Below are 144179 nucleotides of genomic sequence, written 5' to 3'. Positions count from 1 at the left end.
TATATGTGTGTGTGTGTGTCATTCCAACATACTGAGGCAAACTCTCCATTTGAAGGGACATAGTGTATATTGTTACAAAGATTTCATTAATAAAAGAAGGGGAAAAAAGGAAAATCATTCATTCAATCATTACTTCCTAAAATGTAATAAAAGCACAAACCATTTATAGTAGTCACCAATATCACTAATTTCTATGTTAAGGGAGAATATATATGGAGTGTTCACTTGTCCTGGACCATCTCCCCATATGAGGTGAGAATAAAGTCATTTTTTTTTCTTCCCTTATTTCACTTTTTAAGCCCCATTCATGACTTTATGAACCTTATGTTATTATGATTTATTCTCCTTTATTAATAACATGGAAATAGGGACAAGAACCTATACATAGATAATATGAATGTATTCAGAAAAAACTAAAATATAGCTGATAATTTGTATTTTGTTAAAGTATAGGAATAAAACAATTTCTACATATAATTTTACTTTCCAACTTTCTCCATTCCATGCCACTGACTTTTAGACTACTCTTTTTCCTTCTTCCATAACTACTGGAAATCCAACTTCCATTCCAGGGACACTGGGCTCTAATTGGTGAATTTAGACTTTATCTTCTAAGCTTAAGCCACCATGCCTTTTTTCTTACTGTGTCTTTGTGTTCTTTTTTAGAATATAAGTTCCTTGAGGCCAGGAAATGTCTTGTTTGCTTAAATTTGTATTATTATTAATGCTTTGCAAAGTATCTGACACAGTGCTTTATAAATATTTTTTCATTTATTCATTAATGTAATAAATTTGTTTATAATTAAAAGTCAATATTATACATAATGAAGGAAAAGATTAAAGTTACTTTCATTATTCTCACCCTTCATAGCCATCATCAGGGAAGCAATTCCTACAGGGAAGGGTCCAACTATCCCACCAACTGTCAACCAACTGCCAGACACAGGGGAAGGAAGTGAGCCAAGCTGAGGCAACTAAGGGGCTGAGGGGGAGAAGGGAGGCAGCCGTGTACACTTGTAGAATCACCACCATCAGCTTCACTACCCTTTTCCCTCAGAATGTTGGCAAATTAGAAGGGTCTCTCAAATCACTGGATCTTCTTTCCAACCCAGTGTGGAGAGAGGACTTGCTTTCCTTATCACCAGCATCAACAACAGCTGACAACTGCTTCCAAGAGACAGATTGGCACAGGAGCTTTGGGAATGTTGGTGCCCATCTCCACCAGGCCACGAGGCCTTCTGCTGTAGGGCTAAACAGTGCAGTAGAAGATGTGCCAGATCTGGGATCAGGAAGACTCAAGTGTAAACCTGGGCTTAGACACTAAGTAGTTGTGTGGTCCCAGGCAAGTCACTTAAGCTCTGTCTCTCTCAGTTTCCTCCACTGGAAAACTGAGATAATAATAGCACTTACTTACTAGGGAGGTTGTGAGAATCACATAGAGTAACACTGTGCTTAGCACAGTGCCTGGCTCATAGTAAGTGCTTAATAAATATTTGTTCCTTTTCTCCCTCCTCTTCCAGCCCAGACCTCTTAGCTATCAGCCAGGAAAGCAATTCTTTTGGAAAAAGGTCTGTGTGGTAAGGCCCAAATGAAATAATGGATATAAAGCATGCAAACCTGGAAGTGCAATATAAATGTCAGCCCTCATCATTATCAGTCTCTATAGTCACCAGTCCTCCAACCTTATAATGATTTCAGTCCCTGAGCTTTCTACTGTGTTTCTGCTGAGCTCGAGGAATGTTTTTAGAGCATCACAGGAGTATGTTGGTAAATGTTTAACAACAGGGATCTCAAAAAAAAATTCATCTATGTATTTTTAAGTTTAATTAAATTAAGGTTTAAGATTAATAATTAAGATTTTAAGAATAAAAAATTAAGATTTTGAATTCTAAAAATTAAAACAATAAATCAATTCCTATTTTGTAGTGATTGCTGATTTCTAAGGGGTACATGCTCACAAGGAAAATTAACAATTATTTAGGAAGTTGTCATCCCCACCAATTGTTACCCAGTTGTCACACACAAGGAGAAAAAACCAACTTAGCAGAAGTCACAGGGTACTCCAGGGGAAAGACTGACATAAACATGAACAAGTAATTCAAACTACTACCAGCATCTCAATTATCTCCCTGAGACTTGGTTGAGACAACCCAGGTCACTAAACCTGAAAGTCTTAAGAATAGCGTTGCTTCCATCAATGTGACCTTGAACATAACATTTTATCTCTATGGACCTCAGTTTCCCCATATGTAAAATATGAATAATATACCACCTACCTAATAGGATGGTTGGGGGAGAAAATAAGTTAGTGTATATAAAATGTCTTGCAAGTCTTAAAATGCTATAGAAATGTAAGCTATTGCTATTAATACCTCCTCATTACCCCAACTATTTGTTGAAGAAACTTAGTCTTTGATTTGCATATAACTAGATAGTAACATAGCTAAAATTTGAAATCACATTTTCTGACTGGCAATTCTATTCTTTCTTCTACAAAAAGCAATTGTGTACTTGATTACCACCATAGGTCACTCCTTCTGCTTTTTCTCCAGACCAAAACAACCTAACAAACAAACAAAAAACAAAAGCTGTTTAACATTTTTGTTTGTTCCATTGATATCTATATCTATCTATCTATCTATCTATCTATCTATCTATCTATCTATATTTAGCTGTCATTTCCTCCATGTAAGTTAAAAAAAATCTTATTAAATTGACTGGCAAATTACTTCTAACAATAAATGAAATTTAAATACTTGTATTTCCTCACCTTGTCATCAAGAGGAGAGAGTAGTTCCATTAGTTAGTACTCCAGAACCAGGACTGGTCATTGCAATCAATCTGAAGCCAGCCAACTTTTGGTGCTGTTTTTATTTTATACTCACTGTGTATGTTACTCTACTGGTTCTGTTTAATTTGGTCAGCATCATCAGTCATATGCCTTTCAATGTTGTTTTTTTTTCCTTCTGGATTCCTCACATTAATCATTTCTTATATTAATCTCATATTTTTGTGCATATGCTTTAGTTAGTTCAGCCTTTCCCCCATTTTGTTTCCAGTTGCTTTGTTGCTAGGTTTATTGAATTAATTGATTATTACATAAAGTACTAAGATGATCATGTCAACATATACAAAGGCTTTCTGTCTTTATCCTCTTTGTGGTATATGACAACATGTAAGACCTCTGGGTCAAGTCTATAAAGAATTTTGTAGTTTTTCTCATGTGTCTCTAGGCTTTTTTTACATTTCCTGATAAATCCAATCTTCCAACCTTTTAATTAATCCTTTTTAAGTTGACCCCTGTTATGGGTCAGAACTCTGAACTTGAAACAAGGATGCTTACAAGGTATTAACTAAGTGGAATTGATGAGACAGTGGCTATCTAGTTTAGCATGGTTCAGTATGATCGATTTAATCTTACAACAAATAATGTTTTCCTAGTGATAAAGTGATTGGTTTATACTCAGTGTGGAACATAGAAGCAGGGACTGAGACCCACAGAAGACAAGCGCACTAGAAGCTCTCGGAGCCAAGGAGACAGAAATTCATTTCACCTTCAATCAGGCTCCTGGTGGCTGGCCTGGCCTCCTGCACTTCCCCCACTGAGACCAAGGCCAATCTGAAAGGCTCTCCAGAAAACTACCCAGCATCAGGCAAAGAGATAATAAAGGATTTGGACTTTAACACCTGGCTGTTCTTGTGGTGATTACTGAATTGAAAAGAAAGCTGCCTCCAGAGACCCCAAGAAACCTGAACCAGAGAACATTACAGTACCCCAATTTTTTAAGCTCCATAAAACATACACATGACTATTCAATTAATTTATCAATTAATTTAAAGTCACTTTTCTGATGCTATTGACAATCTCAGTTATCTAACCCTAATTTGGTTTTTCTTAAAAAAAAAAAAAAAAAAAAACTAATACTTTTGTGCTGCTTTGGGTTTTAAATTAATTGCTTGAATATATTTCCTCTTTTATACTTTCTTCAGCATTTTACAGATCAAATCACCAAGACTTTAGGAGTTTGACACATCAATTAATTTAGCACTCAATCCTGCTGCCTACTGCCTGCCATCCAGCCATCAGCCAGGGGATGAATATGTAGGAACTGCTCTTACTAGCTTGGCAAGAAAGTAATCTCAAAGAACTTTGATTAGTTTCACGTTTTCCTCAATTTCTAGAAATCTACTCTGTCTAATAAAACTTAATACTAAATCTTAATTACAGGAAAGCAAGAAGACATTTTATCCTTTTAAAAATTATTTTATGGTTACTTGGAAAGCATCCTAAGAAAAATAGCACTGATGGGAATGCTGGCATCTCTTCACAAGTTATTTGAAATTAAGTTTTTAAGAAAAAAAAATTTAGGCAGTTTTTGAGACTGTCATGGAATCTGAGAGTTGGAATATTAAAGCTTAGAGATTATTAAGCCCAGTAGTTCTTAAATTCCTCCTGAATTAAAAGCACTGTAGAAATGCCAGTTATGATTATGATTATGATTAGTCTATTGTCACTATCCCTAGTGATGCTTCTATTTCCTGAGCCTTCTACTGCATACCTGATGAGCTCATGTGATACTTATAGAGCAATATTGGAGTGTGCTGGTAAATGTTTAGCAAACAGATTCCCCAAGGGGGAAAAAAAGAAAAACAAAAATGAATGCACACACATTTAACTTTAATCTACATTATTAATACTTTCTTTAGTCTGGACAATCAACAATCAACAGTAAACCAAGACTTGATTTGTCAATGGTGATTTCTAAGATAAAAAGCAAGCCATTTGAGAGCTGGTTCCAGCAAAGGCTGCTATATCCTACCGTTACCAGTGTCCTTGTTGGATCCCTTAATTGTAAAGTGAGGGGTCCCTAAGATCCCTTCAAGTTCTAAATCTCTGATCCTCTGAAGCAGCTTATCAAGGAAGATTGCTGAATCTCTGTCTCATAATACAAATAGACCAGAAAAATATCTGCTCAGAAAGTTTTAAATGAAGTCCTTTTGAAGACAAGTACAATGAATTATTTTTGGCAACTATTTTTTCTTGTTCCTTTTAACACTAGTTAGTGCCTTCCCTCTGTTGTTCCACTCTAATTTAAGCCAATGCATCTTGTTTTTATGTATTATATTACAAACTTTCTACTTCATCAAAATGTGATGTCTTTGAGATCAGGAACTGGTTTTTGCTTATTTGGTCTTTCTTTGTGACTTCAGTGCTTAACACAGTGTCTAACAGCTGGTAGTTAATAAATGCTTGATGACTATTTAGAGCTTTTTTCTAGAATTGGTAATTTTGAGAATCTAAAGAAAGGGCAATATTTTGATCTTTCAGATAACCAAATGGAAAGCTGGTTAGTTTTACTTCTATCTCATGATTAGGGGAATGAACATAGTTCAGGATGTTAATATCAAAACCATGACCCTAATAGAAACAACACTCCCTAATGTAATCTGAACCAGATTAAAATACAATAAAACATTGATAATGCTAATATGTGGCTTTCTTTATGTGATCCATAAGGATATTTATGTGGGAAGGGCTTATTGGCCCCTACTTCTATTTAAGATTGACACCACTGAGATAGGAGATTGGAGGGCACTATCAATTTATCATTCTAAATTTGTGAAGGTCTGTTCTTGTCAGGTTAAACATGTAGCTTTTGACTCATTTTTAATCTGGGTGGATGTGGTAACTTTGGCTTATGTCAATTAACATTATTTAGTCTGGAAGTTATATATAGAAAATTCACCCAAAAAGATTCTTATCAACAAAGGAATGGAAAATATTGTTTCACAGTCATTCAAGAGTGGGGGCAAGAGGAAGAAGAGATGGTTGAGACATCTTGTTCTCTCCATCATACACATCTCCTCTCTGCATGAAACTCTCACTTGCTTCAAAGGAAGATCTGCCACAAGAAGAAACAAGTAAGAACGTGGAGAAGCCTGAGTTACAGGAACATTATGAATAACATTACTTAAAAAAATAGAGCATCTGATGGTACCGATGGAAAAATTTCAGGCTATACAAGATTGAAAACAGAATACACAAAATACTGATATAAGGCACAGAGAGAACTAATTATGAGCATTAATTTAAAAGAATGAGGTTTTTGAGTAGCAAATCACTACAAGCAGCTTTCCACATCAAATGCACCAGATTTCAAGACTTTTTTCATAAGCATTTTAATGAGCTACTGTTTAATGTTAAGTCTGGCTTACACACCAGTTTGTTCTTGTTGGCACAAATATGGACAGAAGAAATATCAGGTGTCCCCAGTTCTACAACTAATCCATAGAAAAACCACTTTATAATTTGTGGCCTCCATCCAGGTCCAAAAGAATCAAATAAAGAAAATCCCAAATAACTAAGATTAATTATAAAATTATAAATTTAGATCTGGAAAAGCCATTGAAGGGCTTTCAATCCATTCTACTTATTTTACAAATGGGGAGACTGAGGTCTAGAATGGAAAAATGACTTACTGGTGGTCATTAAATGGCAAGGACAGTATTCCAACTCATATCCTCCAACTCCCAACCAACCCTTCCATGGGCAGGATACATATTAAAGTAAGGGATTAGTGGATTATAGAAAATAAATTATTATTTTAAAAATCAGATAAATCCTGGTTTTAACTCTAGTATTGATCCCAAGAACTTGAAAGAGGAAAAAAGCAGTCATTTGAATTGACATAAGATGCTCTCACAGGATAATCTGACAAATAATATATCAAAGGAAATTGGCAATTAACCTCCAGCATTTGGTGAGGTTGTAAATCAGCTTCTGTCCCATATAGTATACACTAGGCTATTCTTCTATATCATTTTCATCATGGTTACAAGGGCTCTGTAGTGTAGGAGTCATTTCCAGGACAGCTTTGCTTTAAACTGAGTTTTGGACCAAGCAAAGGTATAAGGGTTCTTTACTTTTTTCTGTTTTTGACAGTCTGGTTGAACCTATGAATTCATTCTTAGAATAATGTTTTTAAATGCATAAAATAAAATATATAAGCTTACAAAGGAAACTAATTATATGCAAATACAATTATCAATTAAAAAAGGATGCTATGAAATCCATTTAGAGACTCCACGTTAAGAAACTCTGCCCTAGATTGATGCAAAGCCAATAAATTAGTTGATCCACAAGCTGATCCATGGTGACTTTACAAACTTTTGAATTAGAGGGAGCCAGGCTTAGGCTTACTAGATTCATTATGAAACAGGATAGGAATCTATCCACACCACACCCAGACCCCAGTCTTCTAAGAGTAGCCCAAAAGACCTTGCTTTCCTGAACTATTATGTGTTACAAAGGTTTTCTTTTTCTTTTTTTCAGTTGTTCAGTTGAGAAAGGTGGTGAAAATGGGATATAAGAAATGCTTGTAAAAATAGTTTTTTTTTAAATACAAAGGAAATTAAAAATTAGCAAAAAATAAAAAGATTGTCCTTTTATTTTTGGGACATATAATTGGGACAATCTTCTCCCAATTAAAAAAAAAAAAAACCTCTCTCAGAGGCAAACTGAAGATAGTATACTGATAAGTTAAGAATTTGAGAACCACTACTGATGGTATACCCCAAAGAGATACTAAAGAAGAGAAAGGGACCTGTATATGCCAAAATGTTTGTGGCAGCCTTCTTTGTAGTGGCTAGAAACTGGAAAATGAATGAATGCCCATCAATTGGAGAATGGTTGAGTAAACTGTGGTATATGAATGTTATGGAATATTATTGTTCTGTAAGAAATGACCAGCAGGATGAATACAGAGAGGCTTGGAGAGACTTACATGAACTGATGCTGAGTGAAATGAGCAGAACCAGGAGATCATTATATACTTCAACAACAATACTGTATGAGGATCAATTCTGAAGGAAGTGGATTTCTCCGACAAAGAGAAGGTCTAACTCAGTTTCAATTGATAAATGATGGACAGAAGCAGCTACACCCAAAGAAAGAACACTGGGAAATGAATGTAAACTGCTTGCATTTTTGTTTTTCTTCCCGGGTTATTTTTACCTTCTGAATCCAATTCTTCCTGTTCAAGAAGAGAACTGTTCGGTTCTGCACACATATATTGTATCTAGGACATACTGTGACATATTTAACATGTATAAGACTGCTTGCAATTGTTGTAAGATTTTGCAATTGTCAGTGCTGAAAAATTACCCATGCATATAACTTGTAAATAAAAAGCTATAATTTTTAAAAAAGTAAGTTTCTTGGGGCAGCTAGGTGGTGCAATGGATAGAGCACCAGCCCTGAAGTCAGGAGGACCTGAGTTCAAATCTGGTCTCAGACACTTAACACTTACTAGTTGTGTGATCTTGGGCAAGTCACTTGACCCTAATTACCTCAGCAAAAAAAAAAAAAAAAAAAAAAAGTAAGTTTCTTAAACGTAAGGATAATCTTGTCTGCTTGTGTTGCTAATGCCTAGAAAATAGCAAGTTCTAAAAAAATGCTTTAGCTAAAAACAAACAAATAAAACACCCTAACAACCAAAACCCAAAGCCTTTTTGCACATGCATTTGTGCTAACCCTCCTAAGATCATTTTAGAAGGAATAAGGAATTAAAAAGGGAAGAAGATGAATAATTTTAATTGCAATTATCAATGCAAAATTTATGTTTTCTTTTGAAGACATGAAAAAAATTAATTTAAAACTATACAGTTCACTTCTTCATATTTTTTCCTTTCTCAGAGTTCAATGTGCACATGACTTGTCTGTCTTTCAAATGATGGGATACTTTCTGTGAATTTTTAGTATTTACAAAATGTTGATGGATATATGTTAAGTAACAAGCAGACACTGATGTCAACCAAAGCAACATTAATTTTCTCATTAATTCCAGTGAATATGTTTCTTATGGCAAATTAGATAAAATAGGTTGGCTAGTAGGTAAATACAAAGTAGATAACTTGGTAGGTAGCCCATAGAAGGGTAAGATAGAGGGCATATTGCAAGCAAAGGACAGAGAGAAATTTCCACTAATTATGTGAGGAGATCATACTTTTAGTATTTACTTATCAGTCACTCACTTTATCTCTATGTAAGATTAGTAGATTTCATGATTATGTCATCATTTAGCTGCTTGCTAAAGTCTAATGAGTAATGAGTAGTTCCTCTATGACTCAGGTTCTCTTGTTTTTTCCTGTTTGGTTTAACTTTCTCAAGTCTCTTAGTGACAAGATATATTTAATTTTGGCTCCAAAGAACAAGTTTTCTTTTTTTCCCATTTTCCCCTTGAATCAGTCGTTGACTTCATATAAATTTAGGGTATTTCTCATATAAATTTATCTTCTCCTTTTTTCCCCTAACTTTCCTACATTTTTTGGTACCATTTGACTTTCTGTGTAAAAGATATCTCTGTAACAATACAGTAAGCATCATCCTTCCAATAATAGAAAACATCCTATAACAGGTACATCTAAGATTTACATAAGGGCATTTCATTAGTGTGGAACAGAGGGACCTAAAAATGGTAGTAATTTCATAGTGAAGGAATGGACACATTCATGATAATGATAACTATCATTTTTTAAAGAGATAGCATGAAAGACTAGCTATGTGAAGTTCCTAGAAAATAACATTACCTAGAAATAACATCATGATAATTCAAGAAGAAGCTTCATGGGAAAAAGAAATACTATCTTTGGGTAACAGTAAGTGAACAAGGCTTTGTGGAGGCCATGTTATATGTATCCCTCAGTAGCACAGACATTTGGAGACTTCTAAGACTGGTTAAATCAGAATGATTTGGGGTTTGGGGATTGTGTATAGTATAATAACAATATTAGCCAGTATTTATAAAGCGTGCCAAGGTTTTCAAAATATTTTTCAAATATTACCTCATTTTATCATCATGACAACACTAGGAGGCATTTTATCATCCCCATTTTACAGAAGAGGAAACTGAGATATTAGGGTTAAATGATTTGCCTAGGATCACATGGCTAATAAGCATCTGAGAATAGATTTGAACTTAGATCTTCCTGATTCCAGTATTCCTTCCACTGTGGATCTAATTGCAAATCAAGACTTCTCTGAAGCTTACAAGGCCACAAATCATATGAAATACTCTTTCTCCATACTCCATTTTCCTTTTTTTCACTAAGAACAGAAGTGACAACTTCCTACCCCTTTTAAGTATAAACTTTATTTTTTTCCACACTGAGCATTTTACATGTAGATTTTCATTAAGTAAAGTAAGCACATAACTATAAATATTAACTTTTATCTATTATCTATTATATTCCAGACACACTAGCCAAGTTTTTCATTCTAGACATCATATCTGTAGTCACGGCACCTTTGAATGGGCTATTCCTTATTCCTGAGGCAGAGGAATATCACAGCCCTTCTTCATCTTAGTCTAAAGTCATTATAAGTTATTTCATTTGAAAAAAAAATCATCCAGTGGCCAACATATAATGTGCCTCTCCAAACCTAGTCTGGCAGGTCTTCAGAGAAAGACCTATATTACAATCTCTTGAGACCCATCTCAAAGCTGTTCCAGTTTGGCAAGACCAGAGGACATAGCTCACTGATGTAGCCTTGGAATACTGAATTTCCATAATGTCAGTACCAGAATAGAACTTTGTTAAAGGAAGTAAAGTGACATCAGGGATTTTTTTTCCCCGAAAAAGCAAATTCAATCCCCAGCTTTAAGACTCTTAGGAGACTATGTATTTTAAATACCAAATCCTTCTTTTCAGTCAGGACTAAGTTTATCTATAGTCCTGCTCTGATCTCTTTTCCAAACACAGGGCTTACTGCTTAGATTTAGAGATAGCAAAAACCTCAGAGGTCACCTACTACAAGTTTTTCATATACAGACGGGGAAAACTGAGGCCCAGAGTGATTTTTAGGTGACTTGTCCAAGGTCACAAAGGCAGAATTCTTAGTTTGAACCCACATTTTTGATTCCCTCTCCACTGTACACTGATGTCCACTGATTGAGTGGACCAACCCAACAACACTAAGCAGAAAGTATTTAGAAAAAGACAAAAACAAAAACATCAGATCAAAAACCATTGCCTTTAAGCTAGAATTTAATCCTGTCTACTAGTGCTGACTGAGGGACTCTAAGCCTTCCTACCAGTCTCCTTGTATTAGCTGACTTCCCTCTACTCCACCCAAAGACCGCCAAAACCTCAGCTTATATGTTATGTCCCTTCTAGTTAGCAGATTCTTGATCCTACTTCCCTCACCACACACCCACACAGGCAGCCCTATGACAATGTAATCAAGTCCCAAGTGTAGCATATCTTAAGGCCTTATGTTGTTCAGTTGTTTCAATCTTGTCTGATTCTTCTTGATCTCATTTGGGATTTTCTTGGCAGAGGTACTGAAGTGATTGGCATTTCCTTCTCCAGATCGGAAAACTGAGGCAAACAGGATTAAAGATGAGTCTTCCTAACTCCAGGCCCCTCATTCTATCCACCACACCACTTTGCTGTTCCTTGGATTCAAAGGGCCTAGAATCAAATCTTGACTTTGTTACTCCTATCTGTGTAAACGTGGGTTAGTCATATAATTCTGTGTATCAATATCCTCATCTATAAATAACACCGAGAAATAGCTCTCCAAATTTCAAAAACAGCCATCAATATCTTTTTCTTTTCTTAAAAAAACAGTGACTTCTCTCTCTTATACTACACTCAGGTCTATCTCCCTCAACCCTGAAAAAAAAAAAAGAAGCAAAATTAACCAAACAACTGATCTCTCATTATAATATTTTGAAAATCCACAGAAGTGTTGTCCCCATTCTCTCTTAAGAGAAAGATTATTTATCCAAAAGTGACCAAAAATGGTGACTATAATTCATCTGAATTTTATACCTTTCAGTATTGTTTTCATTTGTCTTAACTGTAGTTATAGAATTGTTTCTCCTTTTTTTCTAGTTTTCACTTTGCATCAGTTCATGTGTTGCATCATGCATCACAGTTGCATCAGAAACCTATGTTTCACTGAATTCCTTTTATTTATTTTTATGTCAGTATAACAAAATGAATTCATTATATATCTTATCTATTATTTGTTCAGACATTACCAAATAGATGGACACCCACTTTGTTTCTAGTTTTTGGTAGTTGTTATTTGCTACTAGAAAAAAAAATCAATAAATATTTTGGTATATATGGAACATTTCCTTCTGTCTTTGGCTTCTTTAGGCCATAATTCCTGTGGCAGAGTCCCGGAGTTGAACTTTAGTATTAACACCATTTTTTAAGGCAATTAGGTGACAGAGTAAAGAGAATGAAGGACTGGAAGACATCAAGACCTGAGTTAAAATCCTGCCTTTAGACACCACTAATTGTGTGGCCTTGAGCAACATATTTAACCTTCTTTCTACCTCAGTTTCTTCTTTGAAGAATTATTTAAAGGTTAGCTATTTGAGGGGAAATAAGCAAAGCTTATAGTACTTTTCACTAATCATTGCACTTGGTTGGTAGTCCTTTCATCCTTACTTTGTGTAAGTTATATCCATCTCATCTCTAAGAATGTGAGCTCTAACTACATGTATTTGTTGTAAGGGAAAAAATCAATTCACTCAGGAAAGGGAATTGGTGAGTTAGTGATTCAAAAAAAATTAAAAACCACAATAAAATCTATAACAGAGAAGAAAAAAGTTCAAAATATCCCCAAAGAACAATTCTTTACTATGCTGTTAAGATTAATATTTGTTTTTTAAAGGTTTGTAATAGTTCATATTTTTTCCATGAGCAATATTCTCTTTGATTTTTTGTATATAGGAATGTTTGTGTTTATTGATGATTATTTAGATAATATTTTTAAGAACTTTAAATCCCTTAAGTTCATAGATGGAATCAAGTTCATCTCGATACCTTCCACAGTGCTTAATAGAGTGCCCTGACAATAGTAAGTGCTCAGCAAATATTTGCTAAATAAATAAAATTGAATATGTTCACCTATGCTTGTCAACCTTGAATTATGGTATGTTAGCAGACCTTCAAGTCATGATGTGGAACAATTGATGATCTTTTTCAGCTTAACAAACTGGTGGAGAAACCCATCAATGTGTAGTGTACTTCAATTAGCCCCTTTTACAAAGCCCTAATATCTTACTATCTTCACACATTAAAATTTTTATCAAAAGTTTTAAGAAAAGTTTTTGATTTACTTTAACCTGATGATCCTAGAAATGAAAATGGCAGGAAACAGAAGCAAGGAGTATTAGGAATTATCAGATACTTCAAGAAGGACTTATGGAAGCTAGACAAGGATAGGAATTTTCTGAAGCATTTTAAGACTTCTGCACTGAAAGGAATCATTGGGGTTTTTTCATCCAACCGGCACATGGCTAAGACTCTCCTCTATGATATCAAAATAAGCAGTTACTCGTGAGACCTTTCTCTGATGACCTCAAGTGAGAAGGAACCCACTAACTTTTTGGGTCAATCCATTTGTAGCAACTTTATTAAGAAAATTTCCTTCTTTTAACCTACACTCTTTTAGAGATGACTCGGTCCAAAGGGACTTAGTATTACCTAATTGGACTTTTTTTTTATAGTTCACTTATTTTCAGTTCTGCATGAGACTTTTGTATTTACAAAGCCACAGCCAAATGAATCATTATACCACCAGAAAGCAACTGCCACCAAGGGCTGACTTGAAGCAAGCTACAAGATGTTCCTACAAGTTGGCAGGGCACCATTTGCAATTTGAAACTTGGCTCTTGGGGTGACAGCTAGGGCTGCCATCAGGGGAAAAAAAAGATGGAGATAAGAGATGAAAAAGAGTGATTGTGGAGGAGTGTGAATTTCTATGTATCATTTCTTTGGCTTTAGCAGAGAAAAAATAGTCAAATAATAAACATCAGGATGATTAATGACCTTGTATATGTTAAGCCTCAGTGGCATTATACTACAGGGATCTAACACCTATTATCTCACACCTGGGACTAAAGGAGAAATCAAGTCTGCCCAATCTGAGATCAAGGGGAAGTGAAGGGATAAAGGATTTGGATTTATTTCCCTCTAAGTGTCATATATCCTTCTACACATACCTCAAGAAAAAACTAGATTAGCATGAGAATATTCTTTCAAGAAAATAAAAATAAATTACCTGTCAGAGAATACTCTAACCAACCTACTTTCCTTTCTACAATTTTAAAATTAAATCTTTTTTATTTTTTTTCCAACTGAGCTACATTAATTGCCACTCAATCTTGGACTTGGGATTTAAGACTAACTTAGAATAGCTAGAACTGAAAGATCATCTTGGGCCATAGATGCAGGTGAAAACTGGGGAAATCTAAACACAGATGCATTCAATGGTACTGGTATTAGAGGGTATTTGTATGGCTAATTATTAAATTTTTGGAATGAATTTACATTTTGGAAATAATCAGACCTTGCAAATCACAGCTTGATTATTTTGTTAATTATCTAGACTTAAAGAAGTGACGAAAAAATTTTTAATAAAATGAACTGAACTTAAAAGTATGTCATATACTCATCATTTAGAAAAAAATATTTTTTAAATTTTACCAGCACACCCCTGGATAGACTGAACAGAGATTTGTTGTATAAATATGGTCATGATAGAAGCTGAATCTGAAAAGCTGATTTCTGACCAGTCAAGATCAATCTGGGTTTAGAACACATATGATATTAGCAAGATCAAAACAAGAGTTGAAGAAGAAAAGCTGACAAATTAGAGACATTGCTTCTCAAATATATTAAAAAAGTAACAAATAAGTGACATACAACAAGATAGACAAAGAATGAACAGAAACATATAAGGGTGGGTAAGTACATCATATAATTATCCAGCAGCACATATCAGGATAGATGATATAGAAAATCTAGGTATCCAAGGTCAGGGTCCTAGAAGTAGGGGCACAAGTTGCCAGGGACTCCATTACTCTTTCCCATCTAGGAAATCCTTTCATGATATGCTTTATGGATAGATTAAAACAAGAACTTGATAGTCATAAGACGTATGTCTCCATATTGTTTATTTTACTAATATATAACTAACAATATATTTTGTCACCTTGGGCACATCACTTAACTCTCAACCTTAAATTCCTTAACCCTAAAATGAGAGGATTGGAATGAATGACCCTAATTTCTTCCACTTCTAAAATACCATTCTAGTTGATCTAGTTTGTACCTTTGATGCTAAGTGCTAAACCTGCTATAATAGGGCTCGTGATGTTCTCTATGACAGGACCAGCAATAAACTCAAAGTACAAGACACAGTGGAGAATACTAGAAGATATAGAAAGAGGGAGCATGTACATATTTATCAGAGTTGAAAAGTACATGGATAGGAGAAGCCAGTTATGTCCTAATTCCTTTTAGAGGAAAAATTCAGAAAAACTTTGATTCATGCAACATTTCATAATGTCCTGATCTTCCACCACAAAAGTATGTTTTTCTGTTTCCTTTTCAAGAGGCAACCAATCAAATCTAAGAAGACTTGGATGTAAGCCCACATCTGATGCACCCTGTTATGAGGCCATAGGCAAATCACACAATCTCTAGGTATTCCAGACAGTCCTTTAGGATTTATCATCATTAGGATGATAAATTGCAGAGAAGGTGTTGACTTGCATTGATAGAGATAGCTTCCTCACCTAAGAGTTTCCTAAATCACTGAGAAAGAAAGTTGTATTTGCACCCAGATTAATTTTACTCAGCCTTCCCAGAAATAAGAATACTCCCTCTGGATGGAGGTAGAAGCATTTGGTTTCTTTATTTTTCATTGCCTGCTCCAGTAATGTACAGAAGGGTTCTGCCAACAACATGAGCTAGTTCCAGAATGTTTTCTCATCTTGAGCAGCTCCCAGTCTCTGTCATCGCTCCTGACTTTTGATTCTTTCCATGTGTTGTACAGTGAGGGATTCTAGTTACTCTGCCCTTTTTCTCTGGCATCTTTGGTTCCCAGGGGTTTCTGACTGCAGTCTTGACTCTCTGTCCTAATTCTCTAAACACGTAAAGTTTTCTCTGCTCCTAAGAGACTGGTTTTCTTAACTGAAAATAGTCTTGTAAATCATGGTGTATCTCACCTCTACTCCAGGCAGCTTCCCCATGTCTCTCAAAGCTCCATGACTTTCAGTGGCTAGCATCCCCTCAGACTTACTCAATCCCAGCTTCACCCAGTTTCTTTGACCCTTCTTGCACTCCTGTATTTTCTCCTCGAATGTGTATGTATGTGTATATACATACACACATATATATGTATATATATAGGTATATGATTACGTATATATGGATTGTGTATATGTATATCTTCTTCGAACGCGAGGCCTAAACCTCTGCCTTACAAAGTCTATTCTTCTCTTTATTTTCTTTGATCTGTTCAAATTTGATGACTGTTAAAACACCTTAACTTTACTATAGCAGTAAATTACTGATGTGGGAAAGCAAAGCAGCTTCTGGGCTGCTGAGCCACCCTCAAGCTTGGGGCATTTCTCATGACTCTACAATCATAGCAGGGTTATATCACTGACAAAAAGTGATGCCTCCTCCTTCACAAGGGATGTTCTTTTTAAACACCATTTCATTTCTATCTAATATCATTCCCATGAGGGGCAGCATGGTGTCCTAGCTAGAGAGCCTGCAGAGCCTCAGAGCCAGGAAGATGTATATTCTAGACACATTAGCTATCTGACCCTGGAAAAGTCATATAACTTTTCAATTATCCCCTGTCCAATTCTCTAAGACTGTAACATAAAAGGCATTTCATCTCATGAGAATGGGTCTTTCAGATTCTAAGCCTAGAACTCTAATCACTGTGCCATCTAGCTACCTTATATAACCTCAAAGGCGTTAGTTAGAGTCCAATTCCTTCATTTTACAGATGAGAAAGATGTTTATCTTCATTGGCTGAAGGGAACTTGATGTTTCAGGAGGGGAAATCATGAAATATCAAGGCCTGAGGCAACTGTGAAAGAGAAATATACTCCATAATATATTTGACTGGATCATACTCTACTACAGTATTGTATCATTCTGGTTAAAATATGATAATTTGTCTCATTCTGATCAATTGTATAACTTTCCAAGCTTAATTTCTTCTTTCTTTTCTTGCAACCTGGTTCAGTGAACAGCAAAGGTAAAATGAATTCACAAGGGCAGAGGTAGGTAACACCATGTATAGCAAGAGCAGAATCCAGTCTTTCCTGACTTTTGCTTTTGATCCTGATGTGTAGAGGGCAGGAACTCTGTATCAAGTATTAGGGCCCAAGCTCTGGAGAAGTATACTTGAGGCAAGAATACTTACAACAAGGTGATAACTCAGTGGAATTGGTGAGATAATGGTTCTTTAGTATACATATACTTAGTACTTAGCATGGTGATATTATGGTTCTCTAGTTCACATATATACTTAGTACTTAGCATGGTGATGTAATGGTTCTCTAGTTCACAGATATTCAGTATGCTGTAATGATGTAATTGTAATAGGGTATTTATGTATTTTTATGTAATGGAGTATTTAAGGGCTGAGAGGACTGGAAATAGAGATATTCCATCTTTGACCATCCTCCTGGTGGTCCTCCTGCCTCCTGCACTCCTCCACTGACTGTGACAGACACAGACTGTGAAGGAGTCAATAAAGACTCTAGACTCTATTCCTGACTATCCTAGTGGTGTCTATCCTGCTGAGACCAAGGCCCATTCGGAGGTGCCACACAAAACTAGCTTGGACATTACACTGTTGGTTTATATATCTAGAGATAGATCACTCAGAAGAGAACTTAAATTTCTATATAACTTCATTAACAGCTTCTTTCCATCATGTTCCCCACTTTCCTTCTGAGTATTACCATAGAAATCTCTTAAGTATATATAGTTAAAACATTTCTGTCAGATATAGCCAAGATAATTCTAATATTAGGAACTTTACTTTTTCAGTCATATTAGTAACACCACCACCATTCATTAAATATTTATGAAACACTGGTAAGATAGAAAAAAATTAGCTTATGATTTAAAAAGGTGACAGCATGGTCTAGTGGATAGAGAGCTGACCTTAGAGCTAGAAAACCATGGAATCAAGTACTTTATCTCATGTATATTGGTTGTGTGACTCCTGAGTAAGTTATTTTACTTCAGTGCTGTCAGCAGCTCTCTAAGACTCTAAGATTCAGGGAAGTTGCCAAAAGGCGTTGATAGAGAGAGTTCCCTATGGACAATAACTCCAGATCCAGCCCCTGTTTGTATCCATCCTAGAGAACTCTTATTTAAATGTAAATAGTTTAGTAAGTTACAAATAGGACTAACTTACTTAACATAGGATAAAAGGGAAAATCAAATTAATTTACTTTTTAACTAATTGAGTAGAGACTTCTAGGATTAATGATCTTATCTATTTAGAGATAGATGATTGATAGATAGATAGATATACACATATACATATATAGATTTATATGTAGATATAAATATATATATATATATATATATATATATTGTTTTTCATCCTGACTCCATGAAATATACATAAACTAAAGAAAACAATATTTCCCATGAAAATCAATTCACCCATTCTATATTTAATATTTTCCACATACCATAGAACTTGTCCTTGCAAATTCAAGAAAGGGATTTTTCTGTTTGTCCAAGCCAAAGTTTCAGGCTTTTTCTCAGCTCTGGATGAGTATGCAATCACATCACCTGCTGTGAAATAAAAATGGTTTATCAAACTGGAAAGGAAACACAATCTCATCCAAAAGCTATATCTAACCATTCCATCTTTCCTGAATTAAGGCATCTTGGCTTCCAGCTTCTCATTCCACTGAGTAGGAAACCTGTTGAATAGCCCCCCAAACACATGACCACTAAAGGGTGATGGGAAAGTTGATGTGGGCTTCTAAAAAGCCCAAGTATGATTATTATTATTATCTAGAAAAGGGAAAAACTGTTCCATCTTATAATATATACCAGGAAGGAAAAAATCAGTCTCTTTCTAAAGCCTACTAACAAGAAAGTGTTTTGTTCCCAATGTTTACAATGACTCAAGGCCCACAGAAAAGTCTGTTTTGAAGACTACTTCCTATAACAAAAATACATACTTTAATTCACTCAGAATTGATTTTAAAAGACCAGCTTATTGTAAGATTCTTTTCCCCAGTCATATTTTTTTCATTTTTAAGTCCAAGCCCCATTTCTTATGTAGCAGCTAATGTCAACTAATTTCCACTCTGCTTCTTATAACATTTTATATTTTCTCTATACCTTTATGTATGACCCAATTAAAGTCATACTTACCTAAAAATTTTTTTCCTAGCAAAATCAGTTCACTTTTAATTGGCTCATCATTTTAATAACAATAATATTAATAGCTAACATTTATATAGTTTAAGATTTGCAAGGCACTTTAGAAATATTTCATTTGATTCTTACAACAAGTCTGTGGGTAGATGTTATTATTATTATTCCCATTTTATAGATGAGAAAACTGATACTTAAGAGTGATTAATTTACTTGCTGTCTTGGGTCACACAACTATTATCTGTGTTAAAATTTAAACTAAGGACTTTCTGACTCCAGATCTAGTACTCTTTCCACTGAATCAATTTATTTCCTTCAGCATATTATTCACCAGAAACACTACTGAGAGACAATATCTGTCCTTTTTAGAAGAAACAGACAAGACAAGCCTAATCAAATGAAAAATCCACACACACACTTAAAAAAATAAATCTAACAGGTGTGGTTTGGGAAGGAAGTCATTTCAGAACTTCCACAAGGTAAGGACTTTGCCCTTAAGGTGGCATATAATGTGGAAAATCTTCTGACACTTGAAAACTTCTATTTAACTATGGTATTGAGAATTAGCAGTTGGCAAGTTAGGGCTCTTGAAAAATCAGAAGACCATTCTCACCTACACTACCTACATTTTTGTACAGAGAGGAAATTTGTTCCTTATAACAAAAACAATTCATTTTCCAGCTTTCTTCCGGGCAGCTTACTGGCTACTATCCTAAATATAACAACTGCTTATTATATGAAGAAAACATACCATAAGAGATATTGACTGTCACAGAATTTGTGTGATCAACTCCATTAACTCCTTCCAATAAAGATTCAAAATGTTATAGGCATGGGAATGGCAAAAAGCTGAATACATCACACTTGTAAAGTAAATCCTGCTTGTCTTTCAGGTGCTCTAAGTATTTAGTGCTTCCAACTGCTAGTCAAGGCAATTAAAATTGAGGAAAAAAATTCTAGATGATTTAGGTGTACGCACTAAATAGTCCCTCCTTGCTGTCTGTATGCTACTTTTTATTCTTCTTGATCTTTCTGAACTGGACTGGTTTTTTCTAGAATCCTTTCCTTCTTCCTGTGCCCCCTTCAGTCAATGCTTCTGTCCCTCTTTCCTCCTATCCCTTGGCAAAATTTCTACTTTTACAGAAGGGAGGGGCCTGTGCCATAAGGACCTTAAAGCACTCTTCCCCCAACTTCTGAAGCTCTTACCTGTCTGGGACACTGAGCAAGGTGCAGGGAATGGCGACAGGTGCAACAGGAAGATGTGAGGCTCAGAGTGAGGCTGAGGGGAGGGGACAGCCAGGGTAGCAGGAGGGAGGGAGTTTTGTATGCCATTTCAAACATGACTGAGTGCCAATCATAATATAATTTCTCTTCCAAGTTCTTAAAAGTACTTTGAACATTAACTTATTAAGCCATCCAAAGGCTTAAGTAAAGGGAGGAGCAAATATTATCTCTTTGTTCCATATCTTAAGATAATCAAACTCAGTGCCTGAGTTTACTTGCCAAAGTTCAATTAATCAGTGCTGGGAATGCATTAAAACTTAATGAGTATGTTTTCTTTTACAAGCCAGGGCTCCAGCCACTGAACTCCAGTGACACCTTTGAAAATATGTTATCTGGAAATATGATATGAATTATTTGGACAAATTGCTAATTAACATATGCCCTTTTTACTGAATTCTAAAATAACTTTTTGGAGTGTAAAAACTGCCCTCTATGCTACTTCAGCTTACTCATAACCAGTGCATGGAGGGTATTCTCTCATCTTGAATAATTTCTCATTCATAGAATACTAGGATTTAGAAGCACAGAGATCTCATAGATCATCAAACTGAAACGGCTCATTTATGCAGGGAGGGAATTAAGAACAGAATGGAAAATGGCTGAAGTTGCACAGATAGCTAACAGGAAGCAGGGAGTCAAACCCAGGTTTTCAGTGATGTCATTGAATCAAAGGATATTCAGTGTTCATTGACATGCTGTATACAATTTCAAATGATTTTCCAGAATATTTTCCAATTGTATTGCTGCTAGGCCTACACTCAAAAGAGATCTAAGAAATAGGAAGGAAAAAGTAAAAAATGTAGAAAAATACTTATGACAGCTCTTTTTGTTGAATCAAGAAGCTATTAGTTAAAAGGATGTTCATTAATCAAATAATACCTAAGTTATGGTATGTGATTATGAATTTCAAAAAGACATGGAAAGACTCCTATGAGCAGATGCTAAGTGAAATGAGCAGAATCAGAACAACAATTTATACTACAACACCAGCATTATAAAAATGGAAATTTTTGAAAACCTACAAAGTGGTGAAAAATGAAATGAATCTAAATAGAACAATTTCTATAATGTTACTGTAAAACAAATATCTTTGAAAGCTGTAAGAGCTATAAACAATACAATGAAGACCAGAGTGAGAGATTTAGGATAAAGAATATGAAACATAAATTTTTGTATATAACCATGGAGAAAATTAGTTTTATTTGATTATGCATATGTAGGAATTTGTTTTTCTTTTATTTTTTCCAATAAGATAGAAGTGAGAGAGAGAATAAATTTCTGTTAAATTTTTAATATCCTTAAAAACAAAAAAACGTGGGGGATTCTGTGGATGTGGGATGTTACATGCACTTGGAGTTGAGTGCTATATTATTAGTTTATGCTACTTGTTTTCCTTTGTTACCAGAGAATTCTCATGGAATGAGGAGCAGTCTGGAAATGTCTGAAATTTTAAAAACCAAAAAATTTTTGAAAAAATACAAACTCAGTTTCTTGTTCCAAAATCCAGGGTACTTCTATAACATTAGGGGACAAATTTCATCTCCCTTATATGTATGGAAGAATTTGGACCAATATTATGATAGTGAGCACATCCTAAGTAGAAACCTATCAATATATTTTAAAAATTATAAATCTACCTTCTAATAAAGATTAAAAGCTTGTGCAAATACATTCTTATTGGAACAGAGAACATTTCTGTGTCTTCCTTTGATTTCTTTTTTTGTTCTCCTCTTCATCAATCCATTGGATCTATGATCCCACTGATGTGAGTATGCCCTCTAAAAATGAAAATTGAAATACATTTATACTGCTCATTCCATTAACTCTCAGCTCTTATCTATCTCATCTTTTCTCTTAAATTCACTGGAGGGAAAATTGCCCAGAAGTTGCAGTCCCTTGACATCATATGGGTACCAATAAAACATCTGACTAGCTTATAAGCTATCTCTTACTATCATTATATGCTCAACCATCATCTTTTTTTGGTCACAATTTTTTCTAAATATATTGTTTACATTAATTCATTTTTACTTCTATAACAATATAACAACATATAAATAAAATCACTAGCTTTATTTCTATATATCTAATAAAAGACAGGGGAGTAAAGATTTTTTAGATGTATCTTTTCCTAAATTATTTGGGTGAAAGCAGGTGCTTTCTTTTTTTTTTTTAACATTGTTTAGTATTTATTATACAGGTTATCTTTTTTTAGTAAGGCTTTTTATTTTTCACAACATATGCATGGACAATTCTTTAATATTAGCCCTTGCAAAACCTTGTGTTGGAGTTTTCTCTCCCTTCCCCATGCCCTCTTTTAGATGGTAAGTAGTTCAATATATGTTAAACATGGTAGAAATATATGTTAAATCCAATATATGTATATGTGTGTACACACACACACACACACACACACACACATAATATATATACAATTATTGTGCTGCAAAAAAAAAATCAAGCAAGCAACAAGAAAAAGAGTGAAAATGTCATGTTGTGAACCACATTCACTTCCCACCCTCCTCTCTCTGGGTGTATATGGCTTTCATTATTTCAAGTCCATTGGAACTGGCCTGAAGGATCTCATTGTTGAAGAGAGCCACGTCCATCAGAATTGATCCTCATATAATATTGTTGTCACCTTGTATAATGATCTCCTGGTTCTGCTCATTTCACTGAGCATCAGTTCATGTAAGTCTCTCCAACCCTCTCTGGAATCATCCAAGCAGGTACTTTCTAAAGTATATGACTTAATAATGTATCATCTTTCTTCAAAGGGAATGAAGCCATTGACTTTCAAAGTCTTGTGATAATGATTCTAGTATAACAGTAAGGAATGACTTGTAGAGGGCCAGACCTCTGGAAAGGTATACTTGAATCAAGGTTAGCAGGGTGCTTATAGTTAAGCACCTGCTCAGTGTGATTGATGGGATAATGGTTCTCTAGTTAAACATGTACTTAATGTGATATAATGATGCAATCACTCTAGTTGGCATATACTTAGTGTGATATGGTGATGTAATGTTCTACAGTTAGCACATGCTTAGTTGCTGTAGTGATATAATTGTACTGAGGCATTTAAGGGCTGAGAGGTCTGGGAACTGGGAGTTTCAGACATAGAGGAGACACAGAGAGTCAGACTCCAGAATCCAGACTCTGGACTCTGAACTCCATCTTTGAGCAGTCTCCTGGTGGCTCTCCTGCCTTCATCACTTCTCCACCTAAAGACCAAGGCCCATCCAGAGAGATCCTCCAGAAAGCTAGCTCAGACATTACATTTCAGAAAGCTAGTTCGGACATTACAACGACTACTAAATATTTCACTGAACACCCACAATGTCCACTACATGGAACACAGAAGTATAAGCAGTTTTTCAAAATACCTATGATTAAGTAGTAGGAGCCCTTAATAGAAAGAATACCATCAGTTATAAAAATAAGCCATGAGCAAAAGTAGGGATTTCTAGCTCTAAAATCTTATAAAATGCTAATGTAGATGGACTAGGTTATTATATGTCATAATTCATTTTGCCTCTCTCTAGGGATTTAATTATTTCTAGGTGAAGACCATTTTTTCTTTAAAATTAGCATTTTTGAAGTATTTAATATATAATATTGATTTTCCAGTAGATAGCAAATGAATAGTAATAATTGACAACAATAATGATATGGAGAAGAACTCAGTGGAAACATAGTTCTTCTAATTTTTTCACCTGGACATTCAGAGGTTCTTATTGTCTATACCTATGCTTTAGCAAACTGTATTCCACACCATTCCAGGAATATATTCTCTGCATGTTTCCTTTTCTTGATCATCACTCTGTCTGAAGTTTCCTTTCAACATCTCTCTGCCTGCCCATTTCTTAGCTAATCTTCAAGCTCTGATCAAATTTCATTTCCTTTGTGAAACTTTTCCAGATTCTTCTTCTTTCTTCATGATTCCTACTGCATTCTTTTAAGTACATAATGACAATGATGATAACTAACATGTATGTAATGTTTTGGCATTTGCAAAACTTCTTGTTATGTGTTATTTCATGTAATCCTCAAAACAATCCTATAAGGTAGATGCTATTACTATCCTCATTTTGTAGAAAAAGAAATGAAGACTGAGAAGTTCAACAATTTGTCCAGGACCACAAGGCTACTAAGTGCCTCAAGGACAATTGGAACTCAGGTCTTCCAGATTCTGAATCCAATATCCTATTCACTGTACCACCATTTTATTTTAAGCTCAATTATATCCCTGCTATATTTATCTCTGCTCACAAGACAGTAAGGTCCAAGAGGGCAAGGCCAAGTTGTGGTTTTCTGTTGGAATACACAGGAACCACCTGACAGTGGCTGCTGGAGGTCCAACCCAGAATGGATCTCCTCTTGTGAGAGGATGACACAAGGAGATTGAGAGGCAGTTGCTGTTCTCTGACCTCTCTGACTTCTCAAAGAGGCTGTTGCATCGTCTGGGGCATCTCTCCTCTTCCCTCTGCCTCCAATTTATCTCATTCGTAGTCTGCAGCACCTGTGTCAGCAAAGGCTGCCTTGCAACTCCTTCAGATGTTATGATCCACAGCTGTGGAGTCTCTTGGAGAATTGACCTGTCTCTTAACAGTTTTCCATCTTTGTTTCTTCCCATGTCTCACAATATAGTTCCTTGCCTGTCAGTAGGTGCCCAATGAATGCAAAATGAAAAAATGAAAGCCTTTTGGCTGAATTCATTTTTGCCAATAGCCAATAAACATTTATTAAGATCCTACTATGTTCCAGGTACTATCTTAAGTGTCAGAGATATACATACAAATCTGAAAAAGAAAGACAGTACTTTCCTTCAAGGAGCTTCCAATTTAATACAGAAAAACAATACACAGAAGAAAACTGGCAAGTAAAATAGGAGGGAAGTCACCTGGTGAGGGTAGAGAAGGCAAAGAAATCGCAAAATGAGGGGCTGCCAGACAAATCAAATAAATCCAAAATTAGTTCAAAATTTTGTGGATATGTTTAAGAACAACAAGAACAACTAGAAAATGAAGAAATTCCTAAGAAACTTTTTAAAAAACATTCTAATTCATAGAAAATAAGACATATTGATAGCTAATTAGTAAAGAAAGTTAGCCTGCCTCCAGAACATTTTATATCCTTAAACTCTGAAGAAAGTCTTGTTAGCTAAAATTCCAATATAATGGTCAAAGGCCTCCCAGTCTAATGGAATTAATTAAGTGCCATGATGAGATTTTAAAAAGTATAGAAACCACCTCAATCACAGAAACATTTGGATTCCTTTGTCAATTAGAAAGATATGGCAGACAAAGGATAAAACCAGTTTTGAATATGAACTTATTCCTAAAGAGTTTTAAAAAAGAAGGGGAGCTCAATCAATCAACAAATATCTATCAATGGCATTTATATTTGTTCAAGGGCTGCTAATCTACCTTTGTTGTCTACTCTATCTGGCATTCAACTCTCACCTGGGTCTCTGATAAGCTATGGTATGCACAGTGGCCATGCCCTGGTAAACTATCTTGGTAGATAGGCTTAATCAGTTCGAAAGTGACAGACAGGCCACAAACCATTGGTGAGTTAGTGTGGTATCTACCCAAGTAGGTGAAGACTTCCTTAAGTGGAATGGGCAGGTGAGAACAATTTGGACCAACAGCCATGAAAGCAGCTGAAGCAGGCATTGTGGTATTGAAAGATATCAAGGTTATCTACTGCATCCAAGACCATTGCCCGTTGTTTTGACTTTTGTCTTGCCTTGCATTTCAATGACTCTGGAAAAGAGATTGAGGCTGACAAGTTTGTACAACTCATTCTCACTTAAATCCAATTCACATACAAGTCATCACCCCATGTTGTCATTGGTCTTCTTTGAAAATGAAGGATAAACATCAATAATAACACTATAAGAATCAACGTCCTAGGTACTGTGCCAAAATTTAGGGGTACAAAGGCAAAAGATAGTCCCTGCTTTCAAGGAACACAGGCTAAACGAGGAAGCAACATATAAAACTATGTACAAACAAATTGTGGACAGAATAAACTGGAAATAATCAACAAAGGAAAGAAACTAGTTTTAAAAGAAATCAGGAAAGACTTCTCACAAAAAGTAGACTATTAATTGGAACTTGAAGAAAGCGAGGAAAGCCAGGAGGGGGCAATGAGAAAGGAAATAATTCCAGAAATGGTGGACAGACAGTATATTAATTGTTGAGACTCCTGTCTTCAGATTAAAAGCCTCCCCCAAGTCCTCATTGCTTCTCTAAGAATGATTTTTAAAATATATTTTATTTGGAAATCAATAATTAAAAATGTTCTACCCAGTAACATGAAACTCAGAGTTCTGTAAATAGTATTCCTTAATTATACACTTAAAAATATTTTTTTCAAATCTTATAACTTGGAGAAAAGTATTCTTCACCCTATTCTTATAAAACCTTATTTTACATATGATTCTTAAATAATAGCAGCCCTGACTCCTGGCATATTTTCAAGTATTCTGTATACTCTCACTTTGACAATTTATATGCAAGAACTTTACATAAAAATCTTTTGCATAATACATAGTTGTTCTATTGCATACTTGAAAATTCAGCTAACAAGATTCAGGCATAGTTTAAGGAATATATTTCATAACAAAAGTGCTTTCCAATTCTTACAAATATTTTGTTTTCCTCTGAACTAAAATCTTGCATCCAGCTTCAGTCATTAAGTAGACAGAATATAGGATGTACTTTTCACCTTTAATCCACAAGGGGGCAGACTGTTTTCACCATCAGCCAGTCTGCCAGACAAGATTTGCTAAGAATTAATGTTCTAGGATACAAATAACTTGGTATTTCTATGATATCGAACTGGCACAATAATTTTAAAGCAAAATAATGAGGACTGTTTGTGGAGTGTTCTTCAGGCATCAGTTTTCTCATCCACAAAATGAGAGGGTTGGACTACAAACTTGAAATCCCATATATAATGGTTATTAACGGCCAAAAAGCCTGAGAAAGGATAAAATTTTATTAGAAGATGATAATCTCTTCCCCTATTAAATATATGATTTGCTCTTTATGATGCACAAAAAATGTTCAAAAAAATAGAGGAGTCCACTTAATTTTCATCTTGGAGTATTTTGCTAAAGAAATCAAATTTTTATTTGATCCATTTTTACCATTGTCTTTTTTTTTTTTTTTTTTTTTTTTTTTTTTTATTTAATAGCCTTTAATTTACAGGATATATACATGGGTAACTTTGCAGCATTAACAATTGCCAAACCTCTTGTTCCAATTTTTCACCTCTTACCCCCCCCACCCCCTCCCCTAAATGGCAGGATGACCAGTAGATGTTAAATATATTAATATAACTTAGATATACAATAAGTATACATGACCAAAACATTATTTTGCTGTACAAAAAGAATCAGACTCTGAATTATTGTACAATTAGCTTGTGAAGGAAATCAAAAATGCAGGTGTGCATAAATATAGGGATTGGGAATTCAATGTAATGGTTTTTAGTCATCTCCCAGAGTTCTTTTTCTGGGTATAGCTAGTTCAGTTCATTACTGCTCCATTAGAAATGATTTGGTTGATCTCGTTGCTGAGGATGGCCTGATCCATCAGAACTGGTCATCATCTAGTATTGTTGTTGAAGTATATAATGATCTCCTGGTCCTGCTCATTTCACTCAGCATCAGTTCGTGTAAGTCTCTCCAGGCCTTTCTGAAATCATCCTGTTGGTCATTTCTTACAGAACAGTAATATTCCATAATTTTCATATACCACAATTTATTCAGCCATTCTCCAACTGATGGACATCCATTCAGTTTCCAGTTTCTAGCCACTACAAAAAGGGCTGCCACAAACATTCGTGCACATACAGGTCCCTTTCCCTTCTTTATAATCTCTTTGGGATATAATCCCAGTAGTAACACTGCTGGATCAAAGGGTATGCACAGCTTGATAACTTTTTGAGCATAGTTCCAAACTACTCTCCAAAATGGTTGGATTCGTTCACAACTCCACCAACAATGAATCAATGTCCCAGTTTTCCCACATCCCCTCCAACAATCATCATTATTTGTTCCTGTCATCTTAGCCAATCTGACAGGTGTGTAGTGGTATCTTAGAGTTGTCCCAATTTGCATTTCTCTGATTAATAATGACTTGGAGCATCTTTTCATATGACTAGAAATAGTTTCAATGTCTTCATCTGAGAATTGTCTGTTCATATCCTTTGACCATTTTTCAATTGGAGAATGGCTTGATTTTTTATAAATTTACCATTGTCTTTAAGCCCTTAACATCTCACAACTAAATCAGACAACTAGCCTCCTACCTATCTCTTACTTCAAACCTATTATGTATATTTGGATCAGCACCACCTTTTTATCAAATCCCCTTCCCTTCTCAAAAACTTGACATGGCTCCCCACTGTCTACAGGCTAAAAGCCCAAACTCCTTAGTCCAAAATTCAAAGGCACATTATAGTTCCACTTTACATATCCACTTTTGTTCATCTACTATTCTTTACTGCAGTCTTTGAATGGATCCACTCAATGTTACCAAAATATGCTTTTTTTTTTTGCTTGAAATGAATTACTCTTTGCTCTTAAAGCTTTCATGCAAGATCTAATAAAAATTCCAAGCTGGATTCCTTTCCTGACTATTCTTACTTGCGGAAATCATCATTGTTAACCCCACCAATAAACATCTATTAAGTATCTACTATATGTGAATAGGGGACACTGTGCCAGGCCCTGGGGATGCAAAGATTATTACAGACCAATTTCTTGCTCCGAAGAAGCTGAAAAAAAGCAATGTGACATAGAGAAAGTACCAAATACTGATTCATAATATCATGAGTTCTGACCTTGCTCTAACTATACCATGTGATTTAATATCTGAGACTCAGTTCCCTCACCTTTAAAATGGGATAATGATGCTCATAGTGCCTCACAGTACTGTTGTGAGGAAAGCGGTTTATAAAATGTAATGTGTTATAGATATGAGTATTACTGTACTTCAGTTAGGGATACATCACATGTCAGGGAAAAGATAAAACAAATAGGCTTAAGCTGAGTGCCAGTGAATGACCCAAAAAATGAATTTTCCAGTAATTCAAAGGACTTTATCGCTGAAGTCTGCAACATTTAGGGAGGGCCTTGGGACTTGAATTAGGATTTAAAAGGAAAGGTAAAACTAAGCAAGTAGAAAAGAGAGGGAGACTTTAAACCTTTCAGATGGAAAAGATGACTAAAAGGTTTTAAAATAAGATATGTTAAAAGGACTACAGGAAAACAGGAACATGAATACATTGTTGATGCAGCTGTGAATTGATGTACTCATTCTAGAAAACAATTCAGAATGATCTCTCTAATCTTCCTAAAGTCACTAATCTCTGCACTTTCTATGATCCACTCATTCTATTAGTAGGTCTATACCCCAAAAACTATTAAAGGAAGAGGAAAGAAACATACTTACAAACATACCTGGGACAGCTTTTTTGGGCAGTATTTAAGAACTGGAAGTTGAGTGTTCATCAACTAAGGAATAACTGGACAAGTTACAATACATGAATATAATGAAGTATTATTGTGCCATAACAAATAAAGGCATTGTTTCAGAGAAACTTTGGAAGACTTATATTAACTATTCAGAATAAAGTGAATGGAACCAAAATAATTTCTATATCACAATTATAACACAAAGAAAGACAGGTTTGAAAGGCTTAATAGCCTAGATCAATGACCAAGATTTCAGAATTCTGATAAGGAAGACAATCTACCTTCCAAAAGAAAGGAAGTAAAATCAATATGCAAAATAAGACATGCGTTTTTTCTTTTAATCAATGTGAATTTACTTTTCTTGGTGATGTGTACTTGTTACAAATTTTTTTTTTTCTAATGAGAGGAGATGTTGAAGAGAGGGAGGCTACTGATAAGTTTCCTCCACAAAAAATAAAATAAAGGAGAACAGAAGGAAGGCCAGAAGGAATTACAAACAAGACAGCTTTGAAAGTTACATGTTGAAATGCATTATATATTTTAAAAAGAAAAGCATGCTGTATATAAGAGACTTGTAATTTCATGTAAAATCTTCTCCTGTTCTACAATATATATATGTATATATACATATATGCATATGTATATACACACATATGCACATATGGAAACACTCATTTTATTTGTTTGCTAAGTTTAGAATAAAAAAAAAAAAGAAAGCAAAGAGCGAGAGAAAGAAAGAGGGTGGAGGAGAGTGATGGGATATCAAGCAAGATGTCACAGAAAAATTCAGTTAGATAATTATTTGTTAAGTGCCTACTATACACTTGGAACTGAGAACGAAACAGACATACTTAAAGAATAAATTGATTTTGTTAGTTAAAAGACAGTGTCTTTAGAGAAACAGGGTAAAATAATCTAATTGATAGATAAGAACCAGATTATAGAGCTTTTGAAGACCAGATTAGTGAGACTGGACTTTACCCAGAGGGTAATTAGAGTAGCATAAAAAAATAGAACAGGGATATGGGCTGAAAATGTGATATGAGCCAACAATGTTGAGTAACAACTACAAAACCTAAATTAATCTTAACACATGTTGAGAGACATAGTACCCAGCATCAGGGAGATGATAGATTGTTGTACTCAGCCCTAGAAAAAGCACATCTATAATGTCATGTTTAGTTCTGGTTAGGCTATCTTCAGAATGGACCTGACAATCTGAATAAAAAGCCAAAGAGGGTTGACCAAGATATTGGCAACCTTGAGGCCATGCGATGGTTTAGGGAACTTGTTATCTTTTTCCTGGAGAAGAAAAGGTTTTTGGGAGATAGTGACTACTATCATAGTGGCTGTCCTATAGAAGAAAGTTACAGTGTAGACAGTTTAAAAAGGTTTATAATAATTGGAAATATGAAAAAATAGAATGAGCTGTCTTGAAAGAAAATGTTTCCTCTCAGTAGAGGTTTGCAAGTGAATATTGGAAATGTTAGAAAGCTGTCCTATAAAAGTCTGGGCTAGAATAGATTTCTAGGGCCTTAGTTTCCTAATCTGCAAAACAAGGAGGTTAAATCACTTGATCCCTAAGATCTATTCCAGATGTGTATCTGTAATGCTCTGAGATGGCTTCTGAGGTCCTGCCTAATTCTAAAATCTGTGAGTTTCTAATATCCCTAGCAACATACTAAAAGTGATTCTTTTGAATATTTCTTTTTTTTTTACCCGTTTCCTTCATATGACTATATAGCACAAATGTTCTAATTGTCCTGTTCTAATCTAGAGTTCCTTATTGTGCTATTCTGCTTCCAAGGCGTTACTTCTACCATAAGGCTCTAATACTGAAGTCAATTCACAGTCTTTCAGCATTCCTACCCCATAAAAGGAATCAAGAGGGAATACTGATGATTGTAATTAATTAGAACACTTAAAACCTGTTTTTCACCTAATTGCTTAACAAACTTACATGAAAAGGCATTGGTTTTATATGAGTGACTAAATGAACAGTCTAGTCTAAGTCTACCTGAGGAAATCAGGATTTCAAAAAGATTGTCATCTTCCTGGTGCCCTCAGCTCTCCTCCCTAATCCCTACCACCCACAGAGAAAGAAAGAGTGTGAAGGAAAGTGAGGAAGAGATGACAACAGAAAATAGGAGAGAGGAAGAAGAGGAAGAGAGATCTTGTGAGGAAGTCAATGAATAGCAGACCTCAGGATCAGGACAACTTAGGTTCAGTCCTGCCTCTGGCTCAAACCAGTTTTGTGTAATCACTAATTGTGATGAAGATAGAAAGAAAAGAGGAAGAATATTTGAAAGGAGAAAGTGAAAAGTACACTTTAGAAAGGTTTACATCTTCTCAGAATTAGAGGATAAAAATTAAAGCAGTTATACAGTCTTTACTTATGTCAAGATTTGTATATGACCAAAAAAATTAAAACATCTCACTTGCCATTATTTGTGAAGATCCTATATTGTGGAGTCATAGGACTGGTGTTTGAATTCCTGAATTTTATTTTCTCTGTGATCTTACTCAAATCACTTAACTTTTCTAATCTAAGTTTTTTTGTTTTTGTTTTTTATTGTTGTTTTTTTAATCTGTAAAATAAGGGGAATAGACTCTGTGATCTTTGAGCTTTCTTCTGAAGATCTGTGATTCTGATATCCCTAAGCAATCGTGTATAGACAGTTAAAAATCTTAGCTTATATGTTCTTCTGTAATTATTCAGCTATAAATTCCAAAACAGAGATGCAGATGAAACAGTATATTCAGAGTTAGATTTGGAATCAGGAAGACCTGGGTTCAAATGCTACCTCAAATACCTCTTTAGATATGTGATCCTAATTAATTTCCTCTCCTAGGTTTAATTTTTTTTCATATACAAAATTAATAGTTTGAACAAAATTATCTCTAATGACTTCTTAATTCTAAATCTATGACCCTATGACCCTATAAGTTGAAAAACAATCTTTCTCTGTCTATTTAACAATATGTTTAACAATGAACAAAAATGGCACTAAAGAAATAACTTGTAAAACATCATAAATTTAATTGTGAATACAAATTCTATAAAATTTCTCCCTAGAGAGAGGAAGAAATTAGCTTTTTTAACTATGCACCAGGCAATGGTGCTAAGGATACAAACAAGTAAGCAAGATAGTCCCTGCCCTCAAAAATCTTATATTATAATGTGAGAAGACAAAAACAACAGCAACAACAAAAAATGGTTAAAAAAGAAGAATAGTATTGAAGTACTGAAGTCAATTTTTTTTCATTGCTAGAAACATTTAGAAATATTAGAGTTCAGGTTGAAAAGTCACCTCTGATTCCTACCTTTGGTTCTCAATTTTCTTTCTAGATGCTGAACAATTACAGGTCTCAAGGAAACTATAAAATATGGTTTTTTCCCCCATTCTTTGTTGAAGTAAAAGATTTCAACTTCAATAGATTTCATGTGCCCAGTGGGGATGCTTATATGAAAACAATACTACCTTCTTCTACAGACATTGAACTTTCTCCAGGAATATATCTGTGAAAATGTATGTGAGAGAGGCCTAGGAAAATGGAGCTGGCTCATTCCTACTAGTTAAATGCAAGAAAAATGGTAGAATTTGAGTGCTTTGAACAGTACATTTTAACCTGGGATCTGTGGATAAATTTCAAGGGTGCATGGCCTGATTTTTAAAATATTTAATAGCTATTTTCAAAGTAATTGATTTCCTTTATAGTCTTGTGTATTTTGTTTTATGCATTTAAAATATTATCCTGAAAAGGGGTCCATAGATTTCACCAGATTGCCAAGGGGGAGAATGATATACAACAAAGAACGCCAGAAGTTTTTTTTAATCCATTGAAATTTTAGGCAAATATACAGTTTACTTAGGTCTTATTCCTCTTCTTTCACTTTATCTCCCTGTGAGCCATCCTTAAAAGGCCCATGCAGAAGTTCTTTTATAGTCAAGATAACTTGCCAATAATCCAGGTAATGTGCCCATACATTCCAAATCACTATGCTCTTTAGTCCCATAATATCTTTAATAAAGTAAAAAAGTAAGACTCAAAAACACATATATGAAGGTTTTGCTTCCTCAAAGCAGAGAAGTTTGAAATACATGGGATAATGAATAAAATAAGTGGATTTGAATTCACGAGGGATAACTAGAGAGGTATGATGTCATATAGAGGAAGAAAGGTTTGAAGGAGAAACAAGGAAAATTTTAGAAATTAGTGAGAGAACATCATGTATGAGGATGGAAATATGGTTTTGGTCATATTATAAGAGTGTAAGTTGAAAAGTGGTGAGAGATAAATAGAGTTAGGTAGAATAAAATAAAGAAGGAATGAATATGCATTGATTGCTCTCAAATAGAAATTTTGTATTTGATCTCCTGAGGACATGGGGCAACTTTGCTAATATGAAAGAGGTTTCAATCTAGAGAAGTCCTCGATCTAAATTACAACTTCTTTTGTCCTTTGTTTCTTCAGCTATGTGCTGAGAAATTTCTACAAATGTTTTAAATCTCAATCACTTTCTTTTCTATGCCCTTCTAACCTTTGTGGAAGTGAAATTGAGACAGGGGATAGATCCCCTCCCCTGTAGATACCCTCCTGTAAAAGGGAGAGGAAAATCAATCATATGAAATTTTTAAAAATCAAAAGTGACAAAATTATTTGGAAACACTTTTTTAAAAATATCTATTTAAGTTTTCTATTATTCTACACATTGTTAAATCACGTGGTCATTAACAAGGAAATATCAAATCCTATGAGATTAGGGAATCAAAATTAATGAGGGAAGCCAATCCTTGGAAATGGAAACAAGCTAACTAATTCATTTTTATTTTGGTAATATATGAATATATGACTATATATTACTGAATATCTCTACTAGGCTAAACCCTGAAAAGTAGATGAATTAGGGGGATATTGTTTCCAAGTGTAATTTTTTTGCATTTAGTACAATAATAGGAACATACTCTACCAGTACCATCATATACAAAGTGTCTCTGTCCTTTGTTCCACCAGAGAGACTATAGAATAAGTTACAGGGATTTCATCAAGGGGCAAAGGATATCCTCTGAAGCTATTTGTTTCTTAGTACCTAATTCAGTGTCATACCTAATAAGAATTTAATGATGAAGAAAATGTTGACAATCATCCTTATGATATTTATATTTTTAAAAAATCCATAAAATAAAATTCTGTATCTCATGCGTTGATATAGCTAATATATTAGCAAAATGGACAATGATCAGCCAATAAACATTTATTAAGCACTCACTATGTGCCAATTTTTTAAGCACTAAGACAGCCCCTGCACCTAAAGAGCTCACAATCTAATGAGAGAAGAGAGAGAGAGAGAGAAAGGGAGAGAGAGAGAGAGAGAGAGAGAGAGAGAGAGAGAGAGACAGAGAGACAGAGAGAGACAGAGACAGAGATTCACAGGAGAAAATAGAAATAATTAATAGAGGGAAGACAATGGAATAGAGGAGTTGGGGAAGACTTCCTGTGGAAAGTGAGGCCTAAAAAAAAAGTCAAGTAGGTCAGTAGTCAGATCAGGAAAGGGAGAGAGTATCAAAATGGAAAACAGACAAAATTCCCAGAATAGAGAGAGACAGAATGTCTTGTTCATCAAATAGCCAATTCAAAAGGATTCATTGGGGAAAAAAGGTAGGAGGGAAAGGTAAGGAGTGATGAGTTATGAAAGATTTTGAACACTAAGCAGAGCATTTTGTATTTGTTCCTGGGGGCAATAGGGAGTCAGTGAATATATTGAATGGGAGTGGAGAAGTGGGGTGGTGGTAATGTTAAATAGAAATTAATGAGACAATTAAGAATTCACATTTCTTTATTCCTATCAAGTCTAAAATACTTTTCTCACAACAACTCTGTGAAGTGGGAAGGAGCAATCATCATCATCATCATCATCACCATCATCATCATCATCGTTTCTTCATTTCACAGGCAAGGAAAGTAAAACTCAGGAAAGAGAAATATCCAAGATGATAACTAGTAGGGATAATTATAGTTATCAAAGCCAAGATCTGAAACCAGGTTTTCTGCTACCATTCATTGTTCTTTCCACTCCACCTTGTTGCTTCCCTGTGAGATAAGTAGACATGCTTTCCAATGCTTAACTAGCTTCCTTAACACAAGTCATTTACAATGTTTTGGGATCCAGTTACCCCTTATACTGGTCTTGCTTTCTCAGGTTCCTTCCCACTTGAACATATCAGGATTCTATTCTTTGTAGTGATTAGAATGTAAGAAAACTGGTTTTAAATTAGAAGAACATAGGATAGTTTACCTCTCAGTTCCATGGAGGAAGAAGGAATTTGTGACTAAAGAAGAACTGGAGATTATTATTGACCACAAAATAGATAATTTTGATTATATTAAGTTAATAAGTGTTTGTACAAACAAAACTAATGCAGACAAGATTAGAAGGGAAGCAATAAACTAGGAAAATATTTTTACATTCAAGGGTTCAGATAAAGGTCTCCATTTCTAAAATATAGAGAACTGACTCAAATTGATAAGAATTCAAGCCATTCTCCAATTGATATATGGTCAAAGAATATGAATAGACAATTTTCAGATAAAAAAACTGAAACCATTTCTAGTCATATGAAAAGGTGCTCTAATCACTATTGATCAGAGAAATGCAAATTAATACAACTCTGAGACACTACTACCCATCTCTCAGACTGGCTAAGATGACAGGAAAAGATAATGACAAATGTTTGAAGGGAAGTGGGAAAACTAGAACACTTAATACATTGTTCGTAGAATTGTGAATGGATCCAACCATTCTGGAGAGGAGTTTGAAACTATGCCTAAAGAGTTACCAACTGTACATACCTTTTGACCCAGCAGTATTTCTACTTGGCTTATATCCCAAAGAGATCTTAAAAGAGGGAAAGGGACCCACATGTACAAAAATGTTTGTGGCAGCCCTTTTTGTAGTGGCAAGAAACTGGAAATTGAATGGATGCCCATCAATTGGAGAATGGCTGAATAAGTTATGGTATATGAATGTTATGGAATATTATTGTTCTGCAAGAAATGACCAGCAGGATGATTTCAGAGAGGTCTGGAGAGAATTGATGCCAAGTGAAATGAGCAGAGCCAGGAGATCATTGTACCTGGTAATAACAAGATTATACAATGATCAATTCTGATGGAGTGGCTCTCTTCAACAATGAGATGATTCAGACCAGTTCCAATGGTTTTGTGATAAAGACAGTCATCTACACCCAGAGAGAGGATTGTGGGAAACTGAGTATAGTTCACAACATAGCATTTTCATTCTTTTTTTGTTGTTTGCTTGCATTTTATTTTCTTTCTCACATTTTTCCTGGTTTTATTTCATTTATCTTGTGCAGCAAGGTAATTGTATAAATGTGTTTACACATATTGGATTTAACATATATTTCTACCATGTTTAACATATATTGGACTACTTGCCATCTAGAAAAGGGGGTGAAGGAAGGGGAAAAAATTGGAACACAAGATTTTGCAAGAGTTAATGTTGAACGATACTGTATGAAGATGTAATCTGATGGAAGTGGATTTCTTTCACAAAGAGTCCTAATTCAGTTTCAATTGATCAATGATGGACAGAAGCAGCTACACCCAAAGAAAAAACACTGGGAAATGAATGTAAACTGTTTGCATTTTCGTTTTTCTTCCCGCGTTATTTCTACCCTCTGAATCCAATCTCCCTGTGCAACAAGAAAACTGTTTGGATCTGCACACATACATTGTATCTAGGATATACTAGGACATATTCAACATATATAGGACTGCTTGCCATCTAGCAGAGGGGGTGAGGGTGGGAGGGAAAAATCTGAACAGAAGTGAGTGCAAGGGATAATGTTGTAAAAAAATTACCCTGGCATGGATTCTGTCAATAAAAAGTTACTATAAAAAAAAAAGAGTTAATGTTGAAGAATTATCCATGCATTTTTTTTAATTATAGCTTTTTATTTACAAGTTATATGCATGGATAATTTTACAGCATTGACAATTGCAAAACTTTTTGTTCCGATTTTTCCCTTACTTCCCCCTATCCCCTCCTCCAGATGGCAGGTTGACCAATATATGTTAAATATGTTAAAGTATAAATTAAATACATTATAAGTATACATGTCCAAACAGTTATTTTGCTGTACAAAAAGAATCGGACTTTGAAATAGTATACTATTAGCCTGTGAAGGAAATCAAAAATGCCATGCGTATATTTTTAAAAATTTTTTTAAAAAGCTTTAATAAAAAAGTCTGTTTTTTCCTTTTACAAAAAGCCTAACTCATATTCTCCTTGCTTCTGCTCACTTATTTATTTTGAAAGTGATTCTGTGTCATCCAGTCTACCTATAAAAGTGTTCACCAGTGATCTTCTTAGTCTACTTGCTTCAATAATCTTTTGATGGCCTCAAAAATCTTTCAATAGTTATCATGAGTAAATCTTTATCAAGATGTTAATAAAATATTTCTGCTGTAGGAAAAATGCACCCATTCTGAAACACTCTCCTGCATAGTTCTCATAGGGAAACTAAAGAGAGTGGAGGAGGAGTTTGAGGGGTACAAATAAAAAAGGCATAGAATGTCCCATACTTATTCCTAAAGAGTACTAGTTAATCATACCATAGTCTATCATCTATCCTTTTCAAAGGGGCAAATAACCAATTCTAAGCACAATTGAGTAAAACTAAAAAAAATCAAATATAGTTTCAAAGTAAAATGTAAATTGTAGGCCCATAGTTTTATAAAGCCATCATTAATAATTGCCAAATCTAATGATGGCCTTTAAAATTCAAGGCACCTATTTCAGAGCATGGCATTGCATCTATGTGAAGATAACATATACTTAACTATAACTTTCTGAATAACTTTTTGTTTAAACCTTTTATCTTCTGAATCAAATAATCTTTTTTAAAAGACCATTTTAAGTTATTAAATATGAAGTGGCAACATTCTCATTTTCACCATATCAAATGACTGGTTCTTGCTTTGCTATTAAAAACATTAATAGCTAAATAAATAGATGAATAGACAAGTATCAAAGTCCATGGCTCATTTCTAAATTCCACATCCACTTAATAACTCCAAATCTTTCTCAAAGGCTAAAAATAAAGAGATGAAAATTTTTGTTGCTGTTGAATTGTTCTGCAAGTTGTGGCCAACTTTTTGTGGTGCCCTTTTCCAGTTTTCTTGGTTAAAATACTGGAGAAATTTGCCATTTCTTTCTCCAGCTCATTTTTATAGATGAGAAATCAAGGCAAATGAATTAAGTGACACCTCCAGGATCAAACAGCCAGTAACACTTATCTGAAGCCAGATTTGAACTCATGAAGACAAGTTTTCCTAATTCAAAGTCCAGTGCTCTGAGCCTCACATAGCCAAAGAAATAGTACCATTTCTATATATCAACATTAAATGTTGATATAATTACTAAATTGCTTTGAGTGATAGATCCCAAATCAATTTTAGAGCTAAAGAAGACCTTGGAGTATATGTACAACTGCTCCTCTGTTTTGTCTTGTTACTACCGCCTTACTGATGAAATCAGAGTGGGATTCCAAGTGCTAGTTCAATTTCAAATAATCCAGCAGTTTAATGCAATGGCCTTCCTTTACTCTCATCTGTCCTACACATTAATAGATTAATTTTCTGGAAATAATGCTTATATCATATTGCTCATATTAAAACCTTATCTATATTTTAAATGTCAAAATCTTTACCCTACTACTTAAGGTCTTTCATAAACTCATCCTAGTCAACTTTTCTGCTATTTAGTCATATAAACACATACATATACACATGCACACACACACACATTCTGCTCTAGGCATTCTGGTCTCTTCATTGTGCATATGCTGCATCTGCCTTTACTCCCACCATTCCCTCTATCAAGTAGGTCCTTTCTTTTTCTCCTCCACTTATCCAAATGACATTCATGCTAGAAAGTAAAGTTCAAATTCTACTTCCACCATGAATTTTTTCTAATTATTCTAGCTTACACTAATCTTTCCTTTCTCTGAATTCTTACATCTATTCATTTATTTGGCACTAACCAAACACTACCTGTATACATATCATGTATTCGTCTCACATAGCTTTTTTTATATGTGTATCTCCAAATCGGTTATAACTTATTAAAGAAAAGAGATTATGTATTTCTTTATATCCCCTTTATTGAGAATGGTGTAGTTGAAAATGTAATACTTGATTTAATATTTTAGCTTGAATCTATTATGGAAATTATTATATTTGGAACTGCAGTAATTATTTAACTTACATATGTATTCCCAAAGGAAAATGATTTCTAATTAAATGAAATTTTAAAAAAATACTCCCCAATATTCAAAAGGAATATAAAAACATCTGAATGTTACCTAAAATTAAAGTACCAATAGATATGCCATTTTTGACAATAGAAAAGAGTTGTTATCACATTTCTAATTCACAGATTTAATGAGAATTGATGGTCACATTATAGAATACTTTGAGGTAACATCAGAATAGGTTGCTGTTATTTTTCTACAATTTGACATTGAACTTATTCTTTGCTTATAGTGAATTTACAAAGAATAGTACAATTTACAAGCTTGGTCCTGAAGATCTTTCCTGAAACTCTTAGTCTCAAAATACCTGTTAAAAATCAATTTATTTTCCAGAAATTTTCGACAATTTTCTCTGTAACTACAACTTTAATGACTGGTGAGGCAGTTGGAATCTAATGAGTTTATGATCTCCAGGAATTTGTTAAATTTCTAATTAAAACAATTGGAAGAAGGAAATACCTACTATCATTTGGTTTAATTTGAGTATGATATATCATTTAATGAATTAAGACACCTTTTTTTAAATCAGAGCCCAAATATTTTCAACAGTTTTTCCCCCATATTTACTCCTATTATAGCAATGAGGCATCTGATAGGAGGGCATAATTTTTTCTCTAAAACAAACAAGACTACTTGAGCATGATGAAAACATTAATTAGATTAATTTTAACAAACATTAATGTCCCTTCTATTTTTAAGCATTATACTAGGAGTTAGCATGTAGTAATAATAATAAACAGTCTATCCCCTCAAGAAGTTTACAATCAAATCATTAAATTAGGATTGAAGATAGAGAAGACACTCTTTGCTCACACTAACAGATGAAATTAAAGTTCTCTTTTCATTTCTTCCAAATTATAATGTTGATTTCTGGATTTCTCCAGTATCTGAAAAAAAGGGACTAAGGACAATAAACCTGACTTTTAAATGACAGCTGTTCAAAGAGCTTTGATCTGTGAACAGAATTAGGACTTGGAAAGGCAACGAAAAGCTTTTGGTTAGGAAAAGTATTCTCAGTGGAAAGGGAGAAAAAAGCAAATTTCCATTGCCTAAGTGTTCCTGCCAAATATAAAATGGGTGACTTTTAAAAAATCTTCCCCACAAAAATATACCAAGATGCACGATTTCAAGAAGTCATGAGATAACAAATGATAGGACACAAAAACTTTTGTATTTTTTTAATTTAAAATAGAGCTTTATGCTTCACAGAAACAAGTGCAGGGAGTACTTAATTTATTATCTTTGACGCTTTACAAAACAATACATTTTCAGAAAATGTGAACATATAAAATATAACATTTAGGCAGATAATTATTTACATCTAGAGGCAGTTGAAATGTTAAGCAATAAAATTGAATGGTCTAAAATAAATATTTTTATGACTTGCTGTATGTTTAAACATTTTCAATGTGTCACTGAGCTGTTACTGAGTTCTAAAATACTGTCATTTCTAAGTAAAAAGATTAGCATTATATAACTGTATAAAACTGCAAAACTGCAAAGCTTTTACACAAACTCATAAATCGATGAAACATTTAAACATCATTCACTTATCTTTGAAATTTGTGTTGCCTTTCAATTAAACAATTAAAAAGTTAGCAACTACTAAAATTCCCATCTGTGCAGAAAATATATACAGCTTTCTTAAATATGATTTATTAAACATTTATCATTTAAAAACATATTGTACATTTTCAAATTCCTCTTATACATTTGCTCTGACTTATCTGTTAAAATGCAATATCTTCTGTGTTACTAAGAGTTCTAACTAAATAATTTTCTTTAAATTATCTAAATAACAATCTTTATCACAGTAGGTCAAGAAATATTTTGCAACATCAGAATAAAATGGCTTTTATATCTCAACAGTGTGACTTATACAGTCATGCTACAGCTGCATAAGAAATTAGTCTAGGGAAAAAATGTTATTTCTATTAGTGCCTTAGAATCCATTCCAAAACTCTTCATTAAAATCTAAAATTAATTTTTCTGATTGTTTTTAGGACACTTTTGAAACATGAAATGCAACTGAAGAAAACCCATCTGGGACAATCTTCTCCAGTACAAGCTAAGAGTAGTGAATGAATAGACTGTTGATCAGCCTGGCAATGGCAATTCATGCTCACAGATAATAATTACTTGAAAAAATAAGCTTTAAAAATGTATAACAGCTATCAACTCAGTTAGACTAGCATAAAGACATAATTTATTTGGACAATGTTTTTACCGATGTTCAGTCATACAAACTTTGCAATAAATAACATACCCTTTCCAGGCATAACAAATAATCATGTCTACACAATAAATGAAAGCTAGATGAACATTATAAATGTTTTACATGTTAACAAAAATGATAAAAACGGAAGGACTGCATAATATCATCTTCATTTAGTTACAGATATAGACCTAATTCTCAAATCTTTTTTACCTCCCCCCCTTTTTTTTTGTTTCAAAACATGCAACACTAATTTCTTTCTACAGTTGTGTTCTAAGTAATTATTCTGTCTGGGATGGATGTTTCAAAGTAGTATCTGACCCTAATATTGTTATACTTGTAGAGATATTTTATGTAAAACAGCACATCCTACTGGTCAGATTAAGTAAATAATTCCTTAATAAAAAGAAGTATATACTGGAAGAGATTTAATTTCTCTCCCAATTTTTTGTTAACTTTAAAATTATATGTATAATCTACTTGAAATTTATTTTCTAAAAAATGAAATTCATATATTGGGGATTATTAAATTTTTGTAAGGTCCAAACAACATGGCATAATGGTTGAATATGTAGTCATTAATATCAAAAAAGGTTAAAGTATGAAACACATGTATATATTTATGTATATACACATGAATACATATAAATACTATACACATCACAATTCAGGTAATAATTTCCACTTTTCTACACCAAGAGTTGACCTGTAATGAGATTTAGGGAATAAATCAAGGGAAGACTTTTTCAGACAACAAAAAAATCTAAAATTACTTCAAACACACTTAGATATTAAAATAAAATTACCAACAAATATCTAGATTTTACATTAAATGTAATGCCTAATTGAAAAATTAGCCATCCATGGGAAGTCAAAGTCTTGTTTAGGAAAAAAAATGGACAAGGATAGAGATATGTTCAATTGACAGAATCAAGCAAAAGGAAGAAGAGATAGAAATTAAGGAATGAGGCATACTGAATGGTACACTAGGAATGGTGAATTTCCTTAGTGAAGAACTTTTCTCAAGGTGAGAGAGAGGGTTAGGAGGAATGAAAGAATGAACATCTGTACTTAAACTTGTACTAAGACTTCTATACAAGAAAGTTCTTAACATCACCAATAATCACGGTGGTGTGGTTACTACTATTCTAGAGACAGATATTCTGGAGAATGAAGTCAAGGATGCCTCAGAAAGCACTGCTAACAATAAGGTTGGTGGAGGTGATGAAATTCCAGTTGAACTATTTAAAACTTCAAAAGATGATGTTATTAAAATGCTAAATTCAATACGCCAATGAATTTGATAAACAGAACAGTGGCTACTGGATTGGAAAAGATCATTTACATCCCAATCATAAAGAAGGGCAATGCCAAGGAATATTCATGTTATTGAACAATTGTGCTCATTTCACACAATAGTAAAGTTATTTTTGATTCTGCAAGTTAGGCTTCAGCAATACATGAACCAAGTATTACCAGAAGAGCAGGCTGATTTTCTAAGAGGGAAAGGAACAAGAGACCAAATTGCCAATATTTGTTGTATAATGGAGGAAATAAGGGTTCCAGGGAAAAAAAAAACCTACTTCTGCTTAATTGACCATACTAAATCCTTTGACTATGTGGATGACAACAAAATGTGTCAAGTCCTCAAAGAGATAAAAGGACCCAATTATATTTCTGCCTTTTTTTTTTTTGAGGAACCTATAAGTGGACCAAGAAGCAACAGTTAGAATCAACTATGGAACAATTGATTGGTTTATAATTGGGAAAGTAATACAACAAAACTGTATATTGTTGTCTCATTCGAAAAAACAACTATTTTTGCTGTATTTATTTAACTTATATGCAAAGTATATCATGCAAAGTACTGAATATATCAAAAGCCAGAATTAAGGTTGCAAGAAAGAAATATTAACAATTTTAGATATGCAGGTGATACCACTCTGATGGCAGAAAGTGAAGAGGAATTAAGAAGCTTTTTGATGAGAGTGAAAGAGGAAAATGTAATAGCTGTCTTGAAGCTTAATATCAAAAAACCTAAAATATTGGCAATTAGTCCTAGAACATCCTGAAAAATAGACTGGAAAGTAGAAAAAGAAATGGAAGCAGTGTCAGATTTTATAGATTTAATTTGTAGGTTAATTACTGAAGATAGAGACCACAACCATAATAATAAAAGATTTTTGCTCCTTGGAAGGAAACCTATGGAAATCTGGACAACATACTAAATAGCAGAGACATTACCTTGCTGACAAAAGGTCTGTAAAGTCAAATGTTTTTTTCATTAGAAATGAATGACTATGAGAGTAGAAGTAAAGGAAAGCTGAGAACCACAGAATCAATGCATTCAAATTGTGGTGCTGGAGAAGATTTTTGAGAATTTCTTAAACAGCAAGGAGAGATATTACTTAAAGAAATTATTGCAGGCTATTGAAGAATACAGGACTAATTGAAAAAACAACCCTGATGTTGGGAAAGACTGAAGGAAAAAGGAAAAGGGAAGGGTAGGGGATGATGGAGAGAGAGTATCATGGAAACAACAAACATGAACTTGGAAGGACTTCTAGAGATAGTGCAGGACAGAAAGGCATGGAGGACCTACAAGTCTATGGGATCACTAAGTAAGACAGGACAAAATGATTAAATAACAATAAAAGACTTGTACTGGCAATTCACCATGAAGAAGAATGATTATCCACACCTAACAGTAACAGTTAAAGTCATTTTAAAGTCCATTCTAATAAGAGATGAAGGATTGTTTGGTTTTCTCCTTTATCCCAAATATAGAGTTGAGACCAGGAATAAAAGAGAATTCATTTGGAAGCAACGTGACATGGTTGACAGATTACTGGCATTGGAATCAGGAAGACCTGAATTCATATCTTATCTCTGTCACTTCTTAAATGACCACAGGTAAATCACTTAACACTTTTGAGATTCAGTTTGTTATTCTCCATATGTGGGACAAAAATAGAATCTATCAGTAGTTTCTATCTCAGCAAGTTGTTGAGTGACTAAATGAGATGATGTATGTAAAATGTTTTATAAAGCTTAAGTACTATGTAAATGTCAGTTATTACTAATATAATGAAGTAATGGAAACAGAAAAAAAAGCCAAGGATGGAAAAATGTGTCAAGGAAAGGAGAAAGTAATTAAAGAAAAAAGTGAAATGAGCAGAAGCTGATTTTTCCTACCACTTTAAAAGAAAAGTTACTTCTCTTAACAGCATGCTATCTAATCCTCACAATTAAATGATGATGTTATCTGCCAATTCACTTTGTTTCTGTTCTGAATATCTAAATCTCAAAACTAGCACTGTAGAATAAACCCACAATAGAGCTACTTTGCATACATGTTGTACTATATTCTCTTTTTCTAGATCTTTAACAATGATCAAAACATTGAACAGGTCATTTCAAAATAGGACACACATATAGGATTATCTTAATAAAAATAACATTTTTGCCACTTTAGATACCTGGCACAAGAATGTTCTAATGTAATAATAGTGATGAATTTCTGTACATAATTTCAAGCCAACTGTCAATTTTAATTTATTTCTTGTTCTTCTCATTTCTTGCCAATATCAGAGATGCTATATTTTCTTCTGAAGAGAACTTAATTTTAAGAAATTTGGTCAACAATTTCAGTTTTATTCTCTGAAATTTTTATATAAGGCCAGGTTTATAGGTTTGTGTTTTAATCAATCAACCAATCAATAAACAATTAAGTGTTTACTACGTACCAAGTGAGGATCTAAGTGACATAATAGAGTACAGGGCCTGAAGTCAAGAAAATTAGTTTAAATCTGGTCCAAGACACTTACTAATTGTATGACTTTGGGAAAGTCACTTAAACTTGTTTGCCTCAGTTTCCTTATTTGTAAAAAATGAACTGAAGAAGAAAATGACAAATTATTCCAGTATCTTTGCCAAGGACTTTGTCACAAAGGACTTGGACACAATTGAAATGACTGAACAGAAACAACAAATATACCAAATACTGTTGTACTAAGTTCTAGGAATACAAAAAAAAAAAAGAAAAGAAAGAAAGAAAGAAAGTCCTTACCCTTAAGAAGCTTACATTCTAACAAAAGAGATCTTATATATATATATATATATTTTTTATATAATCTCTTCTGTATATTATATGTATATGATACACATAGAATAGATGAAAGTCAACTAAAGAAAAATGCACTAAATCGGAGAGTTCAGGAAAGGACATATGCTGAGCTTTTAAGGAAAACAGGAATTCTGTTAATGGAAATAAGAAGGGAGAATAGTTTAGATACAAAGGACAGTCAATGCCAAGGCATGGAAATAGAAGATGAAATTGTGTGTAGGAAAAATAGCAAGCAGATCAGTATATCTGGACAACACATAATAAATATATTGGGCAGTAAAATGTAAGAAAATTGGAAAGAAGTAAGGGACTAGGCTGTGAAGAGCTTTAAATACCAAACAAAGGAGTTGATATTTAAAACCAGAGGTAATAGGGAGCCAATAGGATCTTCCTCGGTGATACAGCATGACTTACACTTTAAAAAGTGACTTAGGTTGTTTGTGGAGAATGGATTGAAGAAGAGAGAACTTGAGACAGAGACACAATTTTGAAGATTATCAGTGATGACTACAATTAGGAAATGATTAGAAGTATAGGTGAAAGATGGTGTGGGAATGAATTTGGGAGATAGCTGTATGGGGAGAGAAAAGGAGAAATGTTATGGGGATCGAAATAACAAGATTTCTCAACTAATTGTATATGTGTGATGAATGTGAATGAGAAGTTAAGGATGATGACACTGAGGTAGTTTCAGTACTTTGTTATAGATAAGGGTTTCTTAAACTTTTTCCACTCACAACTCCCTTTCACTCAAATTTTTATGCAACCAACGATATATAGGCATATAAAATAGGTATACAAAGAATACATTTACTAATAATAAATCATAATTTTGCAATCCCACATTCAGTTTATACAACCTCATATGGGGATACAACCCAAACCAACATGAGAAAATAAAATGCCCATGTTCTTCTGGGTAGGATCATCATTTTAAAGAAGGAAGAAACTATTAGAGTCCATCTTGGCTGACCTTCACCTTTTACAAATTAGAAAATTTTAAGTGACTCCCAAGATCAAGGTTGGATTTGAACTCAGGAACCAGATCCATTGCTTAGGTACTTAAGATAACTAAATTCTCTCAGAAAGCACCCAAGACAGATCTAAGCCATACAGCATCATAGCCAAACTATACAATGGTATTACATAATGATAGTAAAGGCCATAAAAAGAGTCTGAGTTTTCATAGACCCTTTAACCTCACAAATCTGTTATCTGTAAGTAAAACCTGGTTCTAAATTCTACATTCTACATTACAAAAAAAAATAAAACTAGAAATGTATTTTCACACTATCATTCAATTTTTAAATATAAGTTGATTTTAAAGTATTATACAGAAAAGTATCAAAGCAAATGCTATCACTAAAATAGCAATGAAGCACTGTGCTCCAATTTACTTTCAAGTCAGGGTATAAATGACAAATTCTGACTATGCCATGCCAAGTAGAATATTTTGAACACAGAAAAAGGGGGATAAAATCGACTATGAAGCAACTACAAACCAATTACAGATCATCATAAGTAAAAAGAGGCTGCTGCTGAAATATTGACAAGAAATGATGTTTTTCAGCAATGTTCTAGCATAAATGCCATAAACATTTATACTGCATTTCACTCAATAACATTTTTCCTTCAGTTTTTCTTTGTATAGAAGAGAAGAAAATTTTATATATAAGATGCCCTGATGCTTAAAATTTGCAAAGCAATTGAAAGATACAAAATTTCTCTTACACACAGGAGCTCTATTAAAAGAAAGTTAGAGGTGCACGTAATATAAAAGGGATATACAGCAGGGATGACAAATGCTCTTAGTGTTATCCTATTCCCTTCAGAGAGCACTTGTCATACATAAGTACATCAGGAGGCACAGAGAACTTTTATAACCTTTAACACTGCTTTTCATTGCCAATTTCCCTTTAAATGACTCCTTTTTATTTCTTTTATGAATTTTTTTCTGTAAAATTTGATGCTGTTTCATAGGTGAGGATAACAACAAATAAAAATCTCTGATGAAAATAACAAAATAGAAAATATTCAAATGTTTTTTCCAGAAATAACGTATTATATTTGAAGATGCCTACAAGTAAAACATTAACATACTGATAGATATCTATATTTGCTTCTAAAACTTAAGTAAAGTATCTGTATAGACTAAGTGTCTATATACTTTAAATAAATTAAATAGCACATTTAGTCAATATAAGAATACTTGTGTTAAGAACAAGTGAGATCCAATTGCATAAGCCAAATACATACTTAAATTAAATGGCTACTTTAGGCTATCTTCATTACTCAAATAATGCTACATTTCCAAATCTGCCAAACTGCTACATATCCACATTACTCATTTGCAAGATGTGTAATCTTACACAATAATCCACCTTTGAAGTAAAGTGGAAGATTAAAATAACTAACTGTATGAAAAAGATCCTATATTTCTTAAATGCTACTAAAGCTATGTAGCCTTAGGTTTCTCAGACATGAAGTACTTATTTGCATCACTTTTACTTATTTACATTTTTAGTATAGATAATACCATGTTTTAATTTTTTTCCTCCTAACATTAGTTTTAGAAAAATCACATAAGAAATTTCTTTTTTTTTTGACTCATTATAGAAAGAGTGTGAAAGATTAAGTAAATTATTTCTTTCCCTCAGTCAGTCCCAATAATATTAACATAGTTATGGTGAAAACAGAATGAAGTAACTTACTTCCATTAGGAGACTGAAAGCAATCTCTAAATAGTGTTTCAGTGGTAGACTAGATGGAGTTAATTTTAGATTATTCAGGGGTAATATTAAAACAGTTTTATAAATCTGTACCAAATAAAGCCCAAGTAATTAGTTTTTTCTAATCTAATCTTACTTGCCTTTCTGTATTAGAAGAGATGTGTAATCACTCAAATGAGTTTAGCCTATCTATCCACACAAGAAAGACCAAATGGACAAAAAATGTCTATTGATTAAATTTCAATAGGCATTTGGATGGACATCCTAAAAGCTTTTACAATCATATATGTAACTAGAATAGACAGCATGATGGACAATGAGCTGGGTCCAGAGTTGGAAGGGAAGAAGAGAATGAATTGGGTTATTTCAAGAAATTACAGAATGCCTTTACTGAACTCAATGAAAGCACTCCCATATAAGCAAAAGCCATCAGTACAATACTATCATCTTACCAATGTTGCTATATGACAGCAATACATTGAAATACCACTGCTTCTGAAGAACTAAAGATGAGAATCACATTGATTACAATAGAAAGGTTCATGATGGACTAAGCAGGCTGCAATATGGAACCAAACATTCTCTGAAGATAAAAAGAAGAGTATCTAAATTATATGACAGAAAGAGAAGATGGACTGACCAAATGACAGGAGTGAAGGATGATAGGTGAACAGATAGAATGCTCCACTGATACCAAGTGATTGTTAGGATAAAGTATGGAAGGTCTCCTATATCTTGAGTGAACCCCTTGAGTGGACATCTTTGAATGAGGAAACTTTTGTGAATATATATATGAACAAGAACTACACAAAACAGAGTGGCATAGATAATTTTCATTCTGCATAGTTGGAAGGAACTACCAAATTGATGACAATACAGATCCATTTGAGTATTTGACTTCCCCAATGGAGGTAAACATAAAACTAAAATTAGGAAAATTGGAATTCTTTTCTTTTTATTCATAAAATACTGATATTTGTTGTAGACAAGAAGGTGAGTGTGTATTTACAAAGCTATTACACAAAAATATTTATTACCCTGTAAAACCATAATTAGCTTCTTTATGGTTTACCCCAAAACATCACTTTCCCTCTTGATCCTTTCACCTTTCCTTTCTTCTTCTCTTTTTAATACAGACCCAAAAAAGATAAAATTTTTTTTCTTTAAAAAATTTTCCTTTGGAAACTTCCAGTGATGGCAACTTTATGACTGACTAAAAAGGCAAACAGATAGATAGACAGACAGAGATGGATGAGGAAAGGGAAAGGAAGAGGAGCGGGAAAGGCAGAGAGAGATAGAGAAAGGAAGAGGGAAAAGGAGAGGGACAAAGACAGAAAGAGAGAGAAACAGAGAAAGAGACAGAGGCAGAGAGACCACAAACTATGAATAATTGAAAATTAAGAGACCAATACTGCTGAAAAGACAATAAATGGAATCATTGATATTTTATGAAGAAAATGCCAAATGAATAAATCTGGAGATTCTCCTAGGTCTATTACCACTTCTGTGAAAGATTTTATTCTTACTTGTTTTATAATTAAATTGTGAATACAGTAACTAAAGTTTATTCTGCTTCTGAGGGAAGAATGGAGAAATAAAGGAAAACTACTTAGCATTCTCAATTAAGGTGGTCCTTCATATATTTTGCTTTACAATAAAATACCTATTTTAAAAGTTTTAAATTTTGTTTCAAGTAGAAAAAAATAATAAAACATACTTTATGGATCAGATTTATTCTTTTTTTTTTTTTTTTTTTACTATTTTCTTAATAACTTTCTTTAAGGAAAAAAGTTAGTGTGCCACTATTCAAAATAAAAGATAAACATGAAGACAAGATCAGCCAAAAATTGCCCTGCCAGCTTTAAAGTAGGGTTTCAGGGCTGTGCTTTGGACATTTAAATACTGCACTATATATTTTTGAGGTAGAGCAAAGGAAAAACAACAAAACAAAACAAAAATCACAATTTTTCAAAAGATTCCTTTTTAACGCCAAATATCACTTATATTTTGGAGTCTTCTTTTACACAAAGTTGGGAAATGGTCTTCTTAATACGCAGAGCTGTCAAGCGAGCTGCCCCATTTGCATACCAACACTCCCTCATTATTCTACCCATTACTCGGAGTGCCTTGAAAAGAAGAATTTCATATTATTATTCTGGCTAGCAACAGAAAATGAAAAAAGCTGAGCAGTAAAACCAATGAACTGAAATCAAGCTGTGATAAACAAACAGTAAACATGAGACTATAATTAGAGTTAAATTAAAATTAAATCATGCACCCAAATGTAAAAAAATAATTCCACCTACACACATAGCTTTTATCCACAGAAAGATGAACTCATTTAAAATTCAAACTACTCATGGAATTCTACTTTTCAACTATTTAATGAATAAGTTAGGTTGCTCCCATATAGTAATTCAAGTGAAAATGTTTTAGATCAAGTGATAGAGAAACATAAAAAAAGGGAAATAGGTAAACTTTAAAAACACCCCCCCCAAAAGACTCAGTCAGTCACATAAAATAATTGCATCATACCCTTACCGACAGATGCTTTTAAAAGCGTGTTTTTTTTCCTCTTTTGGATCTCTGACCCTCCCAAGATATTTTAAGATTTCCTGGCTAGATTTCTTTCCTAAGGACCAGGTTTTAAACCAAAACCAATCTGATTCTAATTGGATAGGTCCTAATCCCAAGCCCCATTTGGTCATTGTTTGAATCCTGATTGATTCTTCCCCTCCAAGATTCATTCATTCAATCATTCATTCATTTATTTAGATTTTTTTGAGGGGGTAACTAGGTAAAAGGGGAGATTCTTTGTCTCAATTGCTACCTAGCCTTAATCACTAAATGACTATAACCTCTGTCAAACAGAGAACTGTTGAAGACCTTAGTTTAAAAAAGCCAAGGTCTCCTATTTCATCCAGGGCCATCTCCAGTCATCTATCTTGATCTATATCTTGAGAATGCATCCAGTTGATTCTGGAGGGCAAAGTGAGGCAGGTAACCTTGCACAGCCCTCCCTCACTAAAATACAACTCATTTGCATGTCATGGCATCACCTCCCTTATATCATGATCCTCCTCAAAAACAAAGGACAAACAACAACAACAATATTAAATAAGTTATTAAGGAGATTTATTATAACCATTGTAGTAGGAGTAGGAGGTGGATAGATGGTGGACATAGCAATAGGTTTAAAGGCAAAAAATTTGAGTTGAAATTCTCTCTCAGACTTTTAATAACCATGTGATTTTGAGAAAATTAAAAATTCTCTTTGGGCTTCATTTCCCTCTGTTTAGAGACTCAATGGCCTCTAAGGTATCTTTCCATTCAAAATCTATTATTCCAACTGGGGCAGTTCCAAATCCAGAAAGAAACCATTAGCTATGAATTGTTAAAGGATTGGTAAGCAGTTTGTGGATGATTCTTTTCTCTTACACAAAGGAGTTACTAAGAATACTTCCTATTGCCATGGGAAGTAGAACCAAAGAAAATTAGTTGTAGTAGAAGAGATTCAGATTAGACAGAAAAAGAAGAAATAGACCAGATATGACTAGTCAAAAGAAATTATAATAAGATAGATACCAGTGTTTCTGAGTAGTGATTTCAACCTTGAGTCATAGGTATGGTATAGATGTCATCTGAAAATTCCTCCTAAATTAATTAAGATTGCAGTACATGCAAAGCAAAGTAATTATAAATGATGATGATGATGGCCTTACCTCACAACTTTGCCACTGATTTGGTATATTTGGTCTATATTTCTGTTCACAAACAACTTTTCTCATGTCTTCTACTGAGGGATCTGAAGGCACCATGTCATAAAAAGGCAATTGGTACTCTTCAGTGATTCCTATGGGGAATTTGGAGAATAAATTGTGATTTTCATGTGAATGACATATAAAAGTAGATTTTAAAAGATGATCTAATTTCATCTTGAGTTTTTAGTAAATTAGGGAACACAATAAATCATGAATCACAACAGAAAAAAGGTAACTTTTTAACACAATTGAAAAGAAGATATTTCATTCAATATGATACATTTCAAAAATGATAATCTCTAATTACAGAATTTCTTATAATTACATTAATCCTACAGCCAACTATACTTATAACACAATAAAATAGTTTTCTTTCTTGCCTAAAGAAATTTTGAACAATCTGATTGCTTCTACCATCCAGATTATAGAACATACATACAATATTCCATCAAGTTAAATATATTAATTTAGTGGCTTTTTAAAAATTAACTTTTATTCTAAACTTAAACATCAGAAAAGAGCATTTCCAGTTATACAGTAGAATACTGGAAAGAGATTGTATATTAAACCATAAGTCTTCACTTTATAATTTTTGCCATTCTTAAAAAGTATATAATAAATTCAACATATTGCTTTTAAAATTATTCTACTTATCTGTTTCTTCCTATACATTAAAAATGCTTCAAGGCCCTTTCTTTTTGTCATCACTTTGGCTAACCTGCCTTCAACTCTCCCTCAATTAAAAAATGGAAAGATAAAGGAAAATTTTAACAAACAGTCAAGTAAAATGAATCTACTTACTAAGGCTATCCAAAAATTATGTCTCTTTCTACATCATCACCTCCCTCAGGAGGTGGGGTAACCATCATTATTTGGTCATTACATTGATCAGAATCTTAAGTCTTTCAAAGTTGTTCTCTTATAAATTGTTCCCCTGAGTCTGCTCATTTTACTCGGCAGCAGTTCATTTTACCCAGGATTTTCTGAAATTGTCCTTTCCATCACTTTTTCCTGTATAATAATATTCAATTACATTCATATAATACAGTTTATTCAACAATTTACCAAATGATGGACAGCCTCTTTTTTCTTTTGCTTTTTTCTATGTCCACTTGTTTCCCTGTTGAATTGAATGTATTTCTACACCAAATTTCATATATTTATGTTCATTTCTTCTTTGCCTTGTTCTGATAAGAATGAGGATCATAAAATGAGCACTCATCCCTTTTATCTTATATTTGTATATTCTTTGTCTCACTAATTCCAATTATAAAACAGTAAGTTCCACCCATTCTTCATACACATATCTTCTTTCTCCTTTCTGTACTACTGTGTGCATTTTACAATCATCTTGTTCCCTTCCAAAAACCCTCAGAGTAAAACCAATCTATTCTCAGATTCTCTATTTTTCTTATTTAATTCCCACAAACAACCTTTGAAAACATTAAAGTTCTAAAAGTATATTTGTTTCTTCTTTCTCTATTAAAATGTTAAGTGTTATATCACTTTCTTCCTTTCCCATCATTCAAATAAATTTTCCCTTCTAGGATTTTTTTTTTTATTCTTATGTTTGCAATTAAAGTCTATTATACTATCTTCCTTTATTGAGTTTTTAGTCCCCCTTATAATTTCACTGATTGTTTCTTACCAAGCTTCAGTTTTGGATCACTTCCACTATGCAATGTCTTTGCTCCTATACACTTGCATTTTTGACTGGGTTCACTAATATTGTTGTTATACAGTCTCAATTGGCTCTTAGTGCTGCTATGTAATACTACACTTCCCTCAGCAACTCATGTCCCTCTCCCCAGTGGCTCTTCCCTCCTCAAATCCACTATGGCTCTCCCTATCTCCACCCACTCAACTGAGAAATTTGCATATTTTACAGAAAAAAAAATAGCATTTATCTAAACTTTTTTTTCAGTTCATGTCACTCAAATGCCTTCTAACTACTCCTCCTTCAATGTACCTCATACATGAAGAGATAGTTTTAATCCTTCCGCATCATGGCCTCATTCTACTGAAAATTGCTCTCTCCAAAGTTATCAATGATCTATTAGCAAATCCAATGCTAATCTCCATTCTCCTCAACCTTGTTTACAATCCTTGACACTTTTGATCATCCTCTCCTTGATACTCTCTTCTCTCAACTTTTTTGGGACAATACTCTCTTCTGGTTCTTCTTCTACTTATCTGTCTACTTCTCAGTCATTTTTTTTCCCTAGATCTTCAAGCCTCTACTCAAAGGTGTCCCTCATGGCTCTGCCCTGATACCTTTTATCTTCTCTATATATACTAGTTCACCTGGTCATCCCATCAGATCAAGCGGATTTAATTATCGTCTCTATGCTAACAACTATTAGTTCCACCTTTTCTACCTGAACCTCTTCACTGACCTCTAATCTCACATCTACAAGTTCCTCTTAGACATTTCAAATGACTACCTAGACATCCTAAACTCAACATGTTCAAAATAGAACTCTTTATCTTTTTTCTTAAATCCTCTCTCCTTCCTTTCTATCTACCCTTCCTGCCACTAGACACAAAATCTTACAAACTTCATATGTCTCTGGCCTGTCTCTACTCATGTCTACATTAGTGATAGTTTTGTTGATGACCACTTTCCCTACTGCCTATGAACTTCTGTGCAATTTTAGGGTAGAGGAAGACATTTACTATAAATCTTCATTGGATTTATTGACCATTATTTATCTGGCATGAATTTCACTTTTTTTCTGGTATAAATATGTGGGATCTACATACTGTGACTCCATTCAAACAGTCAGCTGTCTTAGCCAAGTCTAAATTCCCCTTAAAATATTGTAAATATAATAAAATTTAAGGTTTTATGTGATGATCTTATTAAATTTAATTTTTCAATGTTGAAAAAAATGACACTTTTTATTATTTTTACAATGTATTTCCTTACTGACATTACTAATATGTAAACCAAGGAATGGAAATAGATTGATAAAGGACAGATGCCAGAGTCCAGGAAGGGGTATCAAGCTTATATTTCCTTTGTATATAGAAATAAACACAAACCTTCAGGATATATTTATTTACTATCATATTCTATAGTTATTTGTACATGCTTTATATTTTCTTGTTTGTAATCTCTATAATAGGAACCACATCTTATGTCAACCCTTATTCCATCAAATGTATAGTACTTGATTCAAAACATAGTACCTGTTTTTTAAATTGTATTTAATTTACATCATTTTGTCAAAGAATATATTGTGGAATGGGTAGCATCAGTTCATGGTGCAAGAGGAAAATTGTTTGAAAGTATGAAACTCTTAACTTTTTGCTGCTATTTATTCATTTCAGTTACGTCCAATTCTCTGTGATGTATTCTAGAGTTTTCTTGGCAAAGATAGTAGAATGGTTTGCCATTTCTTTCTCTAGCTCATTTTGTAGATAAGGAACTGAGGTAAAAATGACTAAGTGACTTCCCTGGGATCACATAGCTAGTAAGTATCTGAGGCCAGATTTGAATTCATGGAAGATGAGTCTTTTAGATGCTAAGACCAGTGCTCTATTTACTAATGGCACCACCTAGCAGGCCTAACATGTATATTTTTAAAGCAGTCAGAAAATAATATTTCATAAGGCCTAAGAAATAAAAGATAATTACCTCCAACTGAACATCTCCGTGCTATTTCCCAATATACCAGACCAAGAGAATATATGTCAGCACGTTTGAAGGATTCAAAAATATTCATATTCATTGTATCATCAAGCACCTCAGGAGCCATATACCTTTAAAAAGAATATATATGCACCAGATTGTACATATAGACTTTCTAGAAGTTCAGTAAAATGCTAGTGTAGCTGTCAGCTAGTAAAATCTATTCAGAAAATAAAATGGAAATATTGCAATAAATTACTCATAATCCTCAAGAGGTAAGGAGAATGGCCACTAATTATAGCTAGTATTTACTACTTAAGTACCATGATTCAAGTCTCAAAATCTCCTAATCAGGTAGAGTGCCAGAGGGGGACTAAGAAAAGTAATTATGATTAGTTGAAAAGAATAGCTTTAGTTTTATAGACACATTCTAAAAATTTACCCAATCTTGGAGATTAGAAAAGGCATTTTTGGTTCAAAGGAAAGGGTAATTTTTCAAGTTTTGATCAAAGAACCCAGATGACATTACTGAAATTGGCATTAAGGGCTAGAGGGCTTTTTGGCTTCCATATATTTTTTATATATTTTCAAGTTTTTAGGTTCTGAGCCAGATAAATCACAATAATATCATCAAATTTAATACAAAGAAAAAAAATTGGATCATGGTGAAAGTAACACCAGAGACTGGATCTCTAACTCAATGATCTCACTATAAGAATTGTTTATTAAAAATTTAGATTCTTTAAAATAAAGTATCAATAATTAAGATTCTTCAAAGTGTCAATAAAATATCAATAATAATTTTAAATAGTTAAAAAAGAAATAATTCATATGACCAATGTCTTGGGACTAGGTGAATAAATTATGGTATTTACACATGCATGCATATGGTGGTATTATACAAAAAAAAGATGAAAATAAAGATTATGAGGGTCTATGTAAAAACATATTAAGCAATGCAGAATGAAAAGAATAGAATCTAAGCAGAGAATGTGCTGACAGAATTTTTTTAGAAGCTACATGACAATAGTAACAGCAACACAATAAGAAAGAAAAATCGGGAAAAAAAGACATCAGAAGAGAACATGGAAAAACATTATTTTGGGCTAAAATTTACTACATTTTTAAGCCAATTATCTTAGAATTCTGAGCTTTTATGGTTAATGTACATGAACACTGAATTCTGTTAGGTTTTGTTGAAAATTTTTAAGCATGGAAAAAATTTAATAATAGCTTTTTATTTTCAAGATATATGCAAAGATATTTTCAGCATTCACCCTTGCAAAACCTTGTGTTAAATTTTTCTTCTTCCCTTCCCCCATCTTTTCTTCTAGACAGCAAGTAATCCAATATACATTAAACATGTGCAATTCTTATATACATATTTAGCATGGAAAATTTTTAAAATTAGTATTCTTTTATTCTTTCTCTTTGGGGAAAGATTTGTTATTGATCTTGTTTGTATGTGAGTGCTAATGTAGGGCAGAAAGTAGGAAAATCAGGAGTAATCACATTGCTACAATATTCCATTTACACATAGAATTAAACAAGCACAAAACCACTCTTGCATTTATAGGTTGGCAGCATCAGATGGAATAATTGGAGATTGACAAGAATGGAGAGTTCGAGTAAGGAGGAAGCTTAAAATACATCTAAGTTGGACCTAAGAGCTGTATAAAAACCAAAACAATGTGTAGTACATTAGTAGTACAAATTACAACTGGGTGGACCAGAGTATACTCAGTGTTTCAGTATATGAACTAATGACCCAGTAAATACATGATAGAGAAAAATTATTCAAACAGCACCCTTATTCACAAACAAAGCTCACCACAAATTCTGTTATACAACAACATATACCATCCAGAAACTCCAAGAAGATAACAGCTTTGGAAGCCAAGAAAAGTGGCAACAATACTGTTGAAGGATTATAACCTTCTAGCCCAGAAGAGTTCACCTGGGAAAGTTGCTTGGTTTTGAAGACATTCCAGAAAGTTCAATCAGAAATCAAGCCACTGAATTTAGTTTAAAGGGCCTTTAATAACTCATGGGGATGTTTTTATTGTTTTTAATTTCAAAATAAATGGGAGATCCCAAAGTAATGCTAATAATTGAACAGAACTTAAAAGGGGAAAGGAAAATAAAAAGAGCTAACTGATAATCTAGGAAGAATTTATCTTTCAAGTACTGTAATCAAAGATATTCCAGAATATTAAACATGTCTTCAATAAGAGGACATAGCCAGATAAGTGTGCCTACGTAATTTTTTGTATTTCCCTTTTTACCTTTTCATATATCTGTATTAGAGGGTAGAGGAAAAGTAAGAATTATTTAGTTTTTTTGTGCACATTTTTTTTTCATTACATTAACATTCATTTCATTATGTATACCTTGAAAGCACGAATCATGTCCAAAGGTATATTATATTACTAAACATCCACAATTTAGAGGGCATATACAGAAATGAATTAACTATACAATGGACAGGCATTGTGGCATAGGCATTAGAAATGTGGTCTTGAAGACAAGAAGACATGGATTTAATTCCCACTTAAGATATATACAAGCTAGGTGACCTAAGAAAGGCACTTAATCTTAATACTTTAGGCAATTCACTAGGATAATAAATTGCAGAGAAGATGCTAAACTGAATAAGTAAGGGAAATTTCCTCCCCAGGAATTCCCTATGTTAATGAAATTACAGATCCAATCTCTATTCTATCCTATCTCCAATCCATGGGTAGCCACATATAATTAGAAGGATATATAGTGGGTTAAAGTAAAATTCTTTCTATCCAGGGCTTGGGATAATCCCTGTCCCAACTTCTACTTACAAAGCATCGCAATAGCCTGCTACTCATAAGTATGTGCTGTCCATAACATTGATATTCAAGAATCAGATTGTATCTGATTGTGGGTAAAAAAAAAAAATCCAATACCTCTATGGTATCTGTCCTACCTCTTTGTTCCCACTCTGGGGTTCTGAGGGATGTCAATTGTGTTCAATACTGAATCATGCTTCACAGCCAGTCCTAAGTCTGCAATGGCACAGGCTTCACATTTTTTCACTAAAATATTCTTTGATTTTAGATCTCGATGAGCAATTGCAGGTTTGCCTATGAAGCACAAAGGAAAAAATTAATATATTTTTCCACATGGGAAAGGAATATTCAATTTAGAATTAATTATAGAATATCCTCTGAACAAAATAATTACCATCTTTATTTCCACATGATAAAATAGCAAATATTTTAATACAAAAGTTATAAATTTTATTCAGTCTTCAGCAGACACTAAGCAACAGACTAATTGTAAAAGTTCAATAAAGACTTTTCAATTCATACAACTTCTTTCCTTCAGACTCTAATATTTCCATGTATATTAAACTTTCATAAATCTGTGTTAGGGGATGGAGAGACAGTGATAATTATTTAGTTTTGTAATACATTATTTTATTCAACATCATAAATTACATTCCTAGTTTTACTATGCTAAAACTATTTATATACTCTATGTATAGAACAATTGACTATAAAGGAAAACCTTATACTAAGCAGTCAGAAAGACTCAACTGGGAATTAATAACTTAATATATATAATATCTAAAGTAGATGAGCCTTGAGAATTGACTTAAGAGGATTTTATCCTGAAAAAAAAATGAGTCTTTAGATCCATTTAATAGTCTTAAACAATGCTTAATTTAATGGTATTGGATAAGCTAAGCCAGTTTTGTAAAATGTTATATATTTCATTAATATTTTTCAGTAAGGAAAAAATGCAAAATATACCTTGTGTCCCAACTATCTCCATATGTAGATGGGCCAGACCACTCGCTACTGAAAGTGCCAATCGTATCATACCATCCAATGTCACTGTGTTTCTATTTAAATAGTCATATAAAGAACCTTGCTCATGGTATTCAGAGACAAGCCACAACTGAGTCCAAGTTCCATTATCTAAAAATAAAAGAAAAAAAGAGCCTTATTAGCATGAAAAGAGAAATGAAAAATTCTACAGTGTAAAGTATGGGCTAGCTTCCTGGAGGGGCTCAGGATCAGTCAGAGTCAGGATTAATTAAAGTTCTTGGTTTTTAGGGGGAAAAGTGAAGGAGGCAGGCAAGCTGCATACGGCTTGCCAAAGATCTATCCCCAATGCTGGAAATCGGAGTCTCCAACTTCTCTCTTCTTTCTCCTGCAGCCAAGTGACTCTGACTTCTCTCCCCCAACCCTCCAATTCTTGCCTACAATTATCTCTCTACCAAACATTCATCAAGCACCAATGGTGAGGACAGCCATCACATCACCACCTCATCTAAATATATGTATATAGAGCCATTATCTCACATGGAATAGGTAATTAGCCTTAAGTGTTCTGCTGTCTGATTCAAGCACACCTTTTCAGAGTTTCAGATCTTTACACTATAGCACAATAAAACTAACCTGAATTATTGGCAAAACCAGGGTAATTCTTCCTTTGAAGGTGACACATAAAGCTGTTTATGTACATTCTATGTTTGCTACACCATCACATTATGCAGTAGTGATCTGGTATAAATCCAAATCATAGAACATTTCCTTCTGCCTTCATCCTACATCATTTCTACTCTATCAGTGACTGCTGGTAGTAATAACCAAGTTATAGGGGAAATGCTAGCTCAGTTTATTAGTGGAAGTTTATTCTGCTACCTCAGATATAAATTATGCCCTAATTCAGCTTTCAAAAAGAAAGGCAATACCAATAAGTATAGAAATATACAGTATATGCTTGTATAAAATATTACTGGAGCCAAAACTTGTGCCATTCCTAGTTTTACAGTATTCTTTCATTATGTGGTTAACAACTTTTTACTGGTAACTTTTCATCACCTTGGTCTCAACATCCTGGAATTAGTTCAAGCAATGAATTCAAAGACTATAATATATATCTTTTTTTCTTTCTCTCTAGAAAAATAAATGCTTAAAATTAGTGTGACGTCTATATAATTCATCTGTGTTCTTAAGAAAGCCAGTTCATCCAAGGGATCTAAGTTCTGGGTCATCATGGCCTGCTCCATTCTGGAAAGTGGTCAGATAAATGACAACTGTTATGTTGTCAGTAAAGTTAATTAGAATATTTCTCATCCAAGAAATTATAGAATTCCTTCCAAGTTATCTCTTCCAATAGACTACTCTGACATTCACTACAAGACAGAGAAATATGGTTTGCCTCCCCCATTCCCTACCCAAGCTTTATTATGATTTTCAAGGAATTGTTAGGGAAAATCATTTGTGACTTGAAACCTTGCCATTTACAATGATTTTTAGACTAATAAACATGATAAATATTATTAGTCTGCCTAAGATTATGTATGCAATTTTCTTATTGCTATTTTGATAGGTTTGCTAAACTAATTTAATCAATGATACATGTAAAGTTTTTTGGAAATCTTAATACACTATTTAAGTGAAAATTATTATTATTACTACTCAGATTCAAGTAAGTAGACATAAATGTTTCATTCTAAGGTTGAGAGATGAAGGAGATGGAAAGGTAACCATATTTTAGGTGAAGGCTATTTATTGTACCACTTTAAAGACTTTGTATTAATTTTTCAAGTATGGGTACATGGAGCTTCTTTAGAAAAGACATGTTACTAGTACAATCTAAATTGCCAAATTAGTTCTGAAACTAAATCATTCTCAGTTTTTCCTTGACTCCTACTCACCCACAATCAAAAATTAGGAGACAGAGAAGGCAGAAACACAAAGAAATCATAATGAAGTACACACAAATGTAGCCACAGCTTAAGATATACCTTAAGTCATTTGAAAATCTAGTTTTGAATCATTATTTCACAATGAATTTAATATGGGGGTGGGGGAGAACTATCAATTCTCAATCATCAAGGATCAAGAAGGACTGAAAAACAATAGATGATTAAAGGTACAGATAATTTTTAAAGGTCTTATTAATTAAAATAGTGACAAGCTCTATATTTCCAATCTTTTTTAAAAGTGCTATTTCCTTCTTTCCTTCCTTTCTTTCCTTCCTTTCTTCCCTCCTTTCTTCCTTTTTTCTTCCATTCCTGCCTTTCTTTCTTCTATTTTTCCTTTTTTTATTCTTTTTTGGTTGGGAATGGGAAAAGAGAGGAAGTATGGACCTAGGATTTCAATAGTGTGAGAAACTCTCTCCTCAATACAGTTTGGTTATTCTCTCTAGTTGTTGAGAATTGCCTGAGTAGTGAGAAGATAGTTTGGAGGCAAAAGATGGACACAGATCTACTTGATTCCAAGAGCAGCTCTCCATATATTGAACCATTCAGCCCGAAACATTAATTATATAGTAGAAGTAATTATAAAGTTAACATAAGTAGAATAATTTTAAACCCCTTTCCTTTTCTTTTCCTGGCACCTTAAGGGAGATATTAAGAATGTATGAGAAAAGGTAAAAATGGAATGATGTTGAATTTTAACCAGATGACCTGGGTTCAAATCCCACTTCAGAATTTCTCTGGGCCCTAGTTTACTTCTTTGTAAAAATTAAAAAGTTGAAGTAGGTGAACTCTGAAATCTCTTCCATCTCTACACTCAAAAGTCTATGAACTAAAAAAATTTAGCACAAAAGACAAAGAAATAAGACATGGATAATCTGTCACTTTTGAATAATCAGAAATAGACCAATATTTTATGAACACTATAATTAAAAACCTTAAGGACTTTTCTTTTTCCTTTGAACTTAAAAAGAAGTCTCAAGGTAGAAGTAGATACTAAATGGATTCTAAAACTTCAATCAGCTGTAAACTATGTATTTATACATGCAAAAAAAAGCAAGACAATGCTAATTTGAAGTATCATGATCTTAAATGTTCTTGAAACCCTTCTAACAAAGGTTTGGAGTATTAAAGAGTTAATTTTTGTGAATGCACCAGGTTCATTAAATAAAAGATGTTCTACAAGTACAAAATTACTGTTTAAATCGATTCATTCTACTATATTTGACTTAAGTTTATTATATTGCTATCAAGTATTACCTCTTTGCTATAGGAAATTAGTGCAATTTTTCTATCATCTCCTAGATGAAAAAAAATGAATACTTTTCTATTGCATTAAAAAATGTGCTTGCATTTTTCCTGAAAATATATTAAGCATGTTTACATAAAGTACTAAACTTGACTGGAAATACCTTTATTATCAGCAGCAATGAAGCCAAGGATGTTTTCATGTCGCAGCATAACTGTTTGGTAGATTTCTGCCTCACGAAACCAAGACCTTTCATCTCTTGAGGAAAATATTTTCACAGCCACATCTTCCCCACACCACCTGCCATGCCATACTTCACCAAATCTACCTTTTCCTACTATTTCCTGAAGTACAATTGTCCTTGCAATTGTTCTCTGAACCAATAGAGGTAAACCTAAACAAGAAAGAAATGGAATTTTTGGTGAAAATAAATACACATTAAAAGAAAAGCAAGCATCATAATTATAATCATTTTAGCATAAAAATCAAATCATATTGATAATATTTTATAACTCGGAATAATTATTGTTTTAACTCAATGTTAAAATATACTTGAAAACTATCCCAAAGTATTAACACAAATTATTTTTCATATATATGGAATTTAGCTTTGAGATTTCTTCCCCCACCTTTGAAGCCAGTCTTTTTGCTGGCCTGCTTAAAATGATGTACAACTCTCCTCCTTTATCTATCTTATCTAGTCAGGAGAAGCATCAAATAAATGAAAATGGATTTTTTTGTTAATCACAAAATTTTAGTCAGAAGGAATATCAGAAATCATCTTGAAGCTAATCCATATGCAAAAAAGAAATGACTATTCCAACACACCCAACCTGTTTATCAAGTCTCTAATGGAAAGTATCCAAAAGAAACCCACTCCTTTTGAAAAAGGTCCATTCACCTTTTAGAAGAAGTCTTATTAATATTTTCAAGCCTCTATAATATCAATACATTATTGTTAATTCTATCTTCTGGTGTCAAGTGAAATAAGAACAATTCTTTTCATGTGAAGTGCTTAAAGTATTTGAGAACAACTATGGACCGACAATCCCCTGAGTCATCTTCTCTCCAAATTAAATACAACTATTCTTTTAATCTATTCTTATGTAACATGGACTGATAAAAATCCATGTTTATATGCACAGAGTAAGTAAGCATGGATGAAAGAGTACATTGTGAAGTCCATAGAAACCAAAATAATATTATCATAAATGTTAAAAGATGAAGGGGAAGATGCAATATTCAAATCAAGTTACCAATTCAAACACATAGTATAATGCAAACAGGGAAAAAGTCAAAGGAAATTTCTTCCTTAATGAAGATATATTTATTCTTAGAAATTTTACATATTGAATTGATATCAAGTTTAATGATAAGAGAGAGAGAGTACTTGTCAATAATAGTCTCATCTCTTGCCCTTGCTATTCTAACTTAAATATGCCACTATATATATGCTCTCTATATTATGAATCTCATGTTTCTGTTTAAGGTAAACACAATCTATTAAGTCAGCTACTGCAATTGTAAAATCCAAGTGATGAATATAACTCATTGGAGAAAGAATGTCTTTAAAATTACTAAGTCAATAAAAATTATTTCCAGTAGTGAATCAAAATTATTTTTAAAAATAACATCATAGTCCTCTTTACCAATCCTTCTTCATATTCTCACCTTTGAAGACCCAAATACACAAATAACTTATCATCAAGAATAAGAGTCAGTACTTATATAGTGCTTTAAGGTTTGAAAAATACTTTACAAATATTTTTCTTCTTTTATTCTCACAATAGTCCTAGAAGGTAGATGTATTTATCACTCACAGTTAATGGGTGAAGAAACTGAGATAGGTTAAGTAAATTACCAGAAGTGATACACTTATTAATTGTCTGAGATTGGATTTGAACTACTATCACCTCTTGTAGATAGTTGTTCTACTCTAACCCTAATTAGTTATTGTCCCTAGTTGTTACTACTCTAACCCCCTCGAATTATCTTATACATATCTATCTCTCTACATATTTTATCCTCCAAATAAAATCTTAATTTCATTTTTGTATTTGCATTAGCACAGTAAATAATATATAATTTCCAATTTAGATAATTGGGGAAAATCAACTGCAAATTGACTAATTTGGTAGAATAGACTATATGTATATATATATATATATATATATATATATATATATTTACTTTATGACTTACTAAGAGATATAGGCTTTATAAGAAGTAACCTTCAAAATTAGTTACAAACCAGAGGTGCAGTGCTTTAATTTACTAAGAGAGCTAGCTTCCTGTTCTCTTTCTTACATCCTCATTAGTTTAAGAAAGTACGTACAGGGGCTGCTAGGTGGTGCAGGGTTGCTGGACGATGCAGTGGATAGAGCACCAACCCTGAAGTCAGGAGAACCTAAGTTCAAATCTGGCCTCAGACACTTAACACTTCCTAACTGTGTGACCCTGGGCAAGTCACTTAACCCTAATTGCCTCAGGAAAAAAAAAATATGTACAACTTCCAAAGGAATTGCAGAACAATATTGTCCAGTATATTCAATAACTAAGAAGAGATAATAATACTTAATAAAGAGATCTGTTTTTTTTTTCTTTTTGAAACAATGACCACAATAACAAACTGAACAAATAGTCTTTGTGTAAAAAACTTAGGACATTATATCACTAAAAACAAATAGACTTTGCTTCTACTTTTTGGACTATAAAATTCCTGCTGAGGGACATTCTATGAATGGTTTTTTATGTAGTGAATATATATATACATACATGCATATATATTTATTTATTTATTTATTTATTTCTGCCTGATAATAAAAAGCTATCTACACCTGATACTTCTGCATCATGATGCCATCAGCTGGAAGAGCTTGGTACTACTTCTAGGTCATTTAGAAGTCTTTAAAATGACAAACCACCTCTTAAAGAAAAGAAGCAGGAACATTCTTAAAAACTGTTGCTTATGGGCCTTTCAGAAACATTTAGACTGCAGGGATTTTTAAACTGGGGATTAGGAACTTTTAAAACAATATTTTGATAGCTATTTTAATATAAAAAGTTTCCTTTGTAATCCTTTGTATTTTATGCATTTAAATGCATTAATCTGAGGTGGGGTCTGTGGATTCCAAAGGAGTGACACACAAAAAAATTAAACTCCCATTCTAGAAAGACAAACCAATTCCCATGACAAGAAGTAAAAGCAACCAACTTTTCTTTCCTTCTGTTGGCACAGCTTATTTCTCTGAATAGCAGATGGAACAAAAGGTAAGGACCAGCCCAGGTCTATTCACTATCAATAACATAAGGAAGCAAGCTTAAGTTCAAGGCTATAATTACAAATGAGAGGAGCAAGGAACAAGTTGTCCACTTTTACTTCTCTGTTCTTATACTTTTCTTAATGGATAACTTGGCACACACTAACATATTCCCTCTCATCTTTCACAAGTAATACATTAGTCACTGTGTCAAGTCCACAGCCACTAAACCACCATACTTAGCATTGTTACAAAAATTTGTTTGAAATTGTACCCAAAAGGCTTTAAAGTTCTGTTATAATTACTAGTTTGTCTTTAAGGAAATATAATAAAATAATCAAAACACAAGAGACTATACAAAAATGTAAATAACTCTAGGAAAGGAAAGATATAACAGTTATTTTCAAATATCTGAAAGATATATGAAAAAGAAATTAAATATTCAGTGTAATAGTAGTGAGATACAAACTTGGTTCCTAACCCTGCCATCAATGCTATAGCAGGGATCCTGGGGGGAAAAAGGAGAGAAATAAATATTTCCTAGCATTGAAGAGAAGCATTTTGCATCTGAGATTTACTTGGAAATGAGTAGAGAGTACATACCCGATCCAGACCCAGATGTAGTCATATCATAAATAAGATCTTTAAGAGTTTTCCCAGAATTTACTAAGTTGCATTCATTTAGTGGTTCTTCCACATTTTGCCTCTTTTTCTTTTTATAAGTGCATTGACGTCCTTGACAGGTACATATAGTCAACATTGCAGCTATAGACAAAAGGCACACTGGTATGGTGATAATTATGGTTAGCTCCACTGGTCCTAGTTTTTGCAGTTTTGGAGATACTGCAGCTTAAAAAGAAAACAATAGTGAATCAATCTATTTTAATTATTCTTGAAATAGCAATATACTTAAGAATATTTTCAAGTCTACACCTTGTAAACAAACTAGTCATCCCCAAACTGTCGTTCATGAACTCTATGGGATACAGAGTTATGACAATTAGTCCAGCACACTAAATGACTCAGTAGTGACTCATTAATGACTCATTAAATGTCTCTAGATAACATTTACTACAGTCATATTACAAAAAGAAAAAACAAAAACAAGGAAAGAAAACTTTAGACAGACCAGGAAAACTATACAAAATAAGAAAATTTTGGACTGTTTATTAATTCAATTAGTTCTACTGTAAATATACTAAATATTTATATGCTATAATTTCTTATTTTGTAATTTGCTTAGTTTTGTTTTGATTAATAGTTTTTAAATTTGTATCTTGTTCACATTTTTTTACAAATAATCTCAGTATAATAATTAAATATATCTACTCTCTTAATATAAGAGAACAATTTTTATTTTTCAGTTGTATATAGATGTTGTGATAAGCAAATTGCTTTAAATATTACTGAATTTATTTCAGTTTTTCTTATATGCTCTCTTAAACATACAATTTAGAGAGGGAAGAGATATGAGAAGTCAACTAATCCAATCCCTTCATTTTTTTTTGGACTTTAATACCTGGCTATATTTAGGGTGATTACTGAATTGAAACTAAGGCTGCCTCCAGAGACCCCAAGAAAACCTCACCAAGAGAACAATACATTTTAGAGAAGAATATTACAGATAACTATGACATTCTGTCCATGGATTAAATTCAATTGGTTTGTATCTTAGATCCCCAGTCCTTCTTCAAGGCCCAATTCAGATATAGTGCTACTCTGTGACATTCTTGCTCACCCAATATACATATACACTGCATTCCACCTGAATATTTTCTCTCCTCCCTGCATCCTTCATATTATCATAATTTTTGACAGGATTTCTCCCTTGCATATACTACCCTCTCCCTTTCTAGTAGCTATTTATTAATTTACCTTCTTTAGCTGTCCCCACATGCCTATATCACAATGGAAAGAGAACTGGTTTTAATCTGAAAAAGTATATTTGAATACAAGTTCTGCAACTTATTGCCTATTTGATCATGGCAATGTCATTTCACGTCTTAGCTTCCTCATGTACAAAATACAGTAGTTGGTTATTATTACTTTCTTCAAGTTAAAAACAATAGTCCAGACCCATTTATCATTTCAACTCCTGTGCCTTGTACCTAGTAAGTGTGCAATGAAAGTTTATTTTGTTTAATTATTAGGTGAGAAGTTCATTAGTCCCACTTTTCTATTTTGCTTCTCACAAAGCATAAACATTAATTTCAGTTCCTAGCTCCTTCATGGTTGAACGAGATATTTCTTCCACATGCAAACCACCTCTTTTCTCAAGGGTTTTCAAATCCCATTGCTATGGAAAAGGGGAAAAGGCTATGGAGGCTATTTGTGGATGGAAACACACCAGGATACATAACAGAAAACATCTATTAATAATAATATTTCTTTAGTTCTTTGAGGAAACAACCAAAAGACAAAATAGCCCATTATAAATCCATTCCTTTGCATTCCTGTGTAATTTTGTTTTGTTTTGTTTTTTATTTGACTGGGGGGGGGTGGATAAGGAAAGAGAAATACTTAAATATCATTTAAATATTTCTCCTGGCTTCTTGAAATCACAGAATAGCAGTTTAAAGAATCCATATAGAGTTGTAAAGAATGTAAGCTGTTGTAAACCTAGAGAATTTTTCTACTATATATGCATCAAGATTGGGGTGATTTTAAAGAGAAATAGTATAATAAATTTTGAGAAATTTTGGGATGTCTAGTGAAAACTGACAAGGTTGGGAGACCTTGAAGGAGAGTAGAAAAAGCACTAGATTAAAATGACAGCATTTGGAGTCAAATCTCTCCTGTCACCTACAATTTGTCATACTTTGGAGAACTCTCCAGATCTCAGTTTCCTCATATGTAAAAGGAAGAAGTTGGACTCAGTAGCTACTAAAGTTCCTTCCAGTTCTAAATCTGTGGCCTTAGATAAAAAAATTCATTTTAATGATACACTTTCCTACTGATATTCATCCTGTTATCTATTTGGCTATTTTTTTCAGAGTTAATATTGCTAATGCTCATTTTATAGACTTCAGATAGACTTATCCAGGAATTTAAATTTTTCATTCCTAAGCAAAGGATAAAAAATGGCAAATAATTGGCAAGCAATAGAGTATTTTATTAAGGGACTACTTATGTGGGAAATATCATTTCTTAACTACATCTATTTCACAATAGCCAATCAAAGGTTAAGAAAGTTTTGCTTAAAGATCATCAAAAATAACACATAGGGGGTAAAAATGCTTATCATAATTTAATCACTAGTCTCTGAAAAGCTTTTCACTTACTCTTTGTCATCTCAATAGATCACCAAGAATCTATGTTGTCTTGTTTAGTATATAAAAATGTAAACATTAAAGTGTCATCTATTTTGCTTTTAAAAACAGGCATTACCCAGCTAGATTCTCTTACAGGAATGGAGTAATAAATCTGATGAACAGATTTTTTAAAAAGAATTTAACATTTTCAATATTAATTGAATATGAAGATAATTGGAGCTTATTCACCAATATCTATTGCAGAAGGTAAAGGAAAATTCTCACAGGAACATACTTGGTTCTCTCTTTGAAATCATCCCTTTTCCTCATACTCTCATTGAAACTTTGGCCACTGTCCTATGATCACTTGGGTTATAAAGGTAAGTTTATATTTTACCTTATGACGGTTCAAAAATTTAGCTCACTTCCAACTCCTGATGTTATCTAATTTTATGCTAAAATTATATAGAAATTTTGTGACAGATGTAATTCTAAAGATGACTGTTCAAAAACCTGAATAGTGACAATAAACAAAAAATTTTGAAAGGAAGACTAACTCAACTAAGGTGTCTACTGGTGTTATGAAGCACATTTTAAGCAAGGTCCAAACAAAAGAAGGTTTAGCCCTATAAATGAATTACAAAGTTTCCCAAATGTTCTTCAGTGAAAATCATCATTTCTAAAAAAGCAACTTAACCGTAAACAGTATAAAAATAAAATGGACATAAAATGCATCTTGCTCAAATTATATATAACAAGCAGTTGGATGAGTAAAAAGATTAAAAAGGGGTGGGATTTACCTAGGTAAAGGAATAGTCACACTGATAAGATTATAGATACAGCCAAATATCTAATGAATTTAATCAACTTGGCTGTTCTGATTCAGGAAAATATCCATTTTAAGCTATATTTTAACTCAACTGATGCCAATTTACATTTAATAAATCTTCTTTTTAATGCATCTAATAAAATTTAGAATGAAAATTAGAGATAAAAACCACTGTAACAAATAGCACTACTTCCACATTTTTGTTAAAGCTATGTCTGAAACAAGGTAAGAGTGTTTAGTTTATCTTATTATTGCAAATTCTCCAAACCATTTAGTCTGGAACAAGAAAATATTTTTCTGAACCCCATGGATTGCCTGCTTCATTTATTACAGGATGGGAGGGATAGAGATAGGAAGAGTAGAACTGGGCTTAGTTATAACTATATTTTTTATAATGGCTTTGTCTTGCTATTAAGTACCAATTAGGTCTCAACTTCTTTCTAATAACAAACTAGTCAAATCCATCCCTTCACCCCTCCAGAACACCTAATCAGCAAAATAACTATACAAAGGAAGAATAAAAAGGTGGGAAAGGCTGTGTTGGTGGTATTCATTTGATACCTTTCCCTAAGATCAATTACTTTTAATTATTAAAGGACTACAAAAAGGTTTTGGATCAATTTCATTTTATCTTCCATCTGAAAATATCATTTATTGTAACCTTAATTATAGCATATTGAAATGAACATATGATTAGTATGAAAAGACCTCAATTCTAATCACTTTAAGTTTAAATGAAAAAAAGGGTATGAAAATGCTTTGAAAAGTATTGTTACACATTATTATCATAATAGAATTCTACTATATTAAAACAACTTGGCAATTCTCTAGAGTTCATCATAATGAATTTTATCTGTTCCTCAAAACATAATTACAAATACACAATCTGTTAACTAAATGTTATAAAATTCTAATGTCTGAAAAGAAGCATCTATTTCCAAGAAATTCATAAATTATAGGAATCATAGTCTCATAATCAAAAGCCACAAAATGATGAAAGAGATGGTTTTAGAAAAAACTAAGAAGACTTATGTGAGTTGATACAAAATGAAGTGAGCAGAACTAGAACATTGTACATAGTAGCAGCAATATTGCAATAATGCGTGAAAGACTTTGATAAATACAATGATCTCCAAAAATTCCAAAGAACTCATGGTGAAAAATGATATCTATCCCTAGAAAGAATTGATGAACTCTGCAGATCGAAGCACATTTTTTTCTTTCCCCCACAAAATAGCTATATATATTATCTTTTTTGCCTTCTCAATGAATGGAGGGAGGAAAAGGAGAGATGGAAAGAATTTGAAACCAGAAAAAAAAAAATTTAAGCTGAAAAATACATTTTAATCCTTTCTCTCCAACTCCAATCTCAAAGTGTTGCTTTTCTATTTCTGCCAGTTATTGGCATAGGACCAACTGTTGCCTCTGAGTATTTAAGGATTTCTTTCAGCTGAATAGGAATGGGGCTGATTCTAAGTTTTAGTGTTTCTTAAGAAGTGTCAAGAGCTCCCTAATCTTACCCTGCTCTAGAAATCATTAACCCTGGCCTTTTGTACTTCTGAGAGAGGGAAGCTACAATAGTGTTTTATTATCCATTTCATAACAGTCTTTTCAACTTGCTTTTGAAAGTTTCCAGTAATATAATCTCCCATCTCACATAAATCCAACTCTACTTCTTTGATAAAGAGTTACTTGAAGAGAAAGAACTAACATGAGTCTATTAAAAAATTCCAAGTCCAGTATGTTTCATTGTATAATATAGCTATGTGTGTTTTATTTTCTTTTAACATATACTTTCCCAGGATATTTTAAAATTATCAAAAATAATAAGTATTGTGGTGAACTTAAAGCCAAAGATAATTAACTTCAATCACACCTACTGATCTAAATAATATGCCTTATAAAAAATGCTGGCAAAATTTATGCTTTGTGGGAAAACCTACAAAACAATAGGAAGAAAAAGGTTACTCAGTAATCATGTTGGTGATAACCAAGAAATCACAGTATCAGAGAAGATTAGATTCGGAAGGAACTTCAGAAGTCCTTAGCACCCCTCAATTTACAGATGAGGTCAGTAAGGCTAGATAGTCATGATTTGCCCCAAATCACATTAAAGTGGCAGAATAAGGATCACTAAACCATTCTAACTCCAAGGTCACACTTCCTCTTATACATTATTTTGAAGGGAAGTAAATTTATTACTTTTTAAAATCCAAATGACGATTTATATTTACACAGGTGAATTCAACCATTCAGTCAATTCTAAATGATTTGTGCTTATGGAAAATAGCACAGAACAGATCATCAACATTTATGCTAGGGACAGTGGGCAGAATGCTAGACATGAAGTCAGCAAGATCTGGATTTAAATCTATCTTTAGATACTTAGTAGCTAAATACGTCACAGTCTTTGCCTCAGTTTCCTCTTCTGTAAGAAGATAAAAACAAAGCTATTAGGATTAAATGAGAGGATATTTTAAAGTGCTTTCCAAACCTTAAAGCTCTATGTTAGTGGTATTATTTAACATTTCTATTTGGAAAGAATTTTTATGTGAGTATGTTAAAATAGTTTCACCTTCCTATTACAGGCAGAAGACATACATTATATGTATATCATATACTGTAACCCTTGGCTGTGTGACCCTTGATAAATCATTTAATCTCTTATTGCTCTAGGCAACTCTAGGAGAAGGTGATCTAGTTGATCTTCATTGGGAGAGGGAGTCTCCTTATCTGGGAATTCACTATACTAATGAAATCACAGAAACATCTATTTCCATCCCTTTCCAAATTCCAAGGAAAATCTCTTCCCTCCCAAACTTACCATTTAGGGCTTCAAATATTTTACTATTCACAATATTAAAAATTCATGATGATCTCTGGTTGGGCTCTCACTTTGATACTTTGTTTTTACTGAATTTCATAAAACTACACAGCTACTTCCCAAAGGTAAGGTGAATGATGAATACCTACAACTTAGTCCATCTGTTTCATTCATTAGTAGTAAAAAGGAAGAGAGGTGTGTGTGAAAATGATTTTAGAAGAAAGTAGAGACAATTCAGAAAAGATCTGGGATGATAAGAAGACATTTCCTATCATGTTTCCCCAATCATACATTTCTTTGTGTTAAAATGTTTCTCTATCCAACTCTGAGGTATCACTTCACACCTCTCATATTGGAAAAGATAATGATAAATTTTGGAGGGGATGTGGAAAAATTGAGACACTAATACATTTTTGGTGGAGTTGTGAACTGATCCAAATGTTCTGAAGAACAATTTGGAACTATCACCAAAGGGCAATCAAACTGTACATACTTTTTGATCTAGCAGTACCTCTGCTAAGTCTGTCTCCCAAAGAGATCATTAAAAAAGGAAAAGAACTCACATGTACAAAAATTTTGTAGCAACCCTTTTTGTAGTGGCAAGGAGCTGGAAACTGAGAGGATGCCCATCAGTTGGGGAATGGCTGAATAAGTTATGGTTTATGAATACATGAATATTATTATTTTATAAGAAACAATCCACAGGTTGATTTCAGAAAGGCCCGGAGAAACTTACATGAACTGATGCTAGATAAAGTGAGTAGAACCAAGAGAACATTGTACACAGCAACTGTAAGATAATGTGTGGATCACTTGTGATGGACTTGACTCTTTTCAACAAGGTGATTCAGGACAATTCCAATAGACTTGTGATGGAGACAGCCATCTGCATACAGAGAGAGGACCATGGGAACTGAATGTGGACCACCACAGTATTTTTACCTTTTGTTGTTGTTTGCTTGCTCGTTTTTTTTTTCTTTCTCATTTTTTCTCTTTTGATTTGATTTTTTCTTGTGGGGATATAATGGGAAATAATGTTCAAAAGAAAAAATTCTCTTTTATCAAAATAGTAGTCAGAATTAAACTCTATTCTCACTGTACTGTGAATTATTTCAATCAGATAATCAAACCTAGCTGAGAATATTCAGAAATGGGGGGGAGGGAGAAGCACAGTTGTACTGAGAAAGGAAAGAATGGGGAGGAATTTTGGATTAAGAAGTCAATGGTAAGACTGAAAATTCTGGACAAACATGGCATCATGGGACCATAGATTCTGGAAATAGGAGCTAGAGATTTAACATGAAGCAGGATGCTCTAGCTCTAGTTGTATTATTTACAATGGCTGGTATAAGTTGTCAAAGCCTCAGTTAAAGTGAAAAACTAGTTTGAAAGTTTGAAACTTGGATGCCTCCACTCACCTAGTCATCCTAGTAAGAATCTAATAGTTCTTTACTGTACTCCCATCCCACCTTTTCAAAGTTGAAGAGAAAAAAAAGAGGAAGAGGAGAAAAAGAAATTAACATACCTAATTTCTCCTCATTCTCCTTTGTCATCTCTATTATCAACATCATTTCATAAATATTTTTGAGATTTCTACCCTGCTGTGAATGCTGGGAGTCCATAAAATGAATCTAAGGCAAGTAATAAAATTAGTTCAGATCCCCTGATTGCTGGTAAGAGAAAAAGGCCCAGCACACGCTGGGTATTGAAGGGAAGTCACTTTGGGTTAATAATTTACTTCACATAAATCATGTAGTGAGAGATAACTGATTGGCTGTATTAAATGAAAGTAACTAAAGGCAAAACAGTACAATACATTCATTCAATTTTCATATTCATAATTTCTAATCTTTATTACTCCTAGATAGCTTCTCATAAAAATAAATACTTTAACAAATCCTATTCATCCATCACAATAAATAAGGATTGTTATCTTTATTATGGTCTTTTGACGAACATTCATCCTGAACGCTGTGTAACTAGGTGGCACAGTAGATAGAGTGCTGGACTTGGACTCAAGAAGATCCAAGTTCAAATGCAGCCTCAGAAAATTAATAGCTGGGTGACCCTGGGCAAGTATCATAATTCTGTTTGCCTCAGTTTCCTCATCTGTAAAGATGCAGAAAAAAATGGAAACCACTCCAGTATCTTTGCCAAGAAAATCCCAAATGAAGTCATGAAGTGTCTGACATGACTAAAAAAACAACAATCATAAGAATGCAAAAAAGAGGGGTTACATCTCACAGTGTTATAATCCATGAAAATAAATATTTCTGGTTAACTTTGGTGTGTGATAAAATAAATTTCCTTTAGTCATCTAGTTCAACTTCTTTCTATCATTCATTTAGCAGATGAGGAAACTGAGGGTCAGAGAGGTCCTTTTGAATCTGTCTCCTCTTTACTCTTACCACAACCATCTTCAGCATAACTTTTTATCACATCTCACTGGTATCCTTGTATCTGATCTCTTCCTTTTCTAATCCATCTTCCACACAGTTGCCAAACTGATATTCCTAAAATATAGATCTGACAAATGTCCCTACTCTGTTCAAGCTTCAATGGTTTCCCATTGCCTTGAGTTTGGTATTTAAAATCCTGCACAATCTGGCTATAATTTATCTTTTCAGACTGATTCAACTTCAATTCCTATGTAACATACTCAAAGGTGCAGCCAAACTGGGCCCACTTGATATTCCCCATAAATGGCATTTCATTCTTGTATGTGCCTTTGCCCAGGAGATCTCTCATGCCTGTTTAATGTATGAATGTATTCAACAGAATTCAATTCCACCCTCTTTGTGCTGAATTATTTTAATCAGAAAAAGCATCTATGCTTCTCAGAACCATAAGCTACCTTCAAAGCTCAGTAGCTTCAATATAGATTGTCTCCAATCCAGTATGGACTCCCAATCACATTGTATTTTTTTTTTTTGTATTATAATTTACATTTCTTTATCTATGTAGGTATTTTATTCCCCTCTTCAATATAGACTCCATGAGGACAAGAACTCTTTTGACTCTTTGTATTCTCAGTGATTAACATGGTGGTAGGCAGATAGTAATGGTTTAGTAAATACTTCATGATAAAGCAATTGGTCACAATCTGGCTTGTGAGCCATAAAGATAGTAAAACAGGAAATACCATTTACATGTGACTTCTTTGCCTTCTGATTTCACTTGTAGTGACATTATCAGTATCACAGTGGTTTAGGTCCACAAACACTGCATCAACTCAGTTGCAGGATATATATATCATATAATAAGACTGAGAACATTTAAATTAAAATGTCTAAATTGTCTAAAAACTAGACAGTTCTTAGAGCAGCAGTTCTCAAAATGTGATCCAAGGACCCCTGGGTGTCTCTAAGCCCATTTCAATAGGTCTGTGAGGTTGAAACTAGTTATATAATCATGATGACATTTAAATTTCTACTACAATACATATCATTAGAAAAAGTCAACATAAATACAATCACTACAAAAACTATATGGAATTCCAATTGATCAATGAACAGAACCAGCTACACCCAGCTAAAGAACACTGGAAAATGAGTATGGATTGCTTGCATTTTTGTTTTTCTTCCCAGGTTATTTTTACCTTTCTAAATCTTATTTTCCTTGTGCAACAAGAGAACTGTATAAATATGTACACATATATTGTATTTAAGATATACTTTAACATGTTTAACATGTATGAGACTGCCTGCCCTCTAGGGGAGTGGATGAAGGAAAGGAAGGGAAAAGTTGGAACAGAAGTGTTTGCAAGGGTCAATGTTGAAAAATTACTCATGCAATACGTTCTGTTAATAAAAAGCTATAATAAAAAAAGAAATTAATGGAAATTGGATAACATTTAGTTCTCCATTTTTTAAAGTAGTAACCTGACTCAGATGTCAGTTATAATATTTTAATTTTTTATTGTTTTTTTCATTTTGTAATAATTTTTATCTTAAATTATGAAAATTTTCTATATAATATGATCTTCTTGGAAGGATTGCCATTATTTTTAGGCTAATAAAGCTTAATTAACTTTAAAAAACTATATGGAATAATTCACACAAATATTAATACCAAGTGATACCAAATCAATTAGTTAATAAGTATTTTCAATACTGAATTTATAAAAAATCTTATAGTCTAATTGGGGGAAATGAACATATGAATACATGAGAATATGTGGAATAAATTAAAGAAAAAACAAATAATTAAATAATTAGGCAGAGTAAAAGAGTAGTACTAGTTGGGAGAAGTTAGAAAAAGGTTCATATGAGAAGCAGTTCTTGAACTGTGTTTTGAAGGATAAGAAGTATACTAACATAAGTTGTGGTAAGAAAGCAATGCATGAAAAATGTAAAGTTATATGTTAGTAATAGAAAAAAAAAAAAAGGTTAGTTTGATCGAAACAAAGAGAGTGGGGGGGGGGGAATGATGTTAGAAACATCAGATACCAGAAAGATAGGTTGAGGGAACAAATTGTAAAAGGTTTTAAAAGCTAAAAAGAGTTTATATTTTTATCTTATGAAAAATAGGGAGTCTTTGAAATTGATGGAGGTAACATTTGGTTAGATCTCAATTTAAGGAAAATCTCTTTGACAACAGTTGTAGAATGGAGGAAAGTTAAAGTAGGGAGAAAAATTAGCAGGTTTTTACAGTAATCTAGGTGAGAGATGATGAAGGCTTAAATTAAGTGGTAACTTTGTAAGTAGAAAGGAGTTGAAGAGAAGTGTTGTGGGAGTAGAAACAAGAAGACTGAGCAATTGATTGGATAAACAAGCTAAAGAAAAATGGTTTGTCCAGGATAATGAACCTGGGAATTATAGTGGAGCCTTTAATGATGAAATTGCTGATAATAATAATAGAGCTAGATATTCAGATGCACGAATAGACACATAGATACATTGATATATAGGTACATAGTGCTATGTAACTTATATGGAAACTGCTATTTTATAAATATTATTTCATTTTATAAGTCACAATAGCCTTTTGAAGTAGGTATTATTTTTACATATGAGAAAACAGGTGATTTGAGGTGACAACTTGCTCAGGATCACAAAACTAGTAAGTGTCAAAGGCTAGATTTGAAATTATTCTTCCTAACCCCAGGGTCCAACATTTTCTATTTACAGAGCCATCTAGCTGCCTCTGGTAAGTTTGGTAAGAGAAAATGCAGAAGAGGGAAAGAAAAACGTGACTTCAAGTTTAGATGTCTTGAGTTCTGTAATGAAATGAATCACAACCAACCATTCAACCACTCATTCAATAGACATCTATTAAGTGCCTACTTAATTAAATTAGATGCCCACTGTGTGCATGTCATTCTTCTGGTGTTAGCGGAAATATATAAAGAGTTGGTACCTTGCTTACATAACATTTAAGAATCTTCATTTTATATGATCAGTCGAATATGATTATATTCAAACTTGGGGTGTTTGAATATTATTCAAGGGGAAATTTTTTTTTGAAATATCAAACCAACTGTCTATATGAATACCTACATCAGAGAGAGGTGTTTTTGTTTATAACTTTTGTTATATCCTTTGCACAATGCATACCATGAAGTAAGGATTTAATCATGGGTTCATTGAGTGAGGGCATTGACTGTATGTAACTTAAACTTATATTTCCACTAACACCTAGGAGAATGACATGCACACAGTAGGCATTTAGTAAATGTCTGCCCATTTGAATGGAATCATTGCATGCCTAATATTTAGTAACATAACAGGCATTCAAAAAATGTGTTATTTATTAAAATAAACATTGATAAACACCATTCCTCTGTGTGATATTTTTGGTGGTCTAAAAATTGTAATACAGCTTCCAAATATGTCTAATTTATTCTCAGATACTCAATGAGACAAATTTGAATTTAACAAATATTACTTGACCTAATGTGATGTCTTGAACATAACAGATGTTCAATAAATATTTGCTGAATGAATATTCATGAATGAATGAATGGATGGAAATGCTGACACAGAGCTAAGAGACTTGGGATTTAAGTTTAATAAAAATTATTCATCTTGAGTTAATTCCAAATTTTGTTTTAAACTTTCTAGAAGATTTTTAATAGAATTTCATCAATTTTCTTCTTGCCTTTGGGGATTTAAAAAATCCTATATTAAGTTTAAATCTTAAAAGCTTAACTGTTCTATACATTTATACTTAATAGACATTTTCTAAAGTATAAAAAGCATAGCATCTTTTTCTTATTCTATAACAATACCTATTTATCTTACCTGTCGGGTACATATTAAATCCTATCAAAGTGAACACTAAATGGAGTTTGTTCCTTTGTTTGCATTGCAATGTCAAATGTATCCCTCCCATCAGTATTACCTCCAGCATAGGTATGCCAGGCTGCAGTAACTACAGTCTCAAGTTTCAAATCAGAACTCACCAGCAACACAACACAAAACTGCTATAGGAAAAAAGATACCAAAGCAACTGCTTTTAACTGAAATTCCAAAAAGGACAATCACCTGATTTTTTCCTCATTCTTAGAATTATAATTATGATATTCTTTATCATTATTCACTGTGTAACTAAGTGAGTTTGTGTCTCTTCAGGTTTTAATATTGTACATTTGAAAGAAAAATTAAGTTAGAAGTATACTATCATTTATATATTGTCTACCTGGAATACATGTCTTTACTAAGCAGATACAAAATGCTGGGCCTGAAATCAAAAAGACCTCAATTCATATTCAGCCTCAAACACTTACTGTGTGATTCTAGACAAGTCATTTAACTTCTGTTTGCCTCTGTTTTCTCATCTGTAAAATGGGAATAATAATATCTTTTAATTTACAGAGTTGTAATAAAAATCAAGTAAGGCTGCCATCTTCAACAAGAGAAGTATAACTCTAAAACAAAGGTGAAGAAACTTTTTTTTCTGCCAAAGGCCATTTAAAACATCATTCATGACTCATACAAAAATATCAACTTATAGAACTCAAGCAGTGAGAGGTTATTGTACCTAACTTCCAGCTCATCATTGTTTGCAATTGTCTTAACAAATGATTTTGTGGGCCTTATATAACTTGCAGCCTGGACATTCCCCACCCCTGATCTAAAAACTTGCACTGGAAAAAAAATTATTTAAAGTTTCAGAATAATTAGATACTTGTTTCAGTAAAGATTATGTCCCTGGTGTATTTTTTAATGGATCTGATTCACACATTTATTATGAATAGAAATACAGTGAAGAGGTTATATTACTAATTAGCAACAATTAATCTAAAATTCACTCCTATATTATCTAAGTTTTGTAGTATGCAAAAATGAGCTGAATTTTTTTTATATTTAACTACCCAGGGAAGGAAAGAAACAAACCTCTTTTAAGTATTTACTATATGTTAGGTACTATACTAAGCATTTTACAGATATATCTCATTTAATCTTTATAATGACCCAGGGAAGGAAGGGCTAATTATTATCCCTATCTTACCATTGAAGAAACTATGGTAAGAGATTAAGTAACTTAGTCAGAGTCACATAGCTAGTTTCTGAAGTAAGATTTCTTTTTTTCTAGCAAATTTATTTATTTTTAATATACATTGCTGTTGGAATACACGGAAGAGTTGTTGGAATACACGGGAGCCACCTGACAGTGGCTGTTGGAGATTCAACCCAGAATGGATCTCCTCTTGTGAGAGGATGATACAAGGAGACTGAGAGGCAGTTGCTGTTCTCTCCTCTTCCCTCTGCCTCCAATTTATCTCATTCCCAGTCCACAACACCTGTGTCAACAAAGACTGCCCTGCAACTCCTTCAGATGTTATGATCTACAGCTGTGGAGGCTCTTGGAGAATCAACCTGTTCCTCAACACATTGCTTTATGAATCATGTTAGGAGAGAAAAGTCAGAACAAAAAGGAAAAAAAAAATGAGAGTTTAAAAAAAAACAGAAAAAAAGAACTGAACATAGCATGTGTTGATTTACATTCAGTCTCCTTTCTTGTTTTTCTGGATGCATATGAATGTTTTCTGTCCAAAGTCTGTTGGGATTGCTTTGGATCATTGAACCTCTGTAAAGAACCAAATCTTTTAGAGTTGACCATCACTGAAGTTAGATTTCAACTAAGATTTTCCTGACTCTAGCCCTGCACTCTATCCACTATGCCATTACAAGTTACTATCATTGTCTTTAAGGATTCTTATAAAAATAACAATCAAAGGTTTCAAAGCTACCCTCAGGATTTAAGAAAACTTCAATTCTTATTAAAGCAATAGGGCATAGTAATATATTTCTGAATGTAGAACCAGGAAAATCTGGGTTCATCCTCAAACAAGGTTACAGAATTAATAAGTGTCCCAGCTGAGACTCAAAGCCAGATCATGGGATAAAAAAATCTAGATGTAAGAAACTCCAAACCACTCATTTTATAGTTAAGAAAGACTTAGAGAAGATAAGTAATCTTTGTCAGGACCTTTGATTCTAGAATCTTTAGTAGTCTTCTGAGTCCAAAGCTAGGTCTTTTCTCTTCAAATCCTATTCTATTTTGCCGTATTACTGCAGGATGAGAAAAATCTATGAAAAGTAGAAACAGCTTTAAGGAACTGACCTAGTTTATTCAGTGACTGATCCTTTTCTCCAAATATAGCTTCCCTCACAATGTTTGCATTATTTTTTGACCACATTGACTGAGATTCTACTATTTAGACATTCACTTGGGTAAATAATCATCCTCTTTTAAGAAACATAAATATTTAGAGGAGAGTTCCCATGTTATCAGATATTCATATTTTAATGTGAAATCTTTTGGGCTTATTTTCTTCCTAACATACAGATAATATCAGCTACTCTGAGAAAGTGGGAATTATGATCAGGAATTATGGACAGATCAATATGTGTGATATATAGAGTTCTTTCTACCTCCTGTAATGAGATCCCAGCCTATTCTTCCAAGACCCAGATTCTAACTATCCCTAGTCTATTTGCATAGAATTAAACTGGACTTTGTAGGTTCACTCAGGAACCTAACTACCTTATACAACATTATTACCAAAGAAAAAGACAAATTCTAAATTCTAAATAAGTACACAACAGTCTACATACAACGACCTTACGTTTGCAGAATTTCTCCTTTTTCCTTTTATCAGTGCCTCTTAGAACCCCTAAATCAAATATCATCTCCTTCAAGAGCCCTTTTCTGACTTGCTCCATGAATAGTGTCTCCCACCCACATCATTGAGTGTTTATTCACCCAAAAGCCTATTTTTTTCTTATCTATGAACATGTCATACCAACCCAGTAGAATGTAAGTCCTTAAGAAAAGGGAATATTTTATTCTTTGTTCTTGTGTCTCCAGAGCCCACCTCAAGGCCTGATAAATGATGATGTACTTAATCAATAGTTGCACATCGATTGAAATTAATTTTACTGACATAAAAAGCCTTTAAAGACAATCTATTTATTGATTATGAACTGCCTATATAATAGATTTCAAGGAATCAATGCTAATTTTAAATATCTCACACTAGTGAATTTACAAAAGTCATTTTAATACTCAGGGTCATCAGAAATTATTCAAGTCATCTAGTTTGTAAAAGGAACTTCTTACTTGTAAAAGGAACTTCTTACACACTTTGAACCTCTGGAAAACTAGATTACGTGTTGCCAATTATCTTATCTCCTAGAATAACAAATATGGAATAGTATTTTATTTCTTTAGATTTATCTATTGTGAATTAGAAAATTGAAAGAAAAGCTTATGTTTGCCAGATTACAAATAAACAGGAGAAGAAAGATAATCAATTAATCAGCAAATATTTATTTGCCTACTATGTGTCAGATGCCCTGGATATAAATGCAAAGAATGAAGCAACTCCTACTTGTCATGATACTTATATTTGAAAGAGGGGAATAATACATGTATAAATATACAATTGATGTAAAGGGAATGAAGACAAGATAGTAAGAGATAAATGGGATGACTTTGAGGCCTTTTCAGAAAACTAACCCCTACCATAGTTTTGGGCTACATTTCCAAGAAAACCCTCTTACTTGTCCCCTTGCTAAATCTTGCACAAACTGCTCTGTAACCTATAGTCACCCTGTTCTTTACCATGAGGGTGGAATGGATTCCTGAGACAGACTGTGAGCCCTAATTTTAAGTCAGGAACAGCTGGAGCCCAAGATGGAGGAAAAATTGTTTCACTATATGAAAAAAACAGGGACTGTTGCCTGTCCTTTGCCTCCCTTCACTAGACTAAGATACTAGTGAAGGCAACACCTTTTTCCTATAGGAAGTGAATAAATTGCTTTCTGCTCTGGCTCTGAGAAGCACCTATTTGAATTATTTTGGGTTAGTGGTTGCTATCCTATCTAGTTTTTTAGGAGCTTGTCTGGGCTGTGTGTTATCTCACTGGTGACTCTCTTTTGTCACTCCCATAGGTAGGCATCTGTCTGGAGAGCAGACCCCATAGTCTTTGGACTTGATAGGGGAGATCCCACTGTAGGAAAGTAGGACCCAAAGAGAAGACTCACCAGAGCAGAAACCAAATGAAGCTCTGGCAGATTAAAAGAGAGAAAGCCCGGTGGTCTGGTGAAAGGATCAGTCCCACAAGATTTATGCATATAACCTGCAAGTAAAAACTGAAAGGGGGCCCTTGGAAAGAGGCAGCACCTAATAAGCCAAAATGAACATGGGAGCTGAGATCATTATTGTGATCCAGTGAAAGGGGAAGCACCTAGTAAGCCCCTCCAAGAAACTGAGGGAAGGGGACAACACCTCTGTAATTGGCTTGTACAAAATCAGTAAGGGATGACATAGGAGGGGGGACCATTTGCCCAACATATGGCTCTCCCAGTGATTGGATATATCATAAGTTAAAAGCAGTTTGGGCGTGTGTGTGTGTGTGTGTGTGTATGCTTTGTCTTCTATGTTTTTCTCATTCAGTTGTATTACAAAGTAAAAGAAATGGCCATTTTGGAGTTTAAAAATGCTTGTTTTGGGCATATTGATGCAAAATAACCTAAATATTTCTTAAGCTTTTAAGCTTCTCTCCTTTGAAGATATTGGGAATGACCAGGGCTGTTGTGTGTAGATTTATTCCCAGTGCAGCCTCTCCAAAGAATGGCCCCAAAACTTCATGCTCTAGAGTCAGCATGGATTTCTTTCTAGAAAAGGATGTGATCTATGTGCACATGGCTTGGAAGAAGCAGCCCACACAGGGAAGAATATAAAATTCAGGGGAGATAGGAGCCATTGCCATTTTGCTCTCAAGACCCTGTGTCTCTATCTCAAGTCTCAAATAGTTTACTGCCATTTCAGAAATTTCAGTCAGTCTAGGATAATGGAGTTTTTGAGGAGAAGAGGAGTTTTCTCCCAAAAATGTGACCTAAATTACCGTATGTTTAAATTTAATGGTATAGGGTAGCTAAGTGGCACAAGAAATAGAGTACCAACCTTGAAGTCAGGAGAACCTGAGTTCAAATCCCAGATATTTAACAATTCTTGACCCTGAGCAAGTCACTTAATCCCAATTGACTCAGAAAAAAAATAATGGTATATGATAGAATTACTTTCAGTTGATGCATTTTTGAATAGGATTTTAGAAATAAGTATGTATCGATATTGTATAGTATTGCTACTAGAAGTTTAAATCTGTATTTTGTTTGATTTTAAGTTAAAAAATGGTTATTTAAACAAAGTTCTCTGGCAACTTACCTAAAGAAGTCATATGTTTGTATCTTCTAATTAGACGAAATATGTTGCTTTCTAAATTGTATATTGGATACTTTGTCAAAATTATGAGTTATACTTTAAAATTTAGTCAGTTATGCTGGACATATGTATAAATTTTGTGAAATTTGGTCCACAGATATTTTAGATATTACCTACATTATGAATCTTAATTTTTTTAAAAAAAAGTTTGTTTCAAAAACAAGGGAAAAGAAAGATTTGCAAAAGTTATTGATAGTTTAAATCGAACATTCAGTTAGAATCTCACAAGCTAAAGTACTGATTTTAAAATAATTGTTTTCAATTGGTGTGTATGTTAAAATTGGAAAATTGACAGTAAATCACATGAGATTCCTATCCACTTTTGTGATGGATTATGTTATATCTATTTGGCTATCATTTATGAAAATTATGAAATTGCTAATTAAGTTGTTTGGGGTTATTGTTGTAATATTGAAACCTAAAACTGTTAAGGATTATTGATATGATAGGTTGTTAGATAGAGAGAGACAGGAGATGTTGAAAAGCACAGAGAGGAACAGGATGTTTTGGCTGGCACCAAAAGATGTGGTTTTAGGCCCTAAAAATGGAGGGATAGAATAGATGCCAGAAATGGTAAATATGAAATAAAGTGGGAGAGCTTAGAAAGAGGTTTTAGTAATTAGTGATGGAAAGAGAAAGTTCCTTAGTGGAACTTGCCATTTGCCAGAAGAAAGGAAATACCCCACAAGGTTGGTACCTGCCCTTAGCTGGCAGGCTAAATGTTAAAAGGGACTTAGCATCCTAAAAGAGTTAGCCATAAGAAGTGGGATCAAAAAGCATAGTAGAGTTAGGCATGGGGGAAGGGGAAAGGGAAAGATCTGTTGGCTTGAAAAAGTGAGGCTTAGTCTATTCTTCCCTCATTGAATGTGGCTGCTTCTCAGAAGTGAGAAAACAAACTCAGTCACTGGAACTCATTCCCTCCCTTGCTAGTTAAATGAAATTACTTTAACATTAAGTGCTTCTATTGTTTAAAGGAATAGTTTATATCTACATGGTGTTAAAAATATTTATTTTGGATATTTGTTTTTATTTTTCAAGTCTGTGGTTGTTTTAAGGCAAAGTCATTTGTGATGCTCTGTCAAAGTTTCTACCTCTTAGCAATGTAAGGAACTTCTAAGAGAAGTTTGTTAGATTTCTGGTTAACTGCAAGTTCTCTGAAAGTGGTTATTTCAAAACCTATTCAGCAAATTATCTAACATTTATTAAGTGCATTATAGTCTCATTGTTTAATGAATAAAATCTATAGCTTTCTTGCTCTACAGGCACATGGGATAGTTTAGGATTTAAAATCTGATTAGTGAAACTTGCTATTGAGATGAAATCTCTTGGGATTATAATTTATTTGTTTTGAGTTTTGAATTTGGGGACAATTATCTGATGAATTATTAAGTTAGTAATCTACTATTTGAGAGCTGAATTGGCTAAAGTGGGATTGTTGCTATATTATTGCTTGTCAACATTCAGATATTAACACCATGCAAATATAAACTATTTTATTTTCATAGGATTGCCTATATCTTTTGAAAATGTGTCAGTTGGAGAATGGTTCTTATTCTTATAAAATTTAAACAATTTTTTAAAGTTTGATGCATCAGATCTTCCAATAGTATACTCACTCATTAGTGACTGGGTAAGGATTAATAAATTAATGTTTAAAAATAGTCTAAAAAGTGTAATTCATAGAACTTTATGTGCCCCATCTTTATCACTCTACCACAATCACTGCAGAAACCAAAAAGAAACACAAGACTGATGGCCATTTTACATTTTATCTTGGTTCTTTTATTCCTAAGGTCCCCCCCCCAAAAAAATTCATTACTAATTGGCCAGCCTTCTGGTGATAAGTTTGACCACAGTAGTATATTCAGTCTGTTGTTAGGATAATATCTGAAGATTTACACTCTGGTAAAGGTTGGGAAAGAGTTATCCAGAAGATACTTCTATAACTCAAGGGAACATTAGAGCAAAATTCTATCCATAAATACTCAATAAACATTCAACTGTTCCCTTTGTTATTTAATTTCCTTTTACATTTCTGTATAGAGTTTAGAATTTAAAAGTCTTTAAGAACTTAGAACAGAGCTTTAAGTTATTTTCAAGGAGTCAAGAAGGAGAAAAAGGGCCTGAATCCAAATTAAGATAAGAATAGATTATAGGACCTTCAAGGGCTTCTTTGGCTCTAAATTAACAATCTAATCAAGGAAGGAGGAAAAATAAAACAGCAGGGGGAGCCAGTAAACCAGATCCAAACCAGCAAAGTTCTGAGTGGAAGAAAAATTAGATCAGACTGGTGCAATGAGCTGGATATCTCAGAGACTATTTAACTCACCCTTCATTTTATAAATGAGGAAACTGAAGCCAGGGACACTAAATTAATTTCTAATGTTGATATAGATAGTATTTAAAATAGAATTTGAACTCAGGTCCTTTGACTCCTTCAGAACCAGTGGCTCTTTCCATTGTACAATGTACTTCCTACCTATGTTGTTCTGCTTAATGAAGTGCCTACAATGTTCACTGGTAACTGTTATCAGAGAGAGAAGAATTTAACCAGTTAATTACCTCTGGTTTAAGAAAACTGGAAAGGTAGGGGAGGTAGAACAAGTTATGAAGGGCTTTGAGTGTGAAATAAAGGAATTTATATTTGATCCTAAAAGTAATAGGGAGCCATTGAAATTTATTATGGATTTATTGATCAGATCTGACCTTTAGGAAAGATCACTTTGGCAGCTAAGTGGAGAATGGATTGGAGTGAGAAAAGACTTCTGTCAAGGAGACCAACCAGCAATCTATTGCAATAGGCCAGGAATGAGCTGACAAGAACCTGTAGTATAATGGTAGAAATTTATTTGAAGAAGTGTAAGGGGATGAATGATGATGCAGAGCTAGTATTCTATTTGAATCAATCAATAAGTAAATATTGATTAAGCACCAACTATATGCCACCACTGTGCTAAGTACTGTGAATACAAAAAAGAGGAAAAAAAAACACTTTCTACCCTCAAAGAGATTATAATCTAAAGAAAAGAAATAAGAATCTTAATGTCTTCAAAGAGAATAAAGGGAATTAGAGAGGAAAAACTGAGAAACTGGAGATGGATTGGTTTGTGTTTAGGGATTTTTATAGGGGGAAAGAAATAAGTGGCTAAGAGTGATATACTATTGTAGAAAAAGGAAGAATGGAGTAAAACTTGCTATTTCTCATAATCTGGGTGATGAGAAAATACATAGAAGAAAAAGTTAAGGAACAAGTACAAGTTTAACCTCACTCTTATTTGAACCACCCAATGAAGAGTTGAATACATGTATTCATATGCACACACATGCACACAGTTGATATAAAATATATTAAATTTAACAGGAAAGGATAGAGATATGGTATAGAGATATTGCAGTTACAAGAAGGATAATATCAGAGAGAAAAGAGTCACAAGCAAAGCAAACTTCCTGATCCTGAAGAGGTAGAATGAGGGGAAGAAAAGCAAAAACTGGAAACTAAGGAATTACCCATGAATTCAAGAATGGTTGAATTACTGCATGGTGATGCAATATAATCTTATTGTGCTATAAGAAATTTCAGAAAAACTTGGATAGTAGGAATTGATATAAAATGAAGTAGAAGGATAGAGGGTAATTTATATGAAAAATATCTCTTAAAGATTTAACTCCATCATATTACCAAAGGTATTTACAATAAAGCATGTTCCCACCTCTTGACAAAGAAGTGGTAAATTCAAGGTATGTAGAAAGAGATACATTTGTTTACATAGTCATTATGTGGTTTATTTGACTTGACCATGTCCCTCCATTTTTTAAAAATCTCTCTCTGCCTCTGTCTCTCTCTCTGCCTCTGCCTCTCTCTCTGCCTCTGCCTCTCTCTCTGCCTCTCTCTGTCTCTATCTCTATCTCTGTCTCTCCCCCCCCTTTCTCTCCTGTCTCTCTCTCTCTTTCTTACTATGTGTGTATATCTGTCTCTGTGTGTCTGTCTCTCTCTGTGTCTCTCTCCCTTTTTTCCCTTCCTCCCCTTCTTCTTCTCTCTCCCTCCAAAAATAAATGAACATCTCTATGCTATAATGACTATGCTAAAGTCATAACAAATAAATACACATTTTATATTTAAATAAATATTGTGTCCAAATTAAAATATAAACAAATCAAGATAATTTTAATTTACTCTAACCTGTGTTGGTAACAAAGCATAAAAATAAACTGTGATAAGAAGGAAAAACAATGAAAAAAGGAAAGAAATTTAAAATAAAATACCAGAGATTTTAAAACAATTATTTGGCAAGTTAAGATGATAGGTCATTCTTTGAACACTTCAGTATTAAACCCCATAGAATGTTCTGGCCATTGGTTTCTGGGGATAATAATGTGTACTGTATTACAAATTTGAATTAAAATCACTATCAAGACCCAGGTCATGGTAAAAATGTTTGAGACATATACAGTCTCCATATTCTTCATTTTTATAATTTTGATGCACTGTTAACAAACCTGATAATTAAGGCCAGACTAGCACAACTGGCTCTTTTTGAGGCACTACCTTCTTTTAAACATGATAAATCCAGGCAAGATAATGATAGCTCGTAACCTGTATATTACTAATTGGAACATGTATGTGAATTAGTGTTTTGTGTGAAATGAAAAAATCATAACATCAAATAAAGTTTTCCTGTTATTTAGAGGTGAAAAAAAAAGATAATAGGTCATTACTAATACCTCTAATTTCTACCTAAAAACACTCAACTACAAATAAATGACAACATCAAATTCTTGAGACTTTAAACATATATTATTTTATCTTCAATTCAATGAATATAATAAAATTTTTCTAAGCTTACACTAATGATTTATATTTAGAGAAAATAAAAAAACTATATATTTCTGAAAATGCAAATGTCAAATGAAAATCCAGCCAAAGATATGGAGGATAGGGGTCAGAAGTACTTGGGATTGGTGGGAAGGATAGGGAGGTAAGAACAGACATAAATCTCAAGGAAATTATGATACCACACATGGAATTTAACTCAAGACAAGAAGACGTTACTTATAAGGGAAGCAAGAGTACACAGTTATAATAGAGTCAGAAGTAAAGCTAACAAAGCTGAACAACTTAACTTTTCCTATTATTTCCCCTATCTTGGTGTAACACTGGTTTGAATCTAGATATAGCCTAATTCAACAGATAAGAGTAAACAGCCCCAGCTGTTAGGATTACAGGTTCCATAGACCCAAGATGCCAAGCAGATCATTGTAGACTTTACCTCTTACCTTGGAAATGCAAAGAAATCCCCAAACCATTACCCATTTTCTCTGCCATTGCTCAAGTCTTAGCAAGAAGGGGATCCTTTACCTTGTTGAAGCCCAGCCCACTCCACATACTTTCAGTCTATCCCTCTTCCAGATTCCTTTCTCTCATTAACCATTCATCTGTCTTTATCCACTGACTCCCTTCCTTCTGTCTGCAAACATTTCTAAGTCAAAAATAGGCACATTAATACATTCTTGGCAGAAATAAGAATTGGTGCAGCCATTCTGTTGAGTAACCTGGAACAATATCACCAAAATCATTTGATTTAGACTAAACCTTATAACCTAGCAATACTATTACTATGTCTATAAATTCCAAAGAAATCAAAGAAAAGAACGAAATATATAAAAGTATCTATAGCATAGTTTTTGTTTTTATAACAAAAAACTGAAAACTAAAGTATAACCATTAATTAGGGAATAGTTCAATAAATTGTGGCATATAAATGAGATGGAAATAACAAAATGAACAGATTCAGGGAAAACTAAGAAGAGATCTAGATCTAGATCTAAATACATATACAAAGTGTTGCAGAGTGAAGTAAAGAAAACCTGGAGAATAACTTGTACAACATATTTATAAAATTAAACAACTTTGAAAGACTTAAGAGCTTTAACCAGTACAATGACCAACTTTGATTCCAGATGACCAATAAAGTATTCTACTCAGACTGACAGAAAAATGATAGACCCAAGAGGAAAAGTAATATATACATATATATGTATGTGCATGAATATGTATATATGATTCTTTTACACATATTTTCATATTTGTCATGTTGTACAAGAAAAATCAGAGCAAAAACGGAAAAGCCACAAGAAAGAAAAAAAAAGGTAAAATATTATGCTTTGATCCATATTCAGAGAAGAGCCAAGTCTATCACAATTGATCATTACATAATCTTGTTGTTACTGTGTGCAATTGTTTCTTAGTTCTGCTCACTTCACTCAGCATCAGTTCATATAAGTCTTTCCAGGCTTTTCTGATAATCAGCCTATTCATCATTTCTTATAGAACAATAACATTCTATTATATTCATATAACATAACTTATCCAGCCATTACCCATTTTCCACTCAATTTCCAGTTCCTTACTACTACAAAAAGAGCTGCTATAAACATTTTTGTACATGTGTATCATTTTCTCTCTTTTATAATCACTTTAGGATAAAAGCAGTGATAGTGCTGGTTCAAAAGGCATGCACAGTTTTTTTAATAGCCTTTTGGGTATAGTTCCCAATTGCTCTCCAGAATGGTTAATTCAGTTTATAACTCTATCAACAATGCATTATTGTCCCACCTTCCCCACATCTCCTCCAACATTATCATTTATCATTATCTTTTTCTATAATCTTAGCTGGTCTGAAAGGTATGACGGGGTAATGCATATATTTTAAAATAACAAAAATCAGAATTTATTTTGCTTGATTATGCATATTTTTCAAGATTAGTGTTTTTCTTTTTTTGGCAAGGGGAGGGAATGAAAGAAAAGTAAGAAGGATAGGGTAGCAAAAAAAGAAAGTAAAGAAAAAAGAAAGTAAAGGGTCACTGTAACATCTTTTTATTTTAAAAATGCACAGAAGAGAACAGAAGGAAGTCCAGAAAAAAATTACAATTGACAGCTTTTAAAGTTACATGTTGAATTATGACACATTTTAAAGGGGAAAAAAAAGGTATGCATGCATAACAGAAACCTGCAGTTTAATGTAATCCTTTCCTTCTGTTATGCTATTTATAGGTAAATATTCATTTTTCTCTTGTTTGTTAAGTTTAGAATTTTTTACAACTCCCCAAAACTACCCTATCCTTCAAAAAAAAGTTGTTTGATCATACAATCTCTTCAAGCAATCATCTTATATCTTTCTTTTCTTTTATGGATAACTTACATCATCGCCTCCACTTTCTCTTTTCCCATTCACTTATCAAACCCTTACAATATGGTTTCTAACCCCTATATCTTGACCAAAACTGTCCTGTACAAGATTTCTGATGATTTCTTAATTTCTTAAAGGTCAAAGCCTTTTCTCAGATCATATCTTTTTTGACTTTCGCAGTATTTCAAACTGTTGATAACCCTTTTCTCCTAGATAACCTCTTCTCCTGGAGTTTTCATGAGACTGTTTGTGATTATCCTCTTACTTCTCTCATTATTCTTTTACAATTTTCTTTGCTGGATCACAATATATATCCCACCCACTATTGAAAGGAATGTTCCAGGATTCTGATCTTAGTTGGTAACTGAATAAGTTCCATGGGTTCAATTGTCACCACTATGCAGATTATTCTCACATCTACATCTTCCTTGTACAGAAAAAATTCTCATATCCTATCTGGATCACCTTAGGAGTTTCCAGCTTTGCTTATCCTAAAATAGAATCCATTATGCTTCTCTGAAATTCCAATCCTCTTCCTTCTAAGCCACCCATTGCACAATTCCAGTCATTCTTGATTCCTCTCCACAAAACCAAATCACGGGCTAAATTTTGGAGATTCTAACCACAATATTTTTCATATCAATTCCCCTTTCTCCATTCAAAAAGCCATTGCACTAATTCAGACCTTCATCTCCTTTTACTTAGACCATAATATTTCATTATTATATTCCCCCTCCAGTCAATCTTTCCTTTCTCCAGTCCCTTCTTTACAAAGGTATCATATTGTAATTACTAAAGCATAGGTTTAAACTCCCTATTACTTCTAAGATAAAATTCTCATTTTTCTTTTGGCATTTAAAGTGTTGATAATTTGGTTTCAATCTATCTTGTCAGACTAGTTAGCTATTATTCCTTGAAATGAGCTCCATGATACACTCAAATGAACTTATCCATTTGATATTTCCAACTCCCCTTCTTTGAAAAGACTATTCCCCTTGCCTGTAATACCTTTCTTCCCCATATCCACCTTTTGAAATCTCCACCTCCAATTCAAGGCTCAGTTCAAGTATTATCTCCTACATAAGATATTTCCCAATTCCCTCAATTATTCCTCTGCAACTACCCATAATTCTTTATTTGATTTGTATATACTTTGTGTTTACATATGTTCTTCCTGCAAAGATGAGGTGCATTTTGTTTTGTTTTCTTCTGAGTCCCCAATATTAATGATATCCATAGTGATGATGATGATGATTTGTAAGGCATTTATAAGGCTAGTGCTTTAAGGTTTGGATATTGCCTTACAAATGTGATTTATCCTCACAATAATCTTAGAAAGCAGGTGTTATTATCCCAATTGTACGATAAAGAACATGAGGCAGCATATGTTATGTGACTTATCTAGGGTTACAATCGGTAAGTATTTGAGGCAGAATTTTAACTCAGTTCTTCCTGACTCCAAATCCAAAAATCTATCCAATATGCCACCCAGCTATCTTTTTTATAGTTTCTAATATGTAGAAAGCAATTAATAAGTGCACATTGAATTAAATTTCTAAAAACCACCTTCTTTTTTTGACCTTTCTTCCACTGTATTAAATAAGAATGGTAAAGAGTGTCATGTATTATAGATAGTCAAGAGGGATTTGGGGGTATAATTAGTAATCCTAAACAGTTTCTATTGAGTCATGATTTAAGAAATCAGACTGAGAGTGAAGGTAATAAACAAAAGCTGAGAAAGGTGGAGCCCATGAGCACAAACGGTTTTTTTAAGGAGCTTGGGTACAAAAGGGAGAAGAGATAAGATGACATTTTGAGGTGATGAAGGTATTTGAAGCATGGAGAAATTGGGACATTTGTAGGTAGTAGGGAAAGAAATTGCAAGGGGGAAACCTGTCTATATAAATCCATACATTAATGAGGATACACGTAGTAAGGAAACAGGTTCTGAATGTATTTATAGCATTCAGTTAATGGCCCTTATTCAGATGGCCAGAAAGTGAGTCACTGTACACTTGATGGCTATGTGACCTAAGCAAGTCACTTAGCTCCTCAGGCACATCTTTAAAATGCTAAATTGCAGAGAAGGTAACTCATATTGGCAGAGGATGGACTGCTTTATACCATCAACACTTCAGATCCAGTCTGAATCCTTCCACATTATGGAATCTGCTTTTTCTATAACATGTGGGATAAATGGTACTATTGTATGTAGATCAATGTTCTTAGGTTATTGAGAAAGGCATTCAATGATAGATTAGCAATAAGAAAACCAGTAAATCCTTTTTCTTTCATAGGAAGGAGAAAACAGAAGTGAGGAAGAAGAAAGATAACCTGAAAGATAATGTATTTGTCTAAAGACACAATTTGTCTAAAATCAGGACATTTGCTCAGCGTTGCTAGCACTGCATAATGGTTGACCATGGCCTGGGGCAGACCAGAAGGGTCTAAGACCGAGATTTGGAGCATAACCAAATGAAATATAATCCTCCAGCTAAGTTCCTGAGACTGAGACATCAGATTAAAAATAAAGGACTTGATAGCAGGAGTTTTAAAGCTGGACTCTATTTGTTTTGTTTTGTTTTTATATAAGATTTTCAAGTTAATTGGTTTTCTTTGAATTTTATTTTATGCATTTATAAACATTTCTGAAGAGATCCATAGGTTTACCGGACAGCTAAAAGGATCCAGGACACCCACAAAAAGATTAAGGATAATCTATATAAACTATTTATAAAGTAAAAATATTCTATCAACCAGCTGCCTGTCTGGTACACCCAGTGCACAGACTAATCTATTTCTCCTCATTAAGTTGATTATGTGACTAATTGTTCTAATTGTTTCTGTTCCTTGAACATAAAGACTTGGGAGTAGAAGAATGGTGAGATTCTATGGCCTATAAATCTAAAAGTGGAAGTGACTTTAGTAGCCATATAATCTCACCTCTTTTTTATAATTGTGGAAACTGAGGCTCAGGGTATATGTCCTGCCCCATATCACATAGTTAAAGGCAGAGGCAGGTTTTGAAACCGGATTGTCTTGATTCCAAGTCCAACACTCTATTCATAGACCAAGATGCCTGGTTTTGCATCATAGGAAAATTTCCAGCTTACTTTATGAACATCCTAAAAACTGTTAACACCCATGAATATTGTAAGCTATTTAGTAGCTAAGTAGAAACTGACAACACAGTTACGTTTTCCCCATGCAATCAGTACTCAAAGGGCACTGTAATAATACTGGTAATTCCCCTCTGACTCATTAAGGAATGTAAATGAAAATTCTGCAATTCAGACAGCTAACTCAGTGAGTCACAATAATTAAAGTCAAAAAAAAAAAGAAAGAAACAAAGAAACAAAGAAACAAAGTAGGGGTAACTAGCAGACTCAGAAACACTCATTCTTAGGATCCCAGACTCAATTCAGTACCATGTCAAAGTATGTCTTTCTTCTATAATTAAATAAGCACGTGCCTTTTAATTTAGTATATACTTTCTTCCTTCATAAAGATCTATTCTGATTCCTTATGTCATGGAGGTAAATTGGATTCTTAAAGGCTAAATTCTATCAGGTTCTTCATGATGCAAATGCTGTGTAATAGACTATCTTTTTTTTTTTTTTTTGCAAGACATTCTGGGTTAAAATCATTTCTAATGGAGCAGTAATGAACTGAACTAACTATACCCAGAAAAAGAACTCTGGGAGATGACTAAAAACCATTACATTGAATTCCCAGTCCCTATATTTATGCACACATGCATCTTTGATTTCCTTCACAAGCTAATTGTACAATAATTCAGAGTCTGATTCTTTTTGTACAGCAAAATAATGTTTTGGTCATGTATACTTATTGTGTATCTAAGTTATATTTTAATATATTTAACATCTACTGGTCATCCTGCCATTTAGGGGAGGGGGTGGGGGGGGTAAGAGGTGAAAAATTGGAACAAGAGGTTTGGCAATTGTTAATGCTGTAAAGTTACCCATGTATATATCCTGTAAATTAAAGGCTATTAAATAAAAAAAAAAAAAAAAAAAAAAAAAGACATTCTGGGTTAAGTGATTTGCCTAGAGTCACATAGTGTCAAGTGTCTGAGGTCAGATTCGAATTCAGTTTCTCCTAAGTCTAGGACCACTGCATTACCTAAATGCCCTGAGTTAGCTTTTTGAAGAGCAGCCTAATGAAGTTCAAAGAGATCTCTTAATCCAGGTTGTTCTATCAATTCACCATGGGGAGTCCACTCAAACCGCTGGAAGCTTTTTATGCTTTCTCCTGAATCACAAGACTAAAAGTAGAACATTCTGGCTTGTCTGCCTGTCATTACTTACCCACACCTCATGATCAGCCTATCATAATTTACTATCATATTTTCATTGACAACAATTTTTAGTGCTGTTCTTGACAGTTCCTGACTGGGTTATGTTGTAGCCTAGTCACTCTGTTCCATTGTTCACAGATATCTCTCCATTGACCTCTCTGTGATATACATTTCCTATTCCTTAGAAACTGTCATGTTTTCCTGCCAAACATCAATTCCAGTTGAGTGCTAATATTAAAAAGATGTTTATGGGAAAGACTCGAGGTCAGTTACTCCTTCATTCCATCTTGGCCAGACATAAGGATGGTTAGATACTAGATCTCTTACAGATAACAAAAGTGTTCTCTAGAAAGGAATTCTGATCTTCCCATCATCAGAATTTCCTTTCATTTCATTGTTCCTATGTTTTAACCTTCCTAAGCCTATTGTTCAACCTCACTGAGATATCCAGTCTCTCCACCCCAAGTACTTTCTTAGATATTACCCCGACTCTAACTTTATTTGTGTCCCTCTCCATCCTTACCAAAATTTACCAATTTACCAATAATCATTTCAACTGTAAGCCCTCTGCTTTGAATTCCTTGTCACCTGTTCTAGCTCTTATCTTGTCAAAATTCAGCACTGAATTTCTTTTACTATGTCTCCTCCAAACTGCTGAACATGAGAAGAGAAAGTCCCACTATTGTGCCAACAGGTACATTTCAAATTGGTGCAGTTTATCCTTTAACTACATTATCATTTTGGTAAGGCAATCCTTTTAATCTTCCTTAATTGATCCCCCCCCCATTCACTTCTCAAACAAGCTATACAAATTTGTTCTTTCTTCCTCAAGCTTTTTACACCTTTCCATTCTCCTCAAACTAGTCAAGGACCTTATTTCTTAGCCTGAGATAATTATGGCCACTTAATGTAGCTCCCTCTTTGCCTTTTGTCTTTCTCAAAACCCTTGGCATCAATCCATACCATTATAATCTCTTTTCCACAGTTTCTGACAGTAAGGTGAACCTTCATGATAAGGCTATTGTATACAATATCCCATCTCTCAACCTCAAACACTTGATCCTCAATCAGCTTCTTTCTTTCTCAAGTCTTCAACCTTTTCATTTCTGTTACTTCCTCCCTACTGTCTTCAAACATGCCCAAGTCTCCATCATCTTTAAAAGATCTTCATTAAGCCCTACCATCCACTCAAAGTCTTCAATCTTTTCTCCCATTCTGAAACTAAGAGCTTTCTCCACATATGATCTCTGCTTTCTCTACTCTCATTTACTCATCAATCCTTTGCAATTTTCTTTCTGGTCTCACTTTTTTTCTGGCCTTCAACCAAGTGAAATTCCTCTCTCCAAATTTAATGATCATATATCTTAATTACCATATCCAATAGTCTTTTCTCAGCCCTAATTCTTCTTGATCTATCCATTGAATTTGGCATTATTAATTACAATTGCTTTTTGGATATGTTCTCTTCTCTGGATGTTCATGACACAAATCTTCTCTACTTATCTGATCACTTTTCCTTTTCATTGTGGTTATTTTCCCAAGATTAGAGCTAAATTTTCTCCTTTTACTCTACATTCTCTCTTAGGTCACTTTATCAGTGCACGTGGTTTAATTCTCATGTCTATGCAGATATTTCCAGGGAAATATATATCCTATCTCTCTCATTGCTTATTGGATACTTGAAATTAAGTAATCTGAAGACACCTCAAATTTAACATGTTCAAAAGTCAACTCATTATTTTTCCACCTAACCTACTTCCTCTTTCACACTTACACATGTTGAAAGCTCCATTATCATATCAGGTTTATAGCTTCAGAATTATCAGAAATCCTTTATTTTCTCTTACCTTATATATTCCATCAGTTGCAATTTCTTACTATAATATCTAATCCCTCTAACTTCTCTCTAGTCGCAATGCTACTACTTTTAGTTCAGGACCTCATTACATCTTTGTTAGATTATTGAAACAGCCCACTAAGTGGTATCCTGTATCAAATCCCTAACTACTCTAGTCCATCACAAACACTGCTTCCAAAGTAATTTTCCTTATTCATAGACTATGGCTGTGAGACTTCAATAATCTATATCATTAGCTTCCAATTGTCTTGAAGATAAAATGCAAATTCCGGTAGCTTATATAATCATGCTCCAGCTTATGTTTCTATTCTCACTGTATACTACTTTCTCCTCTTATATTCTGTCATCAGCTAAACTGGCCTCTATCTTCCTTATGCATAACACTCTATCTTGTTTTTCCATGGCTTTGCATTGGCTCATTTTCTATACTTGGAAAGCTCTCTTTCAGAGACTCAGTTTTCCTTTAAAACACAGCTCAAGCACCATCTTCTGCATAAAGTTTTTCATAATTCCACAATTGCTAATGTCCTTCCTCTCCAAGTATCTTGTATTTTAATCACTTTACATTTATATTTATTCATGTTATATTTATACTGTACACACACACACACACACACATATATATATATATGTATGTATGTATGTACTTGCTCTGACACATAGCTCTGTTTAACAAATATTTTTTTGCTTAATTCATTGAATGAATCCAGGAAAGATGATTTCAGTAGAACTTTATGAAGAGAAAGAACAACAGGCAGTCTTTATTGCGGAAGAGTCATGTAGCAAGGTAGATTAGGGATAGTATGATTATCCAAAGTGTAATCTGTGAATTTGCTATAAAGATTCAATTTGTAAGTTCCTAATGAATATAAATTCTGTGTATGTGTTACATCTTAAGAATGTTCAACAACAGAAACATAGTGTGACATGAACCCATGATCATTTCAAATTCACACAGCATCTATCAGGAAATTAATGTCAAGACTAAGCTTTCAGCAAATAGGAAGAATAAGAAAACAAAAATAAATCCGAATAGAACAGAGATATTTAAGAAAGTGATAAGTATCAATCGCAGATTCTCTTTTCTCTCCATGCCTGACCATCTCTCTGGAAAATCATTCACTGATTTGAAGATAGATGGATAGGAAGGAACATGAAAGGAAGAAAATTAATTAGATATCCAAAAATTGCTTGAAAATCATTTTTTAAAGTTTATCCTCATCCTTTAATACCTTCTTGGATTTTACCACCATCACCATTTTCTTTCTTTTTAAAGAATTTAAAAGAATTTTGAATTTAACTTAACTACAAAAAATATGTTAAAAACAGTTCACAAGGAGAGTATACTCTACCTATATATTCTGACATTAAAATTGTTGGGAAAACAAAATTTTCCTGAAATTAACCACAGGCAAGCTCTTGACCATCTTGTATTTCCAAAAAGAATTATTTGACAAAACTTTATTTATTTCTATTTTTATCATTGTAATTTGATGAGGAAATGAAATTCTGTATTAACAAAAAAGACACTACTCACCTGTTGGGAGGTGTAGGGTAATATTGTTGCAAAAATCTGTGAAGCAGCATTCAGTCTTTGTAATATTATTCGAACTGTGACAGAAGACTTGAGCATTGAGCTCAGGTAGGGAGACACAGGATTTGATCACCTCTTCTCTTCCATTTGTAAGCATGACTGAGGCCCAACATGCTCCTTCAGTTTGACAGGTAAAGTTTGAATATTCACACAACAGACACACACACTTCAGTCCTGAAAAGGGGAACAGAGAAGTTTTAAAGATAACAAATCAAATGCAAATATACCTCATGATATAGAATGCCAAAATATTGAAATCCAAAATGCTTTGATTTTACATAGTGAGAGGTGAACTTTCTTTTTTTTAAAGTATCTGTTCATTTGTTCAAAACATAAACTTTTTGTGTCATTTCCCTCTTTGGCAGCTGGCAAAACCTAAGGACTCCCTCTCAGAAAAATATTTGTAATTACATAAAAGACATAGAGGAGTTCAAAGGAAACAATCATATTAAAATGCAATTTTTTGAATATTTGTTCAAAAGAAGGTCAAGATCCCAGGTTAAACATAATCCCCTTTACTTCATTTACCACCTTGGTGTCCCAATGTACAACTTTTTCTTTCTTTCTTTTCTTTTCTTTTTTTTTTTTTACATCATTCCTATTTAACTGGTATCATGAACTTCCAAAAAAGGAAAATCCTACTAGCAACAGAAATCGCATGTTATAGTTTAGAATTACTTGAGGCACTGAAAGACCAGGTGATTTGTTGAGTCATATAGCCAATGTTTCAGAGGTAGGATCTGAACCCAGCTGTCCTTGATACTCCAGCTCTATATCTACTATACTCCTTTCTACCTACAAACCAACATTCAATTTATTTATTTACTTTGAACATACTAGTTACCTTTTCCCATGTTTGTGTGTCTCCAGTTCCTTTAGCCCAAATGAACATTCTCATTTCTAAGTTACTGGCTTTCATGAAGTGCTAGGAAACAGTATTTGAGCAACTAAAATGGGCTGCACCCTATTCTGTTGTGAAGAGGTTTGATTGAAGCTTTCCCAGCCAACATATCTTATTTAAATATGTCTGCTGCCTTTCCTTTAGAATTTTCCTAAGTATGTTGTATTTATGTTTTGTGCCTTTTTTTTTTTAGTGTTACTGTTTTTTTTAGGAGATTATCAGCTTTCATTGAAGTATTCAATTTCATTTTTAAAGGTTTTACTGTATTTTTAGGGCACTTGAATCCAACTACTCTTTCTACTTTACTATGTTATTTAAATTATAGTAATTTGGCTGCTAATTATTAATACTGTACCATTGGCAGAAGTTACATTATACAAATATGCATTTAAATAAATGAAACAAATACTAGGCAGTGAGAAAGCATTAGTGTCTTTGTCCTGGATTTATAAAGAGATATAAAATAGGGAGGGATCAGAAAATAAGTCCTCTCTTTTTTTCTTTTTACACTTCCAATTGTCAAGCAAAATTACATTTTTATTAAAAAAATGCATTAACAACTATATAATATAATCAGAGCAATGAAATCAAAAAGGAAAACAATTTATGGTGAATATTAATGCAAGAAATATTTAATAAAGCAAAACAGCTTAGTATTCCTATCTCATAATTATCAATATGAATGTATTCCTTATTTGTTTTTTATTATTTTTATTTTTATTACTGTCAATTTTTATTGACAAAACATATGTATGGGTAATTTTTCAACATTGACTCTTGCAAACACTTCTTTCCAACTTTTCCCCTCCTTCCCTCACCCCCTCCCCTAAATGGCAGGTAGTCCCATCCATGTTAAACATATTAAAGTATATGTTAAATACAATATATGTGTACATATTTAGAATATATTCCTTATTTGAACAAAACTTATGAACAGCATCAAAGTACAGCCTTATGTATCTTCATTGGCAAAGGCCAGGAATGTTCCAATATTATAAAAATCCATGTAATCTTGGAAAATGTCTCAAGACTCTTCTTTCCAAGCATGATGGACTCCAGAGAGCTAATATGCTAGAGGCTCTCTAGAATACAGACACTATCAAGATACAAAAAAATTCTATTTTTGATATAATTATGGGTAGAGGGCAGTAGGTAACTTGCACTCAACAAATATCTATTGAAGGACTTTTCTTTGCAAAATAATATGTATTCTAGAACTATAGAGGATACAAATATGAATATTTCACAGTACCTATCTACAAAGAAACTATCAACCTAGTGGATAAAACTCTGCCTTAATTGAAGATCAATGCAAGCTAAAAATATTTAAATCACAGAGTGCCTTTCAAATATTTATCTGTAGTATATTGAATTTTGTAAATAGTATGCAAAATCTGTGCATCCAGAAAAATGAAGCCAAATTGCATACATTATTTTAGGATTTCTCTTTCTATTATTTGTTAAATTTATCTCATTGATGTGGTCATTCTCACCATCAATGTCGATGGCAATCCATCCATACCTTCTCATCCTAAGCAATTTTCCATATATTCACATTAATTTTCCAAATAGAATCTACTCAATGCACTAAAGGCTTTCTTCTAAGGTTTTTGTTTTGTTTTTAATATTTCATCAATACAAATATTGCACCAGAGCTATGAATTTGCCACCATTCACTCTCTCACTACATTATGAGCCTAGCTTCTTTTCTATTCATACATTTCTTTGATGATATCTGTGGTACTATTTCTTTGATTTATGGCATCATTGGCAACATGCTGAAAGCCATACATGCTCACCGTACATTTCTCTACTGCCTTTTAGATAACTCACTATTTTGATTCTTCAGTGGGAGTGATGTTCAATCACAATCATATACCACCACAAGGAAATTAATAGAGTTAAAAGAAAAGGATCTTCTCAGGAAGCAATTTGCTTTCATAAAAAATGCTATTCAGTTTCTCTCTTCCTCTTCAGTTTTAGACTCAGTTAATTTTCTGTATGCAATGCCTCTCTAAAGTTTATTATTGATGAAATAACTCAATTGGCTCCCACCTAACTGAATGCTATAGTGTAAGCAATACAATTTTTTTTGTCTATTTGTTTTTTGTTTATCTGTTTGTTTTCTGGAGATAACTGTTAGGGTGAGCTTTTATGTGATTAGAAATTAAATAGGGAAGACCTGTTGTATTCAGGACTTGAGTCAATCAACAAATAGTTTGTTGAGAAAGACCTCACATCTGTAGGAAAAACCTCTTCCAATTCAAACACTATATAGGACACCTTTCATATTTTTATAACTTTCTATCAATTGTACGACTGTGGAAATCTGGTCTGTTCTAAAGAATCAGCTGTGAAAATATGATTGTTCTCTTATTTTCATAAAGTATACTATCAAAAATGTATATATGTTCTTATAAGGGTTTTATAAAGATGAGAAAGTAGATAGCTAGCACTTTATGACTCTTTAAAATTTGCAAAGCACTGTGCATACATTATCTTATTTGATCATCATAACAACCCTATCTCCATTTTACAGATGAAGAAACTAAGGATGACTTTCCCAGGATCACATAGACATTGTGTTGAGGCAAAATTCTGAAATCATCTTTCTAATTCAATTCCAGCATTGTATCTAAATGAAATATCTTGAAAACCATCAAATGGATTGGTTGTTGCTGATGTCTTCTGAAATCCTGTTATGATTTCCCATTGTTTTGTATCCTTTCCCTTCAGATATTTTGAAAATCAGTCCATTTGATGTCTCAAAACTGTGTTGTATCTAGTAAAGGGGTGTGTGTGTGTGTGTGTGTGTGTGTGTGTGTGTGTGCATTTGATCTAGTAAAGCTACTCCTGCTACCTTTATTTTCTGAAGTACAGTTTCCACTTTTTAATATAATACATCAATCCTGAGGTGTCAAAATCCAGATGATTTATGTCTTTTCATTTTTTAAGAAGATATTTACTGGCTAAGATGTTTTGGAGGCATTCTGGCCTCTTTGTTGTGGTAACCACTTTTTAATGTGTTAAATCCCACTAAAAATAGAAATAAAATCAATTAACTTCAACTTGAGATATTCCCTCCCCTCCCCTGCCTCTGCAACTACCTATACTCTCTATTTCTCATCTCTACCCTTTACTAGTTAATGATATGACTGCATTTAGAAAGCTTAGAAATTACTCCCACACTAATAACCAGTTATTTCCTATATGCTGTTATTGTCCATTTAACTTTTTTTGAGATGGTGGATTAGGTTTGCTGTGTCTAAGACTTCTCTTTTCATTTTGAGGAACAGATTAATCATATGCAAATATGAAACTCATGGGTAGTTTACAAATAATTGGCTCTTCCATTTATTTATTAACCCTGAACAATATTTCCAACATCCTTTTGCCACCTTTCCCAATGCCTAGCTTTGTATTCTATTACCAATGTATACATTGATTTGGTTGAAGATTCTTGTTAAGTTTCTCATAGAATTATACTATTTCTTCATCCTCTGCAACAGATTTGGCACATTAGCTGAAATTTCTTCATAACGGTCTCTTTTTGCTTATCCCATAACAAGTGCTGTAAGACCAACATTACAAAACATCCTATGAAATAATATTCTCAAATCCACTGGGACAAATGATGAAACCAACTTTGACAAGTCCTTTATTTATTTACCAAGCAGAACCTGTAATCAGTCTTTTCATTAATTTGTGTCTTCTCTATGTCTTCTTACTTCATTTATACCAAGAATAGAAATATTGATATGCTTGTTCCTTCAGTTAGTCTTCAACTTTTTGGTCACACATCTCTTACTTGAATGAACAAGAGTTAAATTCATATTTATAGATAAAATAGAAATAATATGATCTCAATAATATCTAATGAATATCTAAATGATAATCATATCTAAATACAACCATTATTTAACTATGCTTTTATTATTCCATCATTACAACCATCATCACAGAAGTACAAGGAATCTGTAGGACTGACAGCTATTTTTTTTCAGGGGTATTGATATAGAAGGCACAATCTAATGACTAATCTGATGACAAGCCTTTACATACTTAGTAAGAAGACCTTAGTTCAAATGTTTAGGCAGATCTTCTGTTGGAACCAATCTCTCATCATACCTTCCAAAGAATATGCTTTTTCTGATTTTGAAGATCTCAGAATCAATCTCATGTTACAGTGATACACATGGTAAAACATAGTTTCTTCCTGATTTTTTCATAAATAAGGCACTACTTGATTAAACACTTAACGTGTTATCATGACATGGCAATGACCCTTGGTTGTGATAAGCTATTCCAGCAGAAGACAAAGTAATAAAGTTTTGAGGAGGTCCACTAATAGACAACCCAGTATGAAGGGGCTTATCACCAGTTATCAGGTAATGAATTTCACAGCAGTATCAATTCAAACTCCCTACTAAGGTATGGGAAAATTATAATAAGCATCTAAGGAGTACCCACAAAGATGAAGTTAAAAGTATATGAAATATTAATAAATGTTACTTGGAGGGAAATTCATATAGAACTAAAACTATTTTTTTAAATTGGGGAGAAGGCTATCAGGGTTAAGTGACTTAAATATTGCTAGTAAATATGTGAGGCCAGATTTGCTCTATCCACTGTGCCATCTAGTTGTCCCCTGACAAATATTTTAAAGCCAAAATCATAGTTGGTGCTGTAATAAAGAACTATTTATTACAGTAAATAAAAAATTTTATAAAGAAAAAAAAATGTTGGTAATTAGGTCTTGGGTTATGTACAGGGCATAATAATAGTACTTAAATCACTCCCTTATCTAAAATCTTAGAATATAGTGAAAACAAATAAAATGGAATAGCCCTTGATAATGGTTTAAAACACTTCATAAATAATTCTTATATTCCAGATCAACTGAGAGCTCCCTGATATTTTCAGAGGATGGAAACACTGAGTACAATAGATCCTGTGAGTTCTAACTTGATATCTGAAGTATTTTCTACTTACACAGAATATCCATTTGGTATACACTTTTTATACTAAACAATTAATGGGGAAAATTGATGCTCTCAGTGAAAAAACATATTTTCATAAATTAGAATATGAGGACAATCAATTGATTTTTTTAAATAGAACACTAATCAAATCTTAATTATAATTAAATTAGCTTTTTGCAAGACAGTTTTAGTATCTTTCCCCTTTCCCTTCCTCTGACACCTGTATTAGACCTTTTAGTTCTCTTTTCTGTTTGTATAAGCAAATGAATCTAATATAAACATTAAACTCATAGACATGTATATTATTAATGACCAGAAAATGGATCTTTATGGAAGTTTAAACACAGCTGCTACTATCTTCCCTGCACCTGCACCAGAAATTAGAGGGGGAAAAAATCTTACAAATAGCCAGATCTAAATTAGTCATTCTTATTAAATAATAGGACAAATAGATGACCATGAAACAGCAATAGTTTTTAATTGTCTAATATTTCAAATTAGATACTAAACTGTTAACTAGATTTTTTGCTATTATTTATTTCTTAAAAAGGGCACTGAATGGGAAGCTAAATGGCCTTAATTAAAATTTCAATTCTTCTATCTACCTGTGTGCTCTTAGGAAAATACCTTTACTTATATGGATCTCAGTTTCCTCCTCTGTAAAATAAAGGGACTGAACTGGGAAGAGTAACTTCAGGGAGTGGGAACATCTCATCAGAACCAGGAAGGAATATTAATTTCAATATGTGTATCTTTGGGCTTTTTTCTTCATCAAAAAGTTGTTATTTTGAACAGTCATAATAATTGGTGAACTAATTATTCCCTTTCCTCCTTTTAATTCTATTTATTTTATATATAATATTAATTACATACATTGACTTCATTATCTGAACTGGATACATGTTCTCCTTCTTATCCCTAAGGTTGTATTTTTTAAGTAGACTATTAAAGACAAAATTATTTTTTTAAAAAGGTAGAAGAAAATCGATCTACTCGGTATGTCAGTTCTCATTATTTTGAATTTAGAATTTAAGTTAATAAAAAGTAACAATGTAACATCAGTGTTAGAATTGCATTAAGGCAAGTAGAAAAGCCTCAGCCTTTTGTAAAAGAAATTAAAACTGGCCCACAAGAAATCCAATAAGAACTTCTAAAACAAACTCAATGTACTGTTTCTTCTTTATTCCTTTTTAATGGCTTCTCTCTCCTCTCCCTCCCCATGTTCATGGGGAATTCAGAACATTTGTGTTATTGAAGAAAGAAAAAAGTATAATGTGTGATACTCATAAATCTTGGCCAAAACAACACAAATATTTTAGCTGAAAAGGTTTTAAAAAGACATGAAATAAAAGACTTGACTTCAAGTGCCAGGACTACGACTTACTGTCTATATAACATTGGACAATTAAGTTCCTTCAAAAATCTTTTGAGCTTCTGTTTTTCTTTTTTTCTCTTGAAAAATGAGGAAAATAAACTTGTTCCATACTACTCTGTGGAGTTATTGTAAGAAAAGACCTATGTACAAAATACAAATTAGCATTATAATTTTGAGATAAAATTTAATCCCTACACACATACACACACACACACACACACACACACACACACACACACACCCATTTGTGGGGATTTCTGAGCATTTACCTAATCTAGAGAAAAGACATCAATGAGAATATTATGAGGGTAATTCAGAACTATGACCTCATAGTCAACATTAGATTGGCCTTAGGAAGAGAGGAAACTATTCATCTGCCACAACCACTAACAGGTTATTGTTGTTTTTCAGTTGTTTCATGTTGTCCAACTCTTCATGACCCCATTTGGAGTTTTCTTGGCAAAAATACTGAAATGGTTTACCATTTACTTTTCCAGAGCATCTTAAAGATAAGAAAACTGAGGCAAACAGGATTAAATGACTTGCCCAGGATCATGTGGCTAGTAAATGTCTGAGGCCATATTAGAATTCAGGTCCCTGATTCCAGGCTTAGCTGGTGGCAAATGTCTTTCCTATGCATCACCTTCCCCAGAAAGGAATGGGCATGACAATAGGGCAGCTAGATAGTGCAATGGATAGAGCACTGGACCTGGAGGAAGGAAGACAGTTCAAAATTGAGTTCAGCTGTGTAATGCTGGGCAAATTATAGACTCAATTTCCTCAAATATAAAACAGGGAAAATAACAGCACCTACTTCCTAGGATTGTTGAGAAGATCAAGTAAGATAATATTTATAAAGCACTTAGCAAAATGTCTGACACATAGTAGGCACAGAACTTGACACACAGGATTTACTTCATAAATGCTATTTCTTTCCTCCAACAGTTGTTGGCCTGAACCCGGACCCTCTCCCCCCAAATATTTATTTGCATCCTAAATTTTAAAAGATATGTGTATGTTTGGGAGGAAGAGGAGTAAAGAGAGACCCAGGGAAGTATTTTAATTGCTGCATTACTTGCTAGACACTTCTTCATCTTCTTTGGATACAGTTATCTAGCTCCTAATGGTTTATATGACAGGTTTTTTAGCATGGAGGTCAGGAGAACCAATATCACAAAGACAGACCTGGAGTCAGACTTTGGTAGATAAAAGAAGAATTTATAATCCCATCAAAAAAAAAAAAAACTAGCCACTCACTAGATTTCAATGCTGAAGAAATAGTTAAAGGCTCAGAAGTATATCCAGTCAATGCTAAAAATATTTTATCTTGCCATATATTTATTATATGAAAGAAAATCATATATTCTCTTTAAAATTTTAAAATGTTAGAGTTGGGAAATCAGAGAAAATGCTATAAGATTGAAATTTTTATGACCTTATTAAATTACAACAGATAATATTGCCTAATCTATCTAAGACTATATATCCTAAAACTTTCAGGAGTAAATCAGAATCATAGAAACAGAAATTATGCTCAAAAAGACACTTAATTGATGTGCAAAATAGCACTGTGCCACATCAACCTTATTTTTTTTAGGTTTTTCAAGTAAATGTGAAAATATTTCACAATACTGTTGAATGTTACCAGCCTAAAAATGGAATCTCAGATCAACTCATTTAATCTCAAGTCACTTTTAATGAATTTAGATTTGAAGAAAGTTTAATTTTTCTATTTTTTTAGAAGTTCACTTTTCCAAAAATATATATCATTCACAAACATCATTACAAATAGTAGTTCTTCATTTCCCACAGTGTTTATTTGGATATAAAATAATATAGAAACTACTATACATATTCTCTCCTAATTAAAAAGACTGGTTCCCAAATTTCTATCTTACCCCTTCTAAATGTCTACATTGAAAGATAAAAGAATTGAGTGAAAACTTGGATTGAGGATGACAGCTTCTCTAAAAATCCACTTCTAAAACCCAAACAAGAGTGTAACTAGCTATGGCAAATGAAAGGAGGTCTGAGAGATTTAAAGTCCCTAAATCAGAATAGAACCAACCAACTTTAAATCACTCCTGACATTACTAAATCAGAAGTTGAAGCAGGTTCTTAGACTTTGGAAGTCTGGATTACTTGGCATATATGTGGCAACCAAAGCACTCCATTTGGTAACCATTATTTCAATAAATTTCATGTTAAATGAATTTAAATGAAATTAATTTTTAAAATTAATTCACTTGCTTTGCCTTTTTCCTCCCTTTGCATATAAAACAGACATTATTATTTCTCCATTCGACTCACAGGGAAAACAGACCCTTTAGCAAAGTTTGTGTGTTCACAAGAAGTCAGAGAGAAAGACAATTGCCATTCTCATATTGGCAGTTTTCATGACACTCAAATAAATAATTTCTTTAATTTTTAAATGGAGACAAGGAACATATTATCAGCAAAAGGATTTCTAGATATTATGATATATTCCAGTTATTAACTCCTGAAAGCCAAGAAGTGTCTTGTATCTCCTATCAACTGTGGTGTATCACACAATGGTTTAATGAGTAGATACTTTGTACCACTTTTCATCTTGATGCTAGTTCCTCCAAAAGCTTCTTAAAGGCAGATATCCAGAGATTAGCATAGTTCTTGGAAGAAAGGTGATATTTAATAAATGATTGCTGAACTGAATTTCCCAATATATTGTATTTCACTTTTTTTCGGCTTTTATCTAGAGAGAAATTACAGGCTATTCTGAAAAAAAATTATTCCAACTCTGAACACAGCTCCTAGATCAAAAAAGTAATCATATAACCATACAGAGTATAATCACATAATCTGAAACAGACTAGGGCTTTAGATTGTAACTTTTATTTGACACTTGAGGAAACTGAGGTCTGAAAGAGTTAAATAATTTGCCCAAAGACACAGATGATGATAGTTTTTGTTTGCCTTAAACAAATTTGCTTAAATTAAAATAGGCTTCAGTTCAAGCTACCTATACAATATTTAAAAGACTTGAGCTATCCAAATCATCTCGAAAAAGTTCTTTTAGAAATCCTGGTTTTTTTTTTCTTTCTATCCAATGGTTTTCCCCTTTTTGCTCTGATTTTTCTCTCCTAACATGATTAATAAAGCAATATGTATTAAAAATAAATAAACTTGCTACAATAAAAATGTCAAAAAGAAACATGACTGAGAGGAGTTTCAAAAGGGAGGAATTTCAGTGAAAAGTTCCTCTGGACCAGGAGTTTGTAAAACTGAATATGAAGCCATTGGAGAAAATGATGGTCATGGTGGAAGTAGCAACATAGCAGTGCATTTTTTCAAGGGAGTCCAATCTATCCCCAGATTCCATCAATTTTACTTTCACTTATCTCTTCTGACACTGCCATACTAAGACAGGTCTCATGACTTCATGCCTGGACTACTCCTGCCTGGACTAGTAGCCTTCTAATTGATCTCCTGGCTCAAATCTTCAGTTTGTCCTCCATTTAGCTATCAAACTTATTTTTTTCTAAAGTTAGTAAATATTTGTTGAGCATTTACTATGTACCAGGTACTGTGCTAAGCACTGGGTCTACAAAAAGAGGCAAAAACACACTCTAATAATGTCACATCCCTGTTCAATAAACTCTAGTGGCTCCTTATCACCTCTAGGATCAAATATAAAATTCTCTCATTGACTTTCAAAGTCCTTCATAACTTGGATATCTCCTAGCCTAACAATCTTATGCCTTAATCCCCTCTATCTATCTCACTATATATACTCAGAGATCCAGTGGCACGGAGCTCCTCCCTATTTGTTTCTTAACTTGTATCTCCACACTCTGGGCATTTTCACTGCCTATCTCCTATGCTTTGACTTCTCTCTTTCTTCATTTGCACCTTGTGCTTCCCTGGCTTCATTTAAGTCCCAGTAAAAATCTTATCTTCTATAGAAGCCTTTCCTGATTCAATTTAAGGTTAGTGCCTATCATGTCTATCTCTAATTTATCCTCCATGTAGTGTTTTTTTTTTGTACACAGTTATTTTTATGTTGTCTCCTTCATTAGTTTGTGAGCTCCTTGAGAGTAGTAACAATCTTTTGCCTTTCTTTGTGTCCATAGTACTTAGCACAGTTCCTAACACATAGCAGGTAACTTTCAAATGCCTGTAAACTGACTGAATGGATGAAGCAGCAACTAAAGTAGCAACAGAGAAACAAAAAATTGAGCCTAAGTTTCTAATGCCAACCACACCCCTCTTTGATGGTCAGAATAGGATAGTGGTTGCTAACTTTCCATTGAGAGAACAGATACCAAACTGTGACATATAGTTTTCCTTTTCTTCCCCTTCTCTTTTCAAAAAGGGGAGAAGATAATTCTAATGCTTACTTTGCTCATTAAAGCACTTATTCAATTTCAATTTCAATTTCTTTTGCCAAATAGAGAAATGTAATGGCCTAATTTTTGTTGCTCTGTGTTGTTTTTTGAAGCTTAGAGATAGCTGCAATTTGTGGGCATGGTATGAAGAATGAGCAAAGAAGAATAAGAAAGAGCATTTAATCAATCAAAAAACATTTTATCAAGCATTGTGCTAAATGCTATATGCCAGGCACTGTGCTAAATTCTGAAGATACAAAGAAAGGAAAAATGCAGATCCTTCCTCCAATAAGCTTTTAATCAAACAATAGGAAAAATATCAAAGAGAAAGTAACCTAAAAAAGAAAGATGTCAAAAAGCATTAAATGTTGTAAAAAAGTAAAAAAAAAAAATCTGAGGATTGAGAAAAGGTAACTAAATTTGTCAATTAAGAAGCAAATTATTCCCATTTTGCAAATGGAATGGAAATATTAAATGGCCTTTCCTTATTCTTACAAAAAATTAGATTAACTAAAGTGTAAAAAGGCCCTAAAGAACTCTTCACTGAATAAGCTCCACACTTTATCTTTTGATTGCCTGGCTGATCACTGTACTATTAATTTCGGATTTAACTTAGAAATGCTATGAAGTAATATGATAGAGGACTTCCTTCAATCCATGAGGTGCCTAGAATTCAGCAATTTAATCCTACTCTATTCCTACTAAAAATAAAGGACCTACATCACCCAAGTGATATTTCCTTATGACATAATTTTAACCTTAGATCTCTATGTCTCAATTTCTCTTACCATAGTCAGTGACATTGTTAGATAATGAGTTAAAATAAGAGGGGAAATGAGCATCTGCTTTAAAAAAAAAAGTACCATTGTTCAACATATGAAAAATATAAAGCTAGAGAAGCAAAGATATACATCTACAATATTTACTCTCTGATTAGTAGCAATATTGATTTCTTTCATTCATAATTAAATATTATATCACAGACTTAGAATGGGAAATGGCCTTCAAGGTCACATAGGATTTTAAGTCCTGAACTGGGACCATAGTGTCTAGAATGAGAAAGAATCTAAGAGACTTTCCAGTCCAGTTCTTTCATTTTACAAATAAGGAAACTATAGTCCAGAAAGGTTAGCTGATTTGCTTAAGTTCACATAGTAAGATGCAAAGCTAGGTTTTTTTGGTTTCTTTTTTGTTTTTGTTTTTGTTTTTGCCTTCTTTATAGCTGAAACAGGAGATTATCCAGGACATGATGCTGATGTCATAGAATAAGAAAGATAGGAAATAAGTATTCCATACATGTGAATACTTAGCTGCATGCCTACTTCATCAAGTTACATTGATTGGCCAACATGTCACCAAATCTTGAATTGAGCCAAGGAACTATATACTTACTAATGGATCCTACAGGCTATTAACTAAGCAAAGAACATCTTTGTCACTTTTACCCACACAGTTCACCCTAGGTACCAGCTCTAGGCTATGCAGCAGCACTAGTGTTCTCCGAGCTTCCAATAATCCTAACAAGTCAATAAATACAGAGATAAGCTTTTCAAAATATAATTATCACAAGTCAGCCAAATATTTGGATCCATATCAGTTCCATGCTTTGATCCAAAAGGAACAGAACATTACATAGCACACATAAATGTCAAGACTTGACCAATCATGGCAGGAATATTCTATACTTTTATGCTATATAACCAATCCCAGGAATACAGAATGAAGTGAAGTATACAGTAATTTAAAGCCTCAAATCAGCAGCAATCACTTATTTTATCTAAAAATTATCTTGGATTGACAGACTAAATTACAATGGTAGAGATATATCACTGTAAACCAGCAATTAACATTTTATAAAACATGGTCCTCTATGATATTCTGATGAATATTTTTAAACAGAGAAAATAAAATATAAAACTTTGCAAAGGAAAATAATTATAATGAAATAGAATCAATTTATTTTTTAAAAAAGCAAAAAATTCATGCATCCCAGGTTAAGAATCCCTACTCTAAACAGAAGGGAGTCATTATTTGAGTACAATATACCTGAATCTAAATTAGTAATTAACCTAATAGTTTTATTTTTATAATTTTATTTTATTAATTATAACAATATATATATAATGTAATAAATTATAATTTAATTTTATAATTATAATTAGTAATTAACCTAATAAATGTTTTAGTTGGGAGGAAAGTCACCCTATTATTAGTTGATGTGGTTTTAAATGTATTGTCTATAGTAACAAATAAGAGAACAAAAACAAAGGTATAAATATTGACTAAGAGGAGATAAAAGTATCCCAATTATTTGGATGTGATTTGATAATGTAGTTTTAAAACACTGAGTCAGCAAAGAAACTTATTGATATGATCAATTTGGTAGTCAAGATTTTAGGATTAAAAATAAAACCAGAAAAATCATTAGCATTTCTATACAATATTAACAATAGCAGCAGCAACAACAAAATAAGAAGAAACAACCTCTGGGATTTAACATATCCAAATATGCACAAGATGTCTATAAAATATAATAACAAACCAAACATTTTGAGAGATATACATTGCTTCTGATTGGGCTATATTAACAAAATATAGATGATAACAAAATATAGATGATATCTCATAAACAAATTTATATTTAGCATGATGGCAATCAAGCTACCAAGGATATACTATTTAGGACTAGGTAAGACTATCACAACATTCATTTGAAACAACAAATAGTCTAGAATTTCAAGGGAAATTATGAAAACAAAACCTATGAATGAAGGGGACATAATGATCTCTAAAATCATTTTCCGATTCTGCATTTAAGGCAGAGAACTTTTAGTCTGGAGCATATTAACTTAGTTTAAAAAAACACAGAAAAATTGAGGGAAGGAGAGAGTAGAAGGAAAAGAGGGGGAGGAAGAGAATAAGAGAGAGGGAAGGAGGGAGAGGGAGAGAGAGGATGGAATTTCAACATAACTGGTTTCCTTTTGTAATCCTTTGTATTTTATCTGATGCATTTTAAAACTTCTAGAGGATTCTATGACACACATAAAAAATGTTATTTATTTGTCAACATATGCATGTTATATATCTAATGTTATGTATCTAAAATAGGATGTATAACAGCTCCATCTATGGTGGAGACCATTATCAAGCCTAATTCTAAAGCATAGGAGTGGAGAAAGAGAATGGAGGGTCAGTGGAGAAAGAATAAAGTAGTAGCACTTTGGTGCCACATAACTCAAATGCAAAAGCATTTTTAGTAATGGTCAATCCTGTAAAAAGTGTTTCCCACAGTCCAACAGAGGAAGAGATGTGTGTGTGTGTGTGTGTGTGTGTGTGTGTGTGTGTACGTGTGTGTGTGTGTGTGTGCGTGCATGTATGTATGTTCTAATACAAGAAAAAGTAGTGGCTGGCACTTAAATTGTGAGGCTCAGAAGAGATTCTCCAAAGTCCCATCTACTCTGTCCATAATACAAGTGAAAATCATCAACAAAATGCTGACTCCTCACTATGTGCATGACACTGTAGAAAGTATACTACTAATCTGATTCAGCAAATTAAGCTCTGGTAAAAACAAAATGCTAATGGACTTTCACAAAGACTGCAAAGTCAAGCAAAGCTCCCAATCAATCAAATCAGTCCTATAGTAAACCAAAAAGAGGAAAACATCAATGTCTCACTCTACTGTTCTCCCCTCACCACCAACCCGCTAAGTGCTCACATGAAGAGATAAATTACCTAGCAAGAAGAACCAAATGTTATCGCTTAAACAAGCACATAAGTGACTTTGTATTTTTCATGGACATTATTACCTGAGTTATACATAATATAGTTGTATTAGCAAAAGAAAGCATGAAAATTTTTTTTGAAAAGTACTAATTACTGTATGTAGTATAGCCATGTTTTATACAAAAACATTAGCTTCTTCATCTACAAAGGAATAAAATAGAAAACTTGGAATTAATAAACATTTATTAAACACCTATACAGTGTCAGGTACTGTGATAAATACTGGAAATACAAAAAATAAAAATAAGATAATAATAACAATTTACATTATGTTTTAAGGTTTGCAAAATGATGAACAAATATTATTTCATTTCATTTTCACACCTATGTAGGTGTTATTTATTATTACCATTTTAATTTTAATATTAATTACTACTAAAATAAATTTAAATTTAAGGAAACTGAGGCCAAGACAAATGTCCACAGTCATGTATCTAGTAGGCATCTGAAACCAATTTGAACTTAGGTTTTTCAGACCCCAAAACCATTTCTTTATCTGCTGTACTACCTAGGCAATATAAAACAATTCCTTTAAGGAGCAGGTATTGGAACAGGGGTATATTCAACTTCCAATGGGTTGTATTCTAAAAATCTAATAACACTTTAAAGTTGTTCTTTGGAAACTGAAGTACATTTTCCCAAAGAAATGATAGTTCCTCTGGCTAATTCACAAAAGTTTATTTTACTTAGCTGAAATACTGTATAGTTACAATAAACAAGAATAGAAATATAATTGTAATTCTTCAAAAAGAAAACAAATGAACAAAATTTCTCAAATGCAGATGCTTGGTAGGGGGAAGCTTAAAAATTATGTAAATATGCAAAAGGTAGATGCCACTGAATCTTTGTCATAACTAATTTCACTTCAAAACATACAACTTTCCTTTACCTTGATACAGATATACACATTCCTGATTCTAACATGAATTAACAAAATAACCTTAGATAAATCATTTGATCTCTTTAAGCCCCATCTTACTCATTTGTAAAATAAGGAAACTAAAGCAATTCTAAGGTTTCCCTAACTTGTAAATTCTATGATTAGATTAGGGTCATTCTTGTATTCTCAAGTTTCGTGAGAAGGAAAGATAAAGGAAGCAAGTGAACAAAGTAAAATTGAAGAAAACAAACTTAAAAAACTGAATAAAACCAGTATAGAAATAAAATACATGTGGAAGACATACTAACTGATGCAGAGTAAAATAAATGAACAGAACCAGAAAAATAATTTATAGGATAGCCCAAAGGAAAACAATGTTAAAATATTCAGAATCAGAGCACAATGACCAGTCATGACATTAGAAGCCTGATGAAGCATCTATCACACATCTAGGCAAAAAAAAAGTGACAGATTAGATATGTTAGACATTATCAAAAACAGCCAATGTATCAATTTTACCATATTTATTACAAGAAATGATTTCTATAGGGTGAAGTAAATAGAAGTCCATTAGGGAATAGTGACAGAAATACAAAAATAAAAGAAAAATGTATCAATGAAACAATTCAAATATAAAGTGAGTGGGAGGACACAAATGGCAATTTTGTTAGTAACATGTCAAACTAAAGACATAGAAAATAAAGCAAGATATGGACCAGAGATAAGTGGGTTAGCACAAGATGGAACCAAAATCATAATAGGTAGATATTAAGAGGGGCAGTTAGGTAGTTCAATGGATAGAACCCTGGATTTGGAATCAAAAAGATTCCCTTCATGAGTTCAAATCTTGCTTTAGACTCTAGCTCTATGACCTCAAGAAAATTAAAAGTTTGTTCAGAAAAAGAATTATATAATTAGGCAGTATTGTGTTTAAATTAATATGGTTACATTTCCATGTTTTGGTCATTATTCAAGCCAACATCAGGTTTAAGAGATTTTATTTGTCTTGGCTTTTGACTGTTATCCAAGTCGAACTTTTTATTATTATTTTTAAAACAAAAATATTGTACTTACTATCAATATCCTAGAAGAGTTTTAAAAGATTTATTCTAACATTGTTAATTCATTCAATAATGGGCCAAGTCTACTTAATAGTCTCTTATGACTCTGTCTTGCTATATGATTTGGGGGGGAAATTGCTCTTGGAGTGCAAAAATATTCTTTGATAGCCATAACGTCCCTTCCTCTCCAAAGTCAAGAGCTGAAGCAGGAACAGAGAATTAAAATAAAAAGAGGCATTTATGGCTTAAATTATCTAATTTTCCATTTGGTAAGCATCCTAATTAAATTCATTGATTAATATTATGTTTCAATTATTGAAGGGCATTATATTGTGCTTTATTGTATAATAATCCTGAGTAAAAAGTATCAGCTTGGTGTGAATGATCTTTAAATCTTAAATGCTATAGTAACCTGGCTATTAAGATGTACAGATGAAATCAGTCATAAATATGGCCTTCTCTTGAGTTGGTTAAATATCTAGTTTAAGCAAAGTACCTTAAAGTGGACTTTTAAAAACTTTTAAAATTTAACATTTACAGACATGTTAGATAATATATGAATTATGCTGCTCTTCACAACTCATTTGGAGGCTTAACATGTAGAAATGTACCACCCAGCATGTGATCATTCATGATCACTTTTAATATGTGATTATAACATCTATCAACAACATATATATATATATATATATATAAACTTAAAATAGGTTTCTGAAAAATCCAGCTTAAGGTCACAGTGTCAAAAAATTCTTTTTTGTTCTTTGTACATTAAAATGTTTGTGTTTTATTCTAAATTTGTTGATGGAAAGAGGTTCCACTTATTAAATGAAATAACTGAACATCCTCAAATCCAAATGCAAAAGGAAGAAATGACAGCATGACTTTTTGCCAAGTAATGCATGCTTAAAAAAAAAAAAGTAATCCAATCATGTGCAGATCATAATAGAGCTGAAGCTTTTTGTCAATTTTACAAAAACTTCCAAAACACATAAGCTCTCCAGTCCCTATTAACATTGAGGCTAAACTTAAACAGTCTTGTTTCTTTTAATCGAAGTTAAAAATTGGACATTTTGAGAGGAGTCTTTCTGAGACTCCAGTCAAAAGAGTTAACTAAACATTAATACTAATTTCAAGTTTGATTGCATTGGCCCTTCAATTCTCCATGTTAAACTTAAATTTAGCCATAGATTTATAATAGTTAGAAGGGACTTCAGAAGAAATCTAGTCAAAATACCCCATATTTCATTATTAAAACTTTGCTTGAAATCCCTGATATAGAATTATCTTCAAAGGAAAAATCTTAGCTTGTCAAATAATCTCTATCCTCTAAAAATAATTTAAGATAGGCTTAAAATATATTCTTTAAAACATAATGTTATTATATTTTAGATTATTTCAGATAGAGTAGTTTAATGATGAAAAGGAGAGAAAAATATTTTTGTGGAAGGGAAATATTTAAATAATGAAATAATATAAGACCCTTCTTATATTGGACTTTTACATTTTAATACCTAAAAAATCAACTGGAGGGGGGTCAGAAAATGGAATATGACATAAATATGAAGATCCATTTCTGAAAATTTTTAAATAATGTTTTATGTGTGGGAACAATTGACATAACAAAGAAGCAGAAAATATCTTTAATTATTTGAAAACTTAAGGAATAAAAGTATAAAGAAACAATTTCAAAAATACCAAAGATTGGAAGGACTGTGGTTCAGAACTGCAGAAAATTATGAACATCTCAGTTCATTTGCACATAGATGTTTTATAACTAAAGACGCTAAAGCAAAAGAAAATGAGAAGTCATACATATAAAAATTTGGAGATTGAGTTATGATTTTTTAAAAATACTATTGATTTGGTAGGGGAAATGGGAGTAATTGTGATTCCCTTGTTCTAAAACATATCTCTTATAACGTAGCCAAAACTAGCGTTTGCTTTTTTTTTTTTTTGGCCACCATGTCACTCTGTTAATTCATTTTGAACTTTTGATCTATCCAACTCCCAAATTTTTACTTCAGAAACTTCTTGCTAGTCATTTCCCCTTATTATATATTTATAAAACTAACTTTTTTGTTAACCCAGTGCACAAGTTGACAAACATCCCTATTAAGATTTATCTCATTCAATTAATTCCATCAATATAATCTGCTGAGATCTTTTTGGATTTGAGTTTTGTAAGCCAAGATACTCAACACAAAGCTTCAGATTATGTATAAAATTTGATAAGCATACCATCTATTTCTTCATTCAAATCCCTGAAAATATATATAATGATTATAATGTAGTTAATAATTATGCCATATAATAATTATGATATGTATTCACATATATATTCACACTAGTGCTTTCTACCCCTCAAGTCAAAGACCTCTAACTATAGTCATTGAATCAATTTTAAATCTACCTAATTGTACTATAACATATTTCCCTATTTTTTTTTTGAAAGAAGAAAATGAGAAATTTATCAAATAAGCTGTAAAATCTCAAATAGAATAATGGGGGAAAGATAATATATAGCATACCCTCACATTCACAAAAAGCTAGAAGTAACAAAGAAGAAAAACTAGAAAAGATTTAGCATGAAGTCCAATTAAATTAGAGCATCCTGAAAGCAGTAAAGAATGAAAATGGAAGGACAAAAATTGAAAAGAGCTATTCAGACTTTTATAATTATCTTCTCCATCAATGATAGTGAAGCCACTACATAATAACATTAATCATAAGAATAACACTTTATCTAGCACTTTAAGGTATGTAAATATAAATATTTATATTTATAAATATTATCTCATTCTAGCCCCAAACAACCCTGGAAAGTATGCATATTTATTATTATTATTTCCATTTTGCAAATGAGGAAACTGAGGAAGGAAGAAGTTAAATGACTTGCCTAGAGACTAACAGATAAAAATTATCAGGGGGCAAATTTGAACTCAGAGATATTTTTTTTCATCCAAATAACTGATACAAGTGGGATGAGAATCCATAATAAAAATATCTGAAGAGTCATTACAGGCTTTCATATTACAGACTTCACTACCTAGCTCACCACAACTAGATCAACTGTCCTCATTAAAGAATTTAGAAATAACTCTATAGGAAACAAAAAGGGAAAGAGCAGCTAAGTCTCTCTCTCTATATACATATATATAAAGCCTTTGTTAGAGCCTACAATAATAAAATATTGCAAAAAATCCTAAATATTGATATTGCTCAAAGCAGGTGCACTAAGGGATATTAATTACAGCAATCAATTTGCCTACTTTTTCATCTTTATAAGCTTTGGAAGGAGGAGTCAAGATTTTTTATAATTTTAAAAATTCTGAATGTAAGGAAATATATTGTTCATCCATTCCCAATTAATGGGCACACCCCTATTTTCCAGTTTTATCCTCTTTGACAGGTATATATGCCCTTTACTGATATTACTAGGTCAAAGGATATTCACAATTTGGTGATTTGAAGAAAGATTAATTTCAAATTGCTTTCCCAAAAGAGCTGGAACCTCTATACATTTTCTTCATGCAACTAACTGATACAGTTGAAATGAGAATCCATAATAAAAATGTCAGAAAGGTTTATACAGCACTGTGAAATCAAACCTGCATTCTTTCATCTTAATATCTAGTTTACTCTGATTATGACCCACACTTTGTATATTTATATACACCCAATTAAGATCATGTGGTATTTTTTTTCATGTTGATGACTCTTATTATTCTGTGAAATGTTATCTGTTCTTTAGTTGTTCTTTCCCCTATCTCATATCTGCATTTCTTTATGGTGCCAGATCCATATGGGCATTTCTCTTCTCTCCCTTTACAGTCTCCAGACCTTTTGTTTCTCACCTAAAGATAAACTTACACTTTGAACACATGCTGTTGTTATACAGCACTAGCAGAAATACAAATAATGCACATTCTCTTCTCAGCAAGGTTCTCCTTGCCCTCCATACTTATCTAAATTAAGTTCCACAGTTAGTTTTCTTTTTGGTAGCTTTCTTGGCTAACTGTTGTGGCTATCTTATTGTAACAAATAGATATGAGATTCAAGATAATGATATTTACTTATCTCATTTCTCCCTGCCACAAATTTCTAGACACTTCCTTACATGTTCTCAAATGCTAACTTTTCTGGCCCTACTTGGAAAGTAAGGTTTAATTTATTCAACAGAAAACAGCAGATGAAAATAATCTGGAATTATGCAAGAAAATTTCTAAACTGTAAACATATCCTTTGACCCAGTGATTCCACTATTGAGTATGTTCTCCAAGAAGGTCAAAGACTGAAAGAAAGATCTTATATATACAACAATATTAATAACTGTGTGGAGATGGGAGAGGTAGAAAGTAAAAAAAAAAAATGTGAAAACTATCAGACGGCCATTGAATATTATCTAGTCAAATAAATTATGTTCTAGGAATATAATAAAAATTGTTGCAATTTAAGAAATTATAAATATAGAGAAACATAGGAAAATGTCTATGAACTGTTGAAGATTATGAAAAGTAGAACCAGGGGAAAATGTATGCAATAACTACCATAATGAATATGAAAACAACATTAAAAGGAGGCTGCAGCCTTATTAAGTGCAGAAGTCAGATGGTGAAAAATATTTCAAGTATTTTGAAAAGGAAAAGTGTGATCAGGATCATAGATGTTGGATGACATGATCATAATATCAGTTGTTGTACTTGGCTCTTTTTCTTGGTTACAAGGAAAAGCTTTATATTAGGGAATGGAAGAGATACTTTGATGATTGAAAATTGTGCATAATCTTTGATCCAGCAATTCAACCTAGAAGGCTTATCATTCTCCAAAGACATTTAAAAAAAAAAAAACAGATACTGAAGATTTGGCAACATTTTTATTGTAGCAAAGAACTGAGAAAAAAGGGCAATCATCAATTGGGGAATGACTGGACAAATTAGGGTCTATTAATGTAATGGAATATTATCACACAGTAAGAAAAGATAAAACAAATAGATTCAGGGAACTGTTGCAGAGTGAGATGAATAGAATAAAAATATATACAGTGACTACATTATAAAGATAAACAACTATGAAAGATTTAAGAACTCTGATAAATGCAATGACCCAACATTCATCTAGAACATTGGTTCTGTTCTTTATTTGAGTCAAACTCAAATAAAAAATGGATCTTATTGGGCCCTAAATTGACTCAGAAAACCATAACATTAGCATTATTTTTGTTGTATTATATTTTTATTTATTTTGTTAAACATTTCCCAATTACATTTTCCTCTGGTTTGGGCCCTCCTTTCTCCCCAGTCAAGAACCTTGGGATCCAGAAGACTAAAGATGAAGTATACGAACCATCTTCTGATGGATAGATTAACATTAAATGAAGAACGACATATATAATTTTAAGACAATATGTTTATTTGTCAAAATGGAGAATGCTGTTTTATATTTAGAAGAGGGTCCAGAAGTGTAATAGTAGTGTTTAAAAAAACACAGGAAAGAAAAGAAGTCCACTGAAGTATTTTTTGAAAGCACAAAGGAAAAAAGAGAAGACAAATTAGAGAAAGACATTAAACTATAGCTTTAAAATCAACATGTTGAATTTATGGTGTGTTTTAAAAACAAAGAACAAGCTATCCGTAAAATGGGGGGTTTTGGTTTAATATAAAATCTATTTTTCTAGTCTTCACATATAAAAAGGTTAATATTATTTGGTATTTTTCAAGTATACAATGACAAAAATAACAAATATTTTTAAAAATCAGAAATAAAACTCTTTTTTTCAAATGATATAAAATATACAAATGTTCAATCATCAAAGGACAGTCAAACACCTTGTAACTGGCACTATTCTACAGTCCCAGATCTGTCTATGAATGCAAGGGTCCAGTGTCTTCAACACAATTTCCCCTTATTACAGAGTCCTTGTGCTCAGTTGATCCAGGACCGGATTTCAAAAGTAGGCTAAATCCCAAAAGATCAGATAGTGGCACCATAAAGTAAGAATGCTAGACCAGGAATAAGGAATCTTTCTGAGTTCAAATCTGGCCTCTGACACTTACAAGCTGTGTGACCCTGGGCAAGTCACTTAATTGTGCTTGCATCAGTTTTTTCATCTGTAAAATGATTGGAGAAGGACATGACAAGCCACTTCAGTATCTTTGGCAAGAAAACACCATATGGAGTCATAAAGAATTGGACACAACTGACAAAAAATTCAAATGGTGTTGAGATTAAAGTTTAAGGACAACAGGGAACTATTCAACATTCCTTAAATATCCTATTCTTTGCCAACTCCATGCCTGTGTTTGTGCTATTTCTCCCAACTTAAATGTCCTTTCCCCTCCATCCTGAATAAGGACAGAGGGAAGTCTTGAATTAATTCATACACAGACAGCAAAAGCTAGGTCTTTTCTGAGTGAAATGTCTGAAATAAACCTGGGGCAGAATGAGCTAATTTTGTTCCTATATTATCTAGCTGTGGACTCTGGGCAGAAGATGTAAAGTCAGCTCCAGGACTTTAGCATGGGAGCTTTTGAGATCCTACAGAATGTGTTTGCTCATTGCTTATAACTTCCTAATGAGAGGCTTCTATGAACAGCTTTTTAACTGCATTAGAGCTTCTTTTACCTAAGGGCCTTTCAACAAGTTGTTTTGTTTTGATTTGCTTTTTTTCTTAATTTAAGATATGGTTTATTTAAAATCTTAAGGTCTAAGTGATTTATTGCATCAGCAACAGAACTAAGCCAACTCCTTTCTTCCTATTAGTCCCAACACAAATTGCAACTCAAGCAATCTTAGATTTAGAACTGGAAGAGACTTTAGAGGTCATTGGGTCATGTTTGCTGTATCAGACATGATAAAGTGAACCTCTCTTGTTAAATATTCATTGGGTTTGGAGTGCCTTATTTCATCCCATCATTGAATCTCAAACTAAGAGGATACTGGATTTGGAAGCCAGTTCTGCAGTTGTGCTCCATAGGTGCACATAGGTTCAACATAGTTGAACTCCATAGGTATGCTGTGAACAGTATGAAATGTGCATCTGTAATCTCAAGCCCATGTATTATTACTATTTCTATTCCTGTGAATCTTCATAATCAAGAAAAATTTTTGCCTTGATCAAAAGGAAAAAAATGTTTTAGAACTGCTAATCTATTTTTTCTTATAGTTATCTCTTCAAATAAACTGTATGCTGCCTGAGAACAGGAAGTATTTATTATTCATCTCTGGAAAGAAGTGTGTGATAGAAATGAGTAGAATGAAACACATTACTGAGCAAAAATTATTTGTGATGTATATCACTGGTAGTAGTACTCATACTGATGAGACCACAAATCCATGGTATTTTTTGCAATTTGCACAGTTAATAATAAATGTCTACTATATAAATAACCAAACTGTAACCAATCCTGCCAATAATCATATCATGCCATCACTTAAATCTCTTCCTTTCTCTCCTTATTCATAGCTAAAAGCCTCTGAATTGGTCTGCCTGATTTTAGTCTCATCTCTTTAAATCATCCTCCAGAGCATAGCCAAAAATAGTCCTTTTAAGGAACAGGTCCAACCATGTCATCCCCTGTCTGAAAAACTTGCAATAGCACACCATGGTCTGAGAACCAAATTCTGCTCACAGCCTGTTTTTATTGTCTTTTTTTTTTCATTTTTCATGTGAATTTTTTTTTTAAATCTTAACAAAGATTCTCTATAGAAAGCCTAAATCAGGGCTAACAGAGAACCCCCACTTTTCAACCATCTTCTCCCTTACTCAAGCATGGTCATTATTCTTCTTCCCAAACCTCAAACAATATGTTTATTTATCTGTGTGTACAGCATATTCTCTCATTACAAACTGACTAAATGAGTACAGGAATTGCTTCATGTTTGTCTCAATCTCTACTAGAGGTCCTTCCATACAATAGGTACTTAACAAATGGTTGCTAGAATTGACTGAATAAACTTTTAATCTCAACTATTTTATTCTCCCAATAAATAGCATATAAATTAAAAACTATGGCAGTTAGGTGACACAAGGGTTAGAGCACTGGGCATAGAACCATGAAGTCTTATCTTTATGAGTTTCAAATCTAGCTTTAGACACTTACTATCTGTTGATCCTGGGTAAGTCACTTAACTCTGCTTACCTCAATTTCCTCACCTATAAACCGAACTGGAAAAAGAAATGCAAACAAGTCTAAGATCTTTGCCAACAAAACCCCAAATGGAATCACAAAGAATCAGACAAGGACTGAAATGATTCAACATCAATGACAAAACTAACAAATGAGAATGTGTACAATTTAACACATATATTTAAACCTCTAACATCCCCTCAAAGACTTTACCTTTTTTATTGCTTTAAAGTTTCTTCAATGATTCACTAAGATTAGATCATCTAACCTGGAGCCTTAAGAAAATTTCTAAGTATCTTAACCCCCATAGTTCATATCCTGTCTATTTCCCTGAAAATGGAACAGTAGGCAATATGAATCCTCATACCCCTAGTATGAGGATTCTTGCTGTAGTAGCAAGAAACTGTAATAAGTATGCTTATTAGGGTTGATACTAGGATAATGGAAATAGAATAAACTGATTTCTTTCTACCTTTCTACTCTACTACAAATTCCCACTGCTTGGCCATAGATTTAGCACTAGAAGGGACTTTAAGGAAATCATCTTGTTCAAACTCTTCACCCCTCCTAGTTTTATAGATTTGGAAACAGAGACCCAAAAAAGTAAAATGACAATTCAACATTTACAGATAGCAGTCAGGATTCCTGTTCACATGCTAAGATTGCAGATATCACCTTTCCCCACTCCCCACACTAACCATGATTCTTACTTTTAAGTGGACTTCATTAGGAATCTAATAAACTTTGGCTTTCCCTTGAATCACCACAGTAACTGTCATTATTTTAAAAGCTGTATAATTGTTATAATCAAGTGAGCTACCTTTTTCTTCATTTCCTTTCTTTCAGTATGCACATCAGCATAATAATAAAAAAGAGGAAAATAATATTCTATATGTGGTAAAATACTAAGTGAGATCTTTTCATATTACAAAGCTAGAGGCAGACACTTCATATTTTTTAAAAAGCATGTTTTTAAAAAGACTCATTCAACATCTCATCTGTTATCCTTGGATAGAATGTTCTGTTAATCTGACAATTATCTTTCTATTCAGTGTTTCAAACATATAGTGCATTTTCTCTTTCCTGGAAATATCCAATACAGATTGTTAGGCGAGGCTTTTAACTTGTTTAACTTGAAGACTCACAAGTGGGTGTGATTACCTGACCAACCATATTTTCATAATGCTAACTCTCAAGACAAGACTTTTTAAAGTTGAGTAAAGAGATTAGGAAAAGTTATAAACCACAAGGAGAATTCTCCTCCCCCTCTTCCAGTTTTTAGTTCCTTATATCTTAAAGTGCTCCATAGCTAATGTCAAAGTCCTAACAGTCTGACAGCCCATCCTGATACATGAAGAGTAGGAGCATCAATCAAGAAAATTGGAAAACAGGCCACAGAAATCATCTGTAGAAATCATCAGAAAAAAATAAAATATAGTCAACTAGCAAACACTGCACATAAAATTTTTGGCAAAGAAATCCAGACTAGAGAATTAGGTATATCTCTGGCCAATAGTCATTCTCTGTACTACTCAGTATTTCTCTTGGATCTTCCTCCACATTTTGTCCTATCTACTTTCTTTTTTTCCTTCTCCCTACTAGAAAGAAATCTTTCTGAAATCTGTAATAGATAATTGTTCATTGTTTTTTAAAGCACATAAGCAGTCCTTTTTTGTAGTAGTAAGAAACTGTAAACAAAATGGATGCCCATCAGTTGGAGACTAGCTAAATAAGTTATGGTATATGAATGTAATGGAATATTATTACTCTATAAGAAATGATTGGCAGGCTAATTTCAGAAAGGCCTGGAGTGACTGATATGAACTGATAGAACAGTCTACATAGCAACAACAAAATTATGTGATGATCAACTCTGAAGAACATGGTTCTTTTCAATAATGAGATGATTCAGGCTAATTCCAATAGACTTGTGATGGAGAGAGCCATCTACATCTATAAAGAGAACTATGGGATCTTGAATGTGGATAACAATATTGTATTTTCACTTTTTTTGTTTGTTTTCCCATCTCCTCCCCTTTGATCTGATTTTTTTTTGTGCAGCATGATAAAGGTGGGAATATGATTAGAAAAATTGCATGTTTAGCTTTATTGGATTATTTGCTGTCTAGGGAATAGGGAGATAGGGAGGGAGGAAGGAAAAATTTGTAACAAAGTATTACAAGGATGAATGCTGAAAACTATCTTTGCATGTATTTTGAAAAATAAAAGGCTATTATTATATTAAAAACCCACACAGAACTTGTTCCCTCTTGAGCTAAATCTCTGAGCTTAACCAAATGTCATCTGCTCCTGAAGACCTGATGTCAAAGAGTCATTTTCTCTTTCTTTGCTCCTTTGCTCCTTCTTCATCTAGCATTACTCCAAAAAATACTGATTTATTCACATGTAAAATTTGTTTCTAGGTATCCCCAAATGTGGATAAAAGAATATTCCAGGCCTCAACACTAACACACAAGGAAACACACAGAAATTTGATATGGGAACAGGGGAAGTGAACAAGCATTTATTAAGCAAATACTATGTACTAAACACTAGCCTAAGTGTTCTATAAATGTAATCTCATTTGATTTTCACCACAATCCTGAGAAGTAAATGCTATTATTATCCCCATTTTATAGTTAAGGTTTGGAACTAAGACAGACAGCAATTAAGTGACTTGCCCAGGGTCACATAGCTAATAAGTGTCTGAAATTTTGCTTAATTTCAAGTCTTCCTGATTCCAGGCCCAATGCTTTATTCCTTGTACCAGATAGATGACTTTATTTAGGACAGTCTTTATTTCACTCCATTGAAAATTCAATAACACAAAAGATCTCTGGGATCCCATAAAGTGATTCTATCCCAAGATAGCTATTAAACTTTTGAGGAGAAATATATAAAGTGGAGTATACATAATGGATATTATTGATAATGAGGGGGGTGACCCTTATTGCCCACAAACCCTAGAATGTGCATCTGCTCTGCTGCATGTTAGTCTGTCCTCTTGTAATTCCAAGGAGAAACTCAAAAGAGAGCAAGAAACACTATAATAGAACTGGACTCAGCTCAGTTTTAAAGACTAAGAGAGGTGTCTCCTATGATACATTTCAGCTAACCTACCACCTTGCATTTTTCTATGTTCTCCAGCAAGTACTTTTAGTAATAGCTCATTCCATCCTCAATTGTTCATCACATGCCTTGAAACAATGGCATATGCCTTCTGATACTAATATTGGCTAATATTTATATAGCACAATATATAAGCTACAAAATGCTTATCTATAGGTAGAAGTACGAAAACTAACTATGGAATAGTTAAAATAATTAGATATGGCACAATAATTTTGAATTAAAAAATCTTTTTAATATTCAATGTGTCCTTATTCTATGTCACTTGTTTTATATGATCTAACACTAAGTTCAAAATATTCGATCCAATTTCTTTAGTTCTTCACCAAGAAATCCTATTTTAATCACACTGGATGTTAAGTATACTTTTAACAATCTATTTCTCCAAGTTTAACATTTATTATAGCCCACAGATTTTCAATGGGCTTTAAATCAGTTAAGTTACCAGACTAATGAAGCATGTTTGTCTCCATCTCTTGGATAAATTTCTTAAATATCTTTTGACACTGACAGATTACAAAGTTGTGCTGCAGTACCACCTTTCCATTTGGGAATTTCTATAGTTTTGAAACAATTTTATTGCTCAATATATCAATGTATTTATCATTGTTCCTATAATAAGGACAAGACTTCCAGGCATATTGAAAGAAAGAAATTCTCAAAACATTGTGAAGGCGGGGGAGAGGAAGAAGTTTGCTTTTTTCCACTTTGACAAAGATCCCTTAATAATTCTCCATCTTAGGCAATTGGGGTTAAGTGACTTGTCCACAGTCACACAGATAGGAAGTTTTAAATGTCTAAGACCAGATTTGAACTCAGGCCTTCCTGACTCCAGGGCTGGTACTATATCCACTGTGCCACCTAGCTGCCCTGATCCCTTAATCGTTAAAGGATCACCTATACTTTTTGTAACAAGGGTATAGGAAGAGTCTTCAATGAAAAATGGTTTTATTTTTAAAAAGATACCTTTTTCTAGTGTTCAGTATTTCAGTCTTCATATTGTTTTGCCCATGACAAACATGTTTTCTTCATAGTAATACCAGCTATTTTTCTAAAAGTCTTCTCAATGTCCTTCTGTCTTCAAGAAACCTACATTCCACTATAAAAGAATCAATAAGAATTTCTACATATTAGATTTCTTTGAAGATCTTTGTTTACTGAGGATTAAATTCTTTTGTAACAATAGTTTATTATTTTTTGTCATTGCTTTTTTGCTTCCAACATCACTTTCCTTTGTGTTTGGTAGGATGATCCTGTTTTATCAGGATCTTGAATAATCATCACAATGTTTGACTTTTCCCATACCAATAGCCCCTGCAATATCTCTAACAACCATCAAAATATCTGTACTCTTAAAGAACTCCAATTTTTTACTGTTTCCCTACAATAATATTTATTTTTAACCACCAGAATTGAAAACACAACATAAAGGAGCAATAAAATTATGCATATACTAAGAAATCTAGTATTCAGTTGACAAAGAATTAACCATCAGTACAAAGGTCAGCTCAATCCAGTTTCATCTAGTTAAGATGACATACTATGAATCACACTAATGACCATTGCAATCACAAGATAAAATCAAAGCAAAATTATTGATTGACAAGTAATTTTGAACACCACTGAATTCATTTAGTTGATCTTCATAACAATTCTCTGAGATAGGTATTATTATTATCCCCATTCCTCAGATAATGAAATTAGGAGAAAAAGCTTAAGAAAATTAATCGGGGTCATATACCTAGTAAGCATCAGACATAAGTCAAACTTGGGTCTTCTGACCAGTGCTGTTTAATCTCATTAGGTTAATAAGGGAATTCACCAAACTGACCTCAGACAAATATGGTTTATTTTCCTGAATCATTTTGAGTTGTTGTCATGTCATAGAGAGAGTGGGAGGAAATAAACATCCATTAAGTGCCTACTATGTATCAGATACTGTGTTAAGTAAATCATAAATATCTGATTTTATCCTAACAACAACCCTGGGAGGTAGATGCAATTATTCTTATCCCCATTTTACAGTTGAATACACACTGAGTCAGATATAGATTAAATGACCTGCCCAAGGCCAATACCTAGGAAATATCTGAAGCTGGACTTGAATTCAGAAATTTCAGATAGTTGGCCCGATTCTTTTCACTAAGTCACTTAGCTGACGATGCATCTCCTAAAATATAGAGGGGACAGTTTGTTCCAGAAAAGCTTAGCAGGAATAACCCTGATTGGCCAGACATTTTGAATTCATTAGTGTAGAGGGTCTCTATGTACAGAACACAACATATTCTTGCTTTCTTGTCCTATGTGGTTTTTATCTTAATTTTTCTCCCTACAAATTCTTTGCAGAGTCAAGCAAAAGTCTTTGCTCTGGCTCTTTCAATATTACAGTCACTAGTGCAGCATTCTCAGGCTGTCCATCTGTTTTGATGTATCCTTGCTACATAATCAGACCATCATTTGCAGTCACATGGATCTTTGATAATGTCTTTAGTCACATTTTATATAAAAGTCATTATTGATTACGTGCTACAGGCAAATAATTCCCATAATGCAACTTTCCCTTATTTTGTATTACCTGTAAAAGATTATTTTTTTCTTAGTATTGATTGACTATGGCTGTAAGTCATGGAATATACAATCTCTAAAAAGTAAAAAAAAGTATTATTCATAGAGCAATAGAAAGTTATATGATGGATGTGATAAGATTTTGATACATTGCAAACAAGAAATCATGAAATAGAATCAGTAAAGAAATGTCATCAAAGAAATATATAGACTAAAGTCAAGTCAAAAACTATTTATTAAATACCTGCTATATGCATGGGACTGTGTGCTAAGGTCTGGTAATACAAAAGAAATGCAAAAATAATCCCTGCCCTCAAGAAGCTCATAGTCTAATGAGGGGAAAATAAGATAATGTACAAACAAGCTACATACAAAATAATTTGGAGGTAAACTAAGATTTAAAAAGACAGGGAAAAGTTTCTTGCAGAAAGAAGGATTTTAGCTAACACTTGAAGTCAGGGAAATCAGAAGGCAAATAAGTAAGGAAAGAGTTCCAGATATGAAGAACAACTGGTAAAAATTATATGGAGTGGGGAGAATAAGCAAAAAGTTCAGTGTCATGATGCTAGAGTAAGGTATAGGAAAACAAAAAGGTAGGGAAGGGTCAGGTTATGAAAATGGCCAGGCTATGGAAGGATTTAAAAGCCAAAGAGAAGATTTTATATTTGAGACTAGAAGTAATAGGAAGCCATTAGACTTTTCTGATTAGAGGAGTCACATGGTCAGACATGAATTTTAGGAAGACGAATTTGACAAGTGAGTGAAAGACATTCTAGTGTGGTGAGAAATTTGAGGCAGGAAACCAGCAGCAAAGAAGATGGGCTGATCACAGGTACACAATGAATCAATCTTTACCAATATGCCTATAGGAGAAGAACCTTTCAGGCAGCAGTCACCTTGTTAAAATAAATATATTTATGATTTTTCATTTCACTGAGCATGAGAATACATCAATATGGGTGGTGGTTCAGCTATTCTTGAAGTTGTTCTACTCCTTAATAGTTAGAAAATGATTACATATCTCTTGTTGGTAGGTGTTCTAAGCTCTAATTTTTTGGTATTGTCTGCCCCCCTGCTTACCACCATCACTGTAGGAGCAGAAGGGGCTTGAATGAGACTTGACAATCATTTTATGTTATGCCATTTGATGGGTCTCCATGGCCAAAAATCAGAGTGACCCACTTTTAAAAATCAATCTCTCCATACTTAGCCAGGCTATATCCTCAGGAAAAAGACACAATCTGTCACTTGGACTAAATTCAAAGCTTTTCCAGGTTGGTAGAACCTTCTAGAGTTCATGTTCAAATCTGGGGATGTACTTCATGGGATCATGAATTTTTGTCTAAAATGAACTTCAGATGTCATCAAGTTCAACCCTTTATTTTATAGATATATAAACTCAGTCCCAGAGAGGTTAGGAAACTTGCTCATTATCACACAGCTAATAGTTTTCTGAGGCAAGATTGAAACTCATTTCTTCTTGATTCATATTTCTACCATGCTATATTTTAATTATACCACAATCAATATTTTAAGAGCCTATGACTTCATCAATGTAGACACTCCCTCCACAATGCAGGCTGTAATCATTCTATAACTTAATATATGATTTATAGTTGCTGTGGCTAAAAAAGTAATAATAGAAATCCCCCTGTAGCCAAGGTATTTGACTCTCCACACTTTACTAATCAAACAGTACCATGGTGTGCTAATAGACAGAAAAAAGGCTTCTCTAATCACCTAGAAACAGATACTAAAAGGCTTTATAATGCAGAGCAGGGACAAAATGTCCTCTTTGGGATCCATCCTCATATATCAAAGTCTAAGGCAATTGCTATAACCTGCTCTCTTTCTCTATAGCACTTATTTACAAATCAGCCCATTTATTCCCTTAGAATCCTGAACTATACTGAACCTGAGACAAGATTACCTCCTACAAATTAAGACAAGGTGTGATCCAATTTTCACTTGAAAACTTTCATTTAAGGAGCCCACTACCTCCCTTAGAAGGCATATATATCCATTTTCCTTTTAGATTGATTCAATAATTTTGAATAGCTTTAATCGATCTACTGGCCTCTGTTTGGCATGATAGAGAAATAGAGTGTCTAATGATACAACTAGGTACTTCATGTTTGGCCCATCCAAGGGCTTCCTTAGTGAAAACATACAAACATACATACACATACACCTATATAAGCACACACAAGATTAATAAAATAGAAAATATTAGAAGTATATATATTTAACAGATTCAAAAGACAATCTCAGGCACAGTCCTAAAATATGTATATATCATTGACTTCAAATAGCTCAGAAAACTATTTTTGTATTATCTTAAAGTTTCATATCAATCACTTGATAAACATTTATTAAGCAACTATTATATACCAGGTACTTTTCTAAGCGCTGCTTATCAAGACTTTCTTTGAGTCTGGTAGAAGATATGTATTATCCTCATTTTTATAAAAAGGAAATTGAGACAATTTGAGGGAAGTTATTGAAATAACCCTGGACAAAGGGATAATAGATGAGATAAGAATGAATGAAAACTAAAATCTTACTCCAGACCTCTTTAGACCATGTTTTGCTTTGGTATAGGAAGGATATAGGAATAAAATCGTCTTGAAAATCTTCTAGTGCAATATTTGTGCACTGACATCATTACAGTTCAAAAGTTTTTTTTTAAACAAAAAAGAGGATGGAATATGAGGTCCAGCCTCATAAGTTAGTAAGTTAAAACTTCCAGGAAGTCTGGGAAATTCATTCATAATTTATTGTCATGCTTGCTGGGAATACTGAGAACATAAGTTCCTTCAGTTACACAACTAGTATGTATCATAAACAGGACTTGAATCTAGGTCTTCCTGATTCAAGACTATTCATTTATTTATGTGCTCTTCTACTTCATCTAATACACAAAATAGAGAGGAGTGAGAGAACGAGAATGGAACAAACATTTACATAGCATTTACCCTATCCTAGGCATAGTGCTAAATGTTTCACAAATATTATTTCATTTGATCCTCACAACAAGCCTGAGAGGTAGGTGCAATTATCATCCCTAATTCACATTTGAGGAAACTGAAGTAGGCAGAAATTAAATGCCTTTTTTATGGTCACAAAACCATTAAGTGTCTAAAGCTAGATTTGAGCTAGAATTGACTTCAAGCCCAGAGTTCTACCTACTGCACCACCCAACTGCCACAATTATTAACATATATATATATATATATATATATATATATATATATATCAAGCAAAAATTCTAATTTAGACCTAATCTTTAAATCTTTATAAAACTAGGAGCTTGACCACCATAGCAGAATCATAACAGCAGAATTTCTTTCATCAATGTGCTTTTGAGGCTGGCATTCTTGTCCTAAAGCTGGAATTGTCATGAGGGTTACTTTAAGCAAAAAGAAATTCCATAACAAAGCACAAAAGTTTATCTCAGATAATGAAAAAAAAAATCACTTAATACTATAAAACAAAAATGTGAACTGAGAGGGGGGAAAAAAGGGGCAGGAAAAGAAAATCTCTAAGAATGAAATGATGAAAACAGATTAGTAGTAGTCACAAGAAGTTTGACAGTGAAGACCTGATATTTCTATGTACTTTGTCTTATTTAAATTAATAGAAAGGTGTAATGGGCTGAGGTTTGAGCTGATGCACTGAGGTCCCAAGTACATGAGGCTAGATAGTAATTGGGCTATACTCTATTAATATACATGATTGGATTAAGAATGGTCCCTGCCCACTCTCCTTGCAAGTCCTGATGTGTTGTATAGGAAATGACGATTTTGGTGGGTGGAGGCAGAGAGGGAAGAAGACAAGCTGGGAGAGATTGGGCTGAGTTCGAGACTCCGAGCTGCTGGTTGTGTGGCTGCTGGTCGAGCTAGCTTCTTGACTCAGTTGCACACATTGCTATCGCCGATTCTCTTCCACCTCCGATCCTTCTTCACTGAGAATAAAGACTGACGATTTTCCCCTAACCTGAATTCCTGTCTCGTGCTGATCTTAAAATACACAATCTTAACAGAAAGGAGCACCAGAAATTAAAGAGATAGGAGACTGTCTAAAGAGCCATGGTATTCCTGTCCAATTATTTCATATTCAATAGTCCAATACTTCAGAAAATCATAATCTTTAGCCTGCAGGAGAATACTAAACTCAGTAGGAAGCACCACACTCTACAGTGGGAGTACTTGCATATAAATCACTTGCAAGGAAAAAATGCATTTTCTATTCTTAGACAATTTTAGCTATTTGGAGGAAATGATTACTCCCACCACTATCTTCTTGATATTTCCTTGAATCTGCTATACAGTACTCAGTTTTGAGGAATGACATTTGAAATAAGTGACCAGGTTTCCCAATGACCTGAGGTTAAAAAAAGAAAGAAAATACAGCCCACAGTCTCTTTTCTCAACTGCCAACCAACTACTAGGTAAGCTGCCTAGATGAAGATTTGAGAAACCTTGAGGAAGAAATGGAAAGCAGCAGACAAGTCCAACAATCACATTGGTCACCATTTATACTTAGACCTTGATGGAGAACCTGAACCTATGAACCTTACAAGAATGTGCCCTAGACCATCAAACTTGCTTCCAGTCCTTATGAGCATCCCCAAGGAGAGAAATCTTTGTGGAGGAAAAAAATTCAACTTCTTCATCACAACCACTGCTAGCAACTGGCAAATAAGCACAAGATCTCTGGGAATGGCAATACTCCCCCCAGTCCAACAATCCTACCCTGAGTCTAATCATGATAGCCATTATCTAAAGAAGTGTCTTCTATAGAAAAAAGGCCTGTCAGTACCACCAAATGCCAATCAATTATTATTAACAGAGTAAGTAAATAAGACCAGCTGAAGCAGCAAGGTATCCTGAGGCAGGATCAACTACCACCACAATCACCACCACCATCTTCCCTGACTAGACACAGTCCAAGACCTTCAACCCAGAAGCTTGGGAATAGCAAAGCTTATATCCCAGTGTTAAATGGTTCAACATCCAAAGTTGGCAGGATTTTATCAATGGAAATGACATTAAAGAAGAAGTATTACCAATTTTTTTTGCCACAACATTCTAAGGACCCTTGGGACCTTTGCATTTGACTTGCAGCTTAAATCTTCTCTTCCATTAGAATGAGTTCCTTGAGAATAGGGACTACCTTACTTTTTTTATTTGTATCCCCAGTATGTGTTTAATAAACCATTCATTCATTACAAAAGCTTATCTTGCAGCAAAGATGTTCTCTTGAGCCCTAGTTGTGGGTTTAAGAATCAAAAGACTAATAACATCTAACTAGGTGACTTTGATGAGTTAGTTATGAGTCTCAGTCTTCTCTGATAATTGTAAAATAATATTTTTTAAAGATTTGGACAAATCCAGTATTTCTCAATCTAAAATATATTGATGATAGGTAACATGTAAATTCTGTATAGCAGATTGATCTGCCTTATACAACTTCAGCCAAGGGACCTTTGGCAGTCCCAAGATGATAGGTAGGGAAAAGGAGACTGGGAGAGATGAAAAAAAAAAGGAGAAAGATAGAGGATGAATCAGTTTTTGAATAAAATTTGCAAAATGTAAGAAGTCAGTATCTTTCAAAATAAAGTTTTGTTTACTAGTAAAAGTTTCCACTGATTAAAGCCAGTCTATAGAAGAACTGTAGTAGGGGAACGCTGGATTAAATTATTTTTAAGAATCCTTTCCAGTTTTGAATTTTAGTTTCTAATGTCTACATTGTTGTAGTCTTCACTTTCAATTCATTCATAGGAAAACATACAAGTTTTTTGTATGAACTCCCACCTTTAATGATGCTCTAAAAAGGAAAAAGAAAAAGAAAAATGGGATACAGTCTAATTACTAAATACATGTATTTGTACAAGCAATATACAATGTAATGTATGTACAAATAATAGTAGTTACTTTTTAACATTAGGTTTGCTCAGCACTTTCCATAGTAATATTCTAAAATCTTAATCATCTTTTATTCCTAAGGACCTGAGTAAAAGTTTACAAGTGTCCTCAAACTTTTTAAATAGGGGGCCAGTTCACTGTCCCTCAGACTGTTGGAGGGCTGGACTATAGTAAAAACAAAAACTTTGTTTTGTGGGCCTTTAAATAAAGAAGCTTCATAGCCCTGAGTGAGGGGGATAATTGTCTTCAGCTGCCACATCTAGCCCGTGGGCCGTAGTTTGAGGACCCCTGGTTTAGCATATCAGAACCAGATAAACAATTAAAATGTAATAAAACACATCCTCTACCCTAACACACTCTCAGAATAAAGAGCTTTCAGATGGTTATGATTACATATTGTCTACCAAACTTTACTTCATGAGGTAAATAACTTCTCTGGAGTCCAATGGGTTACTCATTATCCTTAATCAACTTAATCAACAATCTAGATTTCTTAAGATAGCCACTGCCCTTGCAGCATTTCTTTAGCTTGATACTTGAAGCATGATCAGTAAATGTAATTTCGGCATTTAAATCACAGATCAATCGGCTTTGTTTCACTTCTGGCTGGTGAAGAATCTCACCTGTTCCTGATTAGAGTGAGATATCAACAAGGCAAAAAAGGATTTCCTGACTAACCAAATCTTCAGATACTTTCAGGATCTTAATCTGGCATGTGTCCTTATGGTTGAGAATGAACAGCTCATATGTTCTCTTGTAGAGGGCTGGAACTCTGGAACAAGGTGTTAATTCAGTAGGATTGATGAGATAATGGTTCTCTAATTCACATATATACTTAGTACTTAGTATGGTGATGTAGTATACTGTAATGATGTAATTACAATAAGTCATATAAGAGCTAAGAAGGACTGGAAAACGGACATTCTATCAGCCTTGTGGTGACTCTTATGTCTCCTGCACCTTAGTGCAGAGAGAAAGAATCTAGACTCTTTCTTGACCATTCTCATGGTGTCTATCCTACTGAGACCAAGGTCCATCTGAAGGACTTCCAGAAAGCTAGCCTGGACATTACATTTTCTCTATATATGTATTCTCTATGTGGCAGAATGTAGAGATGATTGAAAGTGAGAAGAATTGGATTTGAACTCTTGATTCCTTTACTCATAATATGTGTGCTCTTAGGTCACTTAATTCTTATGAAGTATCTAGCAAGTTTGGGATTGGTTTTCTTATCCATAAAATGTGAAAAATAATCTTTGCATTACCTGTCTCACAAAACATGGAAAAGATTAAATGAGTATGCTTTTATAGCAAGCAGAGAACATTAAACATGCCCTAAACTTTGAGCCCATATTAGCTCCCCATTACAGTCTCCCCATTACAGAAAGATTTCCAAAGATAACCCAGACACTTACATGTGACCTACATAAATGTGAAATGACCAGTTCTAAAAACGATCTGACCAACCACATGAGAGAAACTAAAAGTCTTTAATCTTCTTCCCAAAATCCAGGTTACAATTTGAGAAATAAAAAGCTAATGGTAAATCAATATTGATACTTACAGGTTCCACAAAGACAAAGATAAGGCTTTTTAAATGATTACTTTGGACCCAGAAAAGATATTGTAATAAATGCTACATCTTATAACTGCCATATTATATTTATTTATTGTATCTATAATTAAAAATTCTAAATTCCAATAATTAATACTTTTAAGAAAACAATCAGGTTGGAAATTAGTGAATGTATTAGTCTGGGCTTTGGGCCTTGTTGGTTGGTTTTGTGTTGTTTTTTTTTTTTCTTTGTTTTTGGCTGCTATAGAAACCAAACACTCCACTAACAGAGGCTAAAATATTCTTTCTTTTTATACTTGATATAGAAATTGGACAAAAGTTTTCTTATATGATAATACTTATTGACTCATACATATGTTCTCAAGACCTACCAAAATGAAGTCTAGTTTGGATAAAATCTATAGCTACATACTCAGATAAGTGTTCTACAAGTGGAAGACCTAAAACCATACTTTCACATGTTTTCTGTCAAAATTATTATACTTAGAAGTTTAATTCAGGAAAGTCTTATTAAATCACTTTAAAACTCACTTTAAAGCTTTTAAACTCTTTATTTATGTTATGACTTTCCAATATTTCCTTAGCTCCACTGATTGAGTCAACTTTCTCTGAAAACTACATTGTTGTTTCCTTCATACTATCATTGCCTTTTTATCCTGAACAAATGTGCCATTTCATAGGAATTTGATACTCTGTTAGAAGACAATTTTGCTTTCCTGCAGATTATCCAAAGCTGTTTATATTGCAGAATGACTGCTGATAACAATTATTCAAAACCCTGCTATAAGCATGTCACTAAGGCTAAAAATACCTGTATCATAAATCCAGCTATTTTAAATTAGACTCACATGGGGGTGGGGAGGAGGGGGAGAGGAAGAAAGGGAGGGAAGTAGAAAAGTATCTGGCAAGTTTAGAACTAAGTAAACTTTCTAAAAACAATTTTTTTTGTCTATTAGATGCAAATATATATGTATATGTATACATATACACACACAGAGAGAAAGGCTATATATGCATATTTATACTATATATGCATATTTATACAATATATGATATGTATACATAAAATATATAGCTTTGACAGAATTATTGAAAGGATAAGAATGCGTTGAGTCTTATAACTCAAAGAAACGTTGGTAGAAATGATCTTAGAATTTTTATTTATTTAAAAAGAAACCCCTGGACAAGAGATTTTGCAAAACAAATCATTTCCCCAGTTGCACATAATCATAAAATTTTTAAAAAGTTTTACTTATGATTATTAAGATCAGATAACCCAGCAAAAGACCTGAGATAAACGTAAGAGGGATTTATCAACCTTCTTTCTTTTTTTAAAAGGAGCCCTTAATAAAGATAGTATCTCAAAAATAGCGTAGGAGAAAGACTTCAAGGCTTAGTCTTCTCTAAAGGCAGCTCCCACTTTGCCTTAGGGCACGCAGTCATATTTCAGTTACCCCGTTTCACCAAATCACCTCCCACTGTATCCATGGGTTTCTGAGATTGAAACACCACGGACCTCTCCAGTGGCCCCCGCTGCCTTGTGCTCATAGCACCAATGTTCCTAACTGCTCCTTTAGCATTGAGCAGCCCACGACCCCGCATAAGTATACGTACACACACACACACACACACACACACACACACACACACACACACACCCCTTCGGCTTTCTATATCCTACTCCTCAGGCCCACACACCTGTCACCCACTATTTCCCCCGACCTTACTCTTCAAGCCCACCTTGGGTTTCCAACTAAGCCCCTTCCTGATCTCGCCGCTTCCCTCCCTGCAATTCTTCCTAGATTGCAGCTCCCGGGATCATACGCACTTTCGAACCTCTCTTCCGGGATACACCTGTTTCTCCCCGGGGCTTCCATTCAGCAAGTGCCCAAGCTGCACTTTAAAATGCCGCCCCCATAAATCATCCAGTCAGCCGCGCTTCCCTCGGCGCCTTGTTACGACCGCTGCTCTGGGCACCCCCTCCCTAAAGCTCTGGCCGGCCGGCTCAAAGGAGAGCCCAGATCTGCCCTGCGCCCAAGAGCGCGGAGAGCTCAGCCGTGCGCCTGCTTGGACACCTCTATGGTCCTGCGCCACTGCTGGGGTGAAGAGGCGGCCGTACCTTCCGAGAAAGAGGCGGCGATGGCGAAGAGCAACAGAGCCTGCTGGAACGTGAAGTGGAGCGCCTGGGTCATGGCCACCACAAGGGACAGGCTGAAGACCAGACAACAGGGGACGGACCGGGGAAACCAGGGAGGGAAGGAGAGAAGGTGGGTGCACGGCGCTCTGAAGTTCCCAAGTACGAGAGTAGAGCGCAACCCAGGGACGCTTTTTGAAGTGTGCGGTCGCCACTAACCGGTGCCTGCACCCCTCTCCGTTTTCCTCCCCTTCCCCCATCCCACGCCCCCCAGGCAGGAGGTGTGTAGAGCTCCAGCCACCGGCCCCAAATGCCACGGGGACACGCGGGGAGCTGCGGAGGCGTGGTTGGGGGGTGGAAGAAGGGGTAGAGGCGGGCAGAGTCGAACTGCTTCCCAAGAGCGAGCCTCCGCCCCTTTCTCCTCTCTTCAGCCCTCAGGGCACTGGTGAGGGAGAGTAAAAAAGACTGACTAGGGAAAGTGAAGAAGCAAGGGGGCCTATTAGATGTGGAAAGGGGAGCAAAAGTGGAACCCTAACAAAGCACTGTAGGAAATAGTTTCTGGGAGATGATCTTATAACCAGCCATTCGTATTGCCTCTAATCAAGACTCCCTGAATATTCCTCTCGTTTCGTCATGTTATGATGAACCTTCCCTCTTGTCCCCAGGTATTAAGACTTTTTGTTTACTTTGTTATATCCTGCCCGGATTGCATAAAAACCAGCGTGCTGACATATTACCCGGTATATGTTCCTGTGCTGCCCGGATCCTGCCCCCACCCCCCAAAAATTGCAGGAATCTGCCAATGTGCTATACTTAGAAAGCCAATGCCACTTGTCCCTAAAACTTTGTACCCGCTAATGTAAGACTATGGCACCTTGGGTAAATGCACTTAGGATGAGCCTCCCAGGATTCTTGCATATTTCACCTCACTCAAGCATCTCTACCTAGGATGTCTCTATCCCATTTTGACAGGAGATTATATCACCTGCTTCAGGTGATAAACTATATATATATTTGTGTGTGTATAAATAATATACGTGTGTGTACATATCTATATCCCAGGCTGCCAACGCCTTAAATTCCTTCCTCTGGAATATACTGTTTTGTTGTCACAATCAACAGAAATCTATTTCAGAATTTGGATCCCTTTAAATTACACTAAAACAACTAACTAATTAAAGTATTATGTTTATGCCGATGACTCTTTGCTATTAATTGGTTATAACTAACACATTTATTGCGAGTGAAAATACTGTTATGGGGAGAAATTACTAATTAGCAACAATTAACCTGCAATCCATTTCTGCTTTATCCAGTCTTGGCATGTGCAGAAAGTGAACTGAATGCTTTTAAATTAGCCACTCAGAGGAGCTAAAAATAAGGTATTTAATGTTACTAATATTACTATTAGGAGAAGATAGCTCTCATTGTCTTTAAAAGATTCCTCAGTAATAGAAATTAATGGTTTTAGAATCAAAGACTCCTCTAGATTTAAAAATCATACTATTCTTGTTCCTTCACTTGATTGAGAGTAAAAATATCAGGTTTCTCTATTTTTACTAGGCTCAAGGTATAGACAATAGTTGGTTCTTATTAATCCAAGAAACACAAACATATCAGGACTAGGCATGGGATTATCACTGAACAGTAATTTGTTTTTCAAGTCTGTTAGAGTTGTAGCAATGCAGAAATTAAGAACTGTTTTTCTTTTAAGGGCACAAAAAAACTCTACAGGGTGGAAATATTCTGTTCCTATTTTGTCCTGAATCAATTAAGGAGAAAAAAATATAGGGAGGTGGGACAAGCCTCTAAGGCCTTCCAGACACCCACAAAACAGATGCTTTAAAAAAACACACACATACTAAAAACTTATGCAACAAAATGCTAGAAAACATTAGATTTTTTTTACTGCCTTGCTTTATTCATTATTTAGTACTTGCACCATTAATTCTGTATTGATGAGTGCCTATGTACGAATATAACCATATCTCCAGATTGAAAAAAAAAATTACTGAAACCTCTAGGAAGATAATAGGCTAGAGTTTTAATAATCCTGTTGTTATAGAAATATTTCATAGTTTAAGTATTCAAAACATACTGCATGTCCTTCTCTTTAATCCTCTTCCTAATAAAATATTGTTAGCAAGTAGATAACAATTTCACTTTAAAAATAGCATGAGTAAACCAAGGCAAGTAAAGTTTAAGTGCTTTGTCAGGCATCATGGTAACTGAGTGAAAGAACCTGTATCAAAAAAAGATTTTTGAGCCTTTAGATCAAAGTTCTTTGTACTAGTGGTAAAAAACCAACTTTGAAAAATTTAAATATTTGCTATATTAAGACCGTGAAATATCTTTCAAATACTATCATTTCAGCATCCCAAACATTTCATCTCATATTTAAACTCTTCTTCCAGAATTAAAATTCCAGGAGAATCTTAGCATGATCTTTGAGAATCTATAATGAATAAAACAACTACCTTTCAATAAATGTAAATAAGAATTAAGGAAAGTGAATAGCTAGAAGAATAGACTCTTGAGGACAGAGTACTATTGCAGAAATTACATTGAAAAATTTAAAAGCCCCCAAGTTCAAAATCCTACTGATACTTTTTAACCACATAACCACAAACAAATCACATAAATTTTCTAAGCCTCAGTTTCATTATTTGTAAAATTGAGATGATAGTATTTGCAAAACTCTTTCAC

The 144179-nt window shown here is 33.5% G+C and overlaps 1 protein-coding gene across 3 annotated transcripts; it reads right to left on the bottom strand.

Moving 5' to 3' along the window:
- Positions 1–51198: 51198 nt before the first annotated feature.
- Positions 51199–141797, bottom strand: ACVR1C (activin A receptor type 1C). Of its 3 annotated transcripts, none has more exons than XM_023499220.2 (9): positions 141459–141797; positions 100611–100841; positions 67677–67922; positions 63977–64207; positions 60604–60771; positions 59775–59931; positions 56822–56946; positions 53143–53273; positions 51199–51546 (listed from the first exon to the last, which is right to left on the bottom strand). In XM_023499220.2, the coding sequence occupies exons 1-9, from the start codon at positions 141529–141531 to the stop codon at positions 51421–51423; spliced, it is 1488 nt and encodes a 495-aa protein (XP_023354988.1). In that variant the 5' UTR covers positions 141532–141797; the 3' UTR covers positions 51199–51420. The 3 variants fall into 3 exon arrangements, with proteins under 3 accessions (XP_023354988.1, XP_012400181.2, XP_031816507.1); XM_012544727.3 differs by having other exon boundaries at positions 67677–67916; XM_031960647.1 differs by lacking the exon at positions 67677–67922.
- Positions 141798–144179: the final 2382 nt, after the last annotated feature.

Source organism: Sarcophilus harrisii, chromosome 3 (assembly GCF_902635505.1).
Source record: "Sarcophilus harrisii chromosome 3, mSarHar1.11, whole genome shotgun sequence".
NCBI lineage: Eukaryota > Metazoa > Chordata > Mammalia > Dasyuromorphia > Dasyuridae > Sarcophilus > Sarcophilus harrisii.
The sequence above is the reverse complement of the archived record's forward strand: the minus strand, read 5'-3'. Positions and strand labels throughout refer to the sequence as shown.

Bases quoted from the DNA above. Each gene is read 5' to 3' on its own strand.
- ACVR1C (XM_023499220.2), bottom strand. From the start codon at position 141,531: ATGACCCAGGCGCTCCACTTCACGTTCCAGCAGGCTCTGTTGCTCTTC. The intron at 67,923-100,610 runs GTGAGTAGTGTC...TTTCTTTTTAAG, and splicing joins TACCCTACACCTCCCAACAG to CTGCAGTATCTCCAAAACTG. The intron at 56,947-59,774 runs GTAGGACAGATA...TTCTTTTTAAAG, and splicing joins CCCAGAGTGGGAACAAAGAG to GTATATGGCTCCTGAGGTGC.